The sequence below is a fragment of the Hibiscus syriacus genome, unplaced genomic scaffold, assembly GCF_006381635.1.
Source record: "Hibiscus syriacus cultivar Baekdansim isolate YM2019G1 unplaced genomic scaffold, ASM638163v2 tig00111641_pilon, whole genome shotgun sequence".
In the NCBI taxonomy this organism is placed as follows: domain Eukaryota; kingdom Viridiplantae; phylum Streptophyta; class Magnoliopsida; order Malvales; family Malvaceae; genus Hibiscus; species Hibiscus syriacus.
Genome location: NW_024063143.1, coordinates 262 through 138,155, shown reverse-complemented (window position 1 = coordinate 138,155; position 137,894 = coordinate 262). Strand labels below are relative to the sequence as shown.

Here is a 137,894-nt window from a genome sequence, read left to right as displayed (position 1 = left end):
GTAGTATTTGTGTTAACTTACATCATTCATCGTCGTATATGGTAGTAACTCTTCCCAATCCAACAGTCGGACCCTCCTCCAGGAAATAGCCCTAGGAATATCATTTGAATTTTTAATTGAATATGTCTGCATGTTGGGAAAAGCCTCAAATATCCGAATCTACAAACAATATAATACACAAACATTAGTAATTGTTAAATAATTAATTATAATTTTGGAAACATTATATAGAAATTCTTACCTTAAAGGCCCAAATAAAGCCTGCCAAAGTGTATTTGGAACCATGGCCACGCAAACTTTTTCAGTCCTTAAAGGCAGACGACAACTTTTTTCATGTAGCTTTCCATAGATATAAACCTCACGGAAACAGGTTCCATGCATTTATGTCATCTACCAATAACATTAGGTCATCAGAAATAGGTTATCTGACCTCTTTACCTAAAAAGCCGACATGCAAAAGTAATAAATGACATACTCGAACAACATCGAGGTCATTCATCCGAGTAAAGCCATCTTTAACAAATAATATCTTCAAGTCGTCGACGTGTAAACTCGGCTTCACCTTTGCCAGCTCAGGAAAAACCCGAGATAACCATGATGGGCGGACGATATGACTAGTGTACCGACCTACATCATCGTGTCTGAAGCGTAGACCAGTGATTAAGCAAAACTCATCCAGCCCAAAACAAGTATACGCCGGAGGAAAATGAAACCATATCTCTTCATCACCACATTGTATCCTCTCGGGTAGATCGTTAGTCATGGTCTGAAGAAACAAATGGGTCAACATAGCATCTCCACCCGGATGTTGTACTTTCAGCCATGACCCAAAGCAAGTATCCTCAAACAATTTTCTTTGTGCAGGTGTAAGCGTCGACGCAATTGTAGTGGCTAAGCTTAATTTATTTCTTAAGGTCAATGAAGCCGAAAAAAATTTCTACAAAAACAATAAACATACCAAGTTAGATATACCAAAAACTACAAATTATACACTATAAACAGACATGATATTAAACAGTGAAAACAAAGCCAAATATGTTTCAAACTTACACGATATTCACCCAAGTCTATCATAGTTCACAAAATGCATCAGATAACATTGTTTTTTTTTTGAAGTAATGCAATTCATTCAAGTTTCAATTTACAGAAGAAGAATAGTTTCTGAAACTTAAAATCGCAACGCGAAAATGAAAATCGCAACGCGAAATGAAACTTGAATGAATTGCATTACTTAAACCAAAAGACAAAACAAAGACAAATACTAACTTCACAGGGTTAAAGACTAAACAATTTAGACCGAATGAATTTACTAAGCAATCTAAGTGAAATGGTTAATCTATTACTGAAATTACCAGTAAATTTATCATCAATTTAAATATGAAAAATCTAATAATAATACAAAAATTTTAAAATAAAAATAATTAAAAAACTAATCCTCGGTGGTTGATTTTCTATTTCTGACCGTAAATGATTGTGAGGGTGGCTCTGAGAGATGGAGATAGACGGATTTTGCCGGAGATGGGGACGGATTTTGCCGGAGATGGGGATGGATTTCGTCAGAGATGGGGACGGATGTTGCCGTAAAGAGTGAGAGATGAAGATGGGACTGAGTTGTGATTTAGGGTTTTAGGTTATGATTTGCGATTATATTGTTTATATTTGTGTTGCGAAATAAATATTGTGTTTCGAATTCGAAAATAAAATTCACATTGCGAAAATAAACGCGCTTTGCGAATTTGACTTATGTGTTTCGAATTTGGAAAATCGCAATGTGATTTACATATTCACGTTGCGAATTTGGAAACTGAGTTGCGAAATTGGAGTTCGTGTTACGAATTTGTTGGTCATTTTCGCAAATACAAAAAAAATTGATTAAAATCGTATATTATAAGGTATTTTCGGTCACTGAAATTATTTTCTCTTTAACCAATGTAGGACCCTAGCATAAAATATTAAAGGTTCCAAGTTTATCATCTCGCCAAGCTATCGTTGGCAAAAACGCATTTATTAAATGAATTGGAAAATCAACCTTTGATTTTGGAAAATATTTTTTTATTATTTTAATAGTTTTTATTTTCATATTTTAAAATTAAAGAAGTTAATATAAATAAAAACTTGAATTTAAAAATAAAATAATAAAAATTTATTTTGTTTTTAAATTTTAAAAATAGAAATCAATAAATAATTATTAAAAATTAAAATATAATTATTAAAAAATCATTACATTAATTTAACATGTGAGCTGTTTAATATAAAAATAAAGTTGATAAACATTTATAAAACAAAATTTAATTTAATTTATAATAAGAATATGATGTTATTGTATATTAGACGTCGATTGAATTTTAAAAATACACAAAATACTGTAATAAGCAAGAGTAGACAAAAGCTTTGTTAATGATAACTGAGGTTCTCAAACTTTAAGGAAAAAACAATTATTGTAGCCCCTAAACGTTTTTGCAATGAAAAAATAATAATCCAACCTTTTGAAGAATGAAATAAAACGTTGATTGTCACGACGCTTACATGAAAGTTTACAAATTTACATGATAATCTATAATATTATGTGACAATGTATTAGGGATGAGTATTTGACCTAGGCCCGACGAGTTCTGACTCGATCCGATCCTATAGGGTTGTTTTTTCAACAAAAAAAAAAATAGATTCGGGTCGATTACATGTGAAAAAGTATCGGGTTAGGGTTGGAGTCGGGTTTAGACTAAAAAATATCCGACTCGGCCTGATATAGTTATAATAATTTTTTTTTTTGCATTATAACTGGTAAAGGATTTCCACGTGTATTTACGTTTGAACAATATCATTTTTTTCCTTTGAAAGCTTGAACAATATTATATTATTTTGTACCAAAAAATCCCACATACATTGAAATTCTTTTCAATGCCCTTTGGGTTCATTGTAATCATTTAATCCAAAATCATTTGCTACAATACTTTGGTGAGAAAGAATTGTATTTTTCTTGGATTTGAACTGGAATACGGTTGTTTGTTCTTTTTGCCAAAAGCTGAGGAGATTGAATTGGTGAAACATGTGTTCTTTTCTCATGGAAGACAAATGATTATAATATTTACATATATCTATGCCTATAAATAAAATCATATACCAGCAAGGCAGCAACAAGTTGGTATATTAAGATAAGACACTAGGTCCCTTAAGTAATGTCAGATGTTTGAATTTTGACTTTTACGAATGGAGTAAACTGGGTTGAAAGGGACGTTATCGCCTTTACAATACTCAATCTTAATTAGTTTATCAATAGATCGGATATCAATGATTAATTCAAAAAAAATATTAAATGTGTATAATTCCTACATCAATACTAATTCAATTTATAGTCAGTAGACTTTTTAATATATTTTATTTAAAATAATGATTCCATACATTAATAATAAATATTTTAACTAAAAAAATAGAAGTGGAGTGTATAAAATAACAATACACTTTGTTTTTTCTTGTTGAATGTTTATCCGTTGTGTTGGCTCATTTGTTTCAGCACCACCTGTTTTTTTTTTTTTTTGACCAAATGTTCCCCAAGCAATTACAAAGGTCTTATTTCAAATCCAAGGGTAACCCTATCGTTGAGAAAAGCAGAGATGCTCTATCAGTTGGTAAACGTGTTTAGTTGTACTCTAAGATATGAAATTAAATCAAGCATGACCCTAACCATGCCCTTTTTTTGACTACTTGAGTGGGAATCTAATTCATTTCACTTCGATACTTTCTTTCTTTTACCCTAAAAAGATGTGTTCTTTTTTCCACATCCCACGGCCATGCATGCAGTCGGTGCGGGGTCTTTTTCAATCCTGTCAGGGTGAAAACTATTTACATATCTTCTTTATTACATCAAACTCTCACTACTAATCATGGGTTGTAGCTATTGATACACAGTAGTTGATTCTCAATGCCCCCTCGTGTGAGTTGAATGTTATCTTTAAGAAATGATCAGTCAAAACTTGTTGGCTGAGAGGTTTTGAAAACGCTTTAGTTCGAACGATTCCAGGCAGTGCCCCCATGAGCCGTAGCAGCAAAAGGAAACGAGAAGGGAAGATGTAATGATGAAGTTAAGTTAGGCTTTTGATGGCACATGAAAGCTCTCTCTAACTTTGGGCTACTCACTGCATTTGTTTCTTGTGGAGTTCATAATAGCCTTCACAAGGCCAGATTTTTATTTTATCCAAACATTAATTGAAACCTAATTATAACACGCAGGTGGAATTCTTGAGCATCACGGGGCCACTGTGGAATTCTGCAGATTCTGTCCTGCCTTCTGTTTCTCGTGAATGGGTGTGGGTTCCAAGTATTTAAGCCCCCTCCTACGATCCTCCATTGTGACTATGGACGTAAGCTCCCAACATTCAGCGAAAATGGAAACAAGGAACCACATATTTTTCCCCAAGTAATGAACATAAAAGTCCAAAATTTGTTGTCACCGAAACAGTACTCTTGTATTTCTTGTTGTTTTCCTTTTTTTTATATAAATAAAAAATTATCGAGAATCCCATTAATCATTTTCGTATATGTGAAGTAAAGGAGTAATTAACAAGCAAACCACAAATAAAGAACAAACGATGAAACTCTACCCAGGGTTAAGCCTATGGTTGGATGAAGAAAGTGAAGCGTGGTCAAATTTACCGTTAAGCAGAAGCTAAAAGGACTGATTAGGGTTTAGGGTTAATCATAGCTTCAAATCTTATTCTTAATCATAAAAACCTCCATTATTGCTAGTTCCCACTTCCCTCTTTCTTTCTTCTTTCTTACTCTCTTCGTATGTGTAATCATTGGATTGCATGTGGACCACAGAGACTAACGATCACTGCCAAGAACACGCATTGCAAGGAAGGAGAGAGGGATTGCCTTTGTTTTATTTTACATTTTAAAATTTAATTTCCATCAAAGTATGACGGACATACAAATTTATATCAGAAAGTACAAATTTAAAAAAGTAGATTAAAAGATTTAAGAATACGAAATTAAATAATTAATAAAAAATATAAAAATAAAATCTAAACTATAAAAAAAGTTTAAAATTTTAAAAAAATACGAACACATCCAACAGTCTATTAGACACAGGAAAGGGTTAAGCTCATCGTGAATCAAGGGAAATTGTGTCGCTTTTTACTACAACTCTCGTCTTTATACTTACTTTCTCCGCACCTGCTCCTGTCTTTTCAACAACACGATACGATGCGAAGATCCTATCGAACATCTTTAGCTTTGTCCATGCATATACTACCTTGGCTTGCATTGCATGTTACGAAATAATCGAAATATATTGAAAATAAGTACTAACTAAATAAAAATGTCGTAATTTAAATTATAAAGTAAAAAATGATTGACGATTGATTCAAGATTAATGTTATTATTAGCGGTGAAAGAAGTATAATAAAATTATAGTTATCGATGTTATAATGAATGATTAATAGTAACTGTCATGTTAATTGGCTACTAAGTTTGGATTTTACCATTAAAAAAATGATTCACCCTGTATCTATGATTATGCAATGGATCGTGCCCCGAATAAAACCCTTTTTTCTTTTTCTTTATTTAATTAAAGCAATGGATTATGATGATTTTAGTGATGCCCCCACAGTGTTCATATATTAATCAAAATTAAGAAAATGGCGAGAAATTGTATAGGATTCTCTCCGGTGAAAAGTAAGCAAACTAAAGATGGCTCAAAGAAAGATTTATTCGGTAATGGCGAACATCATCCGACTAAACTAGGACCGCTTGTCCCCATGCTGTGCCCAAAAGCAACCCAATATTATTCTCTCATATCTCAACTAATCGCTATTTCCCATGCAACCAAATCCATCTAACGAAAGCACGGTGAAAACACCACTTGCAGTGTAATTCGTCTCTCTTCCTTCTTCCCCGCGAGTTCCGATGGAGATTTTCCTGTGGCCACACTTGAAACTCCTCTTGTCTTCCATGTTAATCGCAGCGGTATTAGCTGCTGATCCTTATTCAGACGCTCTGTTGAGCTTCAAATCGGAGGTTATCGACCATTTACACAGCCTGGATGATTGGTTGGTGCGTCATGGTGAGAATCGTTCGGGGAAAGTTCATGCATGTTCTTGGTCTGGTATCAAATGCGACGACAACTCCACCGTTGTTATTGGTTTAGACCTTTCCACGAAGAAACTTGGTGGTAAATTACCCGGAAAGCAATTCAGTGTTTTCACTGAGCTTGTTGAACTCAACATCAGTCAAAATGCATTCTCTGGAGAGATTCCCGTTGAAATCTTCAACCTCACCGGTCTGAGAAGCTTGGATATCAGCAGAAACAATTTCTCTGGCCATTTCCCCGGAGGAATCTCCGGTCTACGAAACCTGGTTGTTCTTGATGCTTTCAGCAATAGTTTCTCGGGTCCATTGCCTGTTGAGCTTTCCGAGCTTGAATCCCTTAAGGTTCTCAACTTAGCAGGGAGTTACTTCAATGGACCAATACCATCTGCATATGGGTCTTTCGAGAGATTGGAATTTCTTCACTTAGCTGGGAATTTCCTCTCTGGAAACATACCACCTGAACTGGGTAATCTCCAGACCGTGACACATATGGAGATTGGGTACAATTCTTATGAAGGGAACATCCCATGGCAACTGGGCAACATGAGTGAGCTTCAGTATCTTGATATTGCTGGTGCGAATCTCTCGGGCTCGATCCCCAGGCAGCTCTCGAATCTCACCAAGCTCCAGTCACTTTTTCTCTTCAGAAACCAGCTCACTGGATTGATTCCATGGGAGTTCAGCAGAATCTTGCCTCTCACCAACTTGGATCTCTCTGATAACTTGATATCTGGGCCTATTCCCCAGAGTTTCTCTGAACTGAAGAATCTAAGACTGCTCAGTCTCATGTACAATGAAATGAATGGCACTATCCCGGATGGCATAGCAGAACTTCCATCACTGGATACTTTGTTTATATGGAACAATTTCTTCACTGGATCACTTCCAAGAAACTTGGGCACGAACTCGAAACTTAGATGGTTGGATGTTTCAACCAACAGCTTCATTGGCAGCATTCCACCCCATATCTGCGCAGGTGGTGAGCTTTTTAAACTAATCCTGTTTTCCAACAAGTTTACAGGCAATCTCTCACCTTTATCCAATTGTTCTTCGCTTGTTCGAATTCGACTCGAGGACAATTCATTCTCGGGTGAAATTTCTTTGACGCTCAGCCATCTTCCTGATGTTACATACATAGACTTCTCCAGGAACAGGTTTACTGGTGGAATTCCCTCGGATATTTTTCAAGCTTCAAAGCTTCAATATTTCAATGTCTCTAACAATCCAGAACTAGGGGGAGTTGTCCCAGAAGAAATATGGTCTTTGCCAGGTCTTCAAAATTTCTCTGCATCGTCTTGTAACATCTCAGGGAATCTACCTCCGTTCAGATCATGCAAATCCATGCTTCTTGTTGAACTGCAGATGAACAATATGTCAGGAGTTGTGCCAAAGAGTATATCCAATTGCAAGACACTTGAGATCATTAATTTAGCCAGCAATCAGTTGATTGGTCACATACCAGAGGAGCTTGCTAGTCTTCCTGCTCTAAGTGTAGTGGATTTGTCACAAAATAATTTCAGCGGATCAATCCCCGGAGAGTTTGGGAAATCTACAAATTTATTGCTTCTAAATGTGTCATTCAATGATATATCTGGTTCCATTCCCTCTGAAAAAGTACTGCAATCAATGGATAGAAGTTCATATGCTGGAAATCCAGAGCTATGTGGTGCACCTCTCAGATCATGTTCGCCTTCAATGGCCATCTTTGGAAGCAAAGGCACTGGAAAGCTTAGGTTAGTTCTTTTGCTCTCTGCAGGAGTAGCCATACTCATTTCAGCATTGGTTTTCTGGCTAGTTTATCTCCGCAAAGGAAACAAAGGCCAATGGAAAATGGACTCTTTTATCGGACTCCCACAGTTTAAAGCAAATGATGTTTTGAGGAGTTTCGATTCGAAAGAGTCCATGGACGAACTGCCACCGCTATCAGCTACCGTCTGCAAAGCAGTGTTACCAACCGGAATAACAGTTTTGGTGAAAAAGATAGAATGGGAGCCGAAGAGAGTGAAGGTTGTCTCAGAATTTATAACACAAATGGGAAATGCAAGGCATAGGAATTTGACCAGATTACTTGGTTTCTGCTACAACAAATATATGGCTTACATCTTGTATGATTACTTGCCAAATGGAAATTTGGCCGAGAAGGTAAGAATCCCAAAAGATTGGTCAACCAAGTGCAGAATTATAATTGGAATTGCCAAGGGACTTTGCTTCCTTCACCATGACTGCAATCCGGTAATTTCTCATGGAGATTTGAAGTCAAGTAACATAGTCTTTGATGATAATTTCGAACCTCGTATAGCCGATTTCGGGTTCAAGTACCTGATCGAGTTGACAAAAGGTACAGGCTATCTATTTACTTCCCTTGAATTCCATTAGTCAAAGCTTCCCCATTTCAAACAATAAAAGCGACAATCTTGAATTTTCATTTGGAATTTGAAACAGGTCAATGCAACGAAACTATCAAAGATGAACTACATACGGACATATACAAGTTTGGGGAGATAATTCTGGAAATTCTAACAAATGGTAGGCTGATAAACGGTGGAGAAAACATTCAAAGCAAACCAAAGGATGCTCTTTTGAGAGAAATATGTAACGAAAATGAAGCAACTGATTCCACCAATTCATTGCAAGATGAAATACAACTGTTTGTTGATGTTGCTTTGCTCTGCACCAGAAGCAGGCCAGCTGATAGGCCATCCATGAAAGATGCATTGAAGCTTCTGTCAGGGTTAAAGGGACAAGGTAAAAGATAGTAAACACTATTGAAGGCGAGTTTCGATATTTACTTCACGTTTCAGTGGAAGGTGGAGGACCTCAGCATACACATAATATATCTATATCTATATATATATATATATATATATATATTTGTGTTTTGATTTGTTTGATCGGCTTGTTTATAGCAAAGAATGTCTTTATTTCACGAACAATTCTTTAATTTTAAATTATATGAATGTAAGATAGGCATGAAACTAATTCATTTAATGATTAGTGTGACTTGAAATTTAAGCTCACGAAAAAGTTACAAACTACTCTTATGAACACTGATTTTAAAGATCATGAACCATCTTACATCAATGGTTAAAGAAATCGTTATTATTTCTAGAAGTTACAGGTTCAAACACCAACAATTACAATAGGATGATTAAACATTCATTATGAAATCACATACGTTTTAAACTCATCTTTTTTTGTTTAAAAATTAAATGTTGTTTGAGCTTAATCATGAAATGATAAAATCACATTTTAATGATGTCTATTGGCATCACCATTGCTTTAAAACACTGCCTCGACGACATAATATGAACATAGACTCAATCCACAAAATACAACTCAAACAGTTTTGAGATCATATTTTATATATCCTAGTGAACATGTTAATGTTCAACTTGACAATAGATCAATTTTTTAACAAAAAATGACGTGTTTAAAACTTATGAACAGCCGAATAACTATTTTGTAATTTTTAATAGTCATGAGACTCAACAAAGCAGCGCCTCATAATCAGGATCATTTTGTAACTTTCAACGGTTAGTATATTCAACAAAGTAATATCTTATAGTACAATTTGTGTACCTTATCCTAATAATAAATTGTATAAGACAAAACGATCAATTAAAAAGGTAGTATACAAGCATGAATCAAGCTCAAGGGCATATGAATATTGCAATCATTGGTAATCATAAGCCTCAAAGACCTACACCACGTAACACCATAGTCCTCAAGAGTTGCTTCAGCAATTTCAAACATGATTCGTAAACAAGGGCATATGAATATTGCAATCATTGGTAATCATATAAAAACCATACCTGTGGGCACAAGTATTTGCATTGGTAAATTATGTCCATAGTGTAAGATTTACTTTTTGTTCTATAACCGCGCTGTTCCTGATCAACACAAGTTATCAATCAACCTAACCATTGTAATCAAGAAGTTGAGCTCGAGAATTATTGAACTTGACTCGGTTTGAAAACTCAGAAATAGAACTCGACTTTGAAACTCGCAATCCTAAAATTTTCAAGCTCAAATCGCACTTGAAATCATGAACTAAAACTTATAAAAACTCGAAAAATGCTCGAATGGGAAAAAAAACTTAAACTTAAACTCGATTGAAGCCTTAAAATCAAACTCGAACCTAAACCTTAAATACATGAAAACCTTATACTTCTTTTTTTTCTCTCCAAAATCAACACATAAATGTTAATATTATAAATAATTTATTTTTTAAAACCATAAAATCTTAATATATTATATTTTCGAGATGCTCACGAGCTTTTCGAGTCGAGTATCAAGTAGCTCGTTTCAACTCGTTAAAAACTCGAGTGATTGTTTATTGAACTTTGACTAAGTCAATCTCAAATAATTCACAATTTGTCTCGTCTAATCTACACCCCTAATCATACCCCTCATGTAATCAAGAGCAGTACAACCCACAAACTGTTATCCGCCTTAAGCTCACTCGATCACTCGTTTTGCATAACCTTACAAGACAACGTACCTATTCTAAACTAAAGTCAACGTATTAAAATAATTTCACTAGCATATGACACTGCTCCCTATAAATTAAGGGTAAACTACTCTAATGGTCACTAATGTTTGGGGAATTTTTCGTTTTCACCATTGATGTTTCAAAAGTTACAAATCAGTCACTAACGTTATCATTTTTTATCACTTGCCGTTAACAGCCATGATGGAAAACATATGTGGCCTGTTAACAGCAGTTAACAGGCTTATCTGGATGGTATAATTACGCAAATAGTCTATGTTATTTATATATTCTTTCAATTTGATCCTAGTTTTAATAAATTAAAATATATTTATTTTTAATTCTTATAAATAATGATATATTTTTTAAAAAAGGAAATCAAAAATTTAAAATTAGTTATAAAAACAAAAAAATAACGTTTTTTAATGTTAGGGTAAACTAATCAAAACAAAAAGATTAACGTTTTTTTAATAAAATTAACATTTTTTTTCTTCCCCAAACTTTTTTTAAATAAATACTAATATTAAAATCTTGTTTGTGAAGAATTTTTTTTTCATTCGGTGCATAAAATTAATTCTTTCAAAAGCTGAGGAGCGACAAGATGCAAAACTAATTACATAAATTTAAGCTGTTATATTCTTCTGGCATGACCATGTTATTTACCAGTTAAAAGGGACAAAAATGGATTATTGTCTTTGCCAAAAATGAATGAAATTTAACTGGATATTTAGGGTTCACATTTTATTTGAGTGTCTGGATTAAAGTTTATCAACGTCATATAGAGAATATAGATAGGACATCCAAATGTATAAAATGACTTTTTATTGCAATTGAAAATTATAAATAAATAAAATGGGTTGAAAAGGCAACTTAGAATTTTATATGGGTGGAGTTGGAATGGAATAGATCATATAGCTTCAGTTTTAAGGCCAAAAACAGCATGCCTAGCTGAGGCTAGAGCCGTAGACAGAGGTTAAAGAGAAGAAATTACGAGGTTGATGTTTCAAAGCTGTGAATGCCAATTGTTGAGGTCTATACAATAACAGACAGAGAGAAAGGAGGAAGACTGCAGAGATGGAAATAAAAGGAAACAATCACTTAAATCAAAAAATTCTCCAAAATCTCCGAGTACAAAAGTTTTTACCAAGAGAAGGCTTTTGTATAAGCAAATACTAAATTATCTTATTTGGATTATGTTCCCTTAAATTATTAGAGGAAGAAAAAGCTTTGAGTGATCAAATGCTAAATACTGCTTTAACACAGCTTTCTATTTTACCAAGTTCATATAATATAGGGCATGAAATGGGTAAGAAAACCTAGTTACATGTCAATGTTTAATTGCATGGAGAAAATACTCGGGCTGCTCCTGGTTTACCAAGGAAAGGAACAACACTTTGATGGCGAATAAAATTGCTGCCTTTGATTTATATGATATGTGTTATAAATATTTCAATTCACCTTGGTAAATCATGAGCCTCCAATCATTCCACTTCATCTTGTTCCTTGCAAATTTTAGGTTGGTAGATTGCAATTGATAGGATTACAGGCTTTCAAATTACATATTGTTTCATCTGTGAAATTTAGTTCTGCTTGATTTATACTACAAATTCAAAGTGTCAGGTCGTCTGCAATGTTTTCCCTAGTGCGGGCTTTTGGTGTCAAGTTAAGCTGAAGAGGAAGTTAGTCTTACCTGTTTTGAGAATGTAAGTGTCAGACCATAGGTTGTTTGATGACCTTGTATTAATTTTAAAAGCCTTCAACCCTACTTTTATAGTTGGTCAGTAGAGTTGCTAAATAGGAACAATTTTGCAAACAATAAACAATGAAAGATTTAATAAAATTAATTTTAAAAATTTTTATGTTAATTTTAAAAAAAGTTTGGGGAAGAAAAAAATGTTAATTTTATTTTTAAAAAAACGTTAATTTTTTTTTATTAGTTTACCCTAACATTAAAAAAAGTTAAAATTTTTAATTAATTTTAATATTTTGATTTCCTTTTTTTAAAATATATCATTATTTATAAGAACCAGGATTTTTGGACTATGTCTGAACAGCATAACTCAAGCTGGATTCTTAAACGAATTCTGAAAATTCGATGCATAGCCAGTGCCGTGTCGCTTTCTTCTGCATCTAACACTACGCAAATTTGGAATGAGATTCGGCCTAAAAATAGCAAAGTCATGTGGCATAAGTTGATTTGGTTTTCTCTCCATGTACCGAAGCATAGTATTATTTCTTGGATGCTCATTCTGGATAGTCTTCCTACCAAGGACAGATTACACCGATTCGAGATTATTTCTAATGCTAATTGTATCTTCTGTAATGATGGAATAGAAACAAGAGACCATCTTTTTTGCAATTGCAGGTTCACAGCTTCTATTTGGACTTCTCTGCTCCTTTCTGTCTGGTTTCCATATGTCTTTCTCCTCTTGGTCCAACATTCTGGAATGGACAGCAACCTCATGGAAGGGGAAATCTTTGATTTCAACTGTTCTAAGACTTTCTTGGTGTGGGTTTAATTACATCATTTGGGAAGAAAGAAATCGAAGGATTTTTACGGGGAAAAGTCGAACCACCACTAAAATCATCAACAATGTTAAGATGATTGTTGGGATTGTTCTAAGTAACGGGTCCATTGATAGAAACGATAGCATTAACTTATTTTTATGTAGCAATTAGGGTATAGTTTAATTTTGTTTGTACATATGTTCCCCATTCTTTTGAATCTTGATTGTAATGTTTTGTAGCAGGTTCTGCTATTTGGGTAATAAAAGTTAATTATCTAAAAAAAATTAATTTATTAAAACTATGATCAAATTAAAAGAATATATAAATAACATGAACTATTTGTGTAAGTATACCATCCAGGTAAGCCAATTAACTGACAAGTCATGTGTTTTTTTTGTCACGCCTATTAACGGCAAGTGACCAATTTGTAACAAACGATAATATTAATAACCGATTTGTAACTTTTGAAACATCAATGGTGAAAACAAAAATTTACCCAAAAATTAGTGACCATTGGAGTAGTTTACCCATAAATTAATGCTTCAAGGCATGTCACTCGATTCTAGCTCCCAAAAAAAAACCATATAACCTAATTTCAAGAATTAATTCCTAAGGCCACAACGGTTCAGCTTTACTTCATACATTACACTTGAGCACACATAGATCAACAAGATGATAAATGTTTTGACATATAAAGGTAAATTAAAGCAACCAGCAAGGCCGAATATACTACCATGCGATAACACAAAGATTAGATAGTATAAAATAAAACTAAACCAAAGTTGCTAACAATATCATAAAAAACTTTGATAAAAAGATCCCTAATGGTTATCAAAATATAAATCCTTACATAAATTAATTCTGAAAATAAACTTAGAAGACTGAAAATAAAGTCTTGACAGCTTGAGTCCCAAGAAGCCCATCTAACTTAGAACCCTAGCTTGGTGCGGCGCCAGTGTCTACGCTTAGCATTATACCTTCAATCCAAAAAGAAATAAAAAACAGTAAATACTCTGAAAAGCTTTAAAGTTAGACGAAACAAGAACAAAAAAGTAAAAGAAAATGTAAGAACCTAATGGTGTTGTCGGTTCGCATGCGGATCCAGTAAGGAATAGGTCTGTTCTGCCTCATCTTCTTGGCCAGCTTCTTCTTGATCCTGAAGGTCTTGTGCGAAGGCTGTCAAATTAAACCATTCAAGACTCAACACTAAACTTTTTCTTTGGACGACAAATGTGAAAACGAAAACAAGAACGATCGAAATTCAAGCTTAAAATTGAATAGCTCAAATATCATCTAAGGTAATGATTAATCGAAGGAAGAAGAAGAAGAGGTGTTACCATTTTTGCCACTTCCGCTGTTCAGACGAGTGCGGCACGAAGGTCCTCAATCCGCTTAGTGAGAGCTTTGGAAACGGGGACGGTGAAAACCTAATATATTTGTGCTGAGAGTGAATATGGGATTTTTAGGGTTTGCTTGTTATGCCTTTTTAGGCTTTTTCGCTATGATTTTCGGCCCAAATGATGATGGGATTTGCGGTCCGGTGGATCGTTTCTCCTCATTGTTAGGCTCTTTATCCGAAATTTTTTTATGTTGAGTTTTTTTTTAATTATTATTATTTAATTCAATATATATATATATATATATAGGTCGATTGAGTATAATATCAGTTTGTCATTATTATTATTGTAATATTTATAAACATATGTTGAGAGCGGACATTATATATACCATGTGATATATATCATATTATGATTTTAGTTAAATACATGATATTACTATGTTATTACATTATTATTCTGTGGACATAATAATATCATATTATTGTGATATGTATCGTATCATTATATAAGTTGTATGATAATATTATATTAGCGCTAAAAATTGATTATTAATAAATTAATAATTTTCATCCGTTCATATGATAAATTAAAATAAAATATTAATAGTGAAATTTATAATAAAAAATAAGTATTTTATCAAACATTATGAATTAGTTTTGACATTATATCCTTAATAAAATATACTTATAGATATTAGTTAAAATAGATATAAACTACTCTTTTTATAAAATATATATAATACTTATCCTACATATTCTCGTCACACGTGTGATGTTATTCCAACAATCACCGATTATTTTAAAAAACGAAAAGTAAATATTTACATTTAAATATACTTATTATATATATTGTGCGGGTGAAAATGATGTGAGAAGAACGGGAATGTAACATGATAAGTAAAGATAAAATCGATACAAAGATATATTCATGCTTGTTTCATTATCGTTGACAGATGTAATTTTGATTTCTATCATTATCTTATCATTTATCGGTTTTATCCATCTATAAAGTAATAAGGATTCTCAAGAAACCCACCTTCTTGGTAACCTTAGTGTTTGTGTTTTTACCGGGTAAATCATATATTTAGTCATTAATTATTCGTACGATTCAAATTTTTAAGAAAATTATGTATAATGTTATATTTTGGTCAGCTATTGTTAAAAAAATTAACAATATAACATCATCATAAAACAACGTCATTTTATTATTTAAAAAAATAAAAATATAATATCAATAATTATATTAATTTATTAATGATAAATAATTAAAATATAACATGAGATATAATTTTAAAAAAGAATTGAGTGGTTAAAGTAAAATTATATTAATAATAGAGTACAACGCATACTATATACTACAGCCCATCGTAATTATCAAATAATTCTGTTTTCCCTTTTCCCTTCTTTTTTCTTTCTCTCCAAATTTCTAATACCCCTACGCGCAGCAGATACCCGCGTGGGGCGTCCACCTCTCCATCGTAGAAATATGATCTCAAACGCCTCTCTCTGAATATTATTGGATCTAGGGTTCTGGGTTTCTTTTTCCACTCTAGTCAAATTGTGATCAAATCAAGTGGTTGTGGTTGCTCCACCGTTTGCTTCAATCCGATCTCTTTTAACGCCAATGCCTCCTCGCGCATCTAAGCGAAAATCTGCCCCACCCAATTCCTCATCCGTCACATCATCCGACGGTCGTTCTGGTACATTTCCCTTTTTCGTTTTCCGTTTCTTTCTGTGGGAGAAAAAAACTGATGTTGCTATTCTAATGTTTGCTACACGAGAAAGCGCGGGAACAAAAAAAGATTAAATGATTTTTTTTTTTGAAAAAAAGACCGAGAATTGTACAAGCCCCGATAATTATTTACAACAATTGCCGTTTTTTTTCTTTTGGGTTGTTGGTATGTGAATGAAGGTTATTATATTTTGATTGGTTTCTCAGAAACCTCAGGAAAAAGTGAAAATATTAAATTGAAGCATCGTGCGCTTGCTAATAAAAATATCCCTATAACAAACTTCGGTTAAATCGTTTCTATTATAGGTTTTCTGGTTGAATGATTATTTTGCAACTTATGTCTACATCCCGCTGAAATTTTGAAATATCCCCCTTGATTGAATTAATTTTATAATATTACAGGGTCATTTTTTTTCACAGCAAATTAGAGAAAATAGCAAGTAGGGGAGACTTGCGTCAAAAATAGGGTCTTTTCTAGCATTATACCTTAAGATAATTCCATGAGTGAGGAGTTCAACCTTTTGAAAGGAATTTGCTTTTTATTTTGATAGTTCTAAATTGGCTATAACCATTTAATATGCTATATTTTACATGTAACAAACCAACTTAGCCTCATTTTCCTGTTGTTGGCAAGTTTTAGTAGAATAGCAATCTGACTTGAATGTTTTTCTGGTGAGGTATTCTAACTAGATATTTTGTTTCAGTCTTAAATAAAGCTAAAACAAAGGGGATGGAAAAATTAGATCGGTTGTTCAATACGTATGCAAATAGTTCCTTAGGCATGATTGAGTAAGTACATTCTGTCTACATTCTTTATATTTCTTGATCTACCGGTATGGTGGTATCGACATTTTGCTCTGACTCAATGGTGATTGGTGTTATCATTTATGAATACAATAGAATAAAAGGCCAAACCAAGCTCTTATCATTTTTCAAGGTCAACATCTCTCAGCTTTTGGTTTGTAAAGGTGTTACATTTAATTATCATCTGTTTTAAATTGTCTTGTGAACAAAATGTCAATGAAAAGCTTGTGAACCTTGTTAAAATTGTTGGTTGAACGTAATTTCTCACAGTTTGTTGTATGTTTTGTAGATATATTTCATATCAAAGCATTGACAATAAATGCTTCCACTAAGAATTCATTGGGTAAAAAAGTTATATGTTCCCTTGGGAATGGGAAGAATGTGCTGTGCCATTTTATTTTATTTTTTAAAAATAATCTTTGTCTGAATTTGAAAGAAATTCTGATTGTTTTGATGCGAGGCTATACACTGCCACAAACCTGATTTGTCTGAAAAAATTAACATAAGCCCCATTGGGAGAACAAAGAGGATTTTCTTTAGATTATATTGTGCTTCTCCTTTTTATAATCCCTTAGTTTGCTTGAGCAGTCCAGAAGGTATTGAAGCACTATGTGCAGATCTAGGAGTGGACTACACTGATGTGAGGATATTGATGCTTGCTTGGTATGTATTTGGTGCACAATGATCGGACCCCCTGTTTGGTGGGAGTTTCTTCTAATAATATTTTATATGTATTCTGCATCCCTCAGGAAATTAAAAGCTGAAAAACAGGGATATTTTACACAGGTAAGTAACTCTACTTGTATGACTTGCTGCATTCAATGGATACCATAATAGAGAACGTGAACAGCCATTAGATGAATGACCTATTTTTTCCTTCTCCTGCACTGAACCAGGATGAGTGGCAATCTGGCCTGAAAGCATTGGGCGTTGATTCACTTAGCAAACTAAAAAAAGTACTTCCTGAACTGGAGAAAGAGGTAGTTGTATCTGCTGTAATAGTCATTGCCACCATTTTAAACTCATTTTCTAATTGACAAATTGATGTAGGAAACGTGGCACACAAACTATTCAGAAGTCTTAATAATTCTGAAGATTACAAACAAAGTCATCAAATATAAAATAGAGCTCTAGACAACTTAAATGTTCTAATTACGATATCTCTATTTTCATTCAGAAGTAGGTGGTTTGGTGGTAGTACTAATTTTATATTTTATGCATCTGAAAATAGGTGGAAAAGCCATCGAATTATGAGGATTTCTATATCTATGCCTTCCGATACTGCTTGACAGGTTCCTATTAATTGAATGAAAGCAGCCTTTTTCCCCTCCATGCACATATTCACTTGACAGGATTACCTTTTAATAAAAATCTTACACTTATCCACTGCACCAGAGGAGAAGCAAAAGAGTGTGGACATTGAAAGCATCTGTGAGTTGTTGAACCTTGTTCTAGGGGTCCAATTTCGTCCTCAGGTTGATTCACTGGTTGAATATCTGAAGGTAGGAAGCCAAGTCTCTTTATGAGGCTGTTTTTCTTTGATCTTTAGATAGTGAAATGCCTGATTAGATTCACTCTTAATTATTAGAACATGCTCGCTTATGATGCTTGGACTTTGAATTTCTGGCAGGTCCAGAATGACTACAAAGTAATAAATGCAGACCAATGGATAAATTTTTTTCGTTTTTGCAAAGAGGTAAACCTTTAGCCTTTTGAAAATGCACTAGTTGTAGAACGAAAAATAATCATCCTGGATTCATTTTCTGATGGTTGACTTGTGTACTTATTTATATCGCATTGATAGAATGAACCATTTATGATATTGGATGGAAAGGCAATTTGTTTTCCCCCTTCCCTCTATCAATCTGTGGTCACTTTTTATAACTTTGAATCCTTGCTAGCAGATTAGCTTTCCAGATCTGGAAAACTATGATGAAACCCAAGCATGGCCCTTGATTCTTGATAATTTTGTCGAATGGATGAGAGAAAACCAAAGCTAGTGTAGGCATCTTTCTTATGTCTTGCAAATTCATAAGGTAAACGCTCTCTTTCTCTGTGTATGCTGATACCCTTGAAAGTATTAAATGAAGGATAAAATTTCATTTTGTTCATCTGCAACAGGACAAGACCTTGTGGGAAACATAACCGCATCAACCTTGGAGTTGGTTCATATCATGACTGATTTTACTGAACCAGTTTCTCCTGGTTAAGTTAAAGCTAAAGCTACAATTTTGTTGTCCTGCCACGGTTTATACATACTGTATTCATTAATATTTATTTCTTTTTTCCTTGTTAAAGCTATTTTATTGAGCTAAGAAGAAAAGGATTCGTTATTCAATGAAGGATAATTTTATTACAAAATATTTTTATATTTAAACCATGTTTTTCCACTTCTATAGATACCAAGGGAGTTTCAATCTTCATTAACCAAGAACCCATGCTCTTGAAGCTGCAAAAAAAAAAAACATCTATCAAAGCACAAGAAGTTCAATTTTCAATCAACTAAATAGTGTTAAAATACAAAAAAATGTTATAGAGAATTTCCACTGTGTATAAGGATCAAAGGCCCAAAAGAAATAGGCACGAATTCTAAGTGTTTGTGCAACCTCAATCTTCAACGTTGCTGTTATTGTAACGTCCTAATCCAATATAATCTAAAGATCGATGAATCAAAGTGTCACATTAGTAGACTATTGAAGTGATTAACCTAAAAAAATTCTTTAAAAAAAAACAATTAAGACATCCATAATAATAATAGCAAAATGAAATCATAGTATTGATTTAGAACGGGAGCCCCAAAATACATTCTAATTAAGTTTAATCAATATTTTAAAATACAATTACGACTCAAATACAAGAAGGTCCATGTACGATACATGCCCTTATAAATATACTCAAGACGTATTCAAAAAGCTGGCTCCGGTCTGGAAAACGGACTATGTAATGGCTTCTCGAACGCTCATCCTAAGAACATGTGCACGAAAACAAATTATGAATATTGAGCTCACAAGTTCAGTGTCATACTAATAACCAAACTATACTACATGTGTCCTTTACATGCACATGCTAGTAAACTTAAATATTAGCATATGAAGATGCTAAGCTAAACATACACATTGAGGTAGCCATTATGGTGTGGTCGGAGGGTTTCACTACATCTCAGAGACATACACCCCTCTAGCCTATCTAGGGTGAACTCTGAAATTTCTACATCGGAAACTTTCACCATAACGATCAACTCCTTACTAGTACTTGGGGCATCTACGCCTGATTGGTAAGAAGTGCCCTGTACACTAATTGAGACTTGTTCGGACATTTCTAACAAACAAACGTTCACCTTGCTACTAAAGTTTCTCGGATGTCCTGGTTGTTTCCCAAGTATCATACAATACTAGTTTTATGATTGCCTATTTTTAGCTCGTTTCTAGATGTGATTATAATTATTAGTTCCTACTTGGAATCTTATTTGAGAGGTTTTGATGGCCTTTACTCGTCCTACCCAGATACTTAAAACGAATAGGGTTTCTTATCCAAATAATGACGAGGGTACTGATACTCTTAGTTGGAGTATCGATACTGGGACACTAAGGTATTGATATTGCCCTTTGTATAGATAACAAATTTAGTTTCGATGTTCTGGAAAATCCCCGGCATCGTACTCCTAAATATAGTATCGATACTTCTATATGAGAGTGTCGATATTGCCAAGAGTATCGATACCAAAAATAGCTTCGGAGTTTTGAAAATTAACCCAGTATGGATATCCCTACTGGGAGTATCGATACTCGACCCTTAGTATCGATACTCCTTTGAGTACCGATACCAAAATTAGCTACTAGAATTCTAAACCTGTGGATGATATCAATATTACCCCTTGAGTATCGATACCTAAAGACCAATATTGATACTCATTGAATGAATATCGATACTCTAGACCTAAGCAACTTATACACTTAGACTATACGGAGAACAACATCGGTACATTTCTTCCAGTACATATACCTAAACCCAGGAATACCCGATTTTGGGCATGAAAATGCCACCTAACACTACCCATTTGCCCCCTTAAGATCACCAAATGATGTTTAAGTCTTATGTAAGTTTCTAAGAGTCATAAAAAGTCATTTTTACTTAGAAACACTTCAAATTAGAATATACCATAGACATGCCCATATACTTCATAAACTAATGCAAGCTAAGCAAGGGCACTAAAAGGTTCACAAATGGTATAGGAAGGTTTGAAATGTGTTACATTTGAGTCTTGACTGCTGAGAAACATCCCTCCTCAACCAAGGATCAACTTCCCCTTGCCTCTAGCATTAGAGCTTTCTCCACCCTCTTTTACTAATCAAAGATGATGGAAATGAGTTACTAACTTATTTCAAAGACCATAATGAACTTAAGAACACTTCCCTAAACTCAAACTTACCAAAAACGAACGGGAAATCCTTAACTTTCAAAAACCCCAATTAAAACCCCAACTAAGGCTTTGGTGACCAAACTTAGAGATTGAGAGCTTAAATGGAAGCTTGAGGTGGTGAGGATTTTGATTCTGTCACAAACGGAGGAGAAGGTCAGGGCGAAGGAATCATGATCGAAGCGAGAGAAGTGGTGAGGATGAAAGAGGAATTAGGGATTTTAGATTTTGGGGCAGATTTGAGAAAAAAAAAAGGAGAGAAGTCACATGAGCTACAAATGGGTCATGAGGAAATTAAAGGAGCAAGCCCATATTCAATTAACAGCCCAGCGGAGGATAAGTTTGTTATGCCATTGTCCAACTGTCAAGGTGATATTGGTCATAGCACATTGTAAGCAAATAAAACCATGTACTGAGGGAAAGAAAAATCTATCAAAAGAATGAATGAAGAATAAGTTTTCTGTAATCCCTTTCTTTCTCTTCTAAATCTCACGTATTTCTCTTCGACTCACGTTTTTTATTTCTCCAGTTCACAGTAGATTCTTACCTTGCAAATTACGTTCTGAGTTTGTAAGACTATCAAGTTTTCACCTTGAAATTTTTGAAAAAAGAGAAAAGAGAGGATTTGAAAGAAGGAAGAAGAAGTTGAGGGGACAAAGTCGATGACATAGGCATCCCATAGATGGGATCAACCTTTTGGAAGATTTTAAGGGTTATTCATCACTTGGTCCTTCCATTTTTGGTCAACTTCTAAAAGGGACATTTTTAGGTCTAGTTGAGCTTGAACCCAATTCATGAGAAGCCTGTATGAACCCAACACACTATAGAAATGCTACACGGTTGGCTCTAAAGCCCATTTGGGTTACCCGGAATTTAGGGCGTTACAGTTATATAATTATCATACCCAACCCAAGTTGAACCGACATAAGAATATGTTGACACACTATCCATGGCATGTTCTATAATGGCATCATTCTTCTTATTGAACTCCTCTACTTCTTAACTCAAAGAATGATCCCAGTAATAAAAGAAAATATTGTTATCTCCAGGTAATCTAAATCCGAGTAATGTTGTCTATAGTGTGTGTAAATTCATCTAGATTTGAACCAGACACATACTGCCTCGTGGTCATATTACAATCTTAAAAAAAAAAAAACTCATATACCTCCATACACGTTAACACCCCATCATCTCCTGGCCCTACTGCAATTCCATCTTCCATGATAGTAGGCAGTCTCACCGGGGCTCCAATTCTGAAATCTGTGGATCATTGAATGAGCAAATTTCTTGTTGTGATGCGGACGTACTTCCTGTATTTTTATCTGCTTTCACAGAGAAAGCCGGTCTTTTAGGAGTAGTAGCCGCAGTAGAATCATTTTTAAGCATGCTGAACACTTCTAACATGGTTGGTCTATCATCTGGATTCTCTTGCACGCAAAGCAAAGCGACTTGCATACATCTCATGATTTTACAAGTCGAAGATGAATCATCAAGTGATGTATCGATAAACTCGAGGCCTCTATCATCGCCCCACAGTTCATACGCCTGCAAATCAACAAATTCCTTTGTCAATCATTGAATTAGCACCAATTTTAGATGAGAAAGAATCCATGGCCAGGACGGATTGTTTTTGCATCTCAAAAAATGAAATTCATGGCAATTAACTTACATATTCAAGAAGGGTTAAGCTCTCCTGTGGGCCATAATAGCATGTGTTCCTCTTGCCACTTATGATTTGCAGAAGAAGAACTCCAAAGCTGTAAACATCATACTTAATGGAGTATATACCTTTTCTCACATATTCTGGAGGAACATAGCCACTGCGTTGAAATGTGTTTTCCATTAAAATGCTAAGCAAATTAAGCATACATCACGAGAAAGGATCAAAGAAAGCTCTTCTTTGAACAAGGTTTTAGCTTACTATGTTCCAACAATTCTATCAGTGTTTGCTTCATTTACATCCTTGTTGAAAAGTCTAGCCATCCCAAAATCTGCTATCTTGGCGTTCATATCGTAATCCAGCAATATGTTACTAGCTTTTAGATCCCGATGAATCAACGTAATATTCGAATATTCTTGAAGATACAACAGTCCTTGAATGATCCCTTCAATGATGTGCACACGCTTTTCCCAATCTAAAACATACCGCCTGATCGGATCTGGATGAAAAGTTCAGAAGCCGAAGACAACAAAACGAGAAAATCCCACCTTAGATTATGTTACGAAGAGTAAGAATTATGTACAACATGTGCTTTAAACTGTAAGTGAAGACTTAAAATCAGCTTATAGCCTACCATAGAGATAGAGATCTAAGCTTTTATTTGGCATGTATTCATATATCAGCATTTTTTCCTCCTTCTCAGTGCAATATCCCAACAGCCTTACTAGATTTACATGTTGAAGCCTGGCTGTCAATGTAACCTCATTTTGGAACTCCTCAGCTCCTTGAGTCGAAGTTTGGGAAAGTCTCTTCACTGCAATTTCCTGCCCTCTAGGTAACTTGCCCTATAAAAATTCAAAAGGGATACTTAATCATTATTTGCTGGTATCTGCAAATTAGCTTCAGCATTGAATGTAAATGCATCAAAGCTTATATACTAAACAAAGGTTGTTTTATTGACCTTGTATACGGGACCAAAGCCACCTTCTCCAAGCTTATTCGCACTCGAGAAATTATTTGTAGCTGCTTTGATGTTGGAAAACTTGAACACTTGCAAATGAGAAGCATAACTGCCAAAACTTTCAGCAGCTGATAAGTTAACTCTTGGGCTAGGAATGGTTCCTAAAGCCATTTCCCCTGTAAAAAGGAACCAAAAAAAGTGCCAGGAAAAACCAGAATAGTAAAAAGAACCTTTCCTTTTTTGCATTGCTAACAATCAGACCATATGCTCTCATTATGTTCATAGTTCGAGGCAATTACCTTCTGATTTAACCTTTCTTCTTCGCAAACAATACAGCATAGCCACCACTGCAATGATAGCAATCAGAGAAACTGGAAGGATGATTTTAAGCAACAAATGCTTCTTGTTTCCTTGATTTTCTCCCTCTTGAGCTGCCAATGTAGTTTAGCAGCATATTAATCAGAATTTGTCGTCAAAATTGATAAACTTCTCGGTATCGACTTTGTTTACTTTACCTATGATTGATTTGGTTGAAAGCTATATATTTAGCTACATAAAACAGAAAATATTAACAAAATCCCAACTCTCTAATGCAGAGTGCTTAAGCTCAAAATCTTCTGAGATTGTTGAAAACTCCTACCTGCCCGTGTGAGCATCCAGTTGTCGTCATTCGAAAGCTGAAATGCATTGAAACCGGCGAGTTTTCTATCCTTTGAATAGGAAATTTTGGCTCGGACAGCCTCCTCTCCATCAAAATTGATCCAAATTGTTGGGGAAGTGAACAAATTCACTCCATAAGTTGCATTGTATACACTAGCAGCTCCATAACCATAATCTCGAATATAAGATTGAATGGCTTTGTACCCCATGGAACCATCCATGGTGACCGCTGGACCCGAAGCCGGTGCACCAACTGCATTATCTTGGCTGTTCACCAACTTCCATGCATATCCATGGTAAGGCAAACCCAAAACCAGTTTGCTTGGTAGCATTCCTTTATTTAACCATTCACTGATGCCAAAATCTGTACTAACATTACTAGATGGATCATACAAAGCAGCATGGACGCCTGTAAAATTCTCCCTTGTTGGCAAATGGTAATCATATGCCACAACATGTGCCCAATCAACGTTTCTTCTTATAGAATCGATTGGATAAGTTACCGTTCCAATTGTTGGCAAATAACGAATGGCTATTGTTAATATCAATGGCGACTCACCTGGTTTTCTAGGCTCTGAGTTAATGGCAGCTCGCCATTCATCTAATAAAACACCAATATTGGACAAATCTGTGCTGTTAGGCCAAACCCAGAACAAGTCTATTCCTTGAAAAGCATAACGCCTAGCTGCTTTCATGGAGGAATCAATGAAAGACTTCCTTGTAGAAGATGTTGAGACCATTGAAGATAAAACTGAGTCGTTAACCTTTTCACCTGATATAGATTTCCCTGTTGCGGATATCCCATTCCAGACGGATAACAGTGGTTTAACCGATGGATTTCTTCGTTTGACTGTGGTTGCAAACGTTGAGAAATATTGTTCGGAGGCAGAGGGGATAGAGAGCTGATAATTTGAGGCGTTCACTTCAGCAAAGGCACATGAAAGATGAGTGAACAAAGCTGAATTTATGTCTTGTATGGGGAATTCACCATTAGCGTACCAGTAACCACCTTTAATCCAAGTTTGTGCACCGGAGAAGTGGGATTGAGAAGAAAGGAAGAAGATGAAAATAAGGAAGAAGATGGGTTTGGATGCCATAGGAAACTACAGTACAATGTAGAAAAATCTTCCAGGTTTCACATTTTAACTGTAACTCTAGAATTAAACAGCCCTCCCCATTTACTTGTACTTAGATTCAAGGACACCTACGCTTACTTGAAAACGAAAAGCAATGCTCCAAATTCCAAACCAAACCCCAGTTCTCATACGTTACTGTCTTAATTGGCCGGTCGCATACGACGAACCCACTGTTAAAATAGGCTTGGTTAGGTCTTATATTTCGTTCTTTCTGTCACAGCCAGAGGCTTATCAAACTCCATGTTCAATTATGGGAGTTCTTTGATGATGGGTCGACACGTGTATGGAAACAAACAAGCAAACGTACCACATAATCATTTTCTCTTTTAGTTTTAGTATTTTAAACAAAACATTTTATATACAATTTAAATGGTTCTTAGAAAATTAAATTAAAATAATTTTTTCTATTTAGTTCATTTTTAATAAAATGGAGAATTAATTGTACAAATGATTTGTATTGTTTATAAAGAAAGAAAGCGAAATGTCTCTAATTATGCTTGAAAATAAATTTTAAAAATTATAATATGTATTTTAATAATATAATATCATTATACTGATTGCATCTGTCTAAAATTCTTTTTAGCTATTGACAATATACTAATCTTATAGATGTAACTGTTAAAGTCATGATCGTTAAAAAAAATAACATTCATTCTTAACCACAGAGATCCCTTAACAACCTTAACTAATTATAATATTCATATCCTAATCAACAAATTGTATCAGATAATACTTTAATAATTTTTACATATACAACATAAAAAATCTCATAAACATATTAATTCATCATTAACAATACAAATTATTTTTTATATGTTTTTTTTGAAATACTTTGTATTACTTATCTTAACTTCAATTTTTCTGATGCCCAACCTCCAATCCTCCATGCATGCATAAAAACATTATGAATAATCCTAAATTCGACATCCAAAACTAAACCGTTCCTTAAACTTCCGGTGAAAACATTATTTATTATGATAATTAAATAAAAATATGTATAAAAGGGTTAACTACAGGAATAATCATTTATGTTTGTGTTTTGTCCGCTTTTGATCACTGATTTCAAAAATACATAAGATATGGTTGATTTCGTTTTTATTTAATTAAGATATAGTCACTTTTATTTTTTTATTTATTTAAGATGTAGTCACTACGGATTAACTGTCGTTAACAGATTAAGTGATGTGATATTTTGGTATAATATCACATATCACATTTTGTCAATATTATTTACATATTTTCTTAATTTAGTCATACTTTTAATAAATTTAATCCTCTTATCGAATGGTGTCACGTGTTAATGGTGTCATGTGTCACCATTATGTTAGAGGACTAAATTTATTTCAATTTAATATATTTATTTTCCACCAATTTACTTTGCTTTGTTAAATAAAAATAAATTAAATTAAAATAAAGTTAGTCTTCCAATCGAATGGTGACATGACACAACACGTGGTACCAATGACAGTGACATCATTCGATTAGAAGATTAAATTTATTTTAATTTATTAAAAGTATGGCTACATTGAGATAATATGTAAATAATAGAGATCAAATGTGTGTTATACCAAAATATTTAACGACAATTAACTCATGGTGACCACATCATAAGTAAATAAGAACGAAGTGACCATATCTCATGTATTTTGAAATCGATGACCAAAAATTGGCAAAATAAAAACATAAATGATCACTCATGTAGTTATCCCTTTTTAAATATATACATATATATGTGGTGAAAACAGAAAAGAAAACAAAGAAATATTATCTCATGAAATCAAACGACCATTTAAAATTGAATGAACGGTTGACCTTCTTAATGAAAGAATAGTACCAATAAAACAAATGCTAAGCGCGTTACTCCTCCACGCGCCTACTCTCAGTTTGCTCTGCTTTTCGTCCTCCCTTCAGCCTCAGCCAAAGCCCCGCCCTTCCATGGCTTCCTGTTCTCTCGTTCGTATCGCCGTTGTCGGAGACGTCGTAAGTTCACCCCTTTCCTCCGTCGGCTTTCCTTTTCATAATTTAATCTTACGTATCATATTGAAATTTTCCTTTCGTTTTTCTTTCTTTCTAAATTTGGGTTTTTATTGAAGCACGATGATTGGGACCTTGAAGAAGACACGAAGGCACTTCAATTTCTCAAGGTAATTTTAAAAGCTAAAGTTTAACAAAGTTTGGATTTTGAGAGAAGAAAACATAAGGGTTCTACTTTAATGTGAAAAGTGAAAATAAACGAAAGTTAGTTTGCTAGATCGATTTGGGTGCTTGTAATTAACTCGGCGCTCAAGCTTTGGGAATTTTAATCCCAAATTGCTTGATTACATGTGTTAAATAAAAGTGTACAAATTGCCTGATTACATCTCATAGATGATAGATCCGATTGATTGTTTAAAAAGATTCCACTCAATTAAAGATTCGTTTTTTAGTGTTTTTTTTCTTTACATGAACTCTTTTTGAGGTTTGAAAGTTTTCATATAGATCTCGTTACCTATCTGATGAGAGATTTTGTGAAAATGCAGCCCGATTTGTTGCTCTTCACAGGCAGGTTCCTCTTTCCTCAGTGTATATCGACCCAATTTGTGCTATGAGTATTCATCTTTGGAGTCTTCCCTCTAATTTTTTGCCGGCTCCAATTGGTGAGTCAAGTAGAAAATATCCATGCATTGTAACCGCGTCGAGGCTAGACTGTTTTGCCATTTGACACTCCTGAATATTTCTGGTACACTCAAGAATTTTTCGTTCATTGAAAAGAAAATAGATAACTGAAGATTATGCGCCTAATCAATGCGACCAATGTCTAGCTCTTGCTCTAACTGAACAACTTATTACATTTGTTTCCCAAAATCTAACCCTGTAGGATGTAAATCTTTTGCTATCCTTTTTTTCCTTTGTTCACATGCTTTTCCTATATTCAGGTGATTTTGGTAATGAGAATGTCGAACTAGTTCAAAATGTTGCAGCTCTCAACTTTCCAAAAGCAGTTATTTTGGGAAATCATGATTCTTGGAGCACTCAACAGTTTTCTTCTAAGTAAGTTACTCATGCCCAATGGATTTACTAATATGTTTGTGGGGAGTGTTCGGATTTTGATTTGGCGGTTCCTGTGCATGTTTAATGTAGCTAGTTTTGTGTTAGACAATCTAATGATTTCTAATCCAGGACGTCTTTTCATGATTAGGAAGAAGGATCGAGTTCAACTTCAGCTAGAATGGTGAGCTTTCCTGATATATAAAAAAGGAATTTTAAGAATGCATGCTTCTGTAATTTTCTATATTCCATCTCGTTTTCCATGCTGGATGCTAACTGTGAAAATTTGAGGCTTGAATTATTCAGGTAAAGTGTGTTTCAAATCCCAATATAATTCTAGGCTATAATGATCTTCTGTTGCCAAATGTTGAATAATAATAATAATAATAATAATAATAATAATAATAATAAAATGTGAACATGTGGATGTCGGACTTTGGCTACAATCAGAGTTAATTGTATCCATCACCATATGAACTTTTGGTTATAATCATTTTTAAGTCGTAGAATTCAAAGTGCATCAGTTCATAATAATGCTACTTTCTTGGTATAGTCTTGGACAGGAGCATGTAGGTTATAAACGTCTGGACTTTCCTTTACTAAAGCTCAGTGTTGTTGGTGGACGGCCATTTTCATGTGGGGGTCAGCGAATATTTCGGAAAAGGCTTCTGTCTGCAAGGTAGTATTGCATAGTGGCAGCTATTTGTTAGTTTAGTATCTGTTTCTTTGACCTTCTATCCTTTTTTTGTTTGTGTGTTTGGTCCTTTTACTCTTTCCCTCTAATGACTTCATTTTTTGCAATTTGAACTTATCTATTATTTCCATTTCTAGAAACTGTTGCTTGGCTTATCCGTTCATTTTGCAAAACACTTGAATTGACTTTATTAGATATTAACTCCTCCGTAACCTAATGAGCTAGCAAATTAAACTGGCAGTTCTAATGGGATTGTGATCGGGAAGTCTTGCTCGTCTCAGAATTTTTATTCATGTTGTAATTTACCAAATTGGAGTGTCATTTAGGTATGGAATCCAAGAGATGGATGAAAGTGCCAAGAGAATCTATAAAGCTGCACTTGGGACCCCAGAAGATCATCTAGTTATACTTCTTGCACATAATGGACCTACAGGTGTATGGACTTGGCAATTCAACCTTTATTTAAGACCAATTGATTTTTCCTATAAAAATAGGTGTTACTTTTTGTAGGCCTGGGCAGTGAATTGAATGACATCTGTGGAAAAGATTGGGTGTTTGAAGGTGGTGATCACGGTGATCCAGGTAATTTGTCAGGATTTGGCTCCTTTCAGTGCAATGTTCCAACTTTCTTTCAAAATGATTAGTTATTTCGCTCTGTAGTGTGCTTAGCAAGATTGGTAGAAAAATATGACTCTGAAGACCGGATGTAGGAGCATGAAAACTAATGTATCAAATGTCTTTCGTCGTGCAATTTATTTGCCTATGATGAGAAAAAAATCACTGGCCTCGTGTCGAGCTAACAAAAATATTTCTGGTACAGATCTAGCACAAGCTATCTCCCACTTGAAACAGACTGCTACCTTCTCTATTCCACTTGTCGTGTTTGGTCACATGCATAAAGAATTGGCACATGGGAATGGTCTTCGCAAAATGATTGTAGTTGGTTCTGATGACATTATATACCTGAACGGAGCCATAGTTCCCAGAGTGAGACCTATAAATAAGACCCCGCTGCAAGCATCCAATTCTGATGGTACCAACAGAGCCTTCACTTTAGTTGAGATATCAAATGGACAAGTGGATAAAATTTCCGAAAGCTGGGTGTCCGTTGTGGGGGATGAGACAACATTAGAAGAAGAGCACATACTCTTCAAATCGAACGGACAGTCTTCTCTGTGATTGGATTCGAGTTTGACTACTTACACGCGACAGAATTAGTATGTGAAACAATACTCTGAATCTTGCTTTCTAATCATCCTTATGTAGCAGGAATGCGACTTTTATCTTAACTGGTAAAGAATTGTTAATGTGAAATATTGAAATATAGAGTTGTAGTTCATACTTTACATGTCTGAAATGGGCTAGCTTTCAGCTTATAGTATTGTTTTGTTGACAACTCGAAACAGGGTCTGAGATAGTCGTTGGATCCCTAACTAGTATGATTATAAATGAACAGAACATTTGCTCAATAGTTTCTAACCAGCTCGTTTCACTTACGGCTCAACCGGCTGGTACTTTGCAAGGGGGACCCTCTGGCTTAGTATCATTTTGCTTTTCCTCCCTCAAAAGAAGTATATTCTTTGGTAAGAGTGTGGTGAAAGGAAAGGGAGAAATCATGAGAGAAATCAGGTGGCAATGGTTGACCAATTTGTTCTGAATAAAAAAGTGAGCATGAAATTTTTATATATTCAATTCCATTACCTAGATTTCTTCAATAATGATTATAGGCTCATGGCACTAATAAAAATATATTATCAATGGACTCTTTTCCTTTTGTGAAACACCTTATTAAACAGATCACTTTCCTTTTCCTGCCAGTTGCGTATGCTAGCATATTTTCAGAACAAAACTTTATTCTTCATGTCTTTGGTCATATTACAATATATTTATTATTTGGGCAATCTTTTAGATAATGTGTTGGTCGTATAATTTTGGGAAGATGCATCGAGTATAACGCCTCTCTCATATATATATATTTGGATTTTAAGATTTAATGTTTAGATTTAAGGTTTAGGATTTAGGATTTAGGATTTAGGATTTAAGGTTTAGAATTTAGGGTTTGGGTTTAATTTTGACTATTATTGGAGCACTATGTGTCTCCCAATTAGAATCGCTTTGTGTTCCTTATGTTTTAGGAGTTACTGTAGCATACGTATTATTCGAACAAACAAATAATTTTGGTCCACTATTATTTAAGTAATTTTTTTCACATCGTTACTGTAAAAAGTAAGCCTTTATTCTTTATTCTTTATGTCTTTGGTCATATTCTTTTTTCTATATTTATTACATATTACAGTATATCCTTTAAAATAATTGAAATAATAACGATATCAATGTATTTTCACAATTACTTCCATCATTCACAATGACTTTATAATATATATCTCTTACTGAATTCCACGTCAAAAAATGAATCAAATGATTGTTGAGCAATATGCGGGTGGAGACCCAAACTCTTATTTTCTGACGAACTGTATATTTTACTGCCAAGTAAAAACCCTAACGCTTTATTGATTTAATACAGTAATTCTTTTTTAGAAAAAAAGGTAATTTTTGGATGGCCACCAAACAGTAAAAAAGCTGTAGTGGAAAATGGTCAAAGGTTGAAGACGTTTGTAACAAAAACATGGGCTGAAATTGAGCTCAAACAAAGCAAAGAAAGAAAGAAATGTGGGATTCTGACGTGGTTTCACTCAAATCTTATCTCCTTTCCAAAAGAGCCCGCCTGCCTTTGACCGAATCTCAGCCGTCCATTCCTTTTAAGTTTTAGTAATTTATTGGATTATACTCTAAGGGGGCACTAGATTTTAGGAACTGCCCATTGTTTTGGATTAAGGGAACATTGAAATGTAAGGAATTAAAAGTCAAAAACACCCTTCAATCAGTTATATCCTCAACCCTTCAGTTGATCATAAATTTGAGGCTAAATTTCTTTTTTAGCAAGTGAAATGCCAAATTAGTAAAGGGTAAGATGGACAAGTAGAAAATCCAAAACTAGGTATGTCAATTAGGCGATGAAAAAAATAGGAGGCAGATCATGACGAAGACATCCGTGGCTTCTTCTAATCTCCTTGAAAGCAATTAAAAACAAGAGCTTATTATCTAGCAATAGTATAGATGTATTTCTAGGCATATGTCCCCCTCCAGCAGGACTTCCAGCTCAGCCGCTTAGATCGGAGCCATTCCCTTTCATGAATTCCTTCGATTCTTAAACCATCAAAACCCCAAAAACAGAAATTTTGCCAAAACATCACAAAATGAATACTTGCCGCGTATTTTGATCATTGCATGTCTTATCCGGTTTCGTATCTGAAAAAAAGAAAGAGAAGGAACTGGGCTTTTTTGTTCTACAGCGTTGTGTTGGTGATAATGGGGAACGTGACGTCGGGTATGGCGGCAAAGTTTGCATTTTTCCCACCGGATCCACCGACGTATGATGTTCGCCGGGAAGAAAACGGGAGGCTGGCTATGCCGGGGATCACAGCTGACATGAACATGGATGTTCATTTGCTCGACACCAAAGGCAGCAATAAGATCGTGGCAAACTTTTGGAGACACCCCATTGCCAAGTTAACCCTCTTGTATTCCCACGGCAATGCCGCTGATTTGGGCCAAATGCATGAACTCTTCATCGAGCTCAGGAATCACCTCCGCGTCAATATCATGAGGTACCTTTCGTCCTTTCCTTCATTTGTTTATCTTTGATTTTCCACTTTTTTTCCTTGGATTTTGATCATATTCAACTGCTTCGTTTTTTCCCATCTTTTTTAACAGTTACGATTATTCAGGATATGGAGGATCATCTGGCAAGGTAAAATAACATATTAACGTAAATCTTTATTCATCTTTTTACCCGTACGTCTAAATTTATACTATCTGATAATTTGGAATAGCCAACCGAGCTCAACACATATTATGACATAGAGGCAGTGTACAATTGTTTGAAGAATGAATACGGGATTAAGAAAGAAGATTTGATAGTATACGGGCAGTCCGTTGGAAGTGGACCGACCCTACATTTGGCTTCTCATTTACAAAGACCAAGGGGGGTTGTTCTTCATAGTGCCATTCTTTCAGGCATTCGAGTCCTTTATCCTGTCAAGATGACATTTTGGTTCGACATCTTCAAAGTAAGTTACTAGGTTTCCATTTTCTTTCCTCTAAAACAATAACTCGCCTTGAAACTGACAAGTCATGCACCCTTGTCCAAATACTTGCAGAACATAGACAAAATCCGACGAGTCAACTGTGCGGTTCTGGTTATACATGTAAGTATCTGAGTACGTGGATTTGAAAGAAGATCGTTGTGGTTTATTGATGCTTGTAGTTGCAGGGCATGAGTGATGAGATTGTGGATTGGTCTCATGGGAAACGATTATGGGAACTTTCAACGGAGAAGTACGAGCCTTTATGGGTGAAAGGTGGTGGCCATTGCAACTTGGAGACTTATCCCGAGTACATTAAACATCTTCGCAAATTCATAAATGATATGGAGAAGATTCCCATTCCGATCACGAATCCGGAGAAAGAACTCGATTCTAAACCGAGTCTGGAAGAATCTAAACACAGCGGATGCTTGAGACTTAAGAAAAGGCTATCTGGACCCAAAAAAGAGGAGCGCGACCGAGAGTTGGGAAGAGGGTAGCAGATCATTGTCTCTCCCCTACCATTCATCCGGCGCAGCCATGGTTCTAGAGCTGATAGGAACCGTAGATTTTGAATCATTTGTGGGCTTTGTTCCATCAGAATATCAGAGAGAGACGTGTGGTTCTGGGTCTAGGGTTTCTTGTATAATTTTTACCAAGTGAAATATAGAACTTAAATGATCCTCGAAATTTTCCCAGGACTAATATTGTCCGAACCTCCATTGAAGAGGCTCCCAGGTGCATAAATTCTTGTGTTTTTTTCCTACCCAAACCGATTCATCGTTTCTCAGCATCTGGAACAGGCTTAGGCTTGAAGACCAAAATGGCCCAAAGATTGAGTGCTATCTCAACGACCACAAGAATTGGCTAAAGAATTCAAACTTCTTTTGTTTGAATAGAAGACGATAATCTTATAGAAACATCCAAAATTACAACGAGGATTTAAATTCATCATTGTAAATTAAATATATAATTTAAATATTTTTCTATAATATCGAATTAGTCACTTTAAATTATATAAATATTATATATAGAAATGGTTAAAAACTCAATCAAAAGATTCGAACAAAAATATATATGAACAAATCTGACTGCATCGACAAACGAACTATAAAAGAGGATTAAACTATTGAAAGACCACCAAGAATCGCAAATCAGAGCTGAGTATCGTGAGAAACTATCCACTAACGTAAAATTATGTATCAAAATTCAATTCGATGGTCTACAACATGGAAGATCAATATGATTACAATTAAGCGTCATCTTAATTAGTCATTATCAAATCCAACTTTGAGAAAGAAAAAAAGGTCAAACGACTCAGAAAAATGATGAAAAATGTGTTACAAATATATAGAAAAAACATGTCACACATGTAAAACTATTCTTATTAAAAAATTAAAAAAGAAATAGAGAAAAATAGAATCGACGATTGATAATAACATCAAAATCAATGTCATCGTCAACTAAATAAAGTTGAAAAAGAAAAAAGTTGATCTAATATATGGAAAACAACACAAATCTTAAGAGAGAGAAAAAACAACTAAGGTAAAGCTCAGAGAACGACTAGGGTTGTATATGCGAGAAAACTTAAGAAATTTTTTTTTGGAAAAATATGTGGACCTCGTTAATAACCCCTCCTCCTAACACGAATTTGAGTCCTATAAGAGGAAGAGAGTGCCCAACCATTATTGATGTGAGCCATTGATTCGCTTCTCTACGAATGTGCGAAACAATGCAACTAGTGAATTGGGTACATTTGGAACGAACAGATTGAATGAGTAATCCTAACGTGGAATCATCATTCTCGCCACTATTGAACTTAGACACAACCATCGCGGAATCAAGTTCAATAACAATCCATTGTCATCCTTCTTCTATTGCGATTGACTGCGACAGTGAAACTATGAGTCTCAGTGAGAACGAAGTCGTAACAACCAGCAGACGTGATTGCAATACTACTTAAGACCTTCCTCCGAGCGTCTCGAGCAACTACACCAATGGCCGCTAATCTGTTGATCGGATTGTAAACACAATCTGCAATAAAACTTAAGAAATTAGTGGCGGATTTAGACCTTTTTTTTCTCTTACATGATATGATTATTATTTTATCATTCTACTATTTTAATATTAAACGATAGTTAAGGTTGAATGGCTGGAATTGAGCTAAATTTAATAGGAAATTACGTGGGAGGTGGGAGATGCTATTGCCACCCCCCCAACCTCAATTTTAATGGTTTAATTAGTTTTAGGTTCCTAATATTTTTGAAATCATTATAATTAAGTCATTGTCCCTCCTAAATTCACTCGTTTAATAAATTTTAGGACTTTTAGTTTTAAAATGAAATTTTGAGTTTTCTTTTTGGTTTAATTACATTTTAAGACCCTTCAATTTTAAAATTAATGAAATTAAATCATATCTTCTTTAAATTTTATGGTTTATTTATTTCAACTCTGAACAACTTACCCACTTCATAGTTCAATCCTGACTTCGTACCTGCATGTCGCCCACAATAAGATGTCACAACTCACAAATCAGCCACTATATATACGCTAGATAGACTGCTATAAAGAAAAACCGTAAATTCAACATGCACTCCCTGTTAATCCAATGGTTTGCCATTACAGTCATTGGGTTAGGGTGAATATTGTTGTTAAATATATTACTGTAAAATAAACATATTAATACATATTAGTAAATAAATAAATGATGGAAAATAAAACTAATTTTAAAACACACAATAAACTTATTTTATTAATCATCATTAATTATCCTTTTCAAAATAAAGAGAAGAATGGTAATCTCGACGAAGAAGGGAAAGGAAAACAAAAGAAGCAGGTAACTACGATGTATAAAACAAAAGACTGGCTTTCATTTTTAGAGTAAATTACGTATTCAACCACTCAATTATTACTTTGCTCAACTAACTATTTTCTTAAATCATATTTAACGTTACGTTTTAATTTTATTTTAGTCATCCGTCGTTAGAAAATAAACAAAACTGTTGACATGGTTATCTTTTTATTTTCTTCAATTATGATGTAGCATCACTTTATGGTAACAAGTGAGCATTATCATTGATTTTTTTAATAACGGTAGATATGATTTTGAAAAAGAAAAGTTAGGTGGCCAAAACATAAATAAAATGATAGTTAGATAACTAAAGATATAATTTACCCTAATTTTTAATACTAAATGGAACATGGTCTTGGTCTTGGTCTTCCTTTTCGTTTGCGTTTCATCTAGCAACAACAAATACAGCTAGTAGGCTTGTAAACGAACCGAACGCACACGAGCAGAGGTATGTTCATGTTCGTTCATTTAATAAATAAATGAATATAAACGAACACGAACATAAACGAACAATTTTTTTTTGTTCATGTTCGTTTATTAAGGAATATACTTGTTCATGTTCGTTCATTTAATAAATAAACGAACATAAACGAACACGAACATAAACGAACATAAACGTTGGAGACCCTACCTAGGGGTATAAACGAGCCGAGTTGAGCTCGAGTATTGCTGAACTCGACTCGAACTCAAAAACTTTCAAAGTCAGCTCGACTCGACTCAAAAACTCGCGAGCTTAAAATTATCAAGCTAGACTCGAACTCGAAATATAATATTGAAACTCGACTTGAACTCGAAAAGGCTCGAACTCAAAAAAAAATTAAGAGCTCGATTAAAACTCGAGACTCAAGCTCGATTCTGAGCTCGATTCAAGCTCGACATTGCCCCAAGCGCAAAGATGCTTAAACCTATTCTCCCCCATCTTCTTTTATATAAATTACCAACCCCGAGCTGCTTATTTGCTACTGATGTGGGATTGCATAACGTTCCTCCACTTTCTTTCTTCGTCTCTCCTTCAACAACAATCGAGATGAACACAGATTGTGTTTCATGTGATTGCCGACCTTAAACCTTGGGGATCAAACAAACATGTCCTTAGCTTCGTGCTATGTAGAAGTTGAAAATTGGGAGATGAGAGAAGTAGGTTGGTTTATTGTTCACACCAACTCATACATCAAAAACCATTCTTTCTCGGCTGGCTAAACTTCCATATCCGGATGGCGCACAAAATTTGTTTGATGAAACGCGTTAAAGAACTTCTTAACCTATAGAATAAGGCCTCACCATTATTGGGTTCTTGAGTTCAAAGTAAGCTGACTTGAGTTGCTGGTTGATCACTATTTACTTGTAAATTCGAATACTCCATTATATATGAAAGAAAAGAAGATTATTTGAGTATAAGAAACGGTGCTTAATACCTAACATCCCTTCCGGAATCTATCCCCTTTGGACTTGGTTTCGAAAGCAACCGGTTTCTAGGACTCCTCTTTGCTCATTAGATAACCAGCTGGTGGTGCAGTCACATAGGGTTCCGGCGCAGTGGATGTTGACGGTGATGAGTATGCAGCTTATGGATCGTTCAAAAAGAACTAAACCATGTTAATATTGTTGGGTTTTCCAAATAAAATTGGGTTAATTATGGAGTTGGTCATCAGAATATCAGATTAATTAATATTTTTAAGATACTTACAAATTGCTCACAAAAATTGATTTAAGAAGATTGGGTTAAACATAAATGAATAAACATAAACGAACATAACCGAACGTTCACGAATGTAAATGAACGAATGAGACCTATGTTCATGTTCCTTCATTTAATTAAACGAACACAAAATCTTGTTCATGTTCGTTCATTTAATAAATAAACGCACATAAGCGAACTTCCCGCCGCACGATTCATGAACGGTTCGCTGAACGTTCAAATCATTTACAGGCCTAACAGCTAGCTAAGCCAGATTTGCAATATCTACGACCAACAAGGTATTACATGACAATTAATGTTTCAACAATTAAACCATATTTTAATTATTTTTATGCTTTTTTTTAAATCTTTTTTTCTTTTTGCAATTAAGTCCATAGTTTGTAGAATCATTGATCCACGAAATTGAAGTTTACTGTAACTCTGTAAGATATTTATTGCTAATGCATCACTAGTTTTTTATATATACATAATCCTAACGTAAATTGTAGACGAGTCTACATTATAAAAATTTAAAATTATCAAATTAAAGAATATGAATTAAATGATTAATTTACACATAATATAAAACGATGAAATCAAAATATATAGACATATCACTAGCATATGGAGGATTGAAATGGTACTCATGGATCAATCATTAAATAAAACATTGTTGGTGAGGCTTTGAAATTGTGAAAGTGGTAATATATATTTCATTAATTGAATTAATAATAATAATATTAAAAATAATATCACAAAGTGTTTCCAACACCAGCCACTAGGGGACATGAAAGTTTGGAAAACATACGCAAACAAAAGAAGAAAGAATCTTTGAATCAATGAATACGAAACAAATGCGAGTCATAAAGCAAAGAAATATCATATACTCCATATCATAATATATATATATATAATATCATAAAAAATATATAATATTTTTATGTCTTTCTTGTAACACCCCCCCCCCAAAAAAAAGGGGAAATGGAATGTTTCATATTATTTTAGAAACCCACACGTGTAATTTATACTAATTTAAATATTTTTAAAAAAATAATAAAATCAACTAACTTTTTATTAATCTAGGATAAATATAAGGTAATATATGTTTAAAGATAATTTTCAACTATTTGACGTTAAAACACTTACACTTCTAGCATTTCTGATATTCGAACCTGAAATCTCAAGGAATTACTAATGATCTAAAAGTTTAGAAACCCACAAGTGTATTTATCCTAATTTTAATAAGAAAATATTGTTTAAGAGAAAAGGGAAAAGATAATTGAATTTTTTTTATTTGGGATTAATTATGATAGCTTCATGGACCAGTTTGATTCCCTTGAAGTGCAGCACCACTCATGTGGACCAATACAAGTCTTTGTCTGTATGGTTGTATCGCTTAAAGTAAATTGAAAAATATAGAAAAATTAAAATCTGCACCATTTGTCTGTTTTAGTATTTCCATCAGTCCATTAGACAGATTGGAAGTATGCCGGTGTTTGCTGCACGTCTAAAAAAAGATGTGCGAGTCTCTCTGGCAAGATTGCTCTGTGAAAATTGAAGTCCCACTGTGATGGAGGACCCTTAATTCCCCATCATAAATCATATTTTGGGGACGGCTACTGGCTACAGCTGTTTACGGACTTGATTTATGCAGCCCATGATTCACACACCAGGTATTCATTGTTCTCAACTTTGTGAATTTTTTTAAAATAGTATAAGTAATTATACTACGATATATATTTATAATCTTTTTTAATTATTGATGACACGTACATATAATATAGATTTTATAAAAATATTTTTTATTAAATTAATATATAATTACAAAGTAGTATATGTTATAAATATTCTCAACCATTTGACAATGAACACTCAATCTGTAACATCCCCGGTAAACTGTCCATATGTTCCTTAGAACATAGGTATATTGTCCATATGTCTCGAAAGACATAAGTAATTCTATCCATATGTTCCGTAGAACATAGGTATACTGTCCATATGTCTCGAAAGACATAGGTAATTTTGTCCATATGTTCCGTAGAACATATGTATACCATCGACTCTTGGCATGCCAACTATACCCCTAGCTCTCATATCACATAACATGGGCATTATCATTTATAACATTTCATACCACTTGTATCACAAATGCATGTATTCACGTAGATCGTTTCATATGACTTATATCATTTCTCATTTGTTCATGTAACTCGCATGTCATATCATGTAACATATATCTTTTCTTTTCAGTCACGTACCAAATGTACGTGTAATCATTGATCTTATAATCACATGTTCATTCTCTTCGGTCACATACCATATGTATGTGTAAACATATATCTAATATCATATATTACGCATCACAAATGCTTGTATTCACATAAATAATTTCTTATAGCTTTATTCATATCACATATTCATATAAGCTCATATCTTATTTCACATATACTTTCCATATAACTTATATATCTCATAATCACACAAATCATAACATTGATCACCAATCAAATAACATTTTAGGAGTTACTTCTTACCATAATAACTCCATCACTGGCTTATCGCAAGCCAAATGTTTATTCAATAATATAAGTACAAATTAAATTGCACTCACCTTAGCTTTGCTTTGATTCGATTATAATCCTTCAATTGATCCGGAACGGGTTCACGTTCTATATCTACATCATCATACATAGATCTATATTAGTATTATAACTAATATACTCTAATGGTTCACTCCTTAGACTAAGAAAAATGACAATTTCATCTTTCAATGAAATTATGCATTGATGCACTACTGATGCATCGGTGCATAAAAGGCATTCGATGTTGTATTATTACTGGGATGCATCGATGCATGCCTTATGCATCGATGCACTAATTGCATTCGATGTTTCATTATTAATGGGATGCATCGATGCACTACTTATGCATCGATGCACGAATTGCATTCGATGTATATATTTTAAAAGAGTGCATCGATGCACTACCAATGCATCGATACACCTTCAAACAATTTCTGGGTTTTAACCTTGATGCATCGATGCACTCTACCCAGAATCCTCTTTTTGAACCCGAAAATCATTCATTTTGGATTAAATCCTTCATGTTTCATCCTCTTTTTCATTCTTAACTCTAGTACACATACTTAAACCAATCTATATTCATTTATTTCATCCTAAACCTCAAAATTCTATATTCCATATGTAATTCAATAATTACATCAATTTTGCAACATGTTTCAAATCCAATTTTATTACTTCATATCTCTTACTTAGATTGATAACAAGTCAAATCCAACTTTCAATTCTTGTTATGAACTCTATTCCAAAATTTCATTCAAGAACCTCTAATCTTTAATCTTCTCTATCTCCTTTATCTTTTTATCTTAAGATAACTTAAGCTTTCCTTAAGCTTAGTTATCATCTAATAATCAAAACTTAATCTTAAACTTAACAAATAATTAACTAAGTAGAAGACTCACCTTTGAGCTTGGAGATACGGGAGGAGAGAAAGAAGAAAGAGAAGAAGTTCTGGAGAAATATCTCCCTACATGCTTATCTCTTAATAAAGAGATAAGATAATTATCTTTTAGATAAAAAGACCATTTTGCCCTTTAATTCCTTTAATAATTACTAACAACTTTTAGGATTTATTTCCAGATAAATCATTGAACTAATCCATTATTCTACTTTAATCACCAAATTTCTAAAACTTTACCATTTAGTCACTAACCCATAGTTTGGGATGTTACAACTCTCCCCTCCTTATAAGAAAATTCGTCCTCGAATTTTCACTGCACATCTTAATAAGAACATATCTTCTAATGTTCTTATATTGCTTCTCTGACTTATTCTTTCTTGTCATCATCAGAAACTTACTTTTCAATCCTTTAGTTTTCCAACTATCTTTTTCGTTTATACATTCATCTTTTGTTGCTTATCATATAAACAATAACCAGTAATACCAATCCATTGTTGTATTTTCTCTCATTCGATTATGCATTTTTCCTTTGACCTTTCTAAAATTCCATATAATGTCGCTCATCACGTTGACAGTAACATCCATCTCATCACTCTATATCATAAATCCATCTATTTCTTCATAACTCTCTAATTACCTTATAATCATACCAAACTTGTATTTCGTCATCATTTGACCAAAACACAACTTTAAATCTTCTTCAAATGTGATTAAACATATACTTTAAGGAGTCAAACAATATTTTCACATCACCTTGCACACTTTTCGTGTTTCTATATCGAACTTATCATTTACACTTCCATACGAATCCTCACTTCATTCACTATATCACATTTACGTAATCAAAATATACAACTATATCCAATACAATTTCATCACAAAATCTTGTTAGCCAACGCTAACTCTTTCATTCTAAAGTACAAATCCTTATCATCTCCACACTCTTTCTTATACACAATACTATCCCTTTGTTTCAAATTCATAACTCTAATTTCATTCATATAATGTTACTTATCCTGTAGACAGTAACATCAATTCTTATCACTCAAAATCAAAAATCAATCAATTGATTTCTTTCCTCATTTTCTAATTAATTCACCACAATCTAAACTTTTACTCATTCTTTCATCCTTGTCTGTATTACGATACACATAATCTCTTCATATAATCTTACATACTTTTCTTACTTCTAATCAAACTTATAATCTGCACTTCCTTATAACCCTTTATCATATTTAATCTTTCAGTACCAGACCATACTTATTGAGTCTGTCTGACTCTCTTTGATGGTACTGAACTCTATGAAGCACCAATTCTCTTAATCATATGAGATTTTTATTCTCCAAACTTTTCATTCTGAGCTTTTTCTCTTTAAAGCTTTAACACAATTAACCATTTCTTGAAACGGTAACAAATTCAAAACCAGTAACATTCTTTTAATTTAAGGCGCAAGTCCTAAACAACAAATCACATGTATCATTTTCAGTTGGAATTAACTCAGCAGCAATTCTTCTTAGCTTATTAAACTTATAATCATACTCATACAAGGTGTAATTCCCTTGTTTCAAGCTCGTGTATTCCAGTTTCATCTGTCTTATAAACTGGTCATCAATGCACTTATTCTTGAACTCTTATACAATTCTAATCACATCATTTAATCTTTTAACGTTCTTATGGTGACAATTGTCCACCATACTCTAATTTACCAAAGTAGTAACAAAACTACTCAATTCAACATCTCCACTTTGAAGAAATGAAAACCTTCTATCATATCATTCAACCAAAGGCCTATAACAATAGAACCTTCCTCAAATCCACCCTTGAACTTGGGTGCTAGCAACTTTATCAACTAATTTGATACATTCATTCTATGAGTTAAAGAAGTATAAATTGAAAACACATCAGAACATTCTTCAACATGAAGAATAATTTTCCAAATTTTATACAGGCACTTCCTGAGGTGTTCGCTCTTCTCCCTGCCTGGTCAGGGCAGGTGAATGCTATTACCTTCAGGTTTATTACCTTTTACTTCTTTCGAAGCTCTTATTATCATACTTCTATTATCACATAATAATATATTTTTATTAGCAAGACAGCATACTCCTTACACTATCAGATCAGAATTTTTTTTCACTTTGAGTTGGCATGTATACTTTTTAAAACACTTCTGACTTCGATTTAAGCCTAGAATCGACTAAACCGTAGCTCTGATACCATTAAATGTAACATCCCCAACCCGTATCCGACCCTGATACGAGTCCGAAGTGTCACATTGACTTTTCAAACATTTATTCGTATAAAATAGTGAGTAATTTTAAAAACTTTTATAACATTTAACTTATTCAAAATATTTACAAAACTATTCAGAGCTTATACAATATATTCTTTTGATTACATGCCAACTAGAACTTTATATACAAAAATACATATTATTCACCTCTCTTCTGATATGGCATTCGGTAAGGAGAACTGACCTGTCTTGTTCATCTTTACTTCTCTTTTCGCTTTCCAAACCTACGTGTGAAACAATCACACGCTAAGTCGATGACTTAGTGAGGCATATAAAACATATAATATTTCATATAAAATAAAGCATACATAAACATATACCATCATTATCATAATCTCTATCATTATCATTAAGAAACACATATAACGTCATATGGTTCATGTAACACATTTCAAACCACTTACTTTTAATAACCATTTATAAACCTATCGTATACATATCACATTCAATATGTTTGTTTAATCTCTTTATTAGCCCATGTACACTAGTGAGAACTTAAGGTATGTGAGTACATTGAGGTTGTGCACACATATGCTGTCACCACAGCTCGATCAATGTCCCGAAGGACCTATCCAGATAAATCATTGAACTAATCCATTCTTCTACTTTAATCACCAAATTTCTGAAACTTTACCATTTAGTCACTAACCCATAGTTTGGGATGTTACACAATCACCCTACTAAAGTCGTTGATGCACAAATATGTGACATCACTTAGATAAATTGGTTCGTTTTATTTAAGGGCTATTATCAATTGGTATTGTTAGCATTCTTTTTATTTAAGGACTATTATCTAGGGCTATTGTCAATTGGTATTGTTAGCATTCTTTTTATTTCAGTCGGTTAATTTTGGGTTCGCTCGGTTAACAGTTAATTTTTTTTTTAAATTTTGATTTCGGTTAATTCGGTTCGAAATCGGTTAATTAACCGAAATTATTAAATATTTAATATTATATATATATATATATATATATTATTTAGCTTTAGGGGTGTTTGAACTCGGTTTTTACCGAATTAACCGACCAAATTTACCACATAAACCAAAAAAATATTAAATATTAAATATATATTATTTATAAAATTCAGTTAATTTGGTTAATCGATCAATTAATCGAACTTAGTTTTGTTCGATTATTTTTTTTAGAAAAAATGTGGTTCAGTTAATGAAAAAAAATCGATTAATGAAATTTGGATAATTTGGTTCTTTCGGTTAACCGAATTACCCGTTTGAATACCCCTACTATTATCGATTGGTATTGTTAGTATTCTTTTTATTTAAGGACTATTATTTGGTATATTGTTTATGTGGGTGTATTTGTGAGTGAATATATTTTGGCTTAAATATATATTTGTTATTTGAATCATGTATCTTCTTTCACGTTGGTATTTAAAGAAATTTTATTCTCGAGTTGGTATCTGAAACTAGACACATTACTTTAAGTTGATATCTAAAGAACTTTTGCTCCTATATTGGTAGGATAAATCAAAACAACAAATATGTCAAAAAAATCAAGTATCATAGTAAAAATCCATATAGCTAGAAAATTACATCATGAATAAAACCTATTTATTAACAGTTATTATTTTAATTTTAAAATTTAAAATATTAACTCTTAAATAATATATCTAAATCCAAAATAAGACATGACATTAAAATAGATAAGATGCGTATAAAGAATTCCCATTCTTAATACGAGATGTACGTTACAATTACTAACTCGTGTATTAATTAACATTTGTTTATATGGACAACAAGTTGTCTCTTGGTCATTATTTGTCTTCACTTGATGCTATCGATTATCAAATCAAACAGCAATCCTGGCAATTCCTAAATTGAAGGCCAATCTAACCACCAAATACACAATCGCATTCGAATCCAAATTGTCCACTGCTTAAACAATTCGAAACATGGCAAGAACTAATTGGCGAACTTGAAAGAAAGACTTGACCCATGGGGCTCAAAGCACAGCAATAATAAAATAAAGAAGATCAATCGAAGCATTGCTGTATTTAGCTGGATGGCAACCGACGTTGTGAAAGATTTGTCATGGCATTAAAGCATTAATTTAATCATTAAGCAACTTGCTTAATCACATTATTCATTTATCCCCTTTCCTGGGGTCGGTCATGGTGTGTCGATTATTGCGATATGACCCTCATCAAATCTTACATTGCCACTTTTAAGTTTCTTTTGCTGATATAATATAATTAATTTGTGGTTAATTTGAAGCTCACGTGAACGATAATGTCCAGCTTCAATATCCCGTAGTCCGCTAGTAGATTGTTATTTGTTGGCATGTAATTAAGGGTGGGTTTAGATCTCTAATTAGGGCACTTGGATTTAAAATTGTTGGACACTTGGACTTAGATAAATAAAAGTTTTATGTCAAATCCAAGACGTATGATAGAAAATTAAGTCCGTGATTTCATTAATTCTGAGGACTTGTATAACTGTCAAATATGTGCCTACGTTTTTCTTTTTTTCTAATACGATACATAGTTGCGGAGCCATATATTGGTCAAATTAACGTGTTGATTTTAAAATTTGAATTTTTTATTTTACTGATGATACATATTCTAAATTGTTTTGTATTTATCCTAAAAATTGAGATTTCTTTTATTAAATATTTATTTTACAGATAATGTCTACCTGAAATTTATTTATATTCATCTTATTTAAAAATTTTATAACGTTAATATATGTGTTTATCTTAAAAAAAAAAAAATTAGATCTACCACCGACGAAACGTACATGAGTGTTTAAGAGATGGTTGTGGAGTCCAGGAGTTCCAAAATCCCAGCAAAGTTTTTGTCTCTATATCCTGCGACCGACGTGTCGTACTTGTTATTGAAAAAAGGCTGCAAGCGTACCACAGCAACCCCATATTACACTGTTTAGCCAATGGTACACCATAAGACTAAGAGAGCGTCGGAAAATGAAGTGTACTTTTAGGTACTTTTGGTTTTCGGGGGGCATGCTATCCTATTCCCCCACGGACATTAGGGTAGGACCTCCCTTTCTTTTCTTCTTGGTAGAGGTCCTCTTCTTACTGCGTCGGAATTGCCCCTATTTTTACAAAACAATTTCAAATATTTTACATTTAATATAGCTTTGGTAAAATAAGAAAATTTAGTGACACTTAAAGTCACCCACAGTTATTATTAATAATTTTAAGGTTTAATATTAAATAAGTATTTAAGTTATATTTAAAATTAACTTTTGTTGTTTAGGGAATTTTTAATTAAAACAAATGCTTAACGTATTCTCCATTTCACTTGAGTACCCTGACCTTAATGACAGTTAACTGCCACTGCCACCCCTTCCTCAATCCCATGTCGTAGCTACCTTCCCCTGTTTGCAACGTTGGGGTCACCCCAACCACCACGTATGAACCCGACCCTCATGTATGAACATCAACGAATTGATTTCTAGAATCGATTGGAATTTCGAAATTTTATGTTTGGTATTCAGGGATTTAAGGTTTTTGATCTAAGGATTTCTATATCAATATTGGGCAGAAAGTAAAAGGTTTCGGTTGGCGATAGACCGACCAACAATAGTGGTGAGGTCAGTGAGGAAGGGGGATTAAAATTATATATATTAGGAATTTTAGGGTTTATTTTTGTAATTTTGTAAAGTATAATTATAATTTTTTTTAATTTAAATAAAAATTTTATAAACGTGACATGTATTAGTTAACGACCAAATTTAATGTTAGACACCTAAAAATGTAACATAAAAAACTTTAGACACCTATTTTGAACAAAAATTCTTTAGACACCTATTATCAATTTTGAGTATAATTTAGACACTTATTTTATATTGAACCTAATTTTTATGAAGTTATTAATAGTTGTTGATACATTTTATATTAACAATTATTAATTAATTAAATATTAATTTAATTAGTGTGATTATTGTTGTAATCAGAGATGGATTAAGGGATGGGTGGGGACGGTTTTCTACTAAAAAAAATTCAAATTCTTATATATTTTAGACATATTTTTAATTAAAAATATACTTTTACCCATCTAAATTATAAGTTCATCCCCTTAAAATTTTACAAGTTTGTTTTTTCTCACATAAAATCTTATATACGTCCTTTATTGTAATATCCATAAATTTATAGGTTTGACTATATTTAATTTAATTATTCTTATTTTAAAGATTTAGTAAGTATGAGAATTTAAGGATTGTAATTTCTTTAAAATGTAATATATATTAAATTGTTTCTATAAAATTAACTAATTAATAATAAATGTTGGATTTAGACGATAGTGAATAACTGTAATCAAGGATAGACGTATAATTTATGTATGTGTGAACTTAAGAAATTATATTAAAAATGTTGAGGGGTGTTGAGACATAAAATTTTAGAGGATATGCAATTAGATAATCAATAAAAAATCAAAGAAAAATCTAAAATATAATAGAATTTAAATTTCTAGGGGGTGCGGTCGATCCATTCGTAATTGCAATATGTACAAAGCAAATTATCTCAGTGATTAAGAGATTGTTATTATTTTTGAGATCTTAGGTTCAAACATCGGGCTTGTTTAAATATATAAATATTCATTGTCGAATGATTGGAAATATTTCAAACAAATATTATTTTATATTCACCTCATATTAATAAAAAAAAACTTGCAAACAAGGTAAATTCTAAACAAATCAAAAGGAATTATGCCAGATGTTATAATTAACTTCCCAAAATAATACTAATTAGCATTAAATATTAAATAATTACCATAAATTGTATAGATCTTCATGCTAATATTTCACAATTAAATCATTTAATAATTAGTTTTAAATTTTGAAATACTTAATTTAGCCAAAGATGTGAATGCACATTTAAAAACTATAACAAGGAAAGTGTGCCTTTAAAAGAAGTGTATATTAATTGAAAAATAATTAGAAGACCGTTAAATTTTGTAGAGCTCCCAAAAAAGGTCTACATTGCGTTATTTCTTGACTATCCAGTTCAATTGGTAGAGCACAAGACTCTTAATCTTAGAGTCGTGAGATTGAGTCTCACGGAAGACATTTCATCATTTGGAAGTCTCTTACGGAAGCTGCTCTCAACCTGACGTTGGGGCAGCCAACTATCCTACCTCTCACTTACTCTATTTTTACATATGAAAATAAGGGTTAACTAATTGCGTTATTTCCCCTATTTGTTGAGTATACGGCAGATAAAGGAAGGTCCATCTATGGCAGTTAGTAACGGTTCTAGAGAATTATTTCTTAAAGCGGGTAAAGATATGCCAGAAAAATAATAAAAAAATTATAAATGCGGCAAAAATTTATCAAAAGAATTCGTCAAAAAAGAATAAGTAAAATAAAGAAAAGATGCTCCGTTCTGCTAACAAGAAAAAGCTGAAGACAAATACAGAGTAGACAGAGGAAGGAGTAGAGAATTTGCTTTCAAAGAGGAAAAAATATGTTATTTTTAATATCTGAGGCTTCTTAGTTCTGTTTTTGGCTATCAACGTCATTGTTTCTTTGTACGGCTTTTACTCGCAAAGCTTGTTTCTTTTTTCACGGTTTCAGCTTCCGATTATCTCTCACTTTCGATCTTTGTCTTTTTGCCTTTTTATTTTGCTTTTTAGGGGGTTTGGCTCTCTGGTTCTATTTCCAAGTTAAATAAAAGCAGTGGATTAAATTGAAAGGATCGAAAGCATTGGCTTTCCGATATCCGTTTTCGCTTTGTTTTCTCGTCTGGTTTGTTTCAATTGCTTATTTTATCAGTGACTATGGAGGAGAAGATGGGTGGTTCCAATGTTGAAGATGGCGGCAAAGACCGGTTTCCAATTGGTATGCGTGTTTTAGCCGTTGATGATGATTCTATTTGCCTCAAAGTTTTGGAAAATCTGCTTCGTAAATGCCAATACCATGGTTAGTGGTTCTTTTTCTTTTGATTTCTGTTGAAAGTTTTCTTTGATTATTTTGTCAAAGGTCTTGTTTTGAACTTCAAATTTTTTGATGGATTCTGATAAGTTACGTGTCCGGCTTTCTGGTATTCTGGAGAAGAAAAAAAATCATTGATCCGAAAATTTTTCATTTATTGTTTTCAAAATGTTAAATAAATTGCCTCACATGTGTTTCTATCAGGAAGATTTGTGCCATGCTTTGAAGTATGCGTTTTGATTTGAATCTTTGTGATTGCAGACTTGTAGTATGCAAGGTTTGACTTTTAATAATTGAGCTTCTTTTTTACTATCGTTTATGGTATATTTTTTCTGCAGTTACAACAACAAATCAGGCAATTACGGCCCTCAAAATGTTGAGGGAAAACAGAAACAGATATGACTTGGTTATTAGTGATGTTAATATGCCAGACATGGATGGCTTTAAGCTTCTTGAGCTTGTGGGGCTTGAAATGGACCTACCTGTTATCAGTAAGAATTAACAGCTGAATTTTACTCATTTGTTTGTGGAATGAATGGATTGTGTAATATTTTTGGTGAAGTTTCAGTAGTAATAAGCCTATAATTACTCTGGATCTAAATATGACTGATTTTATTATAATTGTTTCAGAATGATTTACCATATTGTATTTCTGTTGATGAATTTCCAGTGTTGTCAGCTCATAGCGATACCAAGCTCGTAATGAAGGGTATCAGTCATGGTGCTTGTGACTACTTATTGAAGCCTGTTCGCATTGAGGAGCTCAAAAACATATGGCAACACGTTGTGAGAAAAAAGAAACCTGACTCGAAGGATCACAGCAATTCTGCAAATCAAGATAAGGCTCATGGGGGAACCGGTGAAGCTGGTCCGACATCAACGTCCATTTCTGACCAAAAGGTCAATAAGAAACGGAAGGACCAAAGTGAAGATGAGGATGAAGACGATGAAGACAATGGACATGAGAATGAGGACTCTTCCACTCAAAAGAAGCCTCGGGTTGTTTGGTCTGTAGAGCTGCATAGGAAATTTGTTTCAGCTGTCAACCAATTGAGTCTTGATAGTGAGTTTTCCACTGTTGAGATTAGTGTCTTTTGTTCTGAACCAGTGATCCTTATGCCACTGCAATTTTTTTCCTTTTTACCACCTTTTCTCTTTTCTTTAAATGCAGAGGCTGTTCCGAAGAAAATTCTCGACCTTATGAACGTCGAAGGGCTCACAAGGGAAAATGTAGCAAGCCATCTACAGGTAATCTCCTTTCCTGTATGTTGTTTACATTCCGCATTATGATTCCCATATGCTGCTTACTATCTTATGTTGTCTTGCAGAAATATAGACTTTACTTGAAAAGACTCAGCAGTGTTGCAACTCAACAAGCTAACTTGGTTGCTGCATTAGGCAGTAAAGATCCGTCTTACTTGCGCATGAGTTCACTGGATGGCTTTGGGGAGTTTCGCACATTAACCGGACCTGGAAGGCTTTCGAGTGCTTCTCTATCATCTTATCAGCCAGGTGGACTGTTTGGGAGACTGAACTCCTCAGCTTCTTTAAGTCTGCGTGGGGTTTCTTCTGGTGCCGTTCAACCGGGACATTCTCAAATGTTGAACAATTCGATCAATGGTCTTGGAAAGATCCAGCCAGCTGTGTTATCTGCAAACCAGAATCAAAATGGAACTTTGTTTCAGGGGATCCCAACATCGATGAATCTCAACCAGCTGTCACAGAACAACTCCAGTAACCCCTTTGGAGAATTTAATCATGTTAACGATCCTAATGTTTTTGGTGTCGGTATGAACTTCCCCGATGCCAGAGTGACGGTTGTTAGCTCTAGTAATACTGTACCTACCGGCTCAGGCAACCCTTTGTTGTTACATGCAAACACACAACTGAAACATAGTGGTGCATTTGAAAATCAATCGACTCTTGGCGTGACATCTCTGAATCAGGAATCATTTGACATGCATGTTCGTGGTTCTAATTTTATTGATCATGGTAGATGCAGTGAAAACTGGCAAGGTGCGGCTCAATTATCAAGTTTCCCATCAAATTCATTGTCAACGAGTGAAGCTTTCAATCCCGAGCAATTGCCAACTAATGATTTGCAAGGAAGCATTTCTTGGGCAAGCTCTCACCTTAGTAACAGCCATCTTGATCTTACTTCTCTCATGGCGAATTCAGCGAGTTTGGAGGACTCTAGGGGAGACATATCCCATGTTGGTCTAAATAATAACGTAATTCAGAATTTTGACTATACAACAAAGCAACAGTGGGACGATCGGAGACACGATTACAATGGAAATATGAATCATTCATTCTGCAGAGTGGACTCCCTAGTTTCTGCAAGTGGACCTGTGGTGGACCAAAGCTATGTTGCCAACGATAAACTAGATGTTTCTTTGTTCAGTGGTGACGGTGTTTTGTTGTTTCTGCAAGTGGACCTGTGGTGGACCAAAGCTATGTTGCCAACGATAAACTAGATGTTTCTTTGTTCAGTGGTGACGGTGTTTTTGTTGTTCCACACCCCGAGGGTGAGAAATCCACTTTCGACACAAAATTGAGATCCAATGAGGACTTCCTCTTTGAGCAGACTAAGTCACAGAATGGTTTCAGTCAGAATAATTTCGAACCCTTGGAGCATATAATGATGTCCATGATGAAATCGGTAAGAAAAGATGACTTCCATTGCGCCTCCTAATTTCAAACTCTCGGATAAGTTTTTTAAAATGACTGTATTTTCTCTGATGCAGGACCAAAACAACGAGTCCCAAGTGATGGATGGGGAATTTGGATTTGAAGCGTACTCGCTCGGATCATGTATATGAGAAGGTTGATGCCGATTCTAAGATAAACAGTGGGTTGCTGATAGATGAAAATATCCTTTTCGGAATAGTGATGGCTCAGAGAAGATGAATCTACTGCTTCAACCATCTTTTCTTTTAATGTTTGCATCTCAAATTTCTTTTTTCTAACCTTTGGTTTTCATTTCACTTTTTCCCCAAAATCTGAATGGCTTGCAAAGATTCAAAGACAGATAAGGAAAGTTAACATCCAAGTTAGTGTTTTGGTCGAAGACCTGTGGGTTTTGGGCTTGCTTTTTTCAGTTTATTTTATTTATAACAAAGTTTTTTCTAAGATTGAGTTGACATAATTTGATATCAGTATGAGGGGAATAACCAGCAATTAGATGAGAATTTCTGCAAATTAGAGTTCAAGCTTCAAAATATTGATGGATTTCAACTTCTGTTGAATCCTTAATTTAAGCATGCCTGAGATCTAAATAATACTCCTGTAACCATTTCTGGATGATCTCAACTTCTTGCCTCCTCAGTTCCAGAAGCCAGTCAGGATCGTCTTTTGTTGTGGCCCGGAAATCGACATGGTGAGCTCCTAATGCATAACGTTGGTAAACTTTCTTTAAGTTCATAACAGCTGAAAATGTGTCAAGAAAATGTAGGAGGAAAAAATGCTTAATCGTAATTCACATACCTTGTTCTGTGACAAGAGCTATGATACTGGCAGATATATTTCTCAGCACACTGTACATAATTTGAATCATAGATCAGTTCCATTATGATTGAAATTGATGATAATATGGGCTCATGGAAATCGTAATCTAAGAAGCTAATCAAGCATATGGTTTCTAACTACTTACCCTCCTCTGCTCCATGGATCCTGCATACCATTGGAAAATATGATATTGCTACCAAATCTCTTCAGTACTTTCTCAAGTCTCTGCATTCGAAAAGAGGCATTAATAGTTCTAATCGTGTACACTGGTAATACAGACGGCATGTTTCTCAGACACGGTATATCTGAATAAAAATATACTCACTTCGCCACCAAATTCAGTTGTGATCCAATGTTGTCGAGGCAAAACTCCGTATTTCATTTGGCATTGTTCTGCAAACCTTTTATAATCAAAGCCAGTTGGAGGAAACATGCTCTCATTAGAGCAAGTCATTGGCATGACCATCTCTGTGCATGTCTGCAGAAATCATTCAGAGAATTACTTTATACACTGATGTCATCTCAAACATTACTACACAGAAAAGGTAATGGCAAGCTTTGAAATTGGCACATTTTGTATTAGATGCCAAAAAGAAGTTTACCTGCCAGTCCCACCCATGAAGGCCATGAGTGTCAATTTCGTGTTCTACCTCAAAGCAGTTTTCTGTTCGAGAATAATTGTAATATAAGCTTGCTGCTGCAAATGCGCGGCTGAGCTTTGTTGCTCCTGATGGAGATTTATCAATTATCTTGCACATCTACATGTAAAGAATGGTTTAAATGCCGAAAAGAAGAAATTGGTAAGAGATCTTCTAAAATTTTAGAACTTCGAGCTTGATGCAAAACAGCTTATTTACAAGTCTTACTTGCTGCACGGGATAAGCAGGTAATGGCTTCAAGAAATTTGCCTCAGTTGGATAGTTAACCATGGCTGTATAAACGAAAGCAGTCCATAGCCAACCTAGAACAGAAGCTGGTGAATGAAGGCTCCTGAAGAAAGAAATATGATTAATTATAGGGAAGGAAAAAATGTAAAATGCGTAACAAAAATTGCTTCAAAACATATAGCAATGCCAACTTTACACAACAATCTAACGATCTGAATCAAACTTAGCAAGCAAGTTTACTTAATATAATCTCAGTTCATGACTCACTTGCAGGTTCTGAAAGCTTTGCTTAGTTCAGCCAAGCCTTCTTTCTGAGTTGAAATTGCCTCCAGTTCTGCCCAGCTCCCCTTTATCACTTCATAGCAATTCTGGCTCACATCCTGAATTCTCTTTTTAGTTTTAGTTTTGAAGAACACTGAGAAATGTACAGTTCAAGCACAAAGTAATCTCTATGTGAGAACTAGGAATAGACCTTGAAATCCTGGGAAACAGCATCGTAGAAGCTCGACCATGGGATTATCTTATCAAACTGTAATATAGGGGCAGAAGAAGCCAGTGCACCAATTGCTATATGAGGGTATTTAAGCCTAAACCATGCTGCCAGCACTGTGATAAAAAGATGATTTTTTAACCATAATCATAAGAAAATGATAGCAACAATATACCAGTAATAACTAGCAGAAAAGGATGTTCTTGCTAATTACTGCTACCAATATCAGAGCAATAAATTCTTCCTGCATGGGGTTTCTTTTTTAACTTACTTCCTCCATAAGACCCACCAAAGACCACCACTGGGGATGCTTCAGATGACAGGTTCTGCTTCAAGCTCCTTATCAGAACAGCGAAATCAGCCAAGGCTTGCTGTGAAGTTAAGTACCCCAAGGTCTTTGCTGACTCGTATGAGTCTTTCCCAAATGGCATTGACTCCCCATAAAATCTATGCTGCAAATTTCCAAATAGAAACAAACCCAATAACCCATTAATCTTAGGTACAAAAAGAAAGGGAAAAATCATGTTTTGTACGAGATTTGGGTTTCACAATTTGCTTTCGGTATTGGAAAAACGGCCACAGGGTTAGAGCAGAGCAATGCATTTTCTGTGTTCTTAAAACTGTGAGTATTCCCCAAGAACCCATTTTTTTTTCAATTCAGATAAAAGAATTCCGAGAAAGTGATTAAGCAGACGTTACTTCAATGAAGACAATGAGAGCTTTGAACTTGGGAGCAATGTCGAGCATGAACCCAGTGTTAGCAGCAAACCAGTCGATATCCCCTTCATTTCCAGTGTAGACGAAGATAGGAGCCTCTTTATGCCAGTACTGAGTGTTAATTAGGTACTTTTGGTAGAAAATTTTATAGCTCTTGGGCTGGAAAGTGAAATGGTCTAAAGTTTGAGGGAAGTAATGAGTCTTGAATGGAAGATTTGGTTTTGGAGCCTTGGGTTGTTTGGTCAAAGACTGATACGCAGCAGCTCGAGGGAAAAATGTTGGCAATGAATTGGCTGGTGCTGTTACTGTTAGTGTTACATGAAGGGCGATGACGAATAGAAAGAGAAGAGATTGGCAAGGTGACATTGCTGCAGCTGGTTCTTGGCTGCTAACTCCTTTTCACCCAAAAATATAACTTGATGAATTTATGTACAAGGATGGTTATGGCATGGACCATGATCCATAATGTATGCTAGACATTTTTTATTTTTATTTTTGAGTTGTCAGCTACCTACCGACAGCCAACCGAGGCAAACAATGGCAGATTAACCGGTCATTGGAGAAAGTTTCTCTAGTAAATAAACTGATACAGTAGAATATCATTTGATTCCAAGTTTCCAACTCTCTGGCATCGACATTGGTTTCATTCTTTTTTGGGGTAATTTCTGGTCTTCTCAAGTTTAACAAGGTGGCATTCAAAACTAGGTTTAAAAGAAACAAAGATTAATTATGTTAGGTCATCTGTTTCCATGATTCCCCAAACCAAGTTCCTCTCTTGCATGTAGCAATAATAAGAAAAAGCCAAGCACCGGCAAGGTGGTCCCCACAGGATCACTGCCCCCAAGCCCCTAAGAGCTTGTCCCCAGTGAGATTCTAGTCTTACAAAAAAAAACAGAAGCATATTGTTTGTAAGCTAAAAGAATTGATGACAGACTGGTTTTGATTTAAGGGTGCTGCAGTATCTTATTATTAATTTTTGTATAACCACATGTATTCTATCAATTGAGCTAATCCGAATCAGGTACTGCAGAGGTGAAGACGACTCTCTCAACTCGATTTATTCCATTCGCAAACTCCAAGATGTTGTATCTTATTAATAGTGAAATAGATCATTATACATTGTAATTTTTATATATATATCTTGCTACATTAATGGTTTTTGCTTGGGTGGATGAGGTATGGACTTAATTCTGTGCTTTTAAGAGGCTCAACCATATATAGAGGTTAGATGTTCGATGAAATATTATTAAACCACAGAAGAACACAGCATTTAAAGTTAAAACCATAATAGATAGCTTTGATTTTTTTTCCTGAGTTGATGCACCTAAACGGTTGAATTCTAGCTTGCACCTCACCCACCCTATATATTGACTTACAACACTTGTTTAACACAGTTGCACACTCACCTACTCATCATATTCCATTTCTTTCTTATGAAATTGTGATAGTTGGTACACATCATCAATATGGACAACGCACAACAAAAATCTAAGACTGGCCCAAACTAAACCAAAAGTCTGGGCTTATATATAAAGCTTAAGCAGGCCCTTCACAGTCCTTGGCTTAGGTTTTGGGTAAATTATGCGTTTAGTATATAAGCTATCAATTTTGATCTGTTTTAACACCTAAACTTTATCAATTTTTTTGAAGTCTTGCCTAAAGTTTAGTTTTTGTTTCATTTTAGTTTACACCGTTAAAAACTTTAGTTTATGTTTCACTTTAGTACCCCGTTCAAAATTTACCGTTAAGTTTAAAAAAAAGTGAAAGTTTAGGTACTAAACACCTTAAGCTTTTAACGACATGTACTAAAATAAAATGAAAAGTAAACGTTAGATATGCTTTTGAAAAAATTAAAAATTTAGGTACTAGAATGGACCAAAAATGATAGTTTATATACTAAATGTATAGTTTACCCTAGATTATATATGGCACGAGGATGATTTAATAGAGTGGGTATTTGATTGAGTTGAGTCGAATTAAGAAATTTTGAGTTATTTAAATTGATGAGTTGTATTTTATGATTCAAACTTAATTATTTTTTATTTTTTATTTTTTAATTTATTTTTTAAGAAACGAATTCGAAATTATAAGCCACTTAAGTTGTCTTTTAAACAAGGATTTTATTTGTGGCCTAAATAAATGTTGTGAGGTCCAATTGTTTTTAAGTAGCAAAGTCTAGTTGATAATAATTAAAAAAGGCCTAAGATTTTTCCAAGTTAACATTTTATTATAAAGTACATAAATTTTATTATAAAATACACATGATTTCGACTGCTTATGATTATTAAAAATGATAAAGTGATGTTTTATTATAGGATATTACTTTTTGAGTTTCTCGATTATTAATAAGTGTAAAATAATCATCGATTATTTATATATTTTAAATTCGTCATTTTTATTTAAAATATCATGACAATAAGAATTAGATGTTAATCTGCTGACTGTGATATGATAAAATAATATTATAATCTCAAATGATAACACAATTCAAATATTTATAGAATTATATTTTATCATATCTCAAGACTTTAACATTCAATTTAGACTATCGTCAAATAATTATTTTTTAATAATTAATAGATTCAACAAAAAAAATATTTTAACAAAAAAATATTTTATAATTATAGTCTAAGAATAAAATAACATTCTATAGTATTAGTTTACTTTATCCTATGTTTTTATCAGAAATTAGATCTTTCTTTTAGTTGATTTTTTCCATCCCAAGACTTCCTCTTCAGATCGTTGAGAAATCCTAAGACTCGTATGCTGTAATCAGGTAATCCTATAAAACAATTTGTTTATTTTTTCTTTTTGTAAATATGCTTATAATTATTTGAAAATAATCGTCAATTTTCTTTGCAACGTCGTGGAAATTCTTAAGAATATGAAGTTTTCTCCTCATACGAATTTCGGGGTTTTGTTGGAATCCCGGAAAAAAATTACATTTCTTTGCTAGATCGTGATGATGTTAGTTAGATGGGTTGTCTTTAGTTGCGTTATTTACCATTTGATTGGAAAAGACTAATTGGCTTGATCTTGCTCTGGATCAGTGATTTGTGAGTAGTGAAGGTCTGAATTCTAGAATAAAGTTATGTTTTTTTTGGGTTAATTTTACTGGTTTGAAATGATAACTTTGGAGCTCAAAGTGTTGTGTTTTCATCACTGTGAACACAGCCGCTTCACATGAAGTACCGTGTGATTCATCAGTCTCTTTCTCCTTTCTATTCTATGTTTCACTTTCAGTTACCATTAACCCCAAGGCCATGAACTGAGGTAGTATCCTTTGCGGCTTTTCCAGCCAACTTCTTGACTTCATTTAACAAGAGTTGCTTAATTTTCCTGCACTAAATATTCGCCACCACCAACGTTACCCGATCCCGTCATTTTCCCCACAAAGTACATGTGAAAAACCTCTATTCTTTATACATTCTCCCCGAGTGCAGGCAACACAGACACGTTGGAAACTGGAGCCAGTGTCCAATGCATTCTGTAACTGCACCTCATAAACTTTGTTTCCAAGTCTCTAGTCCGGACCAGAACATATGATCTTATACCCAAGCCCTTAAGGCAAATAAGGATTTTCCTAAACAACAGGAGATGCTTGGGCTTTTGTTTTAAGTTTCCAGCTTCTCCTGCAGATAAGACAACCATTTGAGATTTAAAGTTGTTTTCTCTAAGAATAGAAACTGCTAAACCAACTCTCAGGGGATGGTGCAATCGGTGGGGGAGTACTTATTTAGAGATTGTTTTAGGAATGCAGCTTTTGTTTGATTCTTGTGATCTAAGCTATTTGGATTTATTGCAATTAAATTCTTCAATTCTAAGGGAGAGATCTGAGACCGGACTCAACTGCTCTGGCCAAAGGGCTTTTCATAAACAAATGGTCAAGGATCACCAAATCTTTATTGCAGAAGAAAATAAACCCAATCAACTAATTTATCGGAATTAAATTCTTCAATTCCTAAAAATGGAGTTAACTGTGAAGTGCATGCATACTTTCCCTGCGTCTCACATATGTGGTAGCTGATTCATTTTTGTCTGCAGTTTTCTAGCAACCAAACAGAAAACAATTTTTTATTTTCCTGCAGAAAATGATCGGGGCTGGGAAGATAAAGCAATACTCAAACATCCTTGAGAAGCCCCTCAACAAGGGAAAACAAGAGGTTCCCTCTACTTCCTCTGATATGTATCAAAATATGATATGAAGTTTAAACCAGAGACTTGATTTTTCTTTTTCCTTGGTTTAATTATTTAAGCAGTATATTCATATTGTTAGCCATTAAATTAGTTGAAAATTATGACCTAATTACGCAAATTAGTCTCGGAATATTAAAAAAATAAGTCCATTGAGAAAATTATTTAGAAAATAGAAAATTTTACATAAACCAAAACAGGAGTAGGTTTTATTGGGAGTTTTTTTTAATCCATTTTGGAGTAAAAAATTCAAACTGTTGACTGTTGTGCTTCTGGTGCAGGTTAGCTTGAGTGCATTTGCATTCTTGTTTTCTGAGCTTGTTCAGTACAATCAAACACAGGTTGACAACATTGCTGAATTAGAAAGAAGGTATTTTTTTTATGTTTGAGATCAGATAATTTATATAAGATTTCGAAAATTGGCCAAACATCCTTGTTTCACATTAAAGCAAATGCTGGGATGATGCTTAGTTCAGTCAATGATTCTTTAATTGTCAATGAATCTTATATCATTCATGGTAATTGATCAGGCTGGAGGATGCAGGGTATGCAGTTGGGGCTCGAGTTCTTGAACTTTTATGCCATAGGGATAAGGTACAACACATTCATAGACTATACTGAGACTGCTATAGCAACAAGGTTCTCTTTTTATTCTTCAGTAGCATTCTTGAGGTATTACTTGAAAGTTGGCCGTCCACCTTGTTAAAGTAGTCTTGGTTCTTATAATTAATTAGGTGAGAAAATTTTGATGTAATATAAGGACGCTAGCCTAACTTACCTTAGTTTGCATGGTGCTGATAATTCAATTAAGTTTGCTTTTATATTTTATTTCTCGGTTTAGCAATGTGTTTCCATACATATGTGCTTATATGTGCATATTCCCTTTTATGCCCCAGGGAAACAGAAGGGAGACGCGATTGTTGGGTATTTTATCTTTTGTGCACAGCACTGTTTGGAAGGTGTTATTTGGAAAGGTAACAATCTCGTCTACCGGTAATTGATAATTTGATGATATTTTCATGCAGAATTTGTTAAGTCTCCTAGAAGTTTATAGGCGTGATAAACCTAGCTGGCTAACATGTTTGGCATGTGCTTAAAATCAGTTTAGTCTCAAGTTTAGTGCTTGTCTTACCGCTTACCAGCTCTTTTTTGTACTATGTTAGGTGGCTGATTCACTTGAAAAGGGCACTGAACATGAAGATGAATACATGATCAGTGAAAAGGACCTCCTTGTCAACAAGTTATGCACTTTTCATCACTCATCTCTTGTAATGCAATTGTTTCTACCAACTTGACCTCTTGTTCTATATTAATAACCAACTGTTTTGTTTGCGTTGTAGGTTTATTTCAGTTCCAAAAGACATGGGGACATTTAATTGTGGGGCATTTGTTGCTGGAATAGTGAGGGTAAGTGCTGCATTCATTTTGTGTATAAAATGACTAATTGTCTGGTGGAAGTTCTCATAGGATTTTCTTGTTGGTTTTTGAAGGGTGTTTTGGATGGGGCAGGATTTCCAGCAGTAGTAACAGCACATTTTGTACCCATGGAGGGGCTGCAAAGACCTCGGACAACTATTTTGATAAAGTTTGCTGAAGAGGTAAGGACTACTTTTATGCTCTTGCATCTGATACTCCTTCATTACTTGAAGTCTGGTTTTCCCAAGTGTAGTTTGGATGCTTGGTTTTATGTTTATGGTTTATGTTACTTGGTTTTATGTTTATGGTTTATGTTACTTGGTTTGAAGTGTACTTCTTAATTTGTTTAGGACCGGTGGTTTATTCAAAATTTTAAATCTCAATGGGATCAAAATACCAGCTTACCCAAAGATTAATATGAAAATACGGGTGAAGGGTAAATAAGCACTAAGAGAGTTACTTAAGATATGAGTAAGAAAAAAAATGAAGAAATCTAGGCAGATAACACAGGGCTTGGTTTCCAACACTTCAACAAGATACAATATATTTCTGTCCATGTTTTCTTAATAAAATACAGCCAGTTATGCGTGCGTTCTTTTCCTTTGAATAACTTGTGGAACTGCTGCTGTCCATTTCCCCAGTAATCTACTTCAATTCCTATCATCATCATCATAGCCAGTTATGCATGCGTCCTTTTTGTTTCCCCTGCTATATTTGAAGAAGGATATGTTGCCTGGACACAAAGGCGACTGGTACAGGATATGGTTGTTGGACATGAATACTTTATAGAAAATGAAGAGTCAGAACAACATAAGAAAAAGGAATCCAATGTGCAACATGTAGCTATTAGTTTCCATCAGAATATGTTATTTACTGCTTGTTTTGCATAACGTTCTATTGTTGTCTGCGTCATAAAAAGGAACCCAATGTGCAACATTGGCAAGGGTTCTTATTTATATTGATGTATATACTGGATATAAAGATTAATCCTGCTCCTTTATTTCTGCTTTAACTAGGTTTTGCAAAGAGAAGCGAGGTTAGGTTGATTCTCGTGCCTGGGGCTATCTCAAATCACGTCTGCGACACTAGGATGTGAAGAGTGAAGTTCAGCTGCTTCCTTAATCTAACGAGGATTAGCCGCTGGTGATGGTTTGTGTATTAATTTTGAACGGCACAGTGATTGCAAAAGATTCCTGCAAGCAATGTACAAGTAAAATGTCATCATTAGCATATGGATTATTACGGATGAGAATACGTGTTTGTTTGTTACAGTGGAACTTTTTTATTGATGATTTCTGAATAATGAAATTGTTTTCTTGGAAAGTTGATTCCAAATCATCTTTTGTATTTTTTTCCAAGAAAATTTGTCGTGAGTGATATGAAAGTGTCAAAAGTAAAGCTGCAATAAATGAAAAGGAAGACAAAGCCAGTGCTTGCTGTATATACGTACAATTCACCGGAAAAATAATTGATTTTTATATTTAGTATTGCTATTTGCTACGAAGGCATAATAACAGTAGCAGGCGATGAAAAGGTGGAAGAGGAAAAATTCAGGCCGAATATAAGTTTGATAAACATTTATATTCGAAATGGAAGTATTGCTTTCATAGCTCAGTTGGTTAGAGCACCCGTTTTGTAAGCCGGTGCTCCTGGGTTGGGCCGTGGCAACAATCGAGATTTGCGCTTCTAATTTTCTCCGTTTTAATGATTTCAGACCCGAAAAACCCTAGAGTCAGAAAAGATTGTATATTTGTTCCTCACTTTGCATCCCTCCGCCACCCAGCCAGATTAGCCTTCAATTTCTCAATTCTCAGGTCAGCGCCCCCTCCCCCGTTTTTCGGGTTTTGTTCTTTTTCTGTAACTTTTAGTTTTATATTAGCTGAAATATCCGATTGTTTGACTTTGCCTCTTTCTCTTTTGCTACCTGGAAGCAGAACCTCCGATCCCATCTTCAGCTTAAAAAAATGTCAGGGTAAGTGACAACTCTGTCAACATTCAAGGCCATTTTTAGTTGAATATCCCATGGTTGTTTCCATGAAATTCGTTCCTGTTGTTTGTTTTGTTTTATTATCTCTGTATGGATTCAATTTGCTTGAATTTTCTCGCAGTAGACTTTGGGTTTTGTCTGCTTTTGTGTGGGATAAAGTGCCGTGGTATCCATTGTATCCTAATTTGGATCGCACTGTGTTCTTTTAGATAATTTACCTACTTGTTTGTTAGTAATACAAAAGTATCTTGAGATCTTACTGGGTGTTTGTTTTTGCATCGGTAGGAATGCGAGATAGTTTTTCCAATTGTCCCATCTTGAGATTGAGTCTTATTGAGATTCCATTTTGTTCGAACTCATAAATTTAACCACCAACTTTCATTTCTTAGAATGATTGCTTCGTCTGCCTCTATTTATGCCGTGCTATTGCCTATGGCTTTTGCAGAGAAGAAGTTGCAGCTGCCCAACCTGAGGCACCAGCTGCTCGTGGTGAGCCAATGGACATCAACACTGCCTTGCCTCTTGTGGTGAGGAAGTCACAAGCTAACGGTGGACTTGCTCGCGGCTTACATGAAGCTGCCATGGCAATTGAGAAGCACAACGCTCATCTTTGAATTCTAGCAGATGACTGTGATCAACCTGATTATGTTAAGCTGGTCAAGGCACTCTGCGCTGTCCATAATGTTAAAGTGCTATGTGCACCTAGTTCAAAAACACTTGGCGAGTGGGCTGGTGTGAGTAATATTTCATTACTTGTTTATGTTTTTTTTATTATTTCCTTGCATTTGCTGGCATGCTGAGAATACCATCTGGTGCTATAAGCTTATTCCTTGTTAGTTTTAGAAATCTCCTAATGCATTTTTTTGTTTCCTGTGATACTGTCTTCTTAACCTCTGAACCTGTGTTTGTATGAATAACAAGTAATGTGTCATGATCATGAGAGAGATAGAAATCGGAGAAGACGGAGGAGAATTAGGGAAATTGGAAATAGGGTTAGGGATTTCAATTAAAGAGAGGTTAGGGATTTTAATTAAGGGGAGGGGTACTGCCAGCGGTGAAGGAAGTCACGCCAACAGCACCCAACAGCACCAGCAAGGAATCTAACTGTTAGAGACAGTTGTATTGCTAGCTGTAAATGGTTGGTACAATGTAAATATATAAGCAATGATCTAGGTAGGGCTAAAGGCATGAAATGAATGAATGAAAACTTCTTTATGTAATCTCTCTTATTTCTTCTTCGATATTTCTTCTCTACTAAATCCAGTCCATAACAATTGGTAATCAGAGCCATCATTTCCTGGCAGCTTGAAGCAAAAAAATCAAGGCATGGCAGCCTCCATTAATCTTTCTTCGATTCAGAGGCAGCTTGACGATCTCACGAAGTTGATAAAGCTTACAACGGCTAAATCAACCCCTCCTAAATGGTGGCAGAAGCAGGACAGTTGGTTGAGTATGTTGGAATCAAAAATGGCGTCGCAGCAGAGAGATGTGGAGCACATGTTACAGATTCTGACTGGTAAAAAGTGTGAGCAAAAACATGATGATTCTCAGGTGTTCGATAAATTGCCAACATCAAAGCCATCAATTTGTTAGGCTGAGAACATCACTGCTTTTGGGGATGATATTGTGATTGTGGCGACATGCCGCACTCCAATTTGCAAGTCAAAGCGTGGAGGCTTTAAGGATACACCTGCAGATGATTTGCTTGCCCCTGTTTTGAAGGCTTTGATTGATAGAACAAAGGTGAACCCAAGTGAAGTGGGGGATATTGTTGTCGGTTCAGTGTTGGCTCGTGCTACACTCAGAGCAACACAGTTTAGGATGGCAGCATTTTATGTCGGGTTCCCCGATACAGTGCCTATTAGAACTGTCAACAGACAATGTTCATCGGGCCTACAAGCAGCTGTCGATGTTGCTGCTTCCATAAAAGAAGGATTTTATGATATCGGCATTGGTGCTGGATTGGAGAGCATGACAACGGATGGTTTAGTTTCTGGGTCAGAGGAAGTTAACCCAAAGACGGATAGCTTTGCCCAAGCCCGGGATTGTCTTCTTCCTATGGGTATTACTTCTGAAAAGGTTGCACAACGCTATGGTATCATACGGCAAGAGCAAGACCAGGCCGCTGTTGAATCACATCGGCGGGCAGCTGCTGCAACAGCATCTGGTAAATTCAAAGAAGAAACTATTCCTGTAGCCACAAAGATTGTGAATCTTAAAACTGGAGAAGAGAAGGCAGTCTTAATTTCAGAGGACGATGGTATCCGCCCTGATACAAACATGGCAGGTTTAGCCAAATTGAAGCCTGCATTTAAGAATGATGGAACCAAAACTGCTGGAAATGATAGCCAAGTGAGTGAAGGTGCAGATAGGTGTAAGTTCAATCCTGTCAAAATTGGGAGGGATAAACTTGTAGAAGATGATGACCCTTACAATTTTAGATTATTGCTAATGGGAATCAATCTTAAAGATGTGCGAGTAGAGGTCGAGAAGATAATTGGAAAGGGCAGTGGTTTTGTTGCTGTGGAGATTCCATACTATCTTGATGAAGCCACAGGATGGGGTTTGGAAGTCTCTGAGCTTAAGAAACAACTTGTAACATCCAGGTCCAAGGGCAGCACCGTTAGGGCCTTGGTTGTAATAAATCCAGGCAAACCAACATGACAGGTTCTTGCTGAGAAAAATCAGAAGGCAATCAAAGTTGTTGAAGCTGAGAAAAAGGCAGCAGATGCATACTACTGCCAACGTCTCCTCATTGCTAAACATCCGAAAATATTGAAAATGCATTCCATTTGCTCTCATGCCCTGAAATTGGAGTTTGTTCCTGATTGGATTGCTATTGTAGGAAGTGTTTATATTGGTCTTGAATTCAGTGATGTATACACTGCACTTGGCAGTGAGGTCACATTTATTGAAGCTCTAGATCAGCTTATGCCTGGATTTGATCCTGAGATTGGTAAGTTGGCCCAAAGGGTGCTGATCAACCCTAGGAAAATTGATTATCATACAGGAGTGTTTGCAACGAATATCACCCCTGCAAAGGATGGGAAACCAGTGACTATTGAGCTTATTGATGCCAAGACTAAAGAACCCAAAGACACATTGGAGATAGATGCAACCTTAATTGCAACCGGAAGGGCTCCATTTACTAATGGTCTCGGGTTGAAGAATCTTAATGTAGTAACACAAAGGGGTTTCATTCATGTTGATGAGAGAATGCGAGTAAATGATGCAAGTGGCAATCAGGTTCCTCACTTGTATTGCATCGGTGATGCAAACGGGAAAATGATGCTTGTTCATGCAGCAAGTGCACAAGGATCATTTCGAGGGAAGGAGAATGTCATAACTACATGGGAAGTCAACAAAGAAAGCAGTAGGAATCAGTTACTAAAACAACTTTTGAATCTGAAAATTTTTCAGAAGACTCAAGTAAGGCTGAAATTTTTTGCTAAAATAAAATTGACAGACAAAGGTATTAAGACAGAGGACAGAATTTACCTGAAGTTTCGGTCTTACCATCAAACCTCACTTGCTCTTCGAAAAGGATTAAGGCTGGCAGCAAGGGTCTATGGTACTGCTATCTATAGTTTTTGGTGGAGGTGTTTGGCAACTTGAGTTTTTTGGATGAAGGTGTATTTAACCTCAAGAAGCACAATCAGGCTATCACTCAATTGTTGCTGCAGTGGATGAACTTACGGTTGGAAAACGTCATTGGGGTAAACTATATTGTGCTTAAGGCACAATTGTTAGGTTTTGATCCTTGGGGACAAGGATCCTTTCATGAAGGGGGTATTGTCATGATCATGAGAGAGATAGAAATCGGAGAAGACGAAGGAGAATTAAGGAAATTGGAAATAGGGTTAGGGATTTCAATTAAAGGGAGGTTAGGGATTTTAATTAAGGGGAGGGGTACTGTCAGCAGTGAAGGAAGTCACGCCAACAGCACCAGCAAGGAATGTAACTGTTAGAGACAGCTGTAAATGGTTGGTACAATGTAAATATACAAGCAATGATCTAGGTAGGGCTAAAGGCATGAAATGAATGAATGAAAACTTCTTTCTGTAATCTCTCTTATTTCTTCTTCTAAAACCTATTTCTTCTTCGATATTTCTTCTCTACTAAATCCAGTCCATAACATAATGACATGAATTATTTTTCACCTACGTACCCCTTTGACTATGTAATGTGTTCCGTAGTGAATATCACTGCTTATTACGCCACCTAACTGACTGATTGAGATGCTAATTGTACTTCACCTCTTCATGCAGTTGTGTAAGATCGATTCTGAAGGGAAAGCACGAAAGGTGGTTGGTTGCTCGTGTGTGGTTGTGAAGGTATGGGCACATTGCATTAAAGTACATTGTCACATGAATGTATTTGTTTCATCGATCCATTTGGGTTTTTTTCATCTTATATTTGCTGGGTTATGTCTAGAAAAATTTATCAATGCATGCTCTGTATTTATAATCCTCTTTCTTTCTTTTTTCTTCTATTTACTGTAGGATTACGGTGAACAACATGAGGCTGTCGAAGTTGTTCAACAGCACAAGGATTAACTGAAATGGATGGTTTCAGGATAGAATTAGAGTTTTTATTTGGTAATTCATGATATATGCTTGAGCTACCTTGTTTTCTGAAAGCAAAACTGGTTGGTGTTTCTTATGTATGCGACCTTTTTCCTTTTAAATTATTGGCAAACCATTTCGATATCCGACAATTTTAATATGTTCTTTTCACCTCTATCATATTGTACGTACCAATAATCTTTTTGATATAACCATTAGTATTCGATATATTGGCCGATTAGTTCAGATTGGACATTACAGAGTTCTATTATAGGGGTGGTCAGATTGGACATTAGAGAGTTATATTATAGGGGTGGTTCATGTCGTCAAGCTTTGAACCTGCCTTTATGAGTTTCTTTTGATGCTTTAACGGGGATTGTAAGGGCAACGAGTAAATGACAATTTCAACATATGTTGAGGTCTTAAAAAGATTTTATGTGCTTTTGAGAGGCATGATTGGATTAGCAAAGTGGGTGAGTAGGCTCTTTTACCAATACCACGGTGTGCTGTTGTGGTCCACGGTCATCATTCAGGCCATCTGCTCACCGACCCTTAGTTTGTGGCTTATATCATAAGCTGATCCTACACCAGACACCCAACATGGTTTTCCAACCACAACTATGAATTCAATTATCAATGCTCCAGCTAATTCTTCCATGGCTAAAAGCCAAAGCTACTCCTTTCATTTAGCAATTCCCATCATGTTCCACGTGGCAGATAAGACTCTTAGCTAGCATACACTATTAGATGTAATTGGATAAGTATTGAAAATCATATGCTCTCTTACCACTATTTAGCCCTCATAATTCACCACAAATCTTTAAGCAACAATTCTGGAGAAGGTTCAAAAGTATCAGCAAACCAACATGACTTGTCCACCAATATTTGTAACTGAAAATGGACATCTTTTCAGCAAATCCAATTTGGCCTTACCCTTGTATAGTCATATATATCATGTTTGAGTTCTGTACCATTAATAACCAGCTTGAACTTCATCTTTCTAATGAATTAATAACACCATGAAGTAAAGTCACTGTAAAACAGTTCAGGAACAAGAAATTAATTAAAAAATACCAATAATTTCTTTCATTTTGGCTTTTTTAAACTCTACAGGGTGACAACAAACTCGAGGCTAACTAATGCGTGGTCGGAAGAAAATGATCAGAACCATCTCCTTCAAACTTGGCAAAATCTGAACCACTTAAAAAAAACCAAACTTTCTTCGTCTCTCTATACTTGTTAAGTATATTATATCATAATTCATTTTTAATTTTTTTTTTGATAAAATAATTATTTTAACTTTTATTAGTACTAGTTTTTTAACATAACTCTCAATGTTTCATTTTTAGATAAAATATTTTTTAGTAAAATTATTAATTAACTAACAATATACATTTGTTATTGACATAATAACTCTGTATTAATTGCTTACGTAATATATGACATGTTTTTGCTAATAAGACATATACTAAGTTATTAATTTAGAATATGTGAAAATATCATGTATAATTGTCGACTAATCTAGTTAATTAACGATTTTCAATTAGTAGAATGGTAAATTTTAACCTTACACTTATTTTTCAAATCTATAACATGAACCAACACCAGACACTCGTTGCCTCACCTTTCACCCTACTCAGCACGCTTAGTTTCTTTGTTGTCTGCCGTTGGAGTGGGCAAACCCAAGAAAAAAAGTAGGTTTTCTTTGTTGGGTAAGTAAGCTTTTCTTTCATCATGGCAGGGACTGGAGTGTTTGCAGAAGTATTGGATGGAGATGTTTACAGATATTATGCTGATGGAGAATGGAAGAAGTCTTCTTCTGGAAAAAGTGTTGCAATTATCAACCCAATGACCAGGAAAACCCAGTACAAGGTTCAAGGTTGAACCAGCTAAAACCACTGTATTTTGCTATATATAGGCATGCTTCTGTTTTGTGTTACTTAATTGTGGTGGTGAAACAGCTTGTACACAAGAAGAGGTGAACAAAGTCATGGAATCATCGAAAACAGCACAAAAATCATGGGCTAAAACACCACTCTGGAAGAGAGCTGAGCTACTTCATAAAGCTGCTGCCATCCTAAAGGAGCATAAAGCACCAATTGCTGAATGCCTGATTAAAGAAATCGCAAAACCAGCCAAAGATGCCATTACTGAGGTGCATAATGATCCGCTCTAACTTATTTCCTATGCGATTTTCTTTTTCAACAGTAATTAAGAAAACTAGTTTTGAAATGATTCCATCAAGGTTGTGAGGTCTGGGGATCTGGTTTCTTACACTGCTGAAGAAGGGGTAAGGATTCTTGGTGAAGGGAAATTCTTGGTATCTGATAGTTTTCCTGGAAACCAGAGGACCAAATATTGCCTCACCTCCAAGGTACTGTTTTGTTTAGTATTGGAATTGCATTAAATTATGGTATTGATTCATTCATTGCTTCGGCAAATGGAAAAAACTGCATATCTTTTATGTATACAGATTCCACTTGGAGTGATTCTAGCCATTCCACCATTCAATTATCCAGTCAATCTTGCTGTTTCCAAAATTGCACCAGCATTGATTGCTGGAAATTCCCTTGTTCTCAAGCCACCAACACAGGTTTTTTTTTTTTCTTCCTCTTTGCATACATAATTGGATAAGATTGGGTCTTAAAATGAGTTCTAGAAACAAAAATCTAAAATCTGTCATGTAATCTTCTTACAGGGTGCTGTCTCTGCTCTTCACATGGTACACTGCTTTCATTTGGCCGGTTTTCCCAAAGGGCTCATTAGCTGTGTGACGGGGAAAGGCTCTGAAATCGGCGACTTCCTCACCATGCATCCTGGGTGAACTGTATAAGGTAGTTCCAGGTCATATTGGACGCACTAATTAGCTATAGTTTTACTATATGGCTAGCATCCATGTATAATTTGGATTCTCTCTTTCATTATAGTTTCACTGGCGGAGACACCGGCATCGCGATCTCGAAGAAGGCGGGAATGATCCCTCTTCAGATGGAACTGGGAGGAAAAGATGCATGTATCGTGCTCGAGGACGCGGATTTGGATTTGGTTGCTGCTAACATAATAAAAGGAGGATTCTCTTACAGGTAGCAACATTAGCTGTTTTCACTTGTACTGGGCATTAACATGGCATCAGGTGTAAAATCTTTTGCTTGTACAACTACCACAGTGGGCAAAGATGCACGGCTGTTAAGGTCGTCTTGGTGATGGAATCGGTTGCTGATTTTCTGGTGGAGAAGGTTAAGGAAAAGGTGGCGAAATTAACGGTGGGAGCACCGGAGGACGACTGCGACATCACTCCAGTGGTGTCGGAGTCGTCGGCGAATTTCATCGAAGGACTGGTGAAGGATGCCAAAGAGAAAGGAGCTACATTTTGTCAGGAGTACAAGAGGGATGGAAATCTCATATGGCCTTTGTTGTTAGACAATGTTCGACCCGATATGAGGATTGCATGGGAAGAACCATTCGGACCGGTTTTACCGGTTATAAGGATCAACTCCATCGAGGAAGGTATCCACCACTGCAATGCTAGCAACTTCGGACTCCAGGTATTTTACATGCAAAAAGAACCATCTCTGTTTCTTCCATTACAGTAGCTTAAACAATGCATACAACAATGCAGGGATGTGTGTTCACCAAGGATGTGAATAAAGCAATACTGATAAGTGATGCAATGGAGACGGGGACGGTTCAGATCAATTCTGCACCAGCTCGTGGACCAGATCATTTCCCATTTCAGGTAAGCAAAACTTACGACAACAAAAATCCCAGATTTGGATTACTTTGATCAGCATTGTAAAATTTTGAGCAAAATGGTTTGCTGACAGGGTTTGAGAGACAGTGGAATCGGGTCACAGGGGGTTACCAACAGCATTAACATGATGACAAAGATCAAGAGCACTGTCATCAACCTACCAACCCCATCTTATACCATGGGTTAGTTAGGCAACCCATGAATATCAGAATAATGAATAATTTAGACACTGTAACTTTTATCTTATGGGAAATTATGTATTTTAATACCCACTCAAACGGGTTGGTTTAAGTGGTAAACAACTCAATATCTCTTAAACAGGTTTTGAATTTGAATTGTAAAAAATCTCGAGTAAAGACTCACCCGCCAAAATCATGTATGCGATGCGAGTTAATTCAGATTAATCGGTACAAAATTTTAAAACTAGGAATACAACAAAAATAACCACCATAATTTAGTGTTTCATATATGCTTAACCACCCAATTAATCTTTTTTTCCCTAATTGATGGAATATTGAATATTGATGGGAACATAAAAGGACTCCATTGATTTGCCATAAAATTCTTGTTTTGAATGATTGACTGAACGTAAATGGAATTCGAATTCTCTTTTTCAAGTTTGAAAATTTCCATTTTCCACTCGTCATTGTCTGTGCTGCATACCTTGTTGATTACAGGTCTGATTTTCGTAATTAATTAATGAAGTAAAAATCTAGAGATAAGTAAATTTCAAATTTTAAAAAAAATTAAAAATGAAATTTACATTATCCCTGATAGGGATGGCAATCTAAAATCCAATCTCACGGTTCAGTTCCGATCCGATCCGACACGATTTGATATGGTTATATTTAAAAAAAAAATCAGGTTTGGATTAGATTTTTAAGAGATGAGATCAGGTCGGGTCGAATTCGGGTGGAAGGTGAAAAAAACTTTGACATGAGGATAAAAATGTAATTTCTTCTAAAAATTTGTTTTTATTTTAATTAAATCTTTATTTTATGCCGGGTAGGGTTTATACTCTAAAAATTCAGGTCAGATTGGAGTCGGACGGAGGAAATATATTTTTTGGGTCGGATCGAATGAAGGATATATAATTTTCTAGTCGGGTCGAGTGGGGGATACATATTTTCAGACCAGGTCAATTGATCAAACACCCGATCCGTTATCATCCTAAACCCAGCATATGGTGAAAGTGTTTCTTTCTTTAAATTTTGTTTTTTTTAATGTATGTATCTTTAATTTTAAAAGTTTATGATAATTTAGATTATGAAATATTTAAATATATTTGATCTTATACTCTTAATATTAATTCGATTAAATAATTAATTAATTAGTCATAAATATACATATAAATATTTGTGTGAGCTAAACTTTGGACACACAATCAATTAATGCAAAGCTAGCATAATCAAATAAGGCAGTAAAAGAGATTTCTTGCACATGGATACCACATGCATGGTCCAATTAATGATCCAATTAATGAAGGGGAAAATTTAATTGTTGCCAAGTTTATTAGTAATTGGAAAACATCTAAAATGTATTTTTATTAATGCACAATCATAATAATGACTTATATTTAAATAAGTTAATTATTTTTTAATAATCTATTATTATTATAATATAATATTTGTTCAGAATTTTCTTAATCAATTGACAATGCATACACCCTACAAACGCAGTTGCTTGAACCCAAGAGTTCTAAGAAGAAAAAAATCTCATTTTATCACTAAAACCACTTGATGGGTTCAAATGAGTTAATTGTTAAAATTAAATTATTATAAATAAGTATATCAAATATGAATCACATTAATATTTCATATTAAAATAACATAAAAATTAAAAATGAAATTATATGAAAAATAGCATTAAAATAACACAATTAAAGGTGTCAAAATACACGTACAACTAACTCTTAATATTTAAAAGTTAATAGAGACCGTAAGGGTGATCGACCGTTTAATATTATATGATTAAGAGTACTTAAAACAATATATTAATTTATAATCACGCGAGCTTAATAAAAAATAATAAAAACACATTGAATTTAATACATAAAATGATAAAAATATCAAGAATAAGATATAAACATTTTTTCTTCTTCTGTAAATTGAATAATTTTTTTTGAAAAAATATTGAAAATATAATATGAATTAAGATATAATATACACGAATACAAAAATTTATTTTCAACATATAAAATAGAATATTGTAACATAAAACATATAATATCTTAACCGCACAAAAGTAATACGAATACAATATATGATATAGGAAACATGAATAAAGTATAAATATCATAACATAAAATATAAATATTTTTTTAAAATTTTCATGTAAATCTCAATTGAGTTTTAGGTATGCACTGACCCTTGACTGTGAAATCACCCTGACCTAAACTTTTTTATACAAAATATATATATATTAGTACATGACTTAACCAAACATAATTTTTTTAATAGAACATAAAATAATTATTTTTGAAACTATGGGTATAGGCTTATACAAATAATGGAGTATAAAAATATACATTGCATCTACTCTTATTCAGAGCAATATACAGCATTACTAGCTGGAAAATCATTAAGGGCTTCCAAGAAAGTTCATGGGGACATTTGTTTACGATGAAAGATTGCAGAACCGTATCATGATCTTTCTATTAATATCCCACATCGGTTGCTAACTTGATCTTGAGCTGAACATTTCAAAGACTAATTTAAAATTAATACAACCAATTAGATAGCGTCTGAATATATTGTAATACATAACCTCAAACATTATATGCACATTACCGACCAACAACCAAACAATGTAATCATGTTTTTCTGATGTTGTAGTTGTAGTTCAACTAGCAAGGTGTGAGTATGTATATGTATATATTGATGTGTTATGATTATAATCTTTTGTTAATTGAATACCTGTCAAAATAAGTTATTTTAATTAATTTAATTAATATTATTGTTTTTGTAATATATAAAAAGACTTGAACTCAAATATGAAATATTATATTATCTTTCAATTTATAAATGAGAAAGAATTTGATTGTTGTAGACTTCGTTGATCTCTTACTAAATAAATTAAATTAAAATAATTATTTTGAATAAATTAAATAATTTATGTATATTTAGTGATAGAGTTTAGAAATATTTTTGACGGTGATTACACATGTATTAATAATATAAAACTTTTATTTAAATTAATATAAATAAAATTTTAAAATAGATGTAACCAATAAAATAAATAAATAATTAAAAGCTAAAATAAAAAAAATGAAGTTAATATGATTCATGAAATAACTAGGCAAGTTACAAGACTACAAGTAGATGAAAATGATAGTGAGTTTATGTGTAGAGATTTTAGGTAATTACCTTACGCAGTGATGATGATGATGCATTTAAGTAATTAAACTGAAAACGACACCGCAGAGTCCGCACTCTCTCTCTTGTTTTTCTTTATTTAATAATCCCATCCCTTACAGATTCAGAGAAAGAAGAATCCTCCGTTCCCTTCATCTTCACTCTTGGCAACCACAAGGAGGGGAAAAAAACCTTCATTCCCAATCAGAAACACCCTCCTCTCAGGCTTCTTCTCTAAGTTTCCCTTTCTCTAAATCACAAACTTTAAACAGTTAAACGATTCCTCAAACTCTTATATATTTTTTATTTAACACAGTTGTTTGGGGGAATTATGCAGCCTTGTAGCCGTGAAATGCAAGCAATGGACTCTCTCTTAAACCAAACTCAACAAATCCCTATCCAAGACCTTCAAAGCAACAGTCAGCAGCAGATCCAAAGCCCACAGTTCGATCCCACTTCCTCCCACGACGACTTCTTAGAACAGATGCTCTCCGCTCTCCCTTCTTGCTCATGGTCCGACCTTAAGTCACCTTGGGACCCTCCTAAATCCGATGAAACCGGAGCTTCTAACCCCGACTGTAGTGTCGGCTTCCACTACGATGAGATTCTGGCCTCCAAGCTTAGACAACATCAAATCAACGGCGGCGGCGGCGGAGGGTCTTCTCCTGCTACTGCTGCCATGGAAATGATGATGCAGCAGCAGATTATGTTACCCGGAAGAGGCGTCGCCGCCGCAGGTGGAGGAGGGTTGACTATGCCTTTGTCTTTGGGTAGTGGTGGGTCTCATTGTCAGAACGATATCGTCGATGGGTCTGCGTTTAACTCCCCCAATCAACAGGTTCACGTCAGTTTTCACCGTCTCTTTGGTTTAGTCTTTCGCTAGAGTATAATATAACTAATATATAGATATATCAATGAACGATTGCAGGGTGCAGAGGGTTCAATGCAAGCTTTGTATAACGGCTTCAGTGCTGGACCTTTGCATGGGACTAATCAATCACCGAACCAGTCCCAGCGTTTTCACCATCCTCAGGCAAGCCTTGTTTTCTCTCTGCACTTTACCCAACGAAAAGCAGAGCCTAAAGCGGGCTAATGTGTATAAGTATTTTATATTATTCAGGGAGGCAATATGCAGACGCCAAACTTCGGAGCAACAGCAGGGACTGTAACGGAACAAAGTCAGGCAAGTGGTTCGACGACCGGAGGTACACCGGCTCAACCCAAACAGAGAGTTCGGGCTAGAAGGGGCCAAGCTACCGACCCCCACAGTATCGCTGAAAGAGTAAGCAAAGCCGAGCCTCTATCGTTGTTTGTTTTACCGATGATAGTACCGTACAGATAAGCTCAAAAATGATCTGATTCGATCCGTATCCTGAAACGATACGTGTTGACAGTTACGTAGAGAGAGAATTGCAGAGAGAATGAAAGCTCTTCAAGAACTGGTTCCCAATGCCAACAAGGTACGTACACTAGCTCCCGTCTCCGGCTTCAAACTCTTTGATTAATCTCGTCCGCCAGTTGTTTAGGGTACCGAAATATAAGGACGCGTGCCTGTTAGTATGATAAACTGATCATCACAGACCTGTAACTTTAATGTTTAGTTGGTCCCCATCTCGATCCCGATATTTACTCCAGGAAAAGAGTTGAGTAATTAGTAACTGAATGTATCAGGTTTTAGGATTTTTTTTCAAAAAAAAAATCATCATTTTTATCTTTAATAATTAAAATAAAGTGATATTATGAAAATAATTAATCCATGTTTTTATGATTATTATGATCAATAAGTGTTTTGATTTTGTGGGTGTGGAATGACAGACAGATAAAGCTTCAATGCTTGATGAGATCATAGATTATGTCAAATTCCTCCAGCTCCAAGTCAAGGTTTTGCCCCTCTTAATTTTTTTTTAACTTCATTATGAACCAATTTATTTTATTAAAAGAAATTATGAATGATTCGCTGAACTGCTTGACATTGTTTTTAAGATTATTTAATTATGTATACCTAATCCAGTTGTAATTATATGTATGGGCCTTTCTGACAATTAAATTCTTGCTGTTTCCTGGAAATTATGTAGGTTCTGAGCATGAGCAGATTGGGCGGTGCTGCTGCCGTTGCTCCCCTTGTTGCTGATATGCCTTCCGAGGTAAAACCCAATCGCCCTAGTACGTCTGATTTTATGGGTGGAAAATGTAAACATAACAAGACGGTTCTGTCTTGTCTTGTTTAAAATCATTCTGTTTCTCTCAAATCAAACCACAAAACGACAAAACAAAAGCAGCACGCTTGCCCCCCACTGTCATAGATTCGTCCTCCTTTTCCTTTGTTTATTTTGGTTTTGGGCGTTTATTTTTGTCCAATCATCTCTTTTTTAGGGAGGGGATTGCGTTCAGACGGCATCTAACGGTGGTGGGTCCATTCAGCGGAATTCTAACGGCAACCAAACGCCTGCGAACAACGACAGCATAACGGTGACGGAGCACCAAGTGGCCAAGCTTATGGAAGAAGACATGGGCTCCGCCATGCAGTACCTCCAAGGGAAGGGTCTCTGCCTCATGCCCATTTCTCTCGCCTCCGCCATCTCCACCGCAACGTGTCATTCCAGGAACCCCATGATCAACAATGCCAACCCAAATAAGGGCGGCGGCAACCACCCTTTACTTCAATCCAACGGCGAAGACCCTTCCTCGCCTAGCATGTCCGTGTTAACTGTGCAGTCAGCCACCGTGGGTAATGGCGGTCTTGACGGCTCCGTTAAAGATGCTGCCTCGGTATCCAAGCCTTGATGACGGCGTTGACTGACTGACACAACAAAAAGGAAAGAAAGATGGCAGCTTTAAGTCTATGAAAATAAGGTGGTCTCCAAACGACTCCGTATTTACACAGACTTTGAGCAAAGCCTGGCAACTAACCTAACCAACCCCAACAACAGTGGACAAGAAGAAGAAGAAGAAGAGGATCAAACCCAAACAACTTATTATTGTTATTATTAAATAATTTTAATTGTTCTTTTTGTTGGTTTTTCCTTAACTTTATTATTATATATTTTTAAACTTAAATGTAAATCAAAATGAATGGCATTAATATTTTCAATTTCCTTTTTAAGTGTGGGCGTGCTGATTATATTTGTATTAATTATTACCAAGTTTAAATTACATTTGATACCTTACTAGTGTATGATTTTTATGTATGCTCCATAAATGATTAATGTATAAGAAATATGCATCCAAGATTAGGGATGGGTAAGGAGTGAGACGAGGCAATTTTTTGTAGTTTTAATTCCGATTTAAAAAATTTAAATGTTTTTATTTGATTTATTTTAGTGTTTGATTATATTATTCTGTTTTAAATTAATTTTACATCCTAAAATAAAAGTACATCTTGAATTTATTTAAATATTTTTTTTTATTTTTATTCAATAAGTTATGAAGATAATATACATAGAGAGATTTTGTAATAATTATATAATTATAACATAATATTATATTAATTTTTCAAATTAAATTTTAAAAAAATATTTCAAATTTGATTTGATATTAACTCTCTTATTCATAACGTTATAATCCACTCCTAACATCATATCCACCTACGAAGCATTGAACTATAGTATGTATTATTAACATGGTTTGTTTAACTGGTAAGCAACTTGATATTACTTAAGTAAGATTTCAGATTTGAATTCTTGTATACGTATAAAATACCTGCTGAAAGATTCACCTACCAAAACTAAATATACAATTCATATCGATCCTGATTAGTTAAGACAAAATTTTAGAAGCGGAGGGAAAAACACCTATAATATGTATTGGATTCATTGTTTTGAAATAATTACGCAATTATTATACATGTATGAGTCGGAGGCAGGCCAGCCAGGTTTGAGTAAATAACGTGCTTTTATAAAGGTTTAAGCAAGTGGTCTGTAGTGAGAAGTAAAGGAACGTGGAATGGCTTACAAGTTACAAGTCAACGGGCGAGCTGCTTTTGTTTATCTTCACTTTATTATCTCTATTATCTTAATAAGGGTAAATTATACAAATCATCATCGGACTGTATAATGTTACTTTGTTCAGTTCATCAACTATTAAAAGTTGAAAAAATGATCATTTGATTATAAGATGCTATTATGTTCGATCCCTTAACTAATAAAGTTACAAAATAGTCTCTCAATTATAAGACAATACTTTTATTGAGTAATTTGATTATTAAAAGTTATAAAATGATCATCTGATTGTTTATATGTTCTAAACTCTTCATTTTCCGTTGAAAAAATTGATAGTCATTTGAGTTAGACGTTAGTCTACTGACTGAGATATGATAAAATCATATTTTAATGATGTCTATTGACATAGTCAATGGCCCATTACCTTCAAACACCAGCTCAACGACATAATACAAGTAGAGATTCAATCTACAAAATACAACTCAAACATTTATGAGATCGGATTTTACTATAACCTAGTAAGCAAGTTAATGTCCAACTCGAACGATTTTTAACTTTTTGACGAAAAATGACGAGTTTGAAACATATGAATAGTCGAATAACTATTTTGTTACTTTTAATAGTCACGAGACTCAACAAAACATTGTCTTATAGTCAAATGATCATTTTATAATTTTCAATAAATGAGAAACTCAACAAAGCAACCCCTATAATAAAATGACTATTCGTATATTTTACCCTTTCAAATAAATGTACACAGAAATAAATGATGGAACAGATATGATTAATTATTAATATTGGTTGTGCAACCTTTACACGCATTCCAACTGCTTGATGAACTAACATACCCCTCTTCACTTTGCCTTTTAATATATAAGCTTAGGTGACTTTCACATTGTTTCCACGCTCCAAATTAAATAGATAACTATTTAGAAAAATAATTTCAACTAACAATCAGTTGGTCTAGTGTGATGAGATATTAGGTCCTTTAAGTAAGGTCAAGGGTTCGAATCCTGGTGTTTGTGAATGGAGCAAACTGTATTGGGAGGATCGCCCTCGCCTTTGTAGTACCCGATCTGGATTAGTCGGTCAATAGACGGATATCAATGATTAATTCAAAAAATAATAATTTGAAAGTTGTTCTTTTAAAAAATGAGGTGATTATAAAATATTGTTCAAAATTTTATTAATTCATTGACAACGCACATATACCTAAAATTATTTAAAGTCAGAACTTCGAGAGGGAGTAACATTTACTTTACCGTTAGAAAAAAATTAAAAGTTGTTATAAATATGCGAGTGTTTGACTCAATCTACAGATGAGAAGAAATTACGAAGCAATATAGTCGATCTCCATGGTTTTCATCGATAGAGTCAAAGGGAATTGACTCCATTTGGCCTTGTTAATTTGTACTAAAGCTTGTCTAATCCATCATCTTTAATTAGATAATCTTCCCCAAGAAACATTCAACCAAACAAGACAAACAATCACTAACTAGTTCGCAGTCAAAGGTTTTGAATGCATTCGGAGCCAGCGTCGGACTGTGTTTGTTTTCTGTCGTCACCGAAAGTGATGGTAATTGATATTATTTAATAATTAATTTAGACAGATCATTAAATTGTTTAAAATGAGGATGGTTGTTTTAAGAGACATAAGGGCCACACACTAGTAATTAAGTAAATGTTTGACGAACAGAAAGATATTTTAGAATAAACAAAAAGAAAGGGGTGGGTAGCAACTAAGGAGTGCCGGGTCAAAGCTCGTTGACTTCTCGATCCTATCATCGGAGAGTGGCGGTCTTTAACCCAATGGATTAATAATATCAGTATACTTGTATATGACAAACTAGTTTGGTTTCCTCATGTTAAATGTAATTATCAGATGCGAAAAACAACCATTTACTTGGATTCATCATCAGATCCCTCCAAAGAATAACTAATGGGAATAACAACAACAACAACAAATATATATGACCCACTCAAGCAAGAGGGTCACTGAATCCAAGAAAATTCAACACTCTCGGTTGAATTCGGTAAATATATCATCATGTTGTAGTTATTGGTAGTTATTGGTTCTCGAACCCATAATCTTTAAAAACAAATATTATTTTAACTACTGAGGTAAATTAATTCGTGCTGTTGTTCTTACTATTAAATATATGGAAAAGCTTTAAAAAGTTAAAACCTACCCAGAACCGACAACCGACAACCTTGAGTCCGAGAAACGTAGGTTCAAAATGGTTGCCTGTCGGGGCTCATATTTTCAGCAATAATAAAATGGTAGATGACCCAATTTTCCCCAGCTGAAAGGCTAAAGGTAGGTAGAGTTGAGAGTAGACTGATTACCTACAGCTTTTTCACATTGAATTGGACAACACTTGCAGCAATCTCTTCATAATATTCCATTGCCTGCATGAGATAGAGAGTGATGTGGCAACTAATCTCCAGTTTTAACCCATCTTATTCATATCATAAAAAATATACATCCGCAAGAGGCACGTGGGAGTATTAAGAAACATGAAGTCCACTACTTTATGTCAATGACATATTATATGGACTTTAACTGCTATGAGCATGATACAGAATATTTTTAGCCCATTCATCTGCTTCAGCAAGCCAGTTAAAGCTACTAGTCCATTGTCTAAATTCATTCGGAACAAAATAAAAATAAATGAGAACCATTAAACAATGAAGTAGTTAAGATTTCGGAATCATAAGTACTGTTCTACAAGTACATTCAACAGTTTAAAATATCTATTCAGAGAAAGAAAAGAAGTTTAAAATATTTATTAGCTGCCTTCAGAATTCACTCTCATTCCTTTCCCAAGACCACCTCTTACAATAAATTTAATGTTCTGTCTGCATGTCTACAGAGAGTGTTACATGACAGATACCGTACCATGTGTTAAAACTCACATTAAATCTGTATAAAACACATATTAGGCAAAAAAATGTATACAAACTTCATTTGATACATGAATCAAGTCCTTGTTGAAGCCAAAACGCAGCTTCATCAGCTGCGTGATGAGTAACAGGCACACGCATGGTACTAGCAGAGCCAGATCCAGTGACTGAGCCTAATGCATCAAATAAGATATGGAGAAACAATGGGTTTCTGCTAATACACAAGCAGAAGATATGAATAAAAAAGTTCTCCATGCATGTTTGAAATAAACTGCTCAGACTAATGATAGGCCTTCTGCTTTTGATAATTACAGAGGGCAGGTTAAAAAGGGAAGAAAATCAATTTTTACCATATACTATTGCTGGTTCAACAAATCTTGCAACGACTTGTAATTCAACAGTTATGACTTCCAAAACTAGATAAGTCTTGAATAGAGTTCACATAAATATATACGTCAACTTCGAAGGTTGTAGTAGTGGTCAATGTTATGGCACAAATTAATGTTGATACGGGATATCGGATTGAGAAGGGAAGTAGATCAAGTTGCGGATTTGACTTAAAGTTCTAGACAACTCCCAGGTTGTCAAAGGCACATCCTAGGCACTAGAAGCCTTATATACCTCTCTCTATATTGATATAAATAACTCTGAAGTGTTGTATAGCGTATCACAAAACATGCAATTTTTTAAAGGTCAATTTGCTTCATTTCCTTGTGGTTTCGAATGCTTAAATATCAAGAAGCATAGAGTTTGATTTCCGGCTGGCTTTTGTATGCATATTGCCTTACAAAATAAGTGTGCCTAGGCAAGCCACGCACGTGCCCGATAAAACGCGCCTCGGCCTGAAAGGATCTATGGCACTTTTGTTGCACAATGCTTAGGCGCAAGTGCAGCTAAAAACATACATTGACAGCAGTGGGAAAAACAAAGATAAGCAACTTGATGTCAACAGGGAACCGGAGAAGAATTCATAATGAAGGATAGATAGATGCAACAGTACCTAGTCATTATGACGAAAAATAACAAAAGCACTGCAAATCTTATACATAGAACAAGTGATAGTCTATATTTATAAGAGGAAACAGATGAAGAATAATTGATGACAAGTTTGATAAAGAGTTGTGAACAGAAAGATAAAAAGGATTGAAAAAGAAGAAATGCCTTGCAACATAAAGACCTGTGGATGGTAATAGGAAGAACGAAGAAGTCTACTAGACATTTACATGGTAAAAGCGCAAGTCTAATTGAGATAATATAGAAAGCCAACAGTTGGAATAAGAAGTTCATTGAACAATCAAAACCTTAAACAGACATCTTCCTAGGCGTGCCTGAATTAACAACAAATGGGTTATAGAATATAAGAAATCAACAAATCCCCAGTGGTTCAGCAAATTGTAAATCCACTTCATTGGGAACATCTCACTGATAGACCATGATGGTCCAATCTTCATTAGTGGCCCAACCCAACCCAAGCCTTACACCCCTGCCAAAAATAAGTAGACTTAACCATATGAGTACTGATCACTTCAAATTCATCCATAATGCCACTCATTGTTTTCAAAGTTGAATCATCCTTTATGATCATCTATAGGAAGCATTGAGTCGCTATGAACAAAAATAACCATGAATCACAAAAGAAATGACATCATAGAACAAAATGGCTAAAAACAAGCCAAATTCATAAACCAATATCATTTCTTTACCAGATATCCAGTTTCCCATCAAAATGGGTAAGCATTTATGTCACTGTATATCCTAAACACTACACAGAGAACAATTTCATCAAGCTAAAGAATCCCCTAACAGTCCAAAAGCTTCTATAAGCATTTAAGCAGAGGTTGGGGGCTTGAAAGTGTAAGGCTGTGGAAGTAACAACGGACCTCTCCTCGTTTCCTTATCATCAAGCAACCTCTGCGCCCGCTTAGTCTTACAATACTGCCTATCAAAATGCTTCACCTACAAACAATCCAAACCAAAAGAAAAGAAAAAGAAACCAAATGCAGCCCGAGATAAAAAAACAGGGAAGATGGAACAAAATTTATGGTTAAATTGCTAAGATTAGAAAACAATTAGTTACCCAAGAAACCCGGCAATTCTTAACGTATTCCTCCCTGGATCTTTTGCATTCAGTGGGGTACAAGAGTCCCACTGATCCGATATCAGTGGGTTTCTTGTCCGAGTGATTTTCCAAGCATGAATAGAAAGCATCACGAGCCTTTTGTCACCCAAACCCAAATGAAGAAAAGCAAGATTCAGATTCTATTCTAAGGGTTTCTCGCAATAAATTAGAGAGATTGAAAAATATGGGTATGAAGAGAAAAACCTTGTAGCAAGCTTGCCTGGCTTGGAAAAGTACGTCGGTGTGGACTTCATCTCGTTTCCCCGATGCATAAGTTTCTAGCGCCATTGCTTTACGATAGTTACCCCCCAAAACAAGAAAAAATGGCGACGATGCTTCTTTCAATTGTCAGACACTACAATTAGGATTTGGGCTAAATAGAACAATGGTTTAATACCTTCATCCGGAACTAAACTGGGTTATAGTAGGCGCATTGAGTGTTATCCGAAGGGCCCCGTATATTGCAAGACGATTTTTTGACCCATCAGGCATCTGGCTTTTTTTATTTAGCCAAGTAAGACACCCAGATTTTTATTTTGGAATCTACGGCATTTTTATGGTGCTCATATAACTCGTCATGTTAAGTTGATGAGTTTCAATAAAAATATTTTTTATTCAAACTCGTCATCTCAATACCTCGGCATGACGAGTTTTATATACCGTAAAAAGTACAGTAGATCCTAAAATAAAATTGTATGTACCCTATTTTATAAAATTTGTTTTGGGCTGCCCTGTTGGGCAAAAAAGTCTTGCAAAGCCGCCGTTTTTACGAAAGTAAAATGAACCATATATACTTTTTTAGTACTATTTAAAATTAAGATGAAAAATAAAAATAAAAAATAAAATAAAATCTGAAATTATATTAAAAATTAAAAATTCTCATATACAAATGAGATAAAATTGAGGCAAAAAGCTATAAGAAGTTACTGTACTATTGACAAAATTCACTGTAGCTATGTATTATTTTCTATTAATATAGCCCTTTAACTTAGAAAATAAATTTAATGTAGCCCCCAACTCAGAAAATAAATTCAATTTGGTCCTTTGACCAACGCTTTTTCGTCGTTGACAATTACAATGTTAATGTGATAGTTCATGATGCTGACATGGAAGTCTAGGGTAACATATTAACATAGTGAATGACATGGCAGATTGACTAAATTGGTAACTCAAACATGACAGATGAACTACTACATCAACATCTTTTATCGCCACATCAACACCGTGAACTGGTACGCCAGTATTGTAACAGTCAGCTACTAAAAATATTGGTCAAATGATCACATTCGTTTTTTTTTTTCCTCTAAAAGTACATGGACATCTAACGCCTTTTTGCCAAAAAATGATTAAAGAGTTACAATTTAAAAATTATATTGATTGTAATCTGGTCTTAGACTGTTTTATTAGACAAATATCCCATGATTAATTCTTCATCTAATTTTACCCTTTCGTTTACCGTCTTTTAGCCACTCGTTTCTTTTTTCATGTACCCTTTGTTTAAAGCTCTCTTTCGTCTTCATCTTGTTGTTTTCATGGAGATTTTTCAAGGTATTTTAACTCTTTGTCTTTGTATTTTTAAGTAGTAAATTTTTATTCGCCACTTTGCTCGACAATGGGACGAGCTAACGAGCTGTTTCTATAATTTGCACAGATTAATCATTGTCCGGGTAACCATTTTCACCTGCCTCCCTGCTTGTGGTTTTCATTACAAAGCAAGTGCCATGATGAAGTCTTTGCTCTTTGATCCATACATTATACTAAATTACGGTTATGAATGTTGCAGACATTATGTGATGTGTAACGGTTGTTTCGAATTTGATTAAATTTTTCAAAAATATATAAAGAAAATTATATTTTCTAGAAGAGTGATCATCTCCACCTGTCCCACTTATGTTGATTCCTTATTTGATCTCCAACATCTTGTTAGAAAAAATGTGAAAAATTGGAAAATTTGAGGAATATTTTCTAAGTGCAAAGATGAATAATCAAATAATGAATTTATTGATTCATATTCTACTACGTGATAACTTTACAATGGTATCTTATATGCTCAAAACGATTGAGTGATGAATGAGAAATCGATACTCAAAGTAGGATACATGTGAATTGTGTTGTGTAAGGAAAATGGGATAACTCATCCCACATTGGTGGGATATTAAGCAAGTAAATTATTTATATACACAAACTTATTTATTAATCATAGAATGACTTATATTAAAATTTTGCCTCCCATGAAGGTGCAAGGGTACACGGTTGGGGCACATTTGTACGATGTGGGAGACGTGAATAGCTGGACCGGTTGAGTCCTTCGAGGCTTATGGATATTTTACCATCTACTACGAATTAAACATTTTCCGTATTTTACCATCTACTACTAATTAAACATTTTCCTTAAGTGAAACTTATTTTTTTTAATATTCTAAATTAAAAAAAATATTATGCGATTTCCTTTTAATTTAAATATTAAGTATGGCATGACTTGTAATTCATGAATATATGCGATATAATACAGTGTTAATTGATTATTTTTATTTTATCCGGATGCTAATTACCAACCGAATTTTATTTAAGACGATATTAAGTGATTGTTTCCGATTTTATTCGAACACTAATTAATAGTCTGAATATATTGTTTCCAATTCGTCTCCATTGTGAATCACTATAAATATCGTGCTAACCTACTAGGTTAAACACGGTTCAAAAACTCTCTTCTTCCTCTCTTGTTTTCGATGATAGTCTCTAGCAAGATTTGGTTCATGATCTCTCAAGTTGTGCTACTGTGCGCTGATCATATCTTTGTTGTATCCTGTGAGACAAATGACCAAGATATCTTGAGCACTAAGGAATGGCCAAAATTTTGTCTTAAGGAAACTGTGTTGTTGCAAGCCTCAACCTAATTCAAGTTCAATATCCTGTTATTATTCGAGTTATTTACTCTAAATTGTTTCTTATACTTTATTAATAAAATTCGATTTTTTTCCGTCTCAGATTATATAACACATCCCTTATTGCAATTAGCTGGAACTATTACATTGTGGGTAGGATTTGCATGGGCAATAAGAAAGAAAAGGCTGGCTGGTGAGGAACAAGACAGCACCTAAGAACCATAACCTAACAATATGGTCCTTTTGTCTATGGTCCAGTCCGATTCTTGAGACCCAATATTATCGTTCATACATTTTATTTAATTATATAAATTTTGATGGGTCAATAATTAATATTATCTATTTTTAAAAAATAGTGTACATTCTATTTTATATCATCATTACTTTTTTAACCGAATGACCTCAGTAGTAAAATAATTGTTCTTCTTTGAGGTCCCGGATTCGAGCACCAGAAATGTCGGGGTGTGTGCGTTCAATATAAAATGGTTGAAAGTTTTTTTTATAGAAAGTCTATAGTTTTATTAAAAATATAAAATATCCAAAATAACAATAAATATTTACAAACATAATTGTAAACTTAAAACATAATTATGGCATTTTCCTATTATAATTGAGACAAAAACTAGCATCCTATATCACATAAGGATTAAAGAAGAAAAATGTTAAAAAACCTAACCAAAAACTCGAATAAAATAAAAATATGAACAAATCCGACTACATCAGTAAACGAACCACAAAAGGGGATGAAGCTACTAAAAGTAGGGGTGTGCAAAAATATTCGACCCGATTGACCTGACCCGCCGACCCGAACTTAAAAAAAGCGTGTAATTTTCTAAAAAAATTACCTGACCGGGTTAGGTACCCGGACCGACATTTCCCGGGTCGGGCACGGGTCACAAAATTGAGTTTTTCCTTACCCAGGTACCCGATTAGTTTTTATTTTTTTTATTTATATATATATAATATATAATATAATATATTATTTATATTATAGATTATTAGATTTTGTATTTTGAACTTTTAAATTTTATGTTCATATGTTAGAGTATGTAATTCGAAGTTTCTAATATTTAAATTTGTGTATATTTTTTTAAATTAATAATTTAAAAATAAAAAAAATAAAAAAATTGGGTACTGGGTACGCGATTACCGACAACATCCAAGTCGGAACACGGACTGAGAAATCACTGATCCGGATGTTGCGAGTACCCGGTACTCGAAAATCTGAGTACCTGAATTTGCAACCCCTAACTAAAAGACCACCAACAAATCGCAAATCAAAGTCAAACGACGTGGGAAATCCATCAACGAATGCAAAATGTGTGTCCAAATCAATCTAATGGTCCAAAGCATGAAAGTTCATCATTATAAAAATTAAGCGCCATCTTGATCAGTCGTGACGATATCAAATCCAACCCTGAGAAAAAATATAAACAAAAACAACTGCAAAAAATCGTAAACTACCAGAAGACAGAGAAAAACATGTCACAAATACATAGTTAAACGGCCATAAAGGCAAAGAACATATTACCAAAACATATTTATTCTTATAAAAAACTAAAAGAAAAAAGGAAAAAAGATAACCGGAAGGCTACAACTAACATTAAAATCGGTGTCTCCGCCTATTAAACAAATTAAAGAAGAAAAATTTAAATTGATCAATAAAATTAATACAAGTTATAAAAAAAAAATCACATAATTAAAAGTTATCTTTAAACAATATTACTTATCTAAAATTAAAAAAAAAACTATTTTTTAGTCTCAAACCTGAGTATGTGGACCCAGTAAAAAGCTCCTACTGTGGGTGATTATAAAAGAATTTCCAAATACATAAGGGCTCAATTTCGTACAACAGGCCCCAGTGGGGGCCTGTAGTGAAATTAGACAACAAAATAAGATTTCAATTATTTTGTCATCAATCTAATCCATCGGGTAAATGGAAACTAAACACCGACTCTCATAGATTAATTATTTTGTAACCATTTCAAACAAAAATTGTGTCGTTTAGGGGACATTTTATTTTCATTAAATAAAAGATAATAATACAAACAATTATTAAAAATCTAATAGAAAATAATTTAATTCCATCAACTATATGCTTCGATGTTCATTTTTTCAAAGGATAATATTCTTAATTTTAGTATTAATTTCTACCAATGTTCAAATCATCAACATGTTTGTATTGTACTGGAGATAAATAGGTTTCGGGAATTTATAAAGTCTGTCTTGTTTTTTATTCCCCTAATGGAAAAGGGAATTAATTTATAAAAAGAAAGGATAAACTACGTATTTAGTACTTAAACTATTAATTTTGACATGTTTTAATATCTAAACTTTTAATTTTTTTAAAACCACACATAACATCTAGTTTTCATTTTATTTTAGTATATGTCGTTAAAAACTTAACGCGTTTAATACCTAAATTATCAGTTTTGATCCATTTTAGTACTTAAACTTTCAAAAAAATTCAAAATTAACGTTAAATTTTGAACAATGGTACTATAATGAAACAAAAATTAAATTTTTTAACAGCGGAGTACTAAAATGAAATAAAAATTAAAGTTTAAGTATTGTTTTGAAAAATTGAAAGTTCAATTACTAAAACGGATCGAAACTTATAATTTAGGTACTAAACATTTAATTTACCTAAAAAGAAATGTGAAAAATACAACCTGGGGGTAGTATAAGCCGTGTAAAAAGCATGAAGCCATGTGGGTGATGGTGGGTTAGGAGCAATTAGTAGTCACCCACCAGAATGTGGCGGATGCTGTTCTTCACATGAACCAAAACTTGGTTCAGTCTTATTCCAACCTGACAGCGCTTCCTGTCTGCCTTTGCTGTTGTTTTACGACCACTTGCATCATTCAAGCTGGAATATCAATTCTTTTCATTCACAAATCACAACCCATCATTATATGAATATACGACGCCTTTTTTTTGGTTGCCCTCAAATTAAAATTAATCTCGATCACACCCAGTTTACGTAGATAAATCTTCTAACAGAGATTTTCTGTATAGATAAGGACCGGAAACCTGAATACACCATACCCTCTTCATCAGTTTCAAACATTGCAAACTTCAGATTTTTGTTACTCTTTTTTCCCGGAATACAAGAGGGTGCAAAATTCAGGGTATCCATTAACTAATGCAGAAAGAAAGATGATTCCCAAGTTTAAAGCGCCTTTAAAACAGGAAATAGACTCGTATGAGTACGTACCAATACTGAAAGCACAGCAAAGGGTCTATAGTGGACCTATATTTCTTTTACCAGTTATAGATACGGGATGCAGATCCTTACAAATTCGACACAAAATCCAATGACAAAAGTGGACTATTCAATAGATACACTGAAACCAATACGGGCAAAGAGGCTGCCCTTGTGGTACAATAATTGAGAAGAAGTTTAAATGAAATTGAAAATCCGAATACGTTAACGGACGAGGTCTGCCTGTTCAATTAGTTGATAAATGAAAGGAAATGTAACGAGAAATCCTTAAAAAGATGATCAACTCTAATTGGAAAAGACGGCAAAAAAAAGTTGAAGATGAGATGACAGCACAAACATGAAAGCATTAGAAGAAAATGGATCGGCAAATACATAATATTCCCTGTTACCAAGTCACAATCGACCAACTCCAGAAATACATGATAGAAAATAATCAAGAACAGAACATCCTCTGTTCCTGATTTACATCTAAACAATAAAATCAGGGGACTGTTGAGTTATCGGCGGGTGACGTCCAGACGATGTCCTTAAGTGCCGGTCGGAGCTCTTTACTGCAAAACTGGTTGTACTCGAGGGTGTCACCGTGGTCTTTTTTAACTTCCACCACCAGAAACGACGGTGTCAATGCGAATATGTCAACAGCAATGGCTAATTTCCCTTTCCTTCCACATTCCTGAGCCTGCAGCCTCACACTCGACTCGCTCTTCTTGACGCTGAACTTCATCGACTTGGCCACCTCCTCCAGTCTCGATATCACACTGCTTGCCGGCTTTGTGGTGGCAAATCTCAACTCCTCTCTCTCCTCTCTTTTCTCTTCAAACAACGGTGACAAATCAAACCCCTCGGATAAAGAAATTATGTGGAAGGCATTCAAAGTTTCGGGCTTTGATGATTTCTCGGTCGCGAACGCATCGAATTCCAACTCTTCATTGGTTCTGATAGTTCTGGGTATTGATTTCTTGAACCAAGATGAGTCCATCACCTTGGAGATGGTGATTCGGGTATTTGGGTTGGGATCTAAAAGCTTAGTGATTAATCTGCGAGCTTCAGAGGAAAGCCAAGCTGGGCACTTGAAATCTCCTCTGTAAATCTTCCTATACATGGACACCAAATTATCGTCTTGAAATGGTAAAAACCCAGCAAGAAGAACATAAAGGATTACCCCACAAGACCAAATATCTGCCTTAGCTCCGTCGTACCCTTTCTTCCCAATCACTTCGGGAGCCACATAAGCCGGTGTTCCACAAGTCGTGTGCAATAACCCATCTTGTTTCAAGTGCTCAGAGAAAGCACTGAGTCCAAAATCGGTGATCTTCAGGCTGCCATCTTCATCTAACAGCAAATTCTCCGGCTTCAAATCGCGGTGGTAAACCCCGCGGCTGTGGCAGAAATCGATGACGGAAACCAACTGCTGGAAATAAAGTCTGGCCAGGTCTTCCCTGAGCCGACCCATGGCGACTTTCGAGAACAGTTCGCCACCACGAACGAGTTCCATGGCGAAGTAAATCTTGGATTTACTCGCCATGACTTCATGCAAATCGACGATATTAGGGTGTTTCACCATCTTCATAACGGAAATCTCCCTCTTAATCTGCTCCATCATCCCAACTTTAATCACTTTCTCTTTGCCGACAACTTTCATGGCAACGCTCTTCCCTGTCTGAAGATTCCGTGCATGGTAGACTTTAGCAAAGGTTCCATGGCCCAACATGCGACCAAGCTCGTATTTTCCATGAAGCAAAGATGGGTGTTGGTCACTTTTTGTTTTCTCAGACATTTTTTTCAGCTCTCGAGAAACGCAATACAAAAAGAAGATATCTAAATTATTGTATATACAAATACAACAACGCAAGAGAGAACATGGTAAAGAAGAAGAACATGAAGAACAGAGATGTTTATTTGCGAATGGATCACCCGTCTTCGACGTGTTTACGGTGGCAATTCCTGCTGCCGATGGACCGCTTACCGTGCCCACACAGCTCAGGCCTTGTCAACGATGCCCCTCTCATCTCTCTGCATTCCCCGAGGGATATTTTGCCTGTTTTTCCTCCCCTTTTTGGGATTTTTAGAACGAAAAAGCTTTGCTATGATATATGTGGAAATAGAAGCTTTGCTTGCCTTTCTGACTTGGATGCATAGAGGTTCCATTTTATACAAGTTTAAACGAGTTCGGATTTCCCATTTTATCCTTTGGTTCATCGGACGGTTATGATTTAAATTCATTGGATCAAAAATCCATGTGTCTTGATCTTTAGGAGTGCTGGATTACCGAAACAATTGGATAGCGACACGTGTAATGGCCGACGTAAGCGTATGTAATAACGCCTCCTCCTCAACTTTTTCATGATATCACCTTACGAAACCGAAATAAAGAATCCAAATATAAAACAAACCATAAATTCGATAAAAATCTATAATAAATAAATTTAATATTTTTTCCATAAATTTAAGAAAGAATGGTCAAATATTAGGTTAGTTTTATAAATAAAATTGTATAAAACACAACGTCTTTCTATTGTTGACTGGGTTTTAAAAAAAAGGGACCTTAGATGACAAACAAAAAAACACAGAAGTGTTGAGTCACTAAATGCACAATTTACCCATATATGCAAACTCCGGACACAAATACGTAAAATAAAAGCCCTTGTCAGGCTTTAATAATTGTTGGTTTCTAAAGTAGTTCCGTGGGGTCCACACTGTAGGAAAGTGTGATTGTTAGGCATGATAAATGATGAATTATTACGGCCGTTGGATTACTGATACGGCTACTGTAAAACGAAGAGATGTTTTTGGAATCCACTTCCCTCTAACTTTCCGTGAATAAAACAAATATTTATGATATCTTTTTATTTTTCGAGAGTTGGGCTGTGAAATAAGGTTAATAATCGGCGTCATCGGTAAAAAATGTTACAGGTTAAAAACATTACTTATAATATTATAAATTATAATTTAAAAAGTTATCAATCGAAATAATAATATATTACAATAAAATAGGAAAAATGCCAGAATAATGAAGTATGGAAAAAAAATTCACAATAACGTGATTCCAATATTATTTCATCATCTAAAATATTTTTTGCCGTACACACTTAAAGACTTCAAGATATCTCGGTGTCTTGGTTTACGTGACTTTACTAGCTAACAAGGCCAGCCTGAAAATAAGCAATTGATATGAACTGTTGATAACACTCTAACGTTGATGATGAGGTATCCTCTTTTATCGTGCAAATGGGTCACCATGAAAATCCAAACCCATCATTTTCCTCTCATTGACCTTGTGGTTCTGCTTTTGGTTCGCTCAGGTTGTTTGCTAACTAATTGATGATTTGTTTAATGTACTAATTATACTCTAGTTTAAAAAACCTATATTCGTTTAAATTTAAAGGCTCGTTTAATTATACTCGTAGCCTTCTATATTTATTTAATTCAACATATTTTTAAATCTTACTTAATCACACATTATCTTTTTACACACTCCAGACTTCAACCTTATCTATATACAAAAAGTAGTATTTCTTGACGTGGAATTTCCTATACAAAAAAGTACTACAAAGTTGGCTCATGAGATAAAGTTCGTGGAAAATACAATTGTATCCAACTCAATGTATGTGATTGTATCGTGCTTGTTTGACTTTTAATTAAAAAGTTATGTTAATAGCATTTTGATGTTTATCCTTAATATCTCCTCAAATCAACTTTTTTTTTTCTCTTTCAATTAACCAATGTTTAATTTTTAAATAAAACGAATAAAAGATATATGTTGAAAAGTCTACCCGTACACTTAATTATCTTTGTAGCAACGTTTATTTTGTTAGTTACGTGACAAAAAAATATTTGAAAATTGCATCCGAAATTTATATATTTACTAATAATCAATGGGTCTAATATGATAAAATATTGAATTCTTTGAGTAAAATTGAAGATTTGAATAGGGATGGCAATGGGTCGGGTCGGGTCGGGTTTTTGGGCCACCCGACTCGAGAAGAAAGGGTACTTCACCCGTGACCCGACCCGACCCGACGAAATTAAGATTTTACCCTACCCGATCCGAATATATGACTTAGAAACCCGACCCGACCCGAAATAATAAAAAAATATTTTTATTCAATAAAAATAGTGACTTAATTGAAAAAATTATATATAGAGGGGTAATATTGTAATTATCCCTAAATATATAGGGTAAAATTATATATATATATTCGGATCGGGTCGGGTTGGATTTTTTTCACCCTAAACCCGACCCGAACCCAATTTTTTTTAACAAAAATCCGACCCGATCGGGTCGGACCCCGTCGGGTTCGGGTTGAGTTGTCATCCCCAGATTTGAATATTGTTTTTTTGACGAAATTTTATAAGTTCAAGTTCGCTATCCTAAAATTTTATAAGTTCAAGTCCGTCCCTTCTAACATAAAATCATGTGTCCGTCCCTGGTTGCAACAATTGGCGGATGTATGTAGAATCTAGGGTGGGCACATGTAGACCCTTGAATCCGAATTTATTTATATTAATTGTTTATTTTACTGAATGTGTCATCCTGAAATTTTATTTGTGCTCATCTCATACAATCTTTTGTTTTGTTATTAATACATATGTATCCACTCTGTAATTTTTTTCTTGATCCGCCACCGATTACGATAACTAAATCGTGTTTAAGACAAGTAATAACTGTTCTAATCAGGATTGGTCTTTGCGACAATGAATGAATCTGAAAGACTAGCAAAGTCGTTCGCGGTGGGCGTGGCCGCCATTAACCAAGATAAACCAAATTAGGTGATACATACATTTGACTCATCTCATGCATCATGCACCCATTTTCCACCCTTAGCCTGCCTATTGTTCAAAGCCTGCACCATACCCGTCCGCGTGCAGCAGCTTCCCAATGAATAAAAAACCGCAAATTTTCTTCAAATTATAATAAATGTGTTATTAAAAATTACGATTTTGATTATTTTTTTTAAAGACGAATTGTATTATATTTTAATCAGTATCTTAATCATAATATATTGTATTTATTCAAAAATCATATAATTTGATCCATCTATAAATAATCATTTAAAATGCATGATCCGAGTTTAAAGATATTATGCTCAGAATTATAAAAAAAAAAAACTGAATCGTGAGATCAGACGCGCAGCCTCTTCTTTTGTCGGGAGATATTCATTGATTCATTTAACCACATGCTAAAATTGACATTAAACAAACAGATACATGAGTAGAATTATATTGTTTAATCATTATATATATTATTTTTAAAAATGATAATTTATATAATCTCCAATCAATGCCTAATGAGCAGGAACCATTTCGTGACTTTTTTTTTTATGAAAATTAATAGTCATTAAAAATCTCTTCTACGACCTATTAGGGAAAAAAGTGGTCGGGAAATTCTATTAATCACCAAGCTTCAGCAAGGTCGAGAACCCGATCCATCAACAACTTTTAATGATTAATTACTTGTTATTCAACACTAATTCAACATCAAACTAATCTTGTTATTTTATAATACTCGATATAATTTGTGGTAGTTTTTATTTTATTTTATTCATGAAGGAATTTACACATATTCTATCGCTAATAATATTTCTTAAATATAAATCACTTAAAAGATTAAAATTAGCTGATCCTATTCCCATATGTAATGGGATAAGGGAAGGTATGATAGTAGACTGCTCTCAACGCTAGGTTGAGAGTAGTTTCCGTGGGAGACCTCCGACAGTCAGAATTATGAATTGCCTACCGGGTGACTCAATCCCACGACCACAAGGTTAAGAGCCTTGCGCTCTACCAATTGAGCTGGACGGGCAATTCATAAATCACCTAATATATATTCTTTTTGATGTTGAAATCATTCCTTAATTCCAAACCAATCTTATTTCATTATCCCGTCAGTTGTGACAGTGATATCACCTTCGTTTGAATATAGACATAGGGTAAGTCGATTAAAAATTTTGGAAGTATTTGATTGAGAAAAGTAAAGTGTTACTAGTATTTTATGCCTACGTGAAATCACGAGGGATCTAGATCTACCATGTGCTTCACATAGAGCCAACTCTATGCGCACTTCCACGGCATTTAACAAATCATCGTGTATGCATGTGAAAATCCTACTATACGTCTACTTGAGGAAAGTGCAATTAAAAATACTACTAACATAGTGATCGACTGACTTAATGATCTAATGACATTATGACCGAATGATCAAATTATACCATTAGGCTATTCTATCATTAGATCATTAGGTCGTTCAGTCACTAGGTCCGTCATTAATAAATAATTATATATTATTAATTGAGTTTTGATTTAATTAATATATTATAGAGGTGGTAGATTTAAATATAATTACCCTTTATTTTAAAATTCAAGAAATGAATAATTTAAAAATCACATAAAAATAAGCACTATTAAAATTTTTATTTAATTTAAAGCCATGCAAAATGTAATGTAAGGGTGAGAGGGGACAATGACTAGGAACCGTCATGGCCATACGCAAAAGCCTATCACGAGTCGGTAGCTCATCCAAGAGAGCCATTCAAGCAATGATAGCATGCCTAGGAACATGAATTGAAAATCAACTATATTAATAAAAAAATGATTGAGTTATTTTAATTTTAATTTTGAATTAATTTAGTTAATTTAATTTTATGATTAAATTAATTTATCAATTATTAATATATATAAAGAATCAGAAAATAGAAATGAGCTTTTGGTTTTCTACCAAACGTAATTGGATATGCGACAGAATATTCCACCCAAAATGAAATAATTGAGTGGTTGATGAATAAAATAATAAAAGGAAATTCGGCATATTTACCATATGGCAGCAATGAACATTTTTTTACAAAATGATGTTCGGGATATAATACTCATCAAATGAGGGTGAATTTGTCTTTATCTTTTTTAGATTCATTGAAATTTTAATATCAATTAAATCGGTCGTAAAATGGGGAGTTCTAAGAACGGAAGACTAATATAAAATTGAAAAAAGACGCAACCGAAAATATAAAAAAAAAAGCCTTAACAAAATGAGTTTAGTAATATCTAAAATATTAACTTATTTGTAATATATTGAGTTGTAACTATATATTTTAAAATAATTTTAGATGGTGTAACCGGGAAACTTATCTTATAAGTTAAAAGAGGAAACATGACATTATAAAGCGGAATTGGAAAAGTTATCAATGTAATAACATAATAGGTTAGACCTAAAATGTTATAACGGTAAAAAAAATAAGTTATAAACAATAAATGTTATGAATATTATTAACATCTTAGGTTGCGCCTAAAATGTTGTCAAAGTTTAAGCTGATAGAACATTGAATTTTGTCAGGATAATAAAATAAGTTAAAAACTAAAAATATTGTGAATATATATAAGAAATACGGATGCGCCTAAAAATGTCATGGTTCACTAAGAAATAGGTTGCGATATGGAATGTTAATATTTTTATTAATAAAATAGGTTGCGCCAAAAAATGTCATGGTTTACTAAGAAATAAGTTGTGATCTAGGATGTTAATATTTGGTAATTAAATGAGTTGCGCCTAAGCATGGCATGGTTCACTAAGAGATAGGATGCTATCTGGAATGTTAATATTTTTTATTAATGAAATGGGTTACGTCCAACAATGTAATTGGAACATCCCAAACTAGGGGTTAGTGGCTAAATTGTAAAGTTTAAGAATTTGATGAATTAAGTAGAAGAATGGAATAATTCGATGATTTATTTGGAAATAATTCCTAAAAGTTGTTAGTAATTATTAAAGTAGATGAAGGGCAAAATGGTCATTGAACAAAGATAATATTAAATATTAATAAATGGGTATTATAATATATGAGAGGTATGATTGAAGAGATAAGTTTTAGACTTATCTTCTTCATCTTCATCTTCTTTCAAACGTGAAGAGCCAAGCTTGCAAAGGTGAGTTTCTTTGTTAGTTGGTTATTTGCTAAATTTATGGTTGGGTTTTGATCATTAGATAATAACTAAGCTTAAGGAAAGCTTAAGTTATCTTAAGATTGAAAGATAAAGAAGTTATGAAAGATTAAAGAAAATGAGTTTTTAAAGGAAATTCTGGAAAAGAGTTAATAAGAGATTTTTAAGATGGAATTTGACTTGTCATCAATAAGAATAAGAGATTTATGAAGTTAGAAAAGATTTATAACAAATTTGAAAGTTTAGTAAGATTCTTAATTTTAAGAATCTTGATGAAATATGGAAGATAAATATGATTTATATGGGCATAAGTTGGTTTCAATAATGATAGTTGAGTTTAAAGTCATAATAGGGGATCAAAATAGAAGAATTAAGGGAAGAGTTGATGATTTACGTGTTAAAATGTCAGTTCTGGGCAATGTGCATCGATGCACATTCATTGTGCACCGATGTATCGATGATAAATACCAGAAATTGTTTAAGATGCATCGATGCACATGCAGTGCATCGATGCATGAATTTAAATAGAAAACATCGAATAGGATTTATGCATCGATGCATAAGGAGTGCATCGATGCATCCCCATTAAATAAAAACATCGAATGCATTTTATGCACCGATGCACAAGAAGTGCATCGATGCATACATTCATTGAAAGAGGAAATGGGCTTTTCTCTTAGCCTAAGAAGTGACAGTTTAGAATATATCAATTGGAATATTGATATGAATATGTGTATTGTTATGTAGAGATAGAAAGTGATCCGTTTCGGGATAATTGAGGAATTAGAATCGAATCAAAGCAAAGCTAAGGTGAGTGCAATTTATTTTGTACTTATTTGATTGAATTAACATTGGCTTGCGATGAGCCAGTGATGTAGTTATTATGGTAAGAAGTAACTTCTAAATTGTTATGTGATTACCATGTATGCATTAATACATAGAAATAGATGGATGCTATGTTATATGATTTATATGCTTAAGTGAAAATGCAACATATGATATATGTTATTTGACATGACATGCATGGTTACATGAAAGAAAGCTATGTGACAACATGTATATGTGAAAGAAGCTATAAGCTTATATGCACATGTGATATATGTGATATGAATTATATGAAATGATTTACGTGAATACATGTATATATAATACATGTGATATGATATGAGATATATGGTTACACATACATGTGGTATGTGACAGAAGAGAAAGAACAAGTGATACGAAATGTATAAATAAATGCCCATAGTATATGATACGAGAGCTATAGGTATAGTTGGCATGCCAAGAGTCGAGGGTTTACCTATGTTGAAAGGAACATATGGATAGTTGCCGAGGATCTTTATGACCTCTGGATAGTTACCGGGGTTCTTTGTAACCTCTGGACAGGTCCTTCGGGACGAATACTGAACGAATGTTCGGTGCCCCATGAGGGAATTTATACGAGCTGTGGTGACATCATTAGTGCACAACCTCAATGTACTCACATACCTCTATTCTCAATAATATACATGGGCAATGAAATTGACAGACAAATGAAAGTGAAAGTGATAAAAGAAGGTAAGTTGCATGTGTGCATGACCTGATTGTATATTGTTATCATACAATAGATTCATGCATATTGATATGTCATGATTCAATGATATGAATGCACATACATGAATTATATGATGTTATGTGTGTTTCTGGGTATAGTGATATATGTGTTATATGATGAGTATATGGTAAGTGGAAAGGATTATTGATAGTGTTTGCATATGTATGTCTTTTATGTATATGAAATGATATATGGTTTATATTATATGTTTTATATGCCTCACTAAGTCTATGACTTAGCGTGTAAGTGATTTACACGTAGGTACCAAGAAACGAGAAGTGAAAGAATAGAAGTGGCAAAGACAGTATCACTACTAAAAGATCATATCAGAAGTATTTGACAAAGTATGTATTTGGTTATGTATAAAGTGTTGGCATGTAATAAGTCATTAAGTACGAGCACTCTGATCAAGTCTGTATTTTGTTTTAAATAAAGTTTTAAATTTCCCGGGATTTTTCTTAAGAGTCAAGATTTGAAAAGTCAATGTGACACGTCGGACTCGTATCCGGGTCGGGTACGGGTTGGGGGTGTTACAGTAATGATTCACTAAGAAATAGATTGTGATATAGAATGTTAATGTTTTTATTTATAAAATGAGTTGCGCCCAAGATTGTCATGATTTACTAAAAAATAGGTTGCGATCTAGAATGTTAATATTTTTTAATAAAATGGGTTGCAGATAATGTCATGGTTCACTAAGAAATAGGTTGCGATATGGAATTTTAATATTTTTATTAATAAAATATGTTACACCCAAGAATGCCATGTTTGACTAACAAAATAGGTTACGATATGAAATGTTAATATTTTTATTAATTAAAAGGATTGCGCACAATAATGTTATGGTTTACTAAGAAAGTAAGTTGCAATGTGGAAGGATGATTTTTCTATTATAAAAAATTCAAAAGTATGGATATTTTCCCCCAAATGTATTGATACTTTCGAGTTTAAAAAACATTGGAAAATGAAAAGATTATAAAGTATCAATATTTTTAAAAAGTATCGATACTTTTAAATTCAAAAGTTAAAATATTATTTTTTATTTTTTTTAATTTAAAAGTATGAATATTTTTTAAAGTTGTTACGTGAGTGCATACAAGACTTTCTCCGCTCTCCCAAAATTTTATTCCAATGTTTTTATATTTTAATATCGGTTTATGATCAAATATTAATATTTAAATCATTTAAAAGCATTGATTGGTGAGAATAAATATTGATTTTTTTAAGTATCGATAATCATGAATATTATTAATACTCAAGTTACGTCTGTCAACATTTCTTTCATGTAAAACAAACAGCATATACTCATCATTTACATTGTTGTGTGATATTCTAGTGTTTCATACCGACATTTCTCGAAATTAGACATATTAAATGGGGTATGTCGGGTCTAGTTAGGTCATGTTGATTCCAAATTTAAAAGTTTTAAGTTATTTGTTTGGTTTATTTTAGATTTGATTTATTATAATTTTAAACTATTTCGTATTTGGATTGTTTCAAGTTATTTTTAGATCACTTTTTAGTTTAAATCATTTTCAGGTTTAGATCTATTTATTTAGGTTAAGTCGATTTTGATTTTATTTTATTTTTCTCATTTAGGTGAATTATTTTTGAGTTTAGATAATTTGAATTTAAACAATTTTAATATCAAATCATATAAAGTTGGAGTCGTTATGTCTTCAAATAAATAAATAATTTCAAGTCACTTTGAGTTTTGTTATTCGTGTTTAACACTCGGGTTGAAATAATTTTATTTCCTTATCGTGGAAAAATCCAATAGCTAAAACCATGGTAACATTTTAGGCGCAATCCATTTTATTATTAAAAATATTAATATTACAAATCACAACATATTTCTTAACGAACCATAACATTATTGGACGCAACCGTATTTCTTATATATACTCATAACATTATTAATTTTTAACTTATTTTCTTATCGTGAGAAAATCTAATGTTTCATGAGTTTAAAACTTGATAACATTTTAGCCGTAACCTAAAGTATTAATGGTATTCATAACATTTAATGTTTATAACTCATTTTTTTACCTTATATAATATTTTATTGGGCAAAAATGCCAGAATAATGCAATATGAAAAAAAATTTCTCTACAATAACGTGGTTCCAACATTATTTCTCCATCTAAGGTATTTTTTACAGTACATGCCTAAAGACCTCATGATATCTCGACGTTTTGAGGTTAAAAATTTTGCATTCATAATCAACGAGATTACTCGGACTCTTTAGTTAAATTCTTCCTCTGATTACTGTACATTTCACTGTTCACATGGGTCCAGGCGAGGGAAGAGTTGTCCAGTTCACATGCATGCTGCATGCAATTATATTAAAAAAAAAAGGTAGTTGCACCTGCTCATCACTACTCCCCCTGCTCGCTACGCCTGCACTTCGTCGCTGGCCCCATGTGAACAGTAACAACGTCGGGTAAGCAAGGCGTCCATAATTTTTAAATTAAAAAAATGTACAGCAATGAGAAAGAATTTAACTAAAGATGGCTAATAATCCTTATAGATTATGCATGTAAAATTTTAGCCTGAAAACGCCAAGGCATCTTGAGGTCTTTAAGCGTGTCCTATGAAAATACCTTAGATAAGAAAATAATATTGGAACCACGTTATTGTGGGAAAAAATTTTCCCATACTGCATTATTCTGGCATTTTGCCCCCAATATATATGCTACTATAAAACTATATCTTGAATTGGAAGTAGAAATAAAAGAACCGGCACCTACTGTAAGCATGGGCCAACAAACAATCTTAGGCTCCCTTAATTACATCGACCCTAGAAGGAGCAAGGCCGTGTCTTTGTGTTCACATGGGTCCTTTTGATGTTTGCCCACAACTAGGCCCATCTTCATCCTCCACCCAATCATCTGCCACCATTTTTTGCTGATAATATCGCAGGGCCACAAACAGCATGAATGCTACACAATCAAACGAAAAAGAAGGTATGAACTAAACCAGTTTTGACAGCAAACTTCGTTGAAAAGTGAAGGCTTTAAGTTTTTCACCTGCCCAAATTCGAGCCACGACGGAACACAGGTTCCAAACCAGAGTGAAGATGGCCATCGCCACGGCTTTTTTATGTGTGCACGACTCCCACGCATCTCGAAACCTCCGAATCCAAAATTTTCCTACACATTCCCAACTTTGGGTTAAAAGATAATGAAAAGCAACTGTTTTCTTTTTCTTTTTCAGGCTTTATGAAAAGGGGATGATAAAGATAATGATGTAGTGATGGGTCATGTAGGGCTACTTTAGGACCCATGAAATCCCAAATCCATAGGGACATCATCAGATCAACCGAACAAACAAAAAAGAGCCGTTTTAAATCAATCAGACGAACAAGATGTAAAGATGCTGTCAGGTATGCATTAATATTTTGTTAACGGTAGAAGGTGCTGTACAAAAATAAGTTATCGTGGCGGATGGCATTTTTACCGTAGGCAGTTAATTGCTGGGAATAAGAAGAGCAGACTTTTGGAACCGTGAAAACGCCAAAAAAACCTGAGGCAGTGAGCACAACCAAGTGTCAGTTGAAAAAAAAGAAGAAGCTGCTTTCAGATTTCGTTCAGTGTAAGAATTTTACAGTCTTTCTTTACTCTTTAGGCTCAGGGCGGTAAAAAAGTTGAGACTTTTATTGTAGAACCCAATAGTGTCTTCTTTAGGTAAAACCAGGCAAACCTTTGAGGTAAAATATATGGTTTTAACCAAATAAACTTACCCAGTTTGGTCATTTTCCAGATGGTTATAGAGCTGCCACACCTGGCCAAAACAAACAGCAGCACTGCCAGCTGCACATTGTACCAATGGATCAACTTTTTTTAAAAATAAAATAAAAAAGCAAATAAAAGCAGATGTTTGGAAATTTATGACCTTCATGGTTGTTGCAGGATCACCAGAAAAGAGTGCTCTCAGCTTTATTAGGAACTCATTCAAGTAAGGAAGGACCAATTTAAGTACCCAAAAAACTTCTTCTTCTCCAACCACATAGCTTGATTCCTCTGTATCCACAACTCCCCTGCAAAGTCATAGAAACACAACACAAGGTTACCAAAAATGGAGTAAATTTAAAATGTTAATGTCATACGATGAAATGCTTTTTACCTGCAGATTATTGATCTGTAAAGGAATATGAAGGCTAGGTAAGCAAGACACATGTACGAAATTGCAGAAATACAGCTGCAGAGGGCATGGATCAACACAGTTTCAATAATTTAGATAAAAATGAAAAAAGGGGGGTAAATTTCCAAATTTGAAAGTTGTGTTTCAGTGAAAATTTAGAGACCTGATGTTGAGGCCTTGGGTGTAAGAAGAGGAGATAATGATAAATGTTCCCATCCCAAACACCAATGTTGATTTCGGTACATCTCTCCACATTACTAAATCAACTGAAAGATTAACAAAGACAAACGAGAAGAGTTAAACAAGTTGGGGATATGAAACTCGTTGAACTTTGCAGGAAAAGAAATAAATTCCCACCTAGATTCTGCCATTTGTTCTGAGTTTGTGGGAAGCTCTGGTAATGATAATCATCTGAGGCTGAAACTGAAGGATATGACAATAAGGTCAGAAACATTAAGAGGTAAACAATGTTTACGTCGGTAAGTAAAGCGTTGAATAGATACAAATGCTTACAAGGAGTGGATTTTGCAACTTCTGTAGGAGTTGTGCAAAGTGGTGTGGCACGTTTTACAACCGGCGGAGACTGTTTTTTCACTGTTGAAGAAAATGGTGCACTTCTGTTATGGAATTGGCTAATTTTCTTAACTTCATTGACAGCTTTTTCAGGTTTTGTTTCTGGTAATTTCTTCACTTCATCAGCCACTTTGTCAGGCTGCTTCTCTTGTACATTCATTTCCTTGATGTCATCAAAACTCTTCTTTTCATTCCCAACCACCTCAATTTCCTCCTCCTCTTCTTCATCTTCAGAAGATTCATCATCATCTTCAACACCACCACCACCATCATCATCATCAACTGATACATCTGGAGATGATCCTACTAACTCCCCATTGCTTGTACTGCTTGTAATGACATTTTCTTGGCACACACCAAACTCTTTACAATTCTCCTCAGACTCAGATCCATTCTTCTCGTTTTCTTCAATGGAAACATTATTTCCCTCCTTTTGATCATCCAAACCCAAAGCTTTTTCATTCCCTTCGTTTATCTTCCCATTACTTGCTGACTGATCTGATTCTGCCTTCCTTAATTGAACTGAATTCTCCTCCATTCTCTCACCAGCTACATTTCCGTTTTTTCTCAGCTCAGCGGACTTTATGGGTACTTCAGATCTTGGTTTCTTCATATGAATTGGGCTTCTCTCGATTCCATCAACAGACTTATTCTGCTCCCTCGTTCCTTCAGATCTTCCTTTCTTGACTTGAACAGGACTTTTCTTACTAATCCCATCAACAGACAAGCTCACGTCTTTGCAATGCTCCAGAGATCTTCCTTTAGCAACCTGATTTTGGATTTTGCCTTTGGAAATCTGAATTGGGTTCTTCTCTAACCCTTCAAAGCTTTCATTTTTCCAGTTCTTCCTCTTGCCCACACCGCCGCCAACGGTTTGACCTTTCTTCAAGCTCAACCTTTTACTACCAGTACCACCAGCATTGCCATTTTCTTCACCATTGAAAACCTTAATTCCACCTTTAACGTCATCATTCTTCATTCTAGTTTCCCAGACTGACCCTGCAACAACAGCACTGCTACTAGCTTCTCCTCTTCTAAAGCTCAAATCCACCCCCCCCCCTCTCTCTCCTATTTATCTAGCGTTGTTTTAGCCTTAATCACGGTAATTGAGTACTAGTGCGACATGGATGTCAATAATTGGATGACGGGAGTCTTTAAGATGAAGCAATGGAGGTTGGTGGGGTGCAACATTATCTTCCCCCTTTGTAATAGCATTGCAAAGGAAGCGGAATTGGTTTCTTTACATTATTTTTTGCTTTATCTCTCTCTCTCTCTGTCTCTGATTTGGTTTCTTTACTTTTCTATTTAATGAGGAGTTTGGCTGTTCATGGGAAGTCTGAGATAGTGGGGCAATATGATTAAGGGTTGTTGAAGGTCTTATTTTATTTTTCGATGTGAAAGGGATATCTGAGAGACTGAGAATTCAATGTATGCAACCAATTGAACTTAATTTTTATGCTCACAAAACCAGAGCTTTGTAGAGAATAAACAAGTGAAAATAAAGATTGTCCATGCTAGCAAATTTACGAGAAATCCTTACGGTCCGGGCGGTGAAGATTGTCACCGTTAGGCCATGTTTTGGTTTGATGAATTTTTTTGGTACACAAATGGTCCTATTACAATACACTACTTTATTGAGTCATAAATTATTAAAAAGTTACAAAATGATTGTTTAATTATAGGATGTTATTTTGTTGAGTCATTTGATTTTTAAAAGTTATAAAATGGCCACCAATTATTCATTACATTCCAAGCTAATCCTTTTTTATTAAAATTTTGACGACGTTCTGAGTTAGATGTTAACCTATTGATTGAGATATGATAAAATCTGATCTGAAAAATCTCAAAAGACTATAATATCTAAGTCCGCATATCAACGTCAAACTCACAAGACCGTTAATTTTTTAACAGAAAATGATGAGTTTAGAACACAATAAGTCGTCGAGTGATCATCTTATAATTTTAATAATTGAGAGATTCAATAAAACAATGTTCTATAGTCGGTAGACCATTTATATATAAATCTTATAAAATGATATTAGTTGTACTATTATTTTTATTATTATTTAGAGTTACATGAGGATGGAAAGTCTTCTTAAATTAAATGGGGGAGCAACTAAAATATAGAGTCAATTTCTTGGGATTCCGATTTGTAGATTTAGGCACTGTCCGGTTAATAATACTAGCAGTAATAATAATATAAGCAGCGATAAAGTAGACCCGACCCGATATTTTATTCTTTAATCTAAGATTCGCCGGGTCTACTGTACCGGATCCATAACCCAACTTTCGTAGGTATAAAATCTAGCACGTGTAGGATTGGGATACCGTTCCAATTATTGTTCCGTTGAAGGCACGTGACTCTCCAAATTAAGAATTAAGTATACCAAACTGCTGAGAGCACGTTAGTTTACGTAATTACATATGGGTAAAGTTCAAAGATGGTACTAAAGTATTTCAAAATATTTTTTTAGACACTAAATTTATAAAAATTATAAAATGAACATTAAACTTTAGATTATGTTATAAAACGAGCATAGTGGCATTATTACTTTTAATTTGGAAGATATGGCACTTTAAAATTAATAGATAATACCTCAATTGCCAATTGGCCCTCAATTATAACCAAAATTCTATAATAAAAACAAAATTTTAATGTTCATTTCAATACATCAAATGAATATTATCCATTAATTTGAATGTGTCACTTCATTTCGAATAAAGACGGTAATGAAATGATGTCCATTTTATAATTAAAACAAAAATTTAATACTTATTTTATAATTTTTGAAACTTTGGTACTTAAAAAGATTATTTTGAAATATTTTAGTGACTAATTTTAAACTTTACCCATTAAGTATTTAGAATTGATGGACATTGACCCGCCAGCGTCAACTATCACCAACTTCTTGGTATTGTAAAATTAATAAACTATCTCCTATTTATAACAATAAAGTCGGTTTAGTTAAGAACACCAATTAGGGATTACCATGGGTCGGGTTGGGTCGGGTTTTTGTTCCACTCGACCTGACCCGATCCGACCCGAATATATGAATTAGAAACTCGACTCGACCCAAAATAATAAAAAAATTATTTTTATTCAATAAAAACAGTGACTTAATTAGAAAAAATATATAGAGAGATATATTATTGTAATTATTTCTAAATATATAAGGTAAAATTATATATTTTTTGGGTCGGGTATTTTTCACCCTAAACTCGAACCCGACCCGAATATCACACTTAAAAAAAATCCGACCCGACCAAAATAAAGTTTCACCCGACCCGACCCCAATATATGAAATAGAAATCCGACCCGACCCGACCCGAAACAATAATAAAATTATTTTTATTTAATAAAAACAGAGACTTAATTGAAAAAAATTATATATAGAGGGGTATTATTGTAATTATTCTTAAATATATAAGGTAAAATTATATATATATTTTCGGGTCGGGTATTTTTCACCCTAAACCCGAACTCGACCCGACCCGAATATCACACTTAAAAAAACCGACACGACCAAAATAAAGTTTCACTCGACCCGATCCAAATATAAGAATTAGAAACCCGACCCGAAATAATAAAAAAATATTTTTATTCAATATATAAATAAGTTACCAAAAGATTGATGAGGCTAGTATGATCAAATTTCAATTCCCTCCAACAATGAAATTGAATTGCATCATAGAATGAATAGAATTCACTTTCCCTCAGTTGATGGAAAATTAAAGCCATGAGAGATTCCAATTCCCTTGGAAAACTTGAATCAAACATGAAAAAATGATAGAATTAGATTCTAATTCCCCCTAATTCCAAGGGATTCATGCCAACCAAACGCCACCTTAGTGCCCACATTTATCATTACTGAGCTATAACACGTCCCAAACTATCTTACCCTTAATTTGACATACAAATGCTTGCTGTATAGGTTGATCCAGCACTAGGATGTGAAAAAGTCTGGATCAAACTGAGTCAAAAGGGCGAAGATCAGTTCGGTTTTGCCAGAGTTTTCACGTTTACGGCGAGCGATCAACCTAGAGGACATGAACCATGGGATGGACTAAGTTCCGATATCATAAAAGAATTTGATTTCAAATCTTCAGACGAATGGATTTCGAACCAGGCTCAGCTGAATGGAAACACTGGAGAGCTTAGATTGACCAAATGATCTGAATATTATATTTGGTTAGATTGACCAAATCTGTCAGTACTTGGCCTAAAAACATCAATGGTTGGTTGCACCTGATAGTCGTTATGGCTGACATTTGAGCTTTAAGTTTGCCAACCAATTGCAAACCTAATCTTAGTTGCCACATTTAATGTATACGAGAGAGAAAGAAGAGAGATTATATTCTCCTCTATGGGGCTATTTGAACTGGGATCTATCCACAGTTTATCATTTAGTTGGATTTGGTGTAGCAGAAAAAAGAGCCCCTTGAGATCAAAGTAGATTTGTGGAATCTGCAACTAAAGTTGTTAGCCACGTGCCCAACTTTATGCAAAGAACCACTTCACGACTGTGTCATATGCTATTCCTAATCAGAATAAGATAGTACAGCAGTTGCAACTGCTCACATGTAATGAGTTTCTTTTTCTCTCAGACCTGAAGACAATTGCAATGCAACTTTGATGAAGGCTAGGTCAAAAGATGAAAAGATAAAGCGGTCTGTTATAAAGAGAAAAAGGAGCAAAACACTTTAGAATCTCAGAACTCTTGTTTAGCAATCAGTTTTCACTTATTTGAAACAGCAAGTAAACTCTGTACAACGCAAGAATCTAAATATCACCCTTTTAAGGCTTGTAATCTTTGCTAACCTATGATTTTGGTTTTAACTGTAAGTTCATCCTATATGTTACTAGAAAAAGAAAGAATAAAAAAGACTGCTACATTGATCAAACCAGGAGTTGAATCATATGACCGGCGGAGGTGGAGTTTCCCATACATCAAACACATTTTCCTCACTATGAAGTGCAAAGAGACGATCACCCCTGATCGAGAAATCGCAGATAGAGCCGCCGTAACTTCTTCGAAGCCTAGATGTTAGCACCCAATCAGGACCACAAAACACTGAGATGCAATCGTTCATAGATGAAAACAACTGCCCATTATGCAATGCCAATTTGGGGTAACAAGGCTCATCAGGCATCTTCCCCTTGAGCAACCTACTTCTGGAACTCCATCTCACACTTCCTCCATTGCTCCTTAAATCTATGAACCCCAGATCATCATACTCATTCACTACACAAATAGAATTGCATTTCTCCATTGCAATGGCATCTCTAACTCTCTTCTCATCAATGGTCAACGGAGCGCCGATATCGGACCAAGACCAAACCATTCTCTTTTCTCTAAAATCAAGTAAACTGATGTAACAGTTATCTTTTCTGGGAAACAATGTGGCAACCAATAAGCAGTTACTACCATTCAACCATTGAAGTTTATCAGCATCACCAAGAGACCAGCCATGGCTCTCATAAAAGAAATCCATTTGTTTACCAGTAACTTGGTCCCAAACTCCAATCCCATACTCATTGCTTCTCCCTTTACAGCCTGCAAAAATCTTATAATCTGGACTGAAACTCAAAGCCCCAGCAGTGAAACTCTTGATTTGATTATCATGAACAACGTTAAACCTGTGTCTCAAATCTCCAGTTGATGAACTGAACAACCCCATCCCACCATCTCCTTTCCCCAGCCTTTCGCAAGCACTTATCAATACATTCTCAGCGTTGACCCAGCCTATGTCGTTGACTCTTTGGTAATCCAGATTGATTGGCGGGTGTTCTTCTAACATCCAGTCAAAAACATGAACCATGCTACCATGAGCTACGCAGCAGCCGCCGTCCGGACCGGCTCGGACGGCAGTTCCATCTCCCGGGGCTTGCCCGGTTACTGACTTTGATAGCTTTAACTTGTTACCATCAAATGGACCCCATTTGGCGGAACGGACACGGTCAGTTAAGCCGTAAAACATGGCTTCTCGGTAAAGAAGCCTTTCGGAGACATTGGGGGGTATGCAGAGATCGCCTGTTCGGAGTAGGTCGAGGAGGACAGCGAAACAGTCGGCGTTTCGATCGATAAAGAATTCTTGGCGGCTGTTCGGTTGTTGTTGTTGTCGTAAGTACCAATTGTCATCAAATAATGCACCGAAAAAGGAATCCCTGCCTGCGTTTGCGAGTGTTGTAGCCGTCGTTTGAAAGATTCTGCCTCCTACGTTGAATTTGACTATGTCTTTTTGGATTCCCATGACTCGATTCTTTCTCAAAAATTAAAGAATCCTGGATTGAAAAACAGGGAAAATTTTGGAGTTTGGTCTCAAAATTTAGCGTTCGGCTAGAAAATATTGCAAGGCAGAGATAATTTAAGATGGACGAAAAGAGGAATCGAGGAGAGGTGTGAAACCACAAATAAAGATGGATGAAAAGCTCAGTTTATAAGCTACAAGAGGGATACCCTGGTTGAACAAGCAACAGGGGAAATGAACTAAATGAGTCAAATTTAATCAAATTGAAAAAACTGAGATCTGGGTATTGGAAAGACAAGGATTTCAAAACTGGGTTTAGGATTTCTTGGAATTTGGTGAAGTAGAATTGAAAGAACTGGAGCGTCGAAATTTCAGATAGACAAGACTCTTTAGTTTTTTTTCTTCTTCCACGAGTTGCTACATGTTCTCTCTCTTGTTTAGCTATTTTTCGAGTCTTCTGGTTCAAACATTATGCGTATTAAGTAGTAGTCCCAAACGGCCTCCAGTTTTTAGCTTTTACTTCCTCCCCATGTTTCCACCGTTGATTCCTCAAAATATCAATATAAAAAGAACTTCCATGAATCCAACGGTGGACATATCAGGATAACGATCTCCCATGGTTATTTCAGTTTTAGGGTTTCGGTCAATGAACTAAGCTTTATTCAAACAATCCTTAGCCAAAAAGAGAGCGTGGCCTGTGGGGTGTCTTAACTCTTTTTTGTTGTTTTTAACTTTATTTTTCCTTAAATTCTCTATATCTATTATCACTCTCCACCACCATTGTTTTTTTTTTCTTGACGAAAGCACCCTCTCTCTCTTCATTTATCAAAGTTAATAGGGTAAACGAATTGATATCACTTAAATAAAATTTATGTTCGAGTCTTTATATAGGTAAAAAATTAATTTTGAAAGATTAGCCTACCAAAATTAATAAGAGTACAACTCATATCGATCTAGATTAGTCAGGGTAATGTTTTGAAAACGGAGGATAAAAAAAAGCAGCCTCTCTGTTCTTGAGTTTGATGGCTTTGTTCGAGGTGTTCATGGACGGCAGATAGGGGTTGCTGCAATCACCAGGAATCAAATAGGTCGCATTCAATAATCTACGGCTTATTTGTTCTAAATCCATGCTTTCAAGGCACTCCCTTGAAAGTTGCAAGCTTTCTCCAAAGATTTATAAGATTCTTGTGACTGAAATTGTATCTCTCAGTGTGTTAGTTAAGCGTTCATGGCACATGTTCGAAATATTGATGAATATTCAGTTTCTTACTCCATAGTTCCATATTACGCAACCTTCCTGAGTGGCTGATGATTTTCTTGTTTTCTTTTGGGTTTTGGTTCTTATGCTTAATCATGGTGGAAATGACTCCATAACAAACAATGAAAGTAATTGCTTAAGAAGAGTTACAGAGCTTCTGTCAAAAGATGATCATTATTAAAGTAGAAGATGCTCAAAGAGTTTGGGGTTAAGTATAACCATTTAACTTTTGTCTATGTTATGTTTCATGATGCGTTTGGTTTTGCTTTTTTTTTTTTTTTTTGGAAAATACTGTCAACAAATAAAGCACTGCAAATCGTGTCATACCGTTATATTTTTTTAGCTGTTCCGGTGAAAGAAGGAAACCCAAATGTTTGAGTCAGTTTTGCTGCCCTGAAACATTCCTTAAATTCCCAGTTTTCTTTTTCAGTCAACTCTGTAGTGTTCTTCCAATTGGATCTCAGTTGGAGTTTTATTGCAGGAATGGAGCAATAATGATGATGGCGTAGGGGTCCAATTTGGTTGGTCACATGCAAAACTCAGTAATCCATTCAGTGAAGCGCACCTTTCAATAATGTGGCCTCTCTCGGATGAAAAATTATTAGACAATCTACACTCACTACGTCATTAATGCCTTTTATTTTTATCACGATTTTTTAATTTTATCAAATTAATTATTTAATTATATTCAATCAGACCACTTACTATTAATTTTTAACGGAAATATTAACGCGACCGTTAATAAAATCAGTATTAAAATTAGATAAATAAAAGAAAAAAACATACTATTTATGCTTTTTGAGTCTTGGTTGAATTATCTGACTATAAAGAATGAAGAGGCGTCAGTGATGACGAGGATGAACATTATCCCAACATTTTGATCTTGCAATTTTATATTAAAGAGGACGAATTTAAATTTATAAAATTTTAGGAGTTAAAACGAATTTTTTAATAAAAATATACAGATAAAATCTAAAATATATACAAATTTTATAAAAAAAATATTTATAAAATTAGTTTTTACACCATTTTAATTCTTGTGGTACATTTTATTTTTATCAAGATAAACTTCCAATATTAGATTAAAAATATTTGCATGAAATTTTATATAAAAAAATTTTTACACTCTTTTAATTTTATAAAAATATTTAAAATATCGTCTATATAATTAGTATGCTAAATTATGTTAAAATACAACCATATTTTCACAACAAAAAGTGACACCAAAATATATAGAGAAAATCGCCTCAGTGACCAAAAAAAAGTTATAATATACGATTTTAACCAATTTTTTTTGGATTTGCCAAAATGACCAACAAAATCGCAACGCGAAATAAAAATCGCAACGCGATCCCCAGAATCGCAAATCAGTTTCCAAAATCGCAACGCGATTCTTGAAAATCGCAATGCGATAGTACAAATTCGCATTGCGATTTTCCAAAATCGCAACGCGAATATGAAAATCGCAACGCGAACACATAAATCGCAACGCGTATCCGTAAATCGCAACGCGTATCCGTAAATCGCAACGCGTATGGGTAAATCGCAATGCGTATCCGTATATCGCAACGCGTATCCGTAAATCGCAACGAGAATCTGTAAATCGCAACGATAATCCGTAAATCGCAACGAGAATCTGTAAATCGCAACGATAATCCGTAAATCGCAACGAGAATCTGTAAATCACAACACTGAAATTTTGGGTATATAACACTGAAATCATAAACTAAATCCCTAAATCGCAACTCATTCCATCTCCATCTATCACTCTCTCCGGCGACATCCGTTCCTATATCCAACGACATCCTTCCCAATCCGGCAACAGGTTTTAGTTTCGCAGCTCGTCTGTTTAGTAAATTAATTTACAACCATGAAATCATCTAATGTTGATCATGTTTGGATAGATTTGTGTTTTGGAGGGTCATGGGATAATGTTCATGGTGTTTTACAATATATGCCTTTACCCATGAATCTTCAACTAAAATTGTCTTTACAAAGTTAACTTATGAAACTCTAATGCTACGTGTTTCAAATAAATTGAATTTAGAGCCCCTAAGTGGATTTAGGCTATCTTATCAGAGAAATGGTAAAGTTTATTTGTTAACCGACAATGAAGATGTTGAACGATTCATTGCTTACATTAGTGTTTCACAAGATGATGTTACATTGTATGTTGTTGAACCTAGAAGTAGTATTGTTGGGTCAGTAGCGGGTAGTAATCAACTAAGTTTTTCTCAAACCCACAACCTTTCTCTAATCCAAATCCCAATCAACTTTCAGCACCAAATTCCGGTTTTCGTATTGACCAGTTAGACGATGATGAGCCAACAGAAAAAATTGTGAGTACTAGTCAGTATTCAAAATTTGGTCTTGGTCAATATCCGGACTTTGATATTGGTCAATACACGGATTTTGATGATGTTTCAGAAGAAGAAACAGACCATGTGTGTAATGATTTTCATATTGGTCAATACCCGAATTTTGATGATGAAACACCCGTTGCCGAGGAAGATGTTGTTGATGATAATGAGGAGGAAGTTACGACTGTGAATGAACATGTTGAACATCCATTCTGTAATTCATATAATCCTGAAGAAGAAAAGAAGAAGAAAAAGTCCCCGAAGAAAGAAAATGCCACGGGAGTATAACTGGAATATGCCAGAATTACTTCAGTTACCGGAAGAAGAGTTGGCAAAGAAAGCAGTTGATTGTTACACAAAAGTTATTCGTGTCAAGAAAGATGATTGTTTTGATACAAAGGAAGACTTGAAGATAGCTTTGTATACGAAATGTGTGGAAGATGGCTATCAACTAAAAGTTAACAAATCAAGCAAAGATCGTTTCGAAACAAGGTGTATGATTGACAAAAACTGTACGTGGCGTATGATTGCAAAGAGAATAAAAGATTGCAAAATGTTTCAAGTTAGGACTTTTATTGATAAACATACATGTTCAAGAACCCAAGTTTTTCCTCACCATAGACAGGCAAACAAAAAGGTGTTGGGTGGTTTTCTGGCTGAGTTAATGTTTTTGAATGGCAGGGTATATCGGGGACATGAAATTATGACTGACATGAATGCTCGGTTCAAGATTAGTATATCATATTCTCAAGCTTGGAGAGCCAAATGTTATGCCTTGGAATTGTTGAGGGGGTCGCCAGAAGCATCGTTTGCCCAACTGCCGGCTTATTGTCACAATTTAAAGCTGAAAAATCCTGGGTCGGTAACTCATATCAAAACAGATAGAGATGGACGCTTTGAGTTGCTGTTTATCGCCATTGGTGCTACGGTTAGTAAATCAATATAATTTTGTTGACTCATTTTGTTAGTTACATGCATTTCACATTTAAATGATTATATTTCTTGTGTATATTATTTTGTAGATTCGTTCGTTTATTACTTGCATGCGCCCAGTTATTATAGTTGACGGAGCACATTTGAAAGGTCGATACCTTGGAGTAAACTTATTAGCAGTAGCCATGGATGCTAACAATGGGATATTGCCAATAGCTTACGGGGTTGGCAAATCTGAAACCTCTGATTCATGGACATGGTTTATGGGGCATCTTAGGGATTGCATAGGTCCTATTAGCAATCTGACAATCATATCCGATAGGGCAAACTCAATTGACAACGCTGTTAGAAGGTGTTTCCCAGATGCTTTTCATGGACTTTGTGGTGTTCATTTGTATAGAAATCTAAAATCAAGGTCTGCTGGTATAAAAAAGCACAAATGGACATACTGGAAGGCTGTAAAGCTTATCGGGAAGTGGATTTCAATAAGCATATAAATTGTTTAAGACGTGTTTTGCCTCAGTGTGCTCAACACTAGAAGATGTCGGGTTTGAAAGATGGTCAAGAGTACATCAACTTGGAGCAAGATATGGTTTCATGACGTCTAATAGTGCAGAATCAATCAACGCTCTAAGTCGTCATTCCCGGAAATTACCCATTACTATGTTAATGGAGTTTTTTCGAGCCTCTATTCAACAGTGGTACTACAAGAAAAGAAACCATGCAGGTATTATTTCTTTGAATTCGTAACTTATCATATTTATATATTTTACTAAGTATTGTTTATTTAAATTTACAGGAACATTGGAACATCGTGTTACACCATGGACTGAAAAAAAGATAACGAAACGTGTTGTGAAGTCAACGTCATGGAGAGTTGAACCATGTTCAAACACTTTGTTTCAAGTACTGGATAATAACTTAAATGGGCTAGTCGATCTAAATGCAAAGACGTGTAGTTGTATGAAATGGCAAACATCTGGTTATCCGTGTGGCCATGTTATAAAAGTTGCTCTTCATTTAAACCAAGATGATTCAAGCGCATACGCTATGGATTGCTACACTACAGAAGTTTATCGACAGACTTATGCCGAGATTGTCTACCCTATTCCACATCCTTCTGAGTGGGACATACCAGATGACTTACAAACAGTTTTGCCACCAGCCATGGACAGAAGGCTACCTGGCCGACCAAAAAGTCACGATCGTATACCGTCTAAGGGTGAAGAGAAGAAGAGATCGACATGTAGTCGGTGCAAGGAAAGTGGTCATACAAGGTTGACATGTGGATCACCAGTGCCATCAAAATCATCTTTTCCTCTACCAAAATATGGATCCTCATCAAAATCCAAAGCTCATATGGTGTCAAGCAAAAGGCAACCATCTTTAAAATCCCAATCACAATTGGCTTCACCTTTTGGGACTGTTAACTTAGGTGATTTTTAAATGCAAACGTTGTATTATGTGGATTTTATGTGTGAACTTTTAACATTTTCAGTTGAATTAATGACTCAGGCCAACCATTTTGACTTAACCAACTCTTGTTATTCAGTTGTTATCACTATTAGGCATGCATTTGACTATCGCAACACGGAAATTACAATCGCAACGAGAGAATCGCAATGCGAAATGAAAATCGCATTGCGATTCTCTCGTTGCGATTTTCATTTCCGCATTGCGATTTTCATTTCGCATTGCGATTCTCTCGTTGCGATTTTCATTTCGCATTGCGATTTTCATTTCGCATTGCGATAGTCAATTTTGCCTTCAACATAATGCAGATTGAAATCAACAAAATCAACCATTACATTTCAATCAATTAAACAAGCACAAATAAGAATTATATTCGCATCAATTACACAAATCAACTTTTACAAATCATCTTTTACAAATCAATTAAACAATCAAAAAATAAGCAATAATTCTTATTTCCGATCATCTACTATTGAATCAACTTTTACAAATCAATTAAACAATCAAAAAACAATCAATTAAACTATTGAATCAACTTTTGCAGCTCGACATCATTTTCACGCAGTTCACTTCTGAGATTAACCTGCAGAAACCAAACATTTGTTCAAACAGCAAATTATTGAATTCTAGGTACTTAACCAAACATTTTCAAACCAAAAGTATATAAACTTACCAATTGTTTATGGACATTTTTATAACGCGGATGCAGGTAGGCAGCGTCTCGTATATATCGATTTAGCCATATAATGCCGAAACCACAAGCCTTCTGCAGCTTTATCTCTATCGGTGGGAGGTAGATACTTGATGCTTCCCGTCGTCAAACGCTCCAACGCCAAGCATACGAGAGGACCACAATCTCCTCTGGCTCCGCTCGTTTGTTGTGGCGCGGTCTCGTCTCTAATAACTGTAATATTGAGCTTCTTTGGCTTCTTGTTTCCAGAACGAGTCCAATAATTGATCGCATCCAAGAATTTAGCCAAATGAGAGCTCCATCCCTTAATAACATCTCTTAAATCAGCCAATGATATGTATTTATCATGCTGTCATACACTATTGTCTTAAGGGATGGGAGCTGAAGCTCGACGAGAATCCAATGTTTACGTTCCAAAACAGGGATAAACACCTGCAATCATAAGTAATAATTCATTCATTTGCGCACTTATTTCATAAAACCTTTAAACTCAATCTAAAATAAATACTAACCTTATCGACCTCCCACCATGCAGGATAAAGTTTAGCTTGTCCATTGCCCAAATCAAATGATTCATCTCGTGCATTCTTCAAGTGAACGGCGTGAAAAGACGTCGGCATAATTGTATATCGTATTTTTATTTTTCTTAAGTTTTCTTATTATTAGAAGACGTGTCACCCACGCATCGATATGCTGTTTTACAAAAAAAGACATATATTAGTGACTTACATAAATTTAAAAAAAATTAATCAAATTGAAATATAAGAAAAATATAAGACTTACCCCCCCATCGAAATAGCCATTGCCTTCGACCCCTAATAATACGCCCCACCAAGGCCGTTCAAGCAACAAATAGATATCATCGGTGAGCTTGCATATGTCAGTGAAACACCCCTTGCTCCGCTCATGTAGATAAAAATCAACTGCGGTCTTAGCCCAAAGGGTGTTATCCAAAATTGTGTCCGGTAGTTGTTCCCTCTCCTCTTCAGATACCGGTATGGTATTGGCCGGTAACTCATACGAGAGCCAACTTGAATCCATCATGTCCGGCACGACAGAGGGTTTCTCAAGAAGCCTACATATGACGCCATGTGAATCGGGCTCTTGAATGGTGGGAGGGACCTCTTCAATGATGACAGTGGCCTCTTGAACGGTGGGAGGGGACTCTCGAGGAATGATAGGGGGGGCCTCTTCAACGATAGGAGTGGACTCTTGAGGGATGACAGGCGAGTCGGGCTTCTTCTTGCGGTGTCTTCGCACTATTGGGGTGTACGGAGACTTAATAGCACGTGCACGCTGTCTGATGCATGAACTCCGTCGTGCAAGCATAACCCGACGTAAAGCATCCACTCTATCGGGCCGCTAAATAATTAAATACAAAAATCAGTAAATAAACAGACATGATATTTAAACAGTGAAAACAAAGACAAATATGTTTCAAACTTGCATTGTATTCACCCAAGTCATTATTCTATCATAGTTCACAAAATGCATCAGATAACAAAGAAAAATATGTTTCAAACTAATACCCTGAAGTTAGTATTTGTCTTTGTTTTGTCTTTTGGTTGAAAGTAAATTTATCCATTCAAGTTTCAATTTGCAGAAGAAGAAATAGTTTACTTTCGCAACACGAAACTTAAAATCGCAACGCGAAACCAAAATCGCAACGCGAAATGAAAATCGCAACGAAAGAATCGCAACGCGAAATGAAAATCGCAACGAAAGAATCGCAACGCGAAATGAAAATCGCAATGCGATTTTGGTTTCGCGTTGCGATCTTGTCGTTGCGATTTTGGTTTCGCGTTGCGATTCTGTCGTTGCGATTTTCATTTCGCGTTGCGATTTTGGTTTCGCGTTGCGATTTTAAGTTTCGTGTTGCGAAAGTAAACTATTTCTTCTTCTGCAAATTGAAACTTGAATGGATAAATTTACTTTCAACCAAAAGACAAAACAAAGACAAATACTATTTCACAGTGTTAAAGAATACACAGTTTAGCAGAATTGGCAGCAACCGAACAAATTTACTTTCAACCAAAAGACAAAACAAAGACAAATACTATTTCACAGTGTTATAGAATACACAGTTTAGCAGAATTGGCAGCAACCGAACAAATTTACTTTCAACCAAAAGACAAAACAAAGACAAATACTATTTCACAGTGTTAAAGAATACACAGTTTAGCAGAATTGGCAGCAACCGAACAAATTTACTTTCAACCAAAAGACAAAACAAAGACAAATACTATTTCACAGTGTTAAAGAATACACAGTTTAGCAGAATTGGCAGCAACCGAACAAATTTACTTTCAACCAAAAGACAAAACAAAGACAAATACTATTTCACAGTGTTAAAGAATACACAGTTTAGCAGAATTGGCAGCAACCGAATAAATTTACTAAGCAATCTAAGTGAAATGGCTAATCTAAGTGAAATTACGAGTAAATTTATCATTAAGTTAAATATGGAAAATCTTAAACTTACCTCGTTGCGTAGAGTATGAACCTCATTCTGCAACGATATCATCTCACGTAGAGCGGCAACCTCACCACGTAAAGTTGACACCTCCACACGCCATGCACCATCGTTATCGCGTAGAGTACCGATCTCCTCACGCAAGGCATTGACCTCATCACGTAACTCCCTTGACTCATCCCGTTGAGGTGGAGGTGGAGAACAGGGAGATAGGAGTCGTGGCATCTTTGCCGGTCGCCTATCATGAGGTGATGGTGGAGAAGAGGCTCGATGATGTGACGGGATAGGTGATGGCTCTCGTTCTAGAGGTGTATAGTCGGGTCGATCGGGTGATGGCTCTAGGTGAGGTGATGGCTCTCGAATTGGAGGAAGTGGATGTTGCTCATCATCCGTGCCATCAAAAAAATTCTGACTAGCTTGCCACCAATCAGTGGCAAGCTCTTCCTCCGTGGGTGTCAGTCTTTGTAATGGAATGTTAGCCTCCTAAAATATAAAACTCAAACAAAGTTAAACGTCTACTATTATAACTTGTTTATATTATATGAAAGTATTTGTGTTAACTTACATTATTTATTGTGGCATATGGTATTAAGTCTTCCCAATCCAACAGAGTTTTCCTCTTCCAGGAAATAGCCCTGGGAATATCATTTGACGTTTTTATTGCATATGTACGCATGCTGGGGAAAGCCTCGAATATCCAAATCTACAAACAATATAATAACAAAATTAGTAATTGTTAAATAATTAATTATAATTTTAGAAACATTATATAGAAATTCTTACCTTAAAGGCCCAAACAAAGCCTGACAAAGTGTATTTGGACCCATCGCCCCGCAAACTTTTGCGGTCATCAAAGGCAGACGACAACTTAGTCCAGGTAGCTTTCCATATATACGAACCCCACGGAAACAGATTCCATGCATTCAGGTCCTCTACCAATATTATTAGCTCCCGATGAATAGGTTGTCTGGCCTCTCTGCCTAAAAAGCCGGCATACACAAGTAGTAGAAGGCATACTCGGACAACATCGACGTCATCCATCCGAGTGAAACCAGCTTTCTTATTAAACAATTTCTTCAGGTCGTCGACATGTAGGTTCGGCTTCTCCATTGACTCATCCGGAAAAACCCGGGATAACCATGATGGGCGGGCGATATGACGAGTGTACCGGCCTACATCATCGTGTCCGAATCGTAGACCAGTGATTAAGCAGAACTCCTTCCGCCCAAAACAAGTATACGCTGGTGGAAAATGAAACCATATCTCTTCCTCACCACGTTGTATACTGTCGGGTAGATTTGATGTCATGGTCTGAAGCCACAAATGGGTCAAATTAGCATCTCCACCCGGATGCTGTACTCTCAGCCATGGCCCGAAGCAGGTTTCCTCAAACAATTGTCTTTGAGCAGGTGAAAGCTTCTTTGCAATTGTAGTGGCCATGCTGACTTTATTTCTCAAGGTCAATTGAGCCGAAAAAAATTTCTACAAAAACAATAAACATACCAAGTTAGATATACCAAAAACTACACTGTGAAGATATACCAAAAACAATAAACATAAAAAGTAGTAGTTTATTCTTGAAACTAAAATTTGCAACACTGTTTTGTCTTTTGGTTGAAATGAAAATCGCAACGAGAGAATCGCAACGCGAGATGACAATCGCAACGAGAGAATCGCAACGCGAAATGAAAATCGCAACGAGAGAATCGCAACGCGAAATGAAAATCGCAATGCGATTTTGGTTTCGCGTTGCGATTCTCTCGTTGCGATTTTCATTTCGCGTTGCGATTCTCTCGTTGCGCTTTTCATTTCTCTCGTTGCGACAGTCATTCTCTCGTTGCGATTTTCATTTATCTCGTTGCGACTCTTCTGCAAATTGAAACTTGAATGGATTGCATTACTTCAACCAAAAGACAGAACAAAGACAAAGACAAATACTAACTTGAAAATCGGAACGAGAGAATAGCAACGCGAAATGAAAATCGCAACGACAGAATCGTAACGCGAAATGAAATCTAAGTGAAATGGTTAATCTATTATTGAAATGACCAGTAAACTTATCATCAGTTTCAATATGAAAAACCTACAATAATGCAAACATTTCAAAATAAAAATAATTAAAAAACTAACCCTCGGAGGTTGATTTTCCATTTCTGAATATTGTGAGGGATTTCTGACCGTGAATGGTTGTGAGGGATTTCGCCGGAGATGGGGACGGAAATCTTCGGAGATGGGGACGGATTTCTTCGCCGTAGAGAGTGAGAGATGGAGATGGGACTGAGTTGTGATTTTAGGTTTTAGGTTATGAGTTGCGATTACGGGATTTTGTCTTAATATTCTTTTTGTAATTTGAAAATAAAATACGCGTAGCGATTATAATGGCGCTTTAAATATCGCGTTGCGATTTACGGATACGCGTTGCGATTTTATGTATTATCGTTGCGATTTACGGATACGCGTTGCGATATACGGATACGCATTGCGATTTACCCATACGCGTTGCGATTTACGGATACACGTTGCGATTTACGGATACGCGTTGCGATTTATGTGTTCGCGTTGCGATTTTCATATTCGCGTTGCGATTTTGGAAAATCGCAATGCGAATTTGTACTATCGCATTGCGATTTTCAAGAATCGCGTTGCGATTTTGGAAACTGATTTGCGATTCTGGGGATCGCGTTGCGATTTTTATTTCGCGTTGCGATTTTGTTGGTCATTTTGGCAAATCCAAAAAAAGTTGGTTAAAATCGTATATTATAACTTTTTTTTGGTCACTGAGGCGATTTTCTCAAATATATATTATCTTAAATGTAGGTACAAAAATATAATGCTTGCTAGCTTGTTTTGTTTAGATTCTTCTGCCAAACATGCAAAATTTATGTATTCGAATATATTTCAATCTCTTGTCTCTATCAAATCGAAAGAGTAGAGGATCACTGAGAGCAAACATAATTCTAAAAAGACATCCTAGAATCAATCAACCCAAAAGTACAAGAGTAACCATTAGATAATATATTATTTAAATTATTAATATTATAGCTATCATAAATATAATATTAATAAAAATATATATAACATCAGTTAAATATTAAATTAATTTAAAGAAAATTATTAAATAAATTTACATTGCAAATAATTAATTATCTACTTAAAAGTATGATACAAAAGATTCAAATAAAAAAAATCAATACTTAAGTGATAATATTGTCCAATTTAGTGGGAATAAACAAACCCCTAAAGAAATGGAGGGAATTACATTCCCACCATTTTGTCCAAAAAGTGTTGGTAATAATCTTTTCCATCCTTGTGGGAATCGGTTCAAACCAAACATGGGAATAAGATTACATAAAAGATCATTACCCGTTGGTAATGATCTTTTTCGTGAACCAAACACCTCCTTAGGGATAAGTTAGAATCCAGCACACAATCAAAAACCAATGCAAAAATAAAGTATGATAGAATTATGGAATCACATGTGGAATGTGGTTAATGTTGTTGCAGACTGCAAAGATATGTTGGCTTGTATTGCATCCGGTAACACTTTTGGCGTGCCTTTTCTGGTATGTATGTCCAAGGATAAAAGACAACTCATAATTAAATTAGTGCTAAACGTGATGCTTCTGCAGTTGCTTTCGACATGTTAAGAAAGCTCCATAAAAGCTAAGGTTAATGAAGAAGATAATGCATCTTATCTAGAATGGAACAGTTTGACAAACACGGAGAAAAAGGTTAGATATTTACAGAAAGTTGGCAGAAGATTAAATACGTTATCTTGTTCATGTATTGTAATTTCAGCTCACATGCAGAAATCATACTGATAAAATTACCCAAGGGCTGGATGCCACATGAATATCAGGTTATCGATGTTCTCACCGGCTGGCGGATACATGAACTTTATCTTCACCATTTGCAGGTTCAGCTGACTTCTTCATAAGAGGTTTGGGAATATCAGTGTCATCTTGAGGACAACGTTGTTGAGGGTTACACAACAACATAGACATGAAACGGAAGAAGGTACGTGGTAACCCATGCCCACTCTCATGGATGTATCCTTCGTACTCACTAACATGTTCAAGCACATCGACGAGTGCATCATAGACTGCCTGGGGACAATTATCCGGTCCAGGCTTGTCATGGAGGTACATTACATCCAAAGTGAAGAGCTTCTGGTTTACAGGCCATTGATGATGGGGTTGAATTGATGATGGGGTTGAATCGATGATCTGCAGTATATGAGAATCTAAAAAGCAGCAAAATAAACACCATGTAATCAGATTTTAGAGGAACACCGCCATAATAGGCACATTAACATGTTAATCACAAATTGATCTCCAGTCTCTAAACTACTTCAGGATTCATATAACAACAGCTCATTGCTTCATTACTTAAAAAAAAATGGAAGAGAGTTCATTATTCCTAAGAATTCATTCGACAAGTATGGATTGAAAATATATATCATCTAAGCCTATTTATAAGAAAAACTAATCAGTAACTGCACTTAGGGTGTGTATAGGATTCCTTCGTAGCTATCCTTGAGTATTTATTAACAGAAAATGCAACACTAAACAAGAAGTTTTTGCCATCCAAAGCACTCTAAAAGTGCTTTCGGAACGGAATAAAAAAAATTGGCTGCTAAGTGCTAATTTTAAACCGTAACAGCACTGCTAAACTGGCCGAGAGAAAAGGGGCATCGAGTTTGAATCATTTTCCCAACTTAACCAATGATAAGAAATTGTGAGAAAAAGGAAAAGAAATGGCCAAATGGGTACTCACCACTCTTAAAATGCGGTTCTGGGAATGAGATTTCTTGGCTTCATGAGCTGCTAAGCGGAACAAATTGGTGAGATCTGCTTGACCAGAAGAGACGGTAGTAGCCGAGAGAGCTCGAACCGCAGCAATGGTAGACTCAACATCACTGCTGAACTCTTTTCTAAGCTATGAAAATTAAAATTAAAGATATAAATACAAATTAAAAAACACTAATTTTCAGATCAATTAAGGCCAAGATTATAATCAAATCTGGAAAAGGTAGAAAAGAAAAAGAGGGAGAGGAATGCACCCAAGAGGCGGATTTGGAGAGAGTGGAGAAAACGAAGCGACATAATCATCTAACAAATTTTCCCTTGGCATAGATTCTTGAACCCCTTTCCCTTCCGAGTCACCAGTAATATAACAAAACATCTCCGGTTCAGCCGCTTGGCTTCTTTGTTTACGAGTATTAGTATTTTCAAACGGCTCTAACAAAGTTTTAGGGTTTTAAAGTTTTAGCCACTTGCTGCCTCGCTTAACAGTGAGAAACCAAGAACAAACAGAACTCTTCACGCAAGTATGCCCTCTTTATTTTCTATTTCGCTTTATTCGTTGTTTTCGTATCCAGTTATTGAATTCTACTTTCGAGTATGTACTTCTTGGTTCTTGCCACGTCTTTTCTTTAGCCTGCTATTCGTATTATTATTAGATTTTATTGCTTCATTATTTATACTAACCTATACGATTCTACAGAATAAAAAAGATTGTTATTTTATTTTTTGTTTGTGTTTTAAGGTTCTCTGTTTGTTTTTAGTCGATACATGTTTCAGTGTAGACTTAAGAATTTTTTTGAGTGTCGGTCGGTCTCCTGCTAGAACTTCACTTTTTCAATGCAAAATTCCATTTTTTTTTATTTCGCTTTCCCTTCTCATATCGTATCAACTCTTAAAGGTTGTTCATTTTTCTCTCTAGAAAAAAAATGATGTTGGGATGAATTTTTCATTTTACTATTCTGTTGTTCCCTGGTGAATTCGTAGGAAATTTGAGAGGAATACTATCGTAAAGGCAGAATGCAGGCTTGTGGTGGAGCTGCGATGATGGGTTATTTGCAACAGCCCATGAGGGTTAATAAACCAGCATTCCCTTTAAAAGTATCTAATATTACTGGATTCTGGCGCCAGATTAAGCTTAACTCAGTGAAACCCTGTAGAGCTCAACTCGAAGGCAGCTTAGTTACTGGGAGGTCTAGCTCTTCACCCTCTGTCCCGGTGCTCGAAAACAGATTTGTGGACCATGGCCTCAGTGAAGCTGATCCTGAGTTATGCTCAATTATTAGTAAGGAGAAGGAGAGGCAGTTCAAAAGCCTTGAGCTTATTGCCTCTGAGAATTTTACATCCCGTGCAGTGATGGAGGCAGTTGGGTCATGTCTCACAAACAAATATTCTGAAGGACTGCCTGGTAAAAGGTATCTAATTGAGCAAGGTGCATAGAGATTTAATGCGTTATTTGGTTTTGATTTAATGGGTTGCAACCAATGATCTTTTTGTTAATTGCAGGTACTATGGTGGTAATGAGTAAATTGATGAACTTGTAATACTTTGCCAGAAGAGGGCTTTGGCAGCATTTCACTTGGACGAAAAGAAGTGGGGCGTCAATGTTCAACCATTGTCAGGTTCTCCTGCTAATTTTGAGGTTTATACAGCTATTCTAAATCCACATGATCGAATAATGGTAAGCTACTTCTGCCTGTTTAACTGCTTTAATTTAGTTGTTGTTGCCCGCGGTTGGATGGTGCTCAAATCAATGGTTTCCCGATAAAACCTGCATATGGTCTTGACTTACCTCATGGGGACATTTGTCACATGGATTTATGACCCCTAAAAGACGAGTATCTGGCACATCAATCTATTTCGAGTCAATGCCTTATCGTCTTGATGAATCCACAGGTTATTCCTCATTGTTTGACTTACTGAGCTTTATTGGTTGGTATGCTTGCCTGGTGGTTAATATCAATTTGTTTGAATTCTAAAACAGGTCTTGTTGATTACGATATGCTTGAAAAAACAGCTACCCTGTTTCGACCAAAACTCATAATTGCTGGTGCCAGTGCACATCCTCGTGATTTTGATTATCCACGTATGAGGAAAGTAAGTAGGATGCTTGCTGGTTGTGCTATACTATGCCTATCATTGTTTAGCTATCTTTTAAAGAAAACTCATTTTTATATATGCTTTGTATCCTTCTTTTAGCTTGTAACTTATGGAGTTGATATCTATTGGAAGATTGCAGATGCTGTTGGTGCATTTCTCATGATGGATATGGCTCATATAAGTGGACTTGTTGCTGCTTCTGTAGTTGCTGACCCCTTTGAATATTGTGATATTGTGACAACAACCACACACAAGGTTCGGAATGGATATATATTTTTTGTAAGAGGAATGGATATTCAATTGCTGTGTTGACGTCTATTTATGTCAATCACTTAACATGCTGCTAATTTTGCTTGTTGAAATATTTATAACTAGTGTACTCAAGAATATGTACTCCCTTCTTGCATGACAAATCTCACTTTATTTTTTTCCCTATTTCTTTTGATCCTTTCCCTCGTCTAGCCAAGATTTAGTTATTATAAACAATTTACTCCCTTTGCAGTAATGTCCATATAGAATAAATTAATTTTCTTACTTATTTCCAGTCTTTGAGAGGACCCAGAGGTGGCATGATCTTCTTCAAGAAGGATAATGTTCATGGAGTTGATCTAGAATCTGCCATCAATAATGCTGTTTTTCCAGGACTACAGGTTAGTTTGACTCGGCTCATTGGCTCCTGTTGCCAATATGAATTCCGCTATTCCAACTTCCTTCTGGCTCTCAAAGTACAAGCTGAGATTTTTGTTTTGAACTAGCTATGTCATGAGACGCCTGATAAGGTTGTCTATGCAGGGTTGTCTTCATAACCACACAATTGGTGGGCTAGCAGTTTGCTTAAAACATGCACAGTCGTCTGAGTTCAAGGGTTATCAGAATCAGGTACTCTCCTTTAAAGACAAAAAAAAAATTGTTGAAGTTCTTTCATGTTGGTCAAATCTAATATGGGTACTTCATCGTGCAGGTAGTGTCGAATTGTAGAGCTCTTGCAAATCGATTGGTTGAACTTGGCTATACATTGGTTTCTGGTGGCAGTGACAATCATCTTGTACTTGTGGATCTAAGGCCATTGGTCAGTTCCCATCTCTCTTCACATTTTTTTTCCGATTATTTGCTTGACACCCTAAGCTCCTTTGCCTCTTCCTTTTTATTAAATTAATCTCTCTTTTCATAGGGGTTGATGGTGCTCGGGTCGAGAAAATACTTGACATGGCCTTTATCACCTTGAACAAAAATTCGGTACCTGGTATGTTGCCTTATTTGCGTTTATGTATATTTGACCAGTGCTTATACATCTTAAAATATTGCTTTGCAGGGGATAAGAGTGCACTTGTTCCTGGTGGCATTCGCATCGGATCACCTGCTATGACCACTCGAGGATTTAAAGAAAAGAAATTTATAGCCATTGCGGACTTCATCCACGAGGGTGTGCAAATTACTATTGATGCTAAAGGATTGGTTTCTCGGTCGTCAAAGCTTCAAGAATTCTTGAAGTTTGTGGTGGCTCCGGAGTTTCCGTTGACGGACAAGGTGTCGAATCTCCGTAGTAGAGTCGAAGAGCTTACAACCCGATTTCCAATTCCTGGTGTATGAATGACACAGGTTCACTTTACTAAGTACTTACTCCGTTATAAGAAACATCAGAACAAGGTGAAATCAAGCATAGATTTTTAAACCTGGCATTGATGCTAAGCTTTTTAATGTTAAAGCCAATGAAATGAAAATAATCATAAATTGATATTTCAATGGGATTCTAATTTAGAAATCCTTGTAAGTTTTTGAATAGGTTTTGAATTGAAATGCCGTTACTACCCCAAAAAAGGGGGGACAAATGGAATAAAATGGTATCCTTCAAAAACAAACATGACTTTAGATCTGAAATCAGACTTTCCCTCTATTATCATTTAGTATAATCTAGGTTTAAAGAAATGGTATTGTTGTGTTTTATACGAGGTCTTTGGGCACAGCTGGCCGGCTAATTATTGAGCGACTTTCCCTCTATTATCATTTAGTACAACATTTCGAACTCGAGAATTCTAAGAATAACGACCCCACACCTCCTATAATTATTTGAGATCATTTTAGGGTCATTTCAAATGGAATATTTTGATTAAAAATTGTTCTCATAATATTTTAATTATTATTAATAATGATAATCACATTTTGTATCGATTCTTCACATAACTAAATTTGAATATATTAGACAAACTTGTTGAGCAGAGAGTAGCAATTAAAAGTTTTAATTGTTATACCAACTTCAACTAGTGAAGTTCTAAATTTGAAAAAGAAAAATGTGATCAAAGATGGACATAAATGCAGATTTTGTCTGATGTAACAATACAACCAACGTCCACCAGCCACTTCTAGATCATATCAAAATATAAAATAATAATAGTCGTCAAATTATACCGAAAACATAAACGAGCGAGACAAACAGAGCATCTGAAACATCCGAGTAAAACACTAGCATATCTTAGTAACACATTGCAAGAACTATAGCTACATCTAACTGTTGTACAATAAAACCATTTGCATTAAGTACTAAAATATAAATTTGACTAATCAAGATTGGGGCGATGCATTTCCACCCCCATCTTGTTTCCCAGTTTGAGAAGCCGGCGCTGCCTCATAAGTTCCATGAGTGCTCCCACTTGCATTCCCGTCAGCAGGATATGCAGGAGGCTGTGAGTAACCACTAGCATAAGAGGCATTATAAGGCGCTCCATAGGGTGGTGCAGCATATCCTGGCTGAACTGATGCAGCACCATAAGTGGACGATTGAGCCCGTTGCGAGCCTGATTCCGGTTGACCATAACCAGATGACGGTGGCTGCGAATGATATCCTTGCTGGCCGTAGCTTCCTGGTGTGGTAGGCGACTGCTGTGTCTGTCCATAGGCAGGGTTATTAACCAATGGTTTCTTCCCTTGTGCTGGTCCATATCCTCCATAGCCAGACTGAGCCGGTGGTTGACTCCCATACCCAGCCTGTGAAGTTGGAGGCATTCCGTAACCAGCTTGAGTACTTCCTTGAGGTGGATAACTGCCAGGATTTGGGCTAGCCATCTGACTAGTATTGTACCCTTGCTGGCCCATTGCAGATGGTTGGGTAGAAGTAGGTGCTTGGCCAGAATCCCCTTGACCGGCATAGGAAGGAGTTTGACCCTCCAGACTTGGGTCCGTTGAAGCACCATAGCTCGGTGCAGAGCCATAACCCTGTTGGTCATATGATGATGGCTGCCCATAACCTGATTGAGGAGGTGCATTGTATCCACCATACCCATCCTGACCATAGCCTTGTCCTGGTTGCATGTAGCCAGAAGCTGGAGGTTGACTGTAATGGTAACCACTGTTACGGCAGGAGCTGCTGAATCACCAGGTGCTTGCTGCTGCTGTGAAGAAGACTGTTGATTATAGTAATCATAACCACCTGCAGAGGAACTTTGTGGGTTTGGTGGCATAGACTGGTCCCAACCAGAGGCATATCCACCAGATGACGGTTGGGAAGGATAGCCCCCATAAGGTGGCTGAGACATGTTATACTGTGGTGATGGGCCAGGATATCCCCCAGGTTGCATATAACCATATCCAGCTTGCTGCATTGGAGGAGCCCTTGGCCCCAGCTTGGAGGTGGTCGTGCTTGATAACCTTGTTGTTGATAGCCTCCAGCCATTGCCGGATTTCTCATACGATTCTGCACAAAATTGTTTCCGCAAATAACTTATGTTTGCTTTAAAATGATGCTGCACATGAACACATAACAGCAAAACAGGATATGCACCTATATACAAATAAAATTTAAAAAACAACTAAATGGCAAGTATCAAAATCAGCATAAAACAGCAAAATATGACCTGTGGATTTAATGGAGTTTGTACAATAGTTTGAAGGGTTTAAATGCCCACATACCGTATGGTTGGAGAGAATATTGAGTTTTACTCCAGCAGAAGCCCATCCCTCCTTAATCGAAGTGAATGTGTGCAAAAGAAAAAGAGAACCCCAGAAATACTAATAGAAACATAAATATCAAAGAAAAAATAACTATGAACTACATTGCCGCATACAGGCAAGACACCCATAGTTAAAAGTACACTACATATTATCTATCTGATACACACACATTAAGCGAATAATGTCTCTTAATAAAATTCTCTATACCAAAAAGGGAAAAATTCATTACAGATCAAACATTTATAAGAGACTATCAGATCATTTAGAATATATAACCCGTATCATTGAAAAATGGATTTTACTAAATACATGAACCCTTGCCATATATCGTGTAGAATTCTGACATGAAATACTATAGCTGGGTTAATTGTATACAAGTTTCTGGAAAAAATGTTCACAAACTAATAAGTTATTTTAACCAAACAGCTTTAATACAGGAATAAATCAGATAAACAATAATGCAGAAGAAGAAACTTCCATCATATACACCACCTCAAAGTTGTGTTTTTCTGGATTAAAAAAAACAACTTAATAATGAATAAGGTCAAATCCAAAGAAAAAAAAATGACAGGGTTAAAATTAAATCTAGCAAAGCCACAAAACAAAAGGATGATATTTAGAAATATCTAGGGGGCTGAGACAAGGGTGTTCTTTATCCCTGTTCCTGTTTAATCTAGTGGGTGAATTTTTGAATTTGTTGTTGTCTAAAGCACAGCAGTTTGGGGCTGTTTGAGGGTTTTCAAATAGGTTCTGATAATTCCTCTTCGATGCTGACTCATTTACAATTTGTGGATGACTTGATCATATTTTGTAAAGCTTCTACGGGGCAGTTAGCAAATCTGAAGAGGGTCTTGGTTGTATTTGAGTTGTGTACAGGGCTACAACTGAATCTGGTGAAGAGCAGAATTTTTGGTATTAATTTACAAGATCAGATTGTTGGGGAGTGGGCAGAATCTATTGGTTGCTTAAGAGACTCTTTTCCGACAGAATATTTGGGATTACAATTGGGAGCAAATAGAAATTCTATTCAACTATGGGATCCGATTGTGAAGAAGTTCTACCAGAAATTGGCAGGCTGGAAATTATCTTATCTATCCATAGCAGGGAGGACAGTTTTGATAAAATCAGTAATAAATTCACTCCCTAATTATGGCCAACTTCTTGTGGGGTTCTTCGGCTGAGAAGAAAAGGTTTCATTGGGTTAACTGGAATGCTGTTTGTAAAAATAAAGAGTTGGGGGATTGGGAATTCGGATCTTTAGCTACGGAATAGAGCTTTACTGGGCAAATGGGTATGGAAGTTTGGTTCGGAGGACTCTTGGTGGAAGACAATGATATGTTCCAAGTATAATGTGGGAACGAGTTCTATTGTTTTAGATGATAATTTGCCCTCTAATGTGTCTTGGATTTGGAAAGGTGTTGTAAATAACTATCGGACTAATGACTCATTTGGGTTATGCTTTCGAAATAATATTGTGCTTCAGGTGGGAAAAGGAGATTCAATTAGATTTTGGCATGATTCTTGGATTTCTAACTATTCCTTGAAGACTATGTTTCCAAGGATTTTTGCACTGTCAGTTAATAAGGGGTTGTGGCTGATTTTGGGTGTATGTCTAATGGGGAGTGGGTGTGGGATTTACAACTTAGGAGGAACTTAATGGACAGTGAGTTTGAACAGTGGATGGAAATGATGGTATTGTTGGATTTTCAATCTCTGTTGAAGGGTGAGGACCGTTTGGCGTGGAAAGATAGTGGGGATGGTGTGTACTCGGTTCAATCTTGCTTTAGATTAGTTTCAAGTTTGTCAGAATCAGATAATTCATGGTTGGAGATAGTGTGGAAGGGTTTAGTTCCACCAAAAGTGGAGATATTCATTTGGCAAATTATTCATCAGAAGTTGGCTGTTAAAACTGTCTTAATGAGAAGAGGAGTCAAAAATATTGAATCCCCTTTATGTGTGTTAAGTGGAGTGGAACCAGAATCGGTCAGGCATTTATTTTTTTCTTGCGTCCAGGTTTGGCATATTTGGGTCAAACTCCTCCGTATGTGGAAAGTTAATTCAGTTCTCCCTAATAATCCGAAAGGCTTCTTGCTTTCTAGGTCGCAATTAAGACCAAACTCGTGTATTTGGAGATTTATCCCAGGAGCTGTTTTGTGGTCTGTCTGGCTGTGTAGGAACCAGATTGTATTTGAGAAAGACAAGTTTTGATAGAGCTAATCTTTTTTGGTGAGGTAGGGTGGCTTCATGGTTTTTAGCTAAAACAAGGATGTGTCTATCCAAGTGGACAGCCTTGTGGGAGATCTTACTTTGGCGGATTTGCATAAGTCCCCTCTAACTTTCGATCGTCAAGAGTAAAATGGTGCCCTCCTCCTACAGGTTATTTTAAGATGAATGTTGATGGGGCTGTTACTTTGATTGGAGAAGAAGTGGTATTGGTGGAGTTCTTAAAGATGCTGAAAAGAACAAGCTGGTTTCTTTTCTAGAGCATTAGGACCTTGTTCTCCTATTCTTGCTGAGATTTTTGCTATCAAAGTGGGTTAGAAGTGTTTTTTTGAGTCAGTTTGGAGGGACAAAGGAATTCTGATTTGGAAAGTGACTCGTTTCTTTCTGTGAAGTGGATCAACAGCCCGGAACTTTGCCCGGTTCACCTTGTTGATTTGATTACAGAAATTCAGAAGATAGTTGTGCAGTCTAATGTTATCATTAAGCTTATCAGCAGATGTACTAATGTGGAAGCTGATTGTCTAGCTAAGTCAGGAATTGGTTAGTTAGTGAGGAGGTTGTTATTTTGAGTAGTGGTTATGGTGTATTATTTTGGTTATGGTCTATGTTAGGTAATTTTATGTGATGTTTGGAATCTTATGTAATTATGGGTTATTAATATATTTAGGCACTCTTTTCCTCCTTCCGCTATTTGTCTCCTTACAAGAGGCAACTATGAGGGAGGTTTTTAATGAAGCCTTCTATTCCTATAAAAAAAATATATATATATGGGCATGTGCCAATACTAACACTGTAGAAAACAATCTTTAAGCAGTTAGAGAAGGTGTAAATTAAAATGTATGGGTATAAAATTCAGAGATATGAGACCCCAACAAACACAGTTATATAATATTCAAGAAGAAATCGGGTACAATTCAAAAGTAAAATAAGATTGAAAAGAATAAAGATTCAAACAATAAGACAAATTAAAACCAAGAACCATAGCATCCCTGTTTATTATTGAACAAGTGGAAAGATCAACAGAAATAGGAACATTATGTAAATAAATATTAAATTAACTTATCCAGAAGTGTCGTATGATAAAAGTGTCCAGTATCTAACAGCTCCAAGCCCTCTCTAGTATAAGATCAAAAAATATTGGACATAGGATCTTCAGACCATACCACACAATGTAGGGGAAACACCAACAGTATATCTACATATATATGCTGGTGTCACAGACCGTTCAATACATATTAACCCTCAATAGTTTCCAATCGCTGTATCAGTCTCATTATTTACAATGATAAGCACATATGGCAGCTATCATTCTAAAATCCCAACAAGCCACTTTATTGTTGAAACAAAGGAGGATGAAAAAGTAAAACTGAAGAATATAACCATCTGAGATTGACTGCCCCTTGAATCCTAAACACAATTTGCCTTAATAATATATAAGAAACCAACAGCAGATAAGACCTTGACAATTTGAACTTGGCATGTAAAATTATAACTCTACCCATAAGATTTCAATAGGGATACCAACCAATGCAAATTACCATTTATCAAGCACCTAACATCCCCTAGAACCATAAAATTATGATACAAAAGTCTTTGAATCTCTTACAAAGTAGAGGATCAGCTCATTTCCACTAGTCATCTTGACAATTATGAAAATTTCTCAATCAGCTGTAATAGAAACAACAAGGATCGCCAGCAAAAGCTGTCTGCAACTCTCAAGATTTAACAAGTGGAAAGGGAAGAGAAGATATTGATGATAAAGTAAAATCTAATCAATATCTCAAAGTGGCTGAATAACTACATCAATAAATGGAGATGTAAAAGCACCTAGAATTATTCAGCAGATTACTTGGAAGAAATGTTATAACCTGTAGGGAGAACCATCTACTTCCTTGATAGGTATATAGAAATATAAGAAAATGTCAAAATTTGTTACAAGGGGTGAGTTTCAGAACATTTACCAGAGGCAATGACTGCCTATAGAGGGGGGTAAAATAAACAAAAATACAGAGTATAAATTTAATCCCTACTTTACCCACACGTACAACAATGACTTTGCCCTGCAACTAACAATATAAAGAGTACCACTACAACATATTAAAAATCAAGTTTCTTACACAACTTTTATGAGGAAGTCTCAATAAAAGTGAAATTTCAAAGGATCCTATCACTTTAATGAAGTATAGACTAGCATGATACTTCCAAAGATCACACAAAAAGGATTAATACTCATAGTAAAATTAAATTGTAAGAACAGTTAAATCGATAGAACTAAAGGAGTGGCAAAAATAATGAAGGTTCAAAACAAGCACAAATGATTCAGGTAAAGAAGAGGGACAAATTATTTTAACTTGAGGAAAGCATTTCCTCCCAACACCACGTCCAAAACATACCTCACTTATAACCTCATCAACCAGTTCTCTTGCATTTCTAATCTGTTCACTAGTCCCATCTATATGTAATGTCCTTTCTGTTGATGGATCACCTGGTGGTAAGTGCAGCGGGATCACCTGCACAAGAATAACAGATGAAATATTTGTATAAACTGTATTTGCTTGCAACAAGGTTCTGAAAAGAATAGTGAGGAAACTGCTTAAAAATACATAAAGATGGTCCAAAATTAGCTGAACTCAACCAATACACACCAGTCAATATGAAGCGAAAACAACAATATAAACTTCAAAGTAAAGATGATAATCATGATTCAAACCTGAATACGAGCTCCAGTTCTAGCTTGCATATTTTTAATTGTTTCACCACCTTTACCAATCACCAGACCAACCTGAGATAATGCACACATAACATATTATTTTAAAACAAGGTCATGAACAAAGTAAGCAATTCTTTTACTCTGGTATACCTTGTTATTCGGTATCTTCATTTCAAAATGTCACTTCCAGCATGTCCTGTCAATCTTCGAGAAACTATGCCAGAACCTCCTGCCTCAGCCTGGACAAAGCATTAAAGGGTATATTTATGTTCCTTGTACTCCGCATCAAGGAAATACATCAATTTCACATAGATAAAAACTGTAAGACGAAAACCTCAGCAAGAACATCATTTATCAACTGCTCAGCCTTGGCTATTTCTTCAGCATTACCCGTGAGCTCCACAGGCCTAGTCACAGAATTAGGATCTGCATCCATATCTCGCTGGATCTGAATCTTTGCCCCAGATTGCATTTGAAGATTTTTAATGGTTTCTCCAGCTTTCCCAATAATAACACCAACCCTATTATGTGGAATGTCAATCTTTTTGCTTGCGCCATAGTAGCTACCGTATGAAACCGGTATAGCAGGAGGAGCAGAGTTTGACATATGGTTAATCTGTAATCATTAATTTTTCATTAGACTTTGCATCAACTTCCAAAAATCAGATATACTATTACCGGCCGCAAAAGATTATATACTTATAAACCCTAAATATAAAAACAATGAAGCTTCAGCTATTCAAGAAAACTTGTTACAGGGAAGAAAACAAAGACAAGAGGGCTATACCAAAAGGAGCGGACATATATCCCTTATCGTTATCAAAGCCACCGCCAGAGCCGTTCTCGACACGAGGGCGCTTAGCCTCGGCGCCAACAGATGCGGCGGAGGCAGTAAGGCGAGCGGCAATCTCCTGAGCTCGCTGCTTGGCCATCTCGATTCCGTCAAGAGGTGGAGGCACGCTATTGTAGGAAGGAGGAGGAGCCGAATCTGGAGATGAAAATCCCGTAGGCCTCCGACCAACGGAAGACGGCGGTCCCTGGTCCTCGTATTTGCGCTTGTGGCTGCCTGAATCGGGACCTGAAGAGTACTGTCCGTCGTCTGCCATAGTTCGTGAAAGAGAGAGAAACCCTAGAGGGCTAGAGAGAGTTCTGAGTGGGGAATATCTAACAAGGAAAACTTAACCGGTGGATTTTATTGATGTAATAGATATATAAAATCTTGGATATGGATTTCATCCGACTTAGATTTATATTTTTATTTTTTATTATCATAGGGTAAAAAGAAAAAACAAATTCCTCTGTTGGTGGTTCAATAAGGGTTGTAATTGAGACCATACAGATCGTGAATTACTTGAGATCAACTCGGTCAAGACTCGATAAATATTTGGATCGAATGAACTCGACTCGAATTCTTAACGAGCCGAAACGAGTTACTTGATACTCGCCTCGAAAAGTTCGTGAGCAACTCGAAAATATAATATATTAAGATTTTATTTTTTTAAAAATAAATTATTAATAATATTAACATTTATGTGTTATTTTAAAAAAAATACAATAAGAATTTCATGTATTTAAGGTTCAGGTTAGAGTTTGAGTTTGAAGTTCCAATTTAGTTAAGTTTAAGATTTTTTTTTATTTTGAACCTTTTCGAGTTGCTCACGAGCTTCAATTAAAGATTTCGAGTTCGAGTCGAACTTAAAAATTTTAAGCTCACGAGTTTTCGAGTCGAGTCAAACTGCATTACAGAGTTTTCAAATCGAACTCAACGATACTTAAACTCGACTCAACTCATTACCCCTAGGTCAATTTACGTACATGGCTTGACTTGGGCCAATCAATTCAAAATCATATATCATGAAAAATAATTAATTTTTATTTAATAATTAAATTTAAATAGGTATTTAAGTTTTTTTTTAAATAAGTAATGAATTTATTTTAAGTGTATTAAATTTTTGGTCTATTTAATATTTAAATTTGACTTAGATGAATACTTTTTTGGATTAACTACTTCAAATATCATCAACGTTTTAATTTTATTAAGCACTAACTTTTGCTTTTAAATACAATTATAATACTTCGCCGTTAATGATTTAACGGCATGATAACATGACAACTTCACACCGTGATATTGCTGACGTGAAATACTCACCAAAATAACGTCGTTTTGACACTATTTGATGCTCAATAAACAAAACCACGTCGTTTTGCTTAGAAAAAAATATTGTAGTTAGATGATCTGAACCCGAGACCCATAAAAACTATTCTAAATGCTAACGCTGGGCTACCTTAAATCTGATCCTGCACCATCTCCAACCATTTCAAATAAAATTCCAACTCCATCTGCAGCTTTCTCCACCTCTCATCCGTTGGTTCTGCATTACCCCACCACGAAATTCAAACTTCCTCAAAAACTCAACGGCATTTAATTCATAGCCAACTGACTAATCCCTCTTCCTCCATATCCCCTCCTCCCACCTCCATTACACTACCTAACAACTCCTTGAACATTGGTGTTAAACAACTTCTCAGTCTCCCCTACGACCCCACCCACATAATCTCCTGCACCACCACCACCACACTACATCCACCACTAAATCCTTCTATATTACCATTATCATCATTAGTCC

The 137,894-nt window shown here is 35.0% G+C and overlaps 15 protein-coding genes and 4 pseudogenes across 26 annotated transcripts; 10 read left to right on the top strand and 9 right to left on the bottom strand.

The window, feature by feature from the left end:
- Positions 1–5,745: 5,745 nt before the first annotated feature.
- On the top strand, positions 5,746–8,904 carry LOC120166648 (leucine-rich repeat receptor-like protein kinase TDR). Its single transcript, XM_039175884.1, has 2 exons — positions 5,746–8,425; positions 8,530–8,904. Exons 1-2 carry the CDS (start codon positions 5,905–5,907, stop codon positions 8,841–8,843), a joined length of 2,835 nt encoding a protein of 944 aa, XP_039031815.1. The 5' UTR covers positions 5,746–5,904; the 3' UTR covers positions 8,844–8,904.
- Positions 8,905–13,824: 4,920 nt separating this feature from the next.
- On the bottom strand, positions 13,825–14,533 carry LOC120166668 (60S ribosomal protein L39). The gene is made up of 3 exons (XM_039175905.1): positions 14,422–14,533; positions 14,157–14,260; positions 13,825–14,061 (listed from the first exon to the last, which is right to left on the bottom strand). Exons 1-3 carry the CDS (start codon positions 14,422–14,424, stop codon positions 14,013–14,015), a joined length of 156 nt encoding a protein of 51 aa, XP_039031836.1. The 5' UTR covers positions 14,425–14,533; the 3' UTR covers positions 13,825–14,012.
- A 1,327-nt stretch (positions 14,534–15,860) lies between these two features.
- Positions 15,861–19,176, top strand: LOC120166667 (DCN1-like protein 4). 2 transcript variants are annotated; one of them, XM_039175903.1, is made up of 10 exons: positions 15,861–16,123; positions 16,860–16,944; positions 17,548–17,622; positions 17,709–17,745; positions 17,856–17,939; positions 18,191–18,251; positions 18,355–18,461; positions 18,590–18,655; positions 18,861–18,995; positions 19,081–19,176. In XM_039175903.1, the coding sequence occupies exons 1-9, from the start codon at positions 16,048–16,050 to the stop codon at positions 18,957–18,959; spliced, it is 690 nt and encodes a 229-aa protein (XP_039031834.1). In that variant the 5' UTR covers positions 15,861–16,047; the 3' UTR covers positions 18,960–18,995; positions 19,081–19,176. The 2 variants fall into 2 exon arrangements, with proteins under 2 accessions (XP_039031834.1, XP_039031835.1); XM_039175904.1 differs by having other exon boundaries at positions 15,865–16,123; positions 18,864–18,995.
- A 130-nt stretch (positions 19,177–19,306) lies between these two features.
- Positions 19,307–25,965, bottom strand: LOC120166665 (class V chitinase-like). Of its 4 annotated transcripts, none has more exons than XR_005519949.1 (8): positions 24,638–25,958; positions 24,297–24,428; positions 23,998–24,173; positions 23,671–23,881; positions 23,298–23,535; positions 23,046–23,196; positions 22,542–22,921; positions 19,307–19,408 (listed from the first exon to the last, which is right to left on the bottom strand). XR_005519949.1 is itself a non-coding variant. In XM_039175901.1 (7 exons), the coding sequence occupies exons 1-7, from the start codon at positions 25,752–25,754 to the stop codon at positions 22,613–22,615; spliced, it is 2,334 nt and encodes a 777-aa protein (XP_039031832.1). In that variant the 5' UTR covers positions 25,755–25,958; the 3' UTR covers positions 22,238–22,612. The 4 variants fall into 4 exon arrangements, 2 of the variants coding, with proteins under 2 accessions (XP_039031832.1, XP_039031833.1); XR_005519948.1 differs by lacking the exon at positions 19,307–19,408 and adding an exon at positions 19,740–19,923; XM_039175901.1 differs by lacking the exon at positions 19,307–19,408 and having other exon boundaries at positions 22,238–22,921.
- A 1,584-nt stretch (positions 25,966–27,549) lies between these two features.
- LOC120166643 lies at positions 27,550–30,887 on the top strand. Of its 4 annotated transcripts, none has more exons than XM_039175876.1 (9): positions 27,550–27,773; positions 27,887–27,937; positions 28,313–28,334; positions 28,709–28,823; positions 28,972–29,004; positions 29,374–29,499; positions 29,841–29,947; positions 30,025–30,126; positions 30,335–30,887. In XM_039175876.1, the coding sequence occupies exons 1-9, from the start codon at positions 27,639–27,641 to the stop codon at positions 30,691–30,693; spliced, it is 1,050 nt and encodes a 349-aa protein (XP_039031807.1). In that variant the 5' UTR covers positions 27,550–27,638; the 3' UTR covers positions 30,694–30,887. The 4 variants fall into 4 exon arrangements, with proteins under 4 accessions (XP_039031807.1, XP_039031808.1, XP_039031810.1 ...); XM_039175877.1 differs by having other exon boundaries at positions 27,554–27,773; positions 30,025–30,096; XM_039175879.1 differs by having other exon boundaries at positions 27,720–27,773; positions 28,914–29,004.
- A 1,796-nt stretch (positions 30,888–32,683) lies between these two features.
- On the top strand, positions 32,684–34,509 carry LOC120166660 (alpha/beta hydrolase domain-containing protein 17B-like). The gene is made up of 5 exons (XM_039175896.1): positions 32,684–33,182; positions 33,289–33,325; positions 33,408–33,644; positions 33,735–33,782; positions 33,848–34,509. Exons 1-5 carry the CDS (start codon positions 32,803–32,805, stop codon positions 34,157–34,159), a joined length of 1,014 nt encoding a protein of 337 aa, XP_039031827.1. The 5' UTR covers positions 32,684–32,802; the 3' UTR covers positions 34,160–34,509.
- A 14,777-nt stretch (positions 34,510–49,286) lies between these two features.
- Positions 49,287–52,746, top strand: LOC120166642 (two-component response regulator ARR12-like). Its single transcript, XM_039175875.1, has 8 exons — positions 49,287–49,854; positions 50,205–50,357; positions 50,537–50,929; positions 51,038–51,114; positions 51,195–52,235; positions 52,271–52,272; positions 52,321–52,528; positions 52,614–52,746. The coding sequence occupies exons 1-8, from the start codon at positions 49,713–49,715 to the stop codon at positions 52,686–52,688; spliced, it is 2,091 nt and encodes a 696-aa protein (XP_039031806.1). The 5' UTR covers positions 49,287–49,712; the 3' UTR covers positions 52,689–52,746.
- Positions 52,747–53,026: 280 nt separating this feature from the next.
- On the bottom strand, positions 53,027–55,864 carry LOC120166636 (lysosomal Pro-X carboxypeptidase-like). The gene is made up of 10 exons (XM_039175871.1): positions 55,450–55,864; positions 55,022–55,202; positions 54,733–54,866; positions 54,528–54,640; positions 54,240–54,363; positions 53,976–54,131; positions 53,699–53,851; positions 53,519–53,598; positions 53,353–53,402; positions 53,027–53,253 (listed from the first exon to the last, which is right to left on the bottom strand). Exons 1-10 carry the CDS (start codon positions 55,831–55,833, stop codon positions 53,123–53,125), a joined length of 1,506 nt encoding a protein of 501 aa, XP_039031802.1. The 5' UTR covers positions 55,834–55,864; the 3' UTR covers positions 53,027–53,122.
- A 2,299-nt stretch (positions 55,865–58,163) lies between these two features.
- On the top strand, positions 58,164–62,328 carry LOC120166639 (trafficking protein particle complex subunit 5-like). The gene is made up of 9 exons (XM_039175874.1): positions 58,164–58,243; positions 59,556–59,630; positions 59,943–60,031; positions 60,192–60,255; positions 60,558–60,635; positions 60,825–60,901; positions 61,002–61,068; positions 61,152–61,259; positions 62,094–62,328. Exons 2-9 carry the CDS (start codon positions 59,559–59,561, stop codon positions 62,121–62,123), a joined length of 585 nt encoding a protein of 194 aa, XP_039031805.1. The 5' UTR covers positions 58,164–58,243; positions 59,556–59,558; the 3' UTR covers positions 62,124–62,328.
- A 478-nt stretch (positions 62,329–62,806) lies between these two features.
- On the top strand, positions 62,807–67,642 carry LOC120166640 (annotated as a pseudogene).
- A 1,610-nt stretch (positions 67,643–69,252) lies between these two features.
- LOC120166637 lies at positions 69,253–71,652 on the top strand (annotated as a pseudogene).
- A 3,358-nt stretch (positions 71,653–75,010) lies between these two features.
- Positions 75,011–77,625, top strand: LOC120166638 (bHLH transcription factor RHL1-like). 2 transcript variants are annotated; one of them, XM_039175873.1, is made up of 7 exons: positions 75,011–75,571; positions 75,662–75,766; positions 75,854–76,015; positions 76,128–76,193; positions 76,549–76,614; positions 76,809–76,877; positions 77,107–77,625. In XM_039175873.1, the coding sequence occupies exons 1-7, from the start codon at positions 75,065–75,067 to the stop codon at positions 77,515–77,517; spliced, it is 1,386 nt and encodes a 461-aa protein (XP_039031804.1). In that variant the 5' UTR covers positions 75,011–75,064; the 3' UTR covers positions 77,518–77,625. The 2 variants fall into 2 exon arrangements, with proteins under 2 accessions (XP_039031804.1, XP_039031803.1); XM_039175872.1 differs by having other exon boundaries at positions 75,011–75,577.
- Positions 77,626–81,733: 4,108 nt separating this feature from the next.
- On the bottom strand, positions 81,734–84,048 carry LOC120166650 (cytochrome c oxidase assembly factor 6 homolog). 4 transcript variants are annotated; one of them, XM_039175888.1, is made up of 4 exons: positions 83,899–84,048; positions 83,653–83,790; positions 83,456–83,531; positions 81,734–81,786 (listed from the first exon to the last, which is right to left on the bottom strand). In XM_039175888.1, exons 1-4 carry the CDS (start codon positions 83,980–83,982, stop codon positions 81,749–81,751), a joined length of 336 nt encoding a protein of 111 aa, XP_039031819.1. In that variant the 5' UTR covers positions 83,983–84,048; the 3' UTR covers positions 81,734–81,748. The 4 variants fall into 4 exon arrangements, with proteins under 4 accessions (XP_039031819.1, XP_039031820.1, XP_039031818.1 ...); XM_039175889.1 differs by lacking the exon at positions 81,734–81,786 and adding an exon at positions 82,794–83,058 and having other exon boundaries at positions 83,899–84,045; XM_039175887.1 differs by lacking the exon at positions 81,734–81,786 and adding an exon at positions 83,166–83,330 and having other exon boundaries at positions 83,363–83,531; positions 83,899–84,044.
- Positions 84,049–90,166: 6,118 nt separating this feature from the next.
- Positions 90,167–113,016, bottom strand: LOC120166663 (CBL-interacting serine/threonine-protein kinase 6-like). Its single transcript, XM_039175899.1, has 3 exons — positions 113,008–113,016; positions 109,618–109,623; positions 90,167–91,602 (listed from the first exon to the last, which is right to left on the bottom strand). The coding sequence occupies exon 3, from the start codon at positions 91,580–91,582 to the stop codon at positions 90,287–90,289; it is 1,296 nt and encodes a 431-aa protein (XP_039031830.1). The 5' UTR covers positions 91,583–91,602; positions 109,618–109,623; positions 113,008–113,016; the 3' UTR covers positions 90,167–90,286.
- LOC120166664 (reticulon-like protein B21) lies at positions 101,485–105,120 on the bottom strand. The gene is made up of 9 exons (XM_039175900.1): positions 103,991–105,120; positions 103,835–103,900; positions 103,641–103,743; positions 103,460–103,534; positions 103,229–103,373; positions 103,077–103,146; positions 102,794–102,859; positions 102,364–102,486; positions 101,485–102,276 (listed from the first exon to the last, which is right to left on the bottom strand). Exons 1-9 carry the CDS (start codon positions 105,027–105,029, stop codon positions 102,164–102,166), a joined length of 1,800 nt encoding a protein of 599 aa, XP_039031831.1. The 5' UTR covers positions 105,030–105,120; the 3' UTR covers positions 101,485–102,163.
- LOC120166662 (BTB/POZ domain-containing protein At2g24240-like) lies at positions 108,770–110,731 on the bottom strand. The gene has a single exon (XM_039175898.1). It carries the CDS (start codon positions 110,300–110,302, stop codon positions 108,965–108,967), a length of 1,338 nt encoding a protein of 445 aa, XP_039031829.1. The 5' UTR covers positions 110,303–110,731; the 3' UTR covers positions 108,770–108,964.
- A 10,140-nt stretch (positions 113,017–123,156) lies between the features above and the next one.
- LOC120166657 lies at positions 123,157–124,671 on the bottom strand. The gene is made up of 3 exons (XM_039175894.1): positions 124,591–124,671; positions 124,264–124,425; positions 123,157–123,713 (listed from the first exon to the last, which is right to left on the bottom strand). Exons 1-3 carry the CDS (start codon positions 124,669–124,671, stop codon positions 123,360–123,362), a joined length of 597 nt encoding a protein of 198 aa, XP_039031825.1. The 3' UTR covers positions 123,157–123,359.
- A 93-nt stretch (positions 124,672–124,764) lies between these two features.
- Positions 124,765–128,113, top strand: LOC120166635 (annotated as a pseudogene).
- A 710-nt stretch (positions 128,114–128,823) lies between these two features.
- LOC120166634 lies at positions 128,824–136,458 on the bottom strand (annotated as a pseudogene).
- Between the last annotated feature and the right edge of the window lie 1,436 nt (positions 136,459–137,894).

Bases quoted from the DNA above. Each gene is read 5' to 3' on its own strand.
- LOC120166636 (XM_039175871.1), bottom strand. From the start codon at position 55,833: ATGTCACCTTGCCAATCTCTTCTCTTTCTATTCGTCATCGCCCTTCAT. The intron at 54,132-54,239 runs GTAAGACTTGTA...CTTTACATGTAG, and splicing joins CTGCTTATCCCGTGCAGCAA to ATGTGCAAGATAATTGATAA. The intron at 53,852-53,975 runs GTAAACTTCTTT...TGATTTCTGCAG, and splicing joins TTCATGGGTGGGACTGGCAG to ACATGCACAGAGATGGTCAT.
- LOC120166643 (XM_039175876.1), top strand. From the start codon at position 27,639: ATGCTAAGCGCGTTACTCCTCCACGCGCCTACTCTCAGTTTGCTCTGC. The intron at 27,938-28,312 runs GTAATTTTAAAA...GTGAAAATGCAG, and splicing joins AGGCACTTCAATTTCTCAAG to CCCGATTTGTTGCTCTTCAC. The intron at 30,127-30,334 runs GCAATGTTCCAA...TTTCTGGTACAG, and splicing joins AGGATTTGGCTCCTTTCAGT to ATCTAGCACAAGCTATCTCC.
- LOC120166664 (XM_039175900.1), bottom strand. From the start codon at position 105,029: ATGAAGAATGATGACGTTAAAGGTGGAATTAAGGTTTTCAATGGTGAA. The intron at 102,860-103,076 runs GTAAGTTTATTT...TCACTGCCTCAG, and splicing joins CTGGAAAATGACCAAACTGG to GTTTTTTTGGCGTTTTCACG. The intron at 102,277-102,363 runs GTGAAAAACTTA...TTGATTGTGTAG, and splicing joins CGTGGCTCGAATTTGGGCAG to CATTCATGCTGTTTGTGGCC.
- LOC120166668 (XM_039175905.1), bottom strand. The intron at 14,062-14,156 runs GTTCTTACATTT...TTTGGATTGAAG, and splicing joins CGAACCGACAACACCATTAG to GTATAATGCTAAGCGTAGAC.
- LOC120166642 (XM_039175875.1), top strand. From the start codon at position 49,713: ATGGAGGAGAAGATGGGTGGTTCCAATGTTGAAGATGGCGGCAAAGAC. The intron at 50,930-51,037 runs GTGAGTTTTCCA...CTTTAAATGCAG, and splicing joins CAACCAATTGAGTCTTGATA to AGGCTGTTCCGAAGAAAATT. The intron at 52,529-52,613 runs GTAAGAAAAGAT...TCTCTGATGCAG, and splicing joins TGATGTCCATGATGAAATCG to GACCAAAACAACGAGTCCCA.
- LOC120166639 (XM_039175874.1), top strand. From the start codon at position 59,559: ATGATCGGGGCTGGGAAGATAAAGCAATACTCAAACATCCTTGAGAAG. The intron at 60,032-60,191 runs GTATTTTTTTTA...GTAATTGATCAG, and splicing joins ATTGCTGAATTAGAAAGAAG to GCTGGAGGATGCAGGGTATG. The intron at 60,902-61,001 runs GTTATGCACTTT...TTTGCGTTGTAG, and splicing joins AAGGACCTCCTTGTCAACAA to GTTTATTTCAGTTCCAAAAG.
- LOC120166657 (XM_039175894.1), bottom strand. From the start codon at position 124,671: ATGTTTTGTTATATTACTGGTGACTCGGAAGGGAAAGGGGTTCAAGAA. The intron at 124,426-124,590 runs GTCGCTTCGTTT...TAATTTTCATAG, and splicing joins AAAATTTGTTAGATGATTAT to CTTAGAAAAGAGTTCAGCAG. The intron at 123,714-124,263 runs GTGAGTACCCAT...CATATACTGCAG, and splicing joins AGAACCGCATTTTAAGAGTG to ATCATCGATTCAACCCCATC.
- LOC120166662 (XM_039175898.1), bottom strand. From the start codon at position 110,302: ATGGGAATCCAAAAAGACATAGTCAAATTCAACGTAGGAGGCAGAATC.
- LOC120166665 (XM_039175901.1), bottom strand. From the start codon at position 25,754: ATGGCATCCAAACCCATCTTCTTCCTTATTTTCATCTTCTTCCTTTCT. The intron at 24,174-24,296 runs GTAATTGCCTCG...TCCTTTTTACAG, and splicing joins AAGAAAGGTTAAATCAGAAG to GGGAAATGGCTTTAGGAACC. The intron at 23,882-23,997 runs GTCAATAAAACA...GAATTTTTATAG, and splicing joins GCTTTGGTCCCGTATACAAG to GGCAAGTTACCTAGAGGGCA.
- LOC120166667 (XM_039175903.1), top strand. From the start codon at position 16,048: ATGCCTCCTCGCGCATCTAAGCGAAAATCTGCCCCACCCAATTCCTCA. The intron at 16,124-16,859 runs GTACATTTCCCT...ATTTTGTTTCAG, and splicing joins ATCATCCGACGGTCGTTCTG to TCTTAAATAAAGCTAAAACA. The intron at 17,746-17,855 runs GTAAGTAACTCT...GCACTGAACCAG, and splicing joins AACAGGGATATTTTACACAG to GATGAGTGGCAATCTGGCCT.
- LOC120166648 (XM_039175884.1), top strand. From the start codon at position 5,905: ATGGAGATTTTCCTGTGGCCACACTTGAAACTCCTCTTGTCTTCCATG. The intron at 8,426-8,529 runs GTACAGGCTATC...AATTTGAAACAG, and splicing joins CCTGATCGAGTTGACAAAAG to GTCAATGCAACGAAACTATC.
- LOC120166650 (XM_039175887.1), bottom strand. From the start codon at position 83,982: ATGGCGCTAGAAACTTATGCATCGGGGAAACGAGATGAAGTCCACACC. The intron at 83,791-83,898 runs GTTTTTCTCTTC...GGGTGACAAAAG, and splicing joins CCAGGCAAGCTTGCTACAAG to GCTCGTGATGCTTTCTATTC. The intron at 83,532-83,652 runs GTAACTAATTGT...GATTGTTTGTAG, and splicing joins AGAATTGCCGGGTTTCTTGG to GTGAAGCATTTTGATAGGCA.
- LOC120166638 (XM_039175872.1), top strand. From the start codon at position 75,065: ATGCAGCCTTGTAGCCGTGAAATGCAAGCAATGGACTCTCTCTTAAAC. The intron at 76,615-76,808 runs GTTTTGCCCCTC...GAAATTATGTAG, and splicing joins TCCTCCAGCTCCAAGTCAAG to GTTCTGAGCATGAGCAGATT. The intron at 76,878-77,106 runs GTAAAACCCAAT...TCTCTTTTTTAG, and splicing joins TTGCTGATATGCCTTCCGAG to GGAGGGGATTGCGTTCAGAC.
- LOC120166660 (XM_039175896.1), top strand. From the start codon at position 32,803: ATGTCTTATCCGGTTTCGTATCTGAAAAAAAGAAAGAGAAGGAACTGG. The intron at 33,183-33,288 runs GTACCTTTCGTC...CTTTTTTAACAG, and splicing joins CTCCGCGTCAATATCATGAG to TTACGATTATTCAGGATATG. The intron at 33,645-33,734 runs GTAAGTTACTAG...AAATACTTGCAG, and splicing joins TTTGGTTCGACATCTTCAAA to AACATAGACAAAATCCGACG.
- LOC120166663 (XM_039175899.1), bottom strand. From the start codon at position 91,582: ATGTCTGAGAAAACAAAAAGTGACCAACACCCATCTTTGCTTCATGGA.